Raw genomic sequence first — 124371 nt, 5'->3', positions numbered from 1 at the left:
CACCCCTTTCCCCCCCAAGAATAGTCAGTCCACTCCCTTTCTATGCCCCTGATTTATTATTAATCAACCAGGTTATTCTGTTCATCAGAGTATTTATTCACTTGATTTAGATTTACTTGTTGATAGATGTGTATTTGTTGTTCATAGTTTGTATTTTTACCAATTTCTTCTTCTTCTTCCTCTTCTTAAAGGATCCATTCAGCATTTCACTATAATACTGGTTGGTGGTGATGAACTCCTTTAGCTTTTTTCTTATCTGTGAGCTCTTTATTTAACCTTCAATTCTGAATGAGAGCTTTGCTGGATAAGTAATCTTTCTGGTTGTAGGTTCTTGGCATCATCACTGTGAATATTTCTTGCCACTCCCCTTCTGGCCTGTATAGTTTCTGTTGAGAAATCAGCTGACAGTCGTATGGGTACTCCCGTGTAGGAAAGTGACTTTCTTTCTCTTGCTGCTTTTAAGATTCTCTCTTTGTCTTTGCTCTTTGCATTTTAATTATGATGTGTCTTGTGTGGTCCTCTTTTGGATTCCTTTTGTTTGGGGTTTCTGCGCTTCCTGGGCTTGTAAGTCTATTTCTTTCACCAGGCAGGGGAAGTTTTCTGTCATTATTTCTTCAAATAGGTTTTCAATATCTTGCTTCTCTCTTCTTCTGGCACCCCTATAATTCGGATGTTGGTACACTTGAAGCTGTCCCAGAGGCTCCTTACACTATCTTCGTATTTTGGATTCTCTTTTCATTTTTCTTTTCCGTTTGGTGTTTTTTGCTTCTTCGTATTTCAAATCATTGACTTGATTCTTGCGATCCTCTTGTCTGCTGTTGGGAATCTGTATAATATTCTTTATTTCAGTCAGTGTATGCTTAATTCTAGTTGGTCCTTTATCACAACCTCGAGAGTCTCATTAGATTTCTTCATGGTCTCATTAAGTTTATGGGCGGGGCGGGGTCCCAGGGGATCAACAGGGTGGTGCGAGCAGTTATGGCTGCTCTCAGTCCTGCCCTCAGAGGCCCTGCTTCTCAGTGTCCTGGTAATCGCTGCAAGCACCCTCGAAAGAAAGCTTCCTCGAGTTCCAACCGATGCCACACAGCCCAGTTTCTCCCATAAGAGTCTGGGTCCCCAGAGACTCACCCAGAACTGGAGCTCAGAGCTTGAGACTCCCTCCTGATTGAAAAAGACAACCGTTTCCTCAGCTGCCAACTCTCTCTGCATGCGCCTCTATACCTCTGTATTTTACTTCCGCACCACACCACCTCTGAGTCGCGGAATGCTTCTCTTTCCTTCTAGTTGTAGAATTTCCACTCAGCCAGCCTTCTTGTGGTTCTGGATGATGTCCATTCTGTCTTTTAGTTGCATTTTTGAAGTGGTTGTGCAAGGCAGCAATCTCCGGTGTTTACCTATGCCGCCATCTTGGTTTCTTGAATGACTATCTTTTAAAAACTACTGCCTTTTACCCCAAAACTACTATCGTCATCCTTGCTCTTCCAAAAAATGTAGAAAACAAATTCTAAAACTAAAATTATTGAAGTTCTCAAAGACTTAAATTTCCACATCTCAAGGTATTCCCATTAGCTTTAATGACGTCAGCACTCCCATTATGAGTCAATGTCAGATTACCCTGTGCATTTGGGGATGTCGTCTATAGTCACAGTCTTGCAAACTGCATGTTCATGTGACTAAGTACTACAACTTTCATCATATACAGGTAAGGTACAAGTGTTCTTTCAACTTAACCACATACACAGTCTGAATGACCTGAGGATCTGGAGGTTAGATTCAAAACACAATACAAAAAAATGAACGTTACAAAATTTAAAAATTTATGTTCCATAAAAGACACAATTAAGAGAGTGAAAAAACAAACTACAGACTGGGGGAAAAATTGCAAACCACATATACAGTAAATACCATGTATGAAAAATGTACCAAGAAATCTCCAAACTCAACACTAAGACAAACAAATTAAAAAACTAGGCTAAAGACTAGAAAGGCACTTCACCAAGAAGAAATAAAGTTGTCAAATAAGTACATGAAAAAATGTTCAACATCATTATCCACATGGGAAATGAAAATTAAAATAACCAGGGGATACCATGACAAATCTATTGAAGGACTTGAGTAAAGAAATACAAACAACGGCAAATTGTGTCAAGGATGGAGAACAACTGTAACTCATATGCATTTTTAGTGGGGATGCAAAATGTTACAACCATTGAGAAAAGCAGTTTGGCAGCTTCCTATATAGTCAAACACACCACATGATTCAACCATCTCACTGCTGGAGAAATGAAAACTAATGTTCATACAAACACCTGTGTGCAAATGGTTATAGCAGTTCTATCCACAATCACCAAAAATTGAAAACAAACTAAAGGTCCTTCAAATAGACAAACTGTGTTACAAATATATAATGGAACAAGACGCCCAGTGCACGAAATTTGTGCACTGGTAGGGTCCCTAGTGGCTGTCGGTTGCCGGTCGCATGGCCGGGTACTCGCTCTCCCCAGCCGCCTATAGCTGCTGCCACCGCTGCCAGCCAAAGTCTCCCTCCCTTCCCCAAGTTGCCTGCTGCCACCACCGCTGCGAGCTGGGGCCTGCTTCCCTTCTCCCTGCTGGCACAGCCCCCTGGTCGAACTCCCAGTTGAGGGGACAATTTGCATACTGTGCTTTTATTATATAGGAGACTATGCAACAATAAAAACTAAAGAAGCTATTGATACAAGCCACAACCTGGTTGGATCTCAAACAGATTATGCTGACGGAAAGAAGGCAATTTCAAAAGACTATATATACGGTATGATTCCATTCATATGATATTCTCAAAAGATAAAACAATAGGAATGAACAACAGGGAGTGACTTCTCCAGGAGGTGCAGGTGGTGGAGGGGGTGATTATAAAGAAATAACAAGAAGGCATTCTCTGGGTTATAGAATGTTTCAGTATCATAGATGTGATGGTTGTTATATAAATCTGTACATGTGCTAAAACTCATAGAGCTAGAAAGTCAATAATAAAGAGACATTCTAGCTAACATCTTAGCACACAAAGGTGGCAATGAGTAATGGACTGATATGACAACTGATATTGAGGACCATTACTGTCCACATTCCACACTGCCCCACGCTGGTGGAAATTATTGTGCCCACTGCCTGTGTGTATATTAGCAAGAATGAATTTCCTAGAAAGAGGGCAAGTCAATTTCAGACAAACTTCAGGACACTTCCATCATCATGGACTGTTGCACAGTCCTTTACAGGAAGATTAAAATAAATAACCATTGTTTCCCTAATTACTACTTCTTTCCCTTTCATTAACAACATCCAGAATCTTCCCAGGAGGGATTAACCCAGCGGTTCTCAACCTGTGGATCGTGACCCCTTTGGGGGTTGAAAGACCCTTTAACAGCGGTTAAGACCATCAGAAAATACATATATAATTACATATTGTTTTTGTGATTAATCACTATGCTTTAATTATGTTCAATTTTTTAACAATGACGTAGGGGGTCACCACAACATGAAGAACTGTATTAAAGGGTCGCGGCATTAGGAAAGTTGAGAACCACTGGATTAACCCCAACTCCACATGTAGAAATGGCTTCTACTAGTATTCTCTTAAGGCAATTAAATCAGTCTTTTATTTCCTTTGACCACTCTGATTGATTTAGCAATGGATGGTTCAACCAAAAAAGACTATTGAGGCAACAAAGACTCCATTCCTGGGTTATGCTTGAGCTAAGGAGGAGGTAAGCTCTGTTTTTGTGGACTTGAAGCTGGAGCTGAGTCACTTCAAGGGCTGATTACTGTCTTTCAATGATAAGGGGAGAGTCAGCTGAGAAAGCCAGGAGACAAAGGGTGTGAAATTGTTTCTTGCCTTTTCCTTTGTTCCTCTGGCCCAAAGTTTCCAAAATTACCTCAAGGTGGTAGCAATCCAGACCCCTGCCCAATCCTGCTGCCTCAAAATCTCCAGGGAAGTTCTGGGAAAGGAACTACTCTAGTCTCACCTAAGCTAGTCCTAATGTTGATGTTTTCAGGAATATGAACCAATAAATTTCCTTTATATTCTAAGAGAATTTGAGATAGACCTGTTAGTTGGCAACAAAAACATCCTAACAGAACCCCACTCAATTCCTTTCCTTTTTCGTTGTTGTTGTTGTTCAAACTTTTCTTTGCAGAGGTATAAGCATAAACTCTCAATTGAGTTATTCTTATGTTCAAAGGACAATCTCAGTATTTCCATAACAACCTAGAAGAAAACAGGTTGAGAAATAGATCTGTCAATCTCTCTTCCCTCCCACTGCTCCTCCCTCTTGCCCTCCTTTCTTTCATTAAATAGGACCTAGGAAACCTGTCCAAAGTGTTCTGAATCACTCCTAGAAATCTGAAGTCCTAGGCTGTCCAAGATGGAACTCACTGCAGTAGATCACCGCATACCTCTAAGTGATGGAAACAGCATTCCTATCATTGGGTATGGTACCTGCCCACCCCATACAATGGTAAATTTATCTCTCTTTCTGTATGTTTTTTTTTTTAATAAGAAACGTTTCTAAAGTATAATCTGTAATTCATTTTAAATGGATATCACTGATTCACTTTTTGTAATACTGAAAGCAACTTCCAAGGGCTATTGTTTGGCTGAATGAGTATTGAGCCAATCATTAAACTAAATCAATTTGTGATTTAAAATGATCTTGGATTAGAGAATGGGACCTTTCTGCTTTCTTGACTAAAATTCAGCAGGGTGCTTCTTATATTTTGATATCAAGCATATGAAATCACTGAGTTTATGGCCTGTGATTTTTTTAAGTTCATATTTGAGCACTTTTAGTTCAGTCTAAAATGCATCTCTGTAGCAATATGTTTACAAATACATCTCCTAGAGCAAAGGAAACTACAGAGAAAATAAACAAATTGACTATATCAAAATAAGCTTCTGCACAGCAAAAGTAACCATCGACAAAATGAAAAGGGAGCCCACAGTATAAGAGAACATTCTCACCAACACTTGCTGATTTTTTAAATGTATGCAACTCTGGTTTTCATTTGCACTTCCTTTCAACTTTACATGAGATTAATTTTTCATATTTTTATTAGTCATTTGGAGATCTTTTGCAAAGTGACTGTGTCTTCCACAAATGTTTCTTTATTGGATTTCTCTTCTCTTATTGCTATAGTGGATTTTTAAAATATCTGCATATGAGTTGTTCATCTGTTACATCTATGTGAAAATATCTCTTCCCACTTACCTTTTTATTCTTTTAATGAATGGTGTCTTCTGATGACCATAGATTCCCAATTTTAATGTGCTCACCTTTAGCACTCTTTTAATTTATCTTTAGTACTTTCTGTGGCTTAAGAAATCCTTCTCTACCCAAGTGTTAAATTGGGAAATCTGGGAACAGCCTCTGAGAAGGAGATTTGCACGCAGGAGGCTTATTGGAGAGTACTCTCAAAGACCAGACCTAAGGGTGTGTGCAAAGGGGACAGTTGAACTGCGATGCAGTTGCACATCAATGCCACAGGAGTTCTGGAATGGGAATGGTGCCACAGAGTTGTGCTGACTTCAGGTAAGGGCATCAGGCCTTTATACCCTGGGTCATCCATAGAGGGAACCGGATGTGAGTAATGAGCAGCCAACACTTTTGATGAAGAGGAAATGCAGTTCATTATGACATGTTCTACCCCTGCTGTCAATTGCTTTTATATGCTGAGTTCAGCTCTGGGAACAGCTCTTCCAGAATTCTGTTTGGTCTGTTTCCTGGGAAAAATTTTAAAGAGGTAGGTTAGCAGGATGAATAGGGCCCTTGCCACTAATGCTGTCTTCAATTGTAACTTCTACTTATTCTCTTCCTCCCAGAATACCCATTCTAAGTTCCCTGTATCCTTAGCCAGTATCTCTGCTAGTCTGGGTGACTTACCTAGTATTATGTCCCAAATCCTCATCCCTGAGTTGTCTGAATCCCTAGTCAACTACCCTCTCAAGTCTTGGCTGCTGCCTTGTCCATTAACAATCACAATTGGTAATAAGTATATCATTGCTTCACCTATCCCCTTATGATAAGGTACTGTACCCCTGCCAATATGGCAATTCTTTCCTTGAATGCTGAACTCTTACAATAAGGAGGCTGATTTCCCCTGTGAATTAGGACCTTTAGAGTCACAGAGCCTAAAATTCAGGGATGGGAAGCACAAGTAGGTCAAAGGGAGTGATGCTAAAATGAATCACTCCAACGGGGTTTTCAGACTCATGTATTGTACTTATTACACAATACCATACAAATATGTTGCCCTAGGACATATGTTATATCCTGTAGTTCCAAAGACAGAGAAACATCGATCAGATCGTCAAACCTCAGAGGGAAGGTAGGGGAGGGTGGGTTAAGGGGCAGATATCAACCAAAGGACTTTTATGCATGCATATAAGCCTAACCAATGGACACAGACAACAGGGGGGTGAAGGCATGAGTGGGGCGGGGGGATAATATGGAATTACATATGTAATACCTTAATTAATAAAGAAAAAAAGGAAGTTCATCCTTAAGGACTTGTTCATTTCTCAAGTGGAGGAAGGGTGCTATTGGCCATTTAAGGAAATAGAACTCTTTATTTTACTGAGATTGTCTTTAATTGTGAAAAATAATCTTTGCACTTTAGATTCTCCTATCATATCACTTATTTCAGTCTACATATATGGTATTCTATTTGATCTGATTTTTTTCTCTAAAATTTATTTTCCTAACAAAGCTGTTAGAATTTATATAGAACTAGAGGCCCAGCGCACAAAAATCTGTGCACTGGGGTGGGGGTGGGGGGTGGTGGCCCTCAGCCTGGCCTGTGCCCTCTCGCAGTCTGGGACCCCCTCAGGGGATGACCACCTGCTGGCTTAGGCCCGCTCTCCAGGGTATTGGGCCTAAGATGGCAATCAGACATTCCTCTGGCAGCCAGGTAGCCCTTGGGGGATGTCCACTTGCCAGCAGGGAGCAGGCATAAACTGCAGTCAGACATCCTTAGCACTGCTGAGGAGGCAGGAGAGGCTCACACCACTACTGCTGTACTGGCAGCCATCAGCCTGGCTTGTGGTTGAGCAGAGCTCCCCATGTGAGAGTGTGCTGAGAATCAGAGGGCAGCTCCTGCATTGAGCATCTCCCCCCTGGTGGTCAGTGTGTGTCATAGTGACCAGTCATTCCCAGTCTTTCTGTTGTTAGGGTCAGTTTGCATATTACCCTTTTACTATATAGGACAGAGGCCTGGTGCACGGGTGGGGGCCGGCTGGTTTGCCCTGAAGGGTGATATGGATCAGGGTGGGGGTCCCGCTTGGGTGCCTGGCCATCCTGGATGAGGGGATGATGGCTGTTTGCAGCTGGTCACACCCCCTTCAGGGTGGGGGTCCCCACTGGAGTGCCTGGCTAGTCTGAGTGAGGGGCTGAGGGCCATTTTCAGGCTGGTGGGCGACTGAAGCTCTCAACCTCTTTTTTTTTTTTTTTTTAATTCTGGGATTTATTTACCTTCTATGGCTGTTACTGGAGCTGAGAGCCGGCTTTACCTCTGAGGCCCAGCTCCAGCTCTGAGACCTCTGCTGGCTGAAAGCAGGTATCTGTGGTTTGGTTGGCTTCTATAATTGAAACCCTGTTGCAGCTCCAGTTCTGAGGCCCCAGCTGGCTGAAAGCAGCTATCTGGGGTTTGTTTAGCTTCTATAATTGCAACATTGTTTCTTAGAGTGCAGCTCAGAGCCCGGCAGCGGCAGGCAGGACCCTTGGCTTCCTCCATCACTAGAGCAAGCAAGCCTCCTTTCCGGTTCAGCTGCCTGGCTGCTGGCCACCATCTTGGTTGGCAGTTAATTTGCATATCAACCTGATTAGCCAATGGGAAGCATGTTGGAGGTATGGTTAATTACCCTATTTGTCTTTTATTAGAGTAGATTCTCTAATGCTACATTTAAAAATTATAAAGTTTGTTGTTTGGAGCTCCAGTGGCACAATCGGTTAGCACGCGGTACTAATACAGCATAAAGTTTGTTGTTTAAGTCCACATATCCAACTTGTTTATCCAGATTGGTTAGAATTAATTAATAATTAATTACTAATTTAGTAATTATAGTTCACCCAATTGCTGCTTCTGTCATGTAAGGGTGAATATTTTTGTAAATATGTTTTTATTGATTTTAGAGAGAAAGCAAGAGGGAGGGAGAGAGAGAGAGAGAGAGAGAGAGAGAGAGAGAGGAACATGGATCAGTTGCCTCCAGTATGCACCTGTGTCATGGGTATGTGCCCTAAGTGGGAAATGAACCAGTTACCTTTTGGTGCTAGAGATGATGCTCAAGGAACTGAGCCACTCCAGCCAATGCAGGGAGAATATTTTATTTTATTTTATTTTATTTTTTATTGTCTAAAGTTTTACATGTGTCTCATTTTTCCCCAATTGACCCTGCCACTCCCCCAGCCATTCCCACCCTGGGCAATCCCCCACCGCACCAGTGTCTGTGTCCTTTGGTTATGCTAATATGCATGCATACAAGTCCTTTAGTTGCTCTCTAACCCCCCTCCCCTACCATTTATCTCTAGATCGATCTATTTTTCCTCATCAAATTATGTTGATCATTATATCCCATATATGAGTGAGATCATGTGATATTTATTTTTCTCTGACTGGCGTATTTCACTTAGTATAATGCTCTCCAGTTCCATCCAATATTGTTGCAAATGGTAACAATTCCTTCTTTTTGACAGCAGCATAGAATTCCATTGTGTAGATGGACCACAGTTTTTTAATCCATTCATCTGCTGATGAGCACTTAGGCTGTTTCCAACTCTTAGCTATTGTAAATTATGCTGCTATGAACATAGGGTTGCAGATATCCTTTCTGATTGGTGTTTTTGGTTTCTTGGGATATAGTGCTAGAAGTGGGATTACTGGGTCAAATGGGAGTTTCATTTTTAATTTTTGAGGAAACTCTATAATATCTCCCACAATAGCTGCACCAGTCTGCATGCCCACCAGCAGTGCAAGAGGGTTCCTTTTTCTCCACATCCTCATCAGCACTTGTAGTTTGCTGATTTGTTGATGATAGCCATTCTGACAGGTGTGAGATGGTATCTCATTGTTGTATTGATTTGCATCTCTCAGATGATCACTGACTTTGAGCATGTTTTCATATGTCTCTGGGCCTTCTGTATGTCCTCTTTCGAAAAGTGTCTCTTGAGATCCTTTGACCATTTTTTGATTGGATTGATTATCTTCCTAAGGAGAATATTTTTAACAAAGAAAGAGTGTACCATATATTCAGTTTTTAGAAAAGTATCTTTAATGATGGTTAAATAATTAAAGACTTTCACTACTATAACTTGTTTCTGTGACATAATCTTTACTAAACAAAGCACCATCCAAATATTACTTCAGGCTAATAGTCAATACCACACTTTTACCTTAGCCCTTGTCTTTTTCACTTCCTTCTTTATTGAATTTATTGGGGTAACATTAGTTAACAAAATTATATAGATTTCAGGTGTATAATTGAATAATACAGCATCAGTATTGTATGTTCATCAACCAAAGTCGTCTCTTTTCATCACCATTTATCATCCCTTTACCCCTTTCTACTTCCTTCCACCCCCCTTTCCCTCTAGTAGTCACCATACTTTGTCCATGAGGATGTTTTGGTTTGTTTTGTTTTGTTTAATCCCTTCACCTTTTTCATTCAGCCCCTCAACTCCTGTGCCCTCTGACAGCTGTCAGTCTTGTCTCTGCATCTATAAGTCTGTTTTTATTTATGTTTTGTTAATTTTGTTCATTAGATTCCACATGTAAGTGAGATCATGTGATACTTCTCTTTCTCTGACTGGATTATTTCACATACCATAATACTTTCCAGGTCCATCCAGGTTGTTGCAAAGGGTAAGATTTCCTTCTTTTTAACAACAGAGTAATCGTCCATTGTGTAAATGTATCACAGCTTTTTTATCCACTCCTTTACTGATGGGCACTTGGGCTACTTCCAAATCTTGGATATTATAAATAATGCTGAAATGAACATAGGGGTACATATCTTCTTTCCAATTAATGTTTCAGGTTTCTTTGGCTATATCCCCAGAAATGGAATCACTGACTCATAAGGCAGTTCCATTTTTAATTTTGTTTCCTCACCTAAGGATATATTTACTGATTTTAGAGAGAAAGAGGAAGGAAGAGAGAGAGAGAGAGAGAGAGAGAGAGAGAGAGAGAGAGAAAGAAAGAGTGTGTATATGTGTGTGTGTATGTGTGTGTGTGTGTGTGTGTGTGAGAGAGAGAGAGAGAGTCAGAGAGAGACAGAGAGAGACAGAGAGATACATTGATGTGAGAGAGAAACATTGATTGGTTGCCTCCTGCACGCACCCTGACTGAGGCACAAACCCACAACCTAGGTATGTGCCCTGACTGAGAATCGAACCCGAATCCTTTTGGTGTATGGGACAATGTTCCAACCTACTGAGCAACCTGGTCAGAGTTCCACTTTTCATTTTTTGAGGAAACTCCATACTGCGTTCCACAGCAGCTACACCAATAGGCAATCCCACGAACAGCACCCAAGGGTTTCCTTACTCCACGTCATCACGCACACTTGTTTATTAATTTACTAGAGGCCCGATGCATAAACACAAACTTTGTGCAAGGGGTTTGGCCCTCACAGCCCTGGCTTCATCTGGAAGGTCGTCTGGATGGCTGTTCTGCTGTTCTGCCTAATTAGCACATTAGCTCTTTATTATATAGGATTGATGATAGCCATTCTGACAGGTGTGAGGTGATATCTTATTGTGGTTTTAATTTGCAGTTATCTAATGATTAGTAACACTGAGCATCCTTTCATATATCTACCTATTGGCCAACTGTTTGTAGAGACACATTTTTATATATTTAAAATGTCATCTCAGAGCATCATAGTGGAATACATAGACCTATGTCTATCTGCCCTTAAATCTACAACTAATCAGACATCTTTAATGCAATAAAAGTTACTCTGTTCAACACACTAGCAAGCTTGAGAGAGACACACATTGGTACATCTGAAGGAGGGTGTATTGGAACACTTAGGGGAGGCAAGATGAGGGAGAAAAAAGGGATGGTGTCTGCAGATGTGGTTCCACAGCCACCATGGCTAGCCTGTGGCCCCAGCTAATGGGGTAGTGGTGGAGGAGTCGGGGTGGAGCGCTCACACTATGGCCCAGTGGAGAGTAAGAGGGATAGAAACAGCATTGGCACCTGAGAACCTGCTTCCTCCTCCCTTACTGCAGTGGAGCATGGTAGCAAAAGCAAAGACATGTCTCTGGTCTCCCAACTCTATATAGCGCAGTGGCACCAGTCAGGAAGGGAACCAGGTAACCGAGCACTGGGTTCACAAAGCAAACTCTCCCCTCACCCACTACATCCTCATACCATAGTAGTGAGGCCTCCAGACCCAGAGGAACAAAATACAGCAGAGCACTCACCACCCTATCACCCAGGTGACAACTCCCATGACCACAGTGGTGACCCCTCCACCCCAGAGGCAAGTAGAATTGGTAAGAGAAAACAGAAGCTTGTACTAGAGTACCATCTACTGGTAGACAAAACAAAGACCTCTAATTATCAACTTGATGAATTAAAATTAAGACAGTACCTAAATAAGAAAGATATTTTAAATGTTGTAGCAGAGGAACAACCCATCAAGTACCATGAACAATCAAGGTAACATGGTAACAGAGAAAGGAAATAACAATTCCACAAATAAGTGAGATCATGTGGCCAATGGAACAGAACAGAGAACCCAAGCCATTATGCTCAATTAATATGTGACAAAGGAGACATTTATTTTTCTCTGACTGGCGTATTTCGCTTAGCATAATGCTCTATAGTTCCATCCATAATGTTGTAAATGGTTAACAATTCCTTCTTTTTGACAGCAGCGTAGAATTCCATTGTGTAGATGTACCACAGTTTTTTAATCCATTCATCTGCTGTTGGGCACTTAGGCTGTTTCCAAATCTTAGCTATTGTAAATTGTGCTGCTATAAACACAGGGGTGCATATATCCTTTCTGATTGGTGTTTCTGGTTTCTTGGGATACATTCCTAGAAGTGGGATTACTGGGTCAAATGGAAGTTTCTTTTTTAATTTTTTGAGAAAACGCCATAATGATTTCCACAGTAGCTGCCCAAGTCTGCATTCCCACCAGCAGTGCAAGAGGGCTCCTTTTTCTCTGCATCCTCCCCAGCACTTGTTGTTTGTTGATTTGTTGATGACAGCTATTCTGACAGGTGTAAGATGGTACCTCATTGTTGTTTTGATTTGCATCTCTAGAATGATTAGTGACTTTGAGCATGTTTTCATATGTCCCTTGGCCTTCTGTATGTACTCTATTAAGGTCCTTTGCTGATTTTTTTGACTGGATTGTTTATCTTCCTTTTGTTAAGTTGTATGAGTTCCCTGTAAATTTTAGAGATTAACCCCTTATCAAAGATAACATTGGCAAATACGTTATCCCATGCAGTGAGCTTTCTTTTTCTTTTGTTAATGGTTTCTTTTGCTGTGCAGAAGCTTTTTATTTTGATGTAGTCTCATTATTTTATTTTCTCCTTAGTTTCCATTGCCCTAGGAGCTATATCAGTGAAGATACTGCTATGTATGACATATGTCTGCTATTTTTCTTCCTATGGCTTCTTCTAAACTTTTTATGGTTTCCCGCCTTACATTTAAGTCTTTTATCCATTTTGAGTTTCATTTTGTGTATGGTGTAAGTTGGTGGTCTAGTTTCTTTCTTTTTTTTTTTTTTTCAAATATCCGTCCAATTTTCTCCACACCATTTATTGAAGAGACTGTCTTGACTCCATTATATGGTCTTGTCTCCTTTGTCACATATTAATTGAGCATAATGGCTTGGGTTGACTTCTGGGTTCTCTGTTCTGTTCCCTTGGTCTACATATCTGCTCTTGTGACAGTACCAGGCAGTTTTGAGAACAGTGGCTTTGTAATATAGCTTGCTATCTGGTATTGTGATCCCTCCAACATTGTTTTTCCTTCTCAGGATTGCTGTGGTTATTTGAGGTCCCTTTTTCTTATTCCATATGAATATTTGAAGAGTTTGTTCTAAGTCTATGAAATATGCTGTTGGTATTTTAATGAGGATTGCATTGAACCTATAGATTGCTTTGGGTAGTATGGACATTTTAATTATGTTGATTCTACCAATCTATGAACAGGGTATATTCTTCCATTTGTTTATGTGTTCTTCTATCTCTTTTTTTCAGTGTCCTGTAATTTTCTAAGTACAGTTCCTTTACATCCTTGGTTAAATTTATTCCTAGTATCTTACTTTTTTTGCTGCAATGGTAAATATGATTTTTTTTTTTTTTTAGTTTCTCTTTCTGTGAGTTCATTATTGGTATATAAAAAAGCCATAGATTTCTTGGTGTTAATGGTGCATACTGCTACAGTGCCGCATTCATTTATTAATCTAGTAGTTTTTTGATGGAGTTTTTAGGGTTTTCAATGTACAATATCATGTCATCTGTGATAATGATAGTTTTACTTCTCTTCCAATTTGGATGCCTTTTATTTCTTCTTCTTGTCTGATCGCTATGGCTAGCACTTCAAGTACTATGTTGAACATGGGTGGTGAAAATGGGCATCCCTGTCTTGTTCCTGTTCTTAGGGGAAATGGTTTTAGTTTTTGCTATAAGGCTTATATTATGTTGAGGTATGATCCCTCTATTCCCACTTTACTGAGAGTTTTTATCAGAAAAGTATATAGGATTTTTTGTCAAATGACTTTTCTGCGTCAATTGATATGATTATGTGATTTTAAAAAATATTTTATTGATTTTTTACAGAGAGGAAGGGAGAGAAATAGAGAGTTAGAAACATTGATGAGAGAGAAACATGGATCAGCTGCCTTTCGCACACCCCCTACTGGGGATGTGCCCGCAACCAAGGTACATGCCTTGGATGGGAATCAAACCTGGGACCTTTCAGTCTGCAGGCCGACACTCTATCCACTGAGCCAAACTGGTTAGGGCTGATTATGTGATTTTTGTCTTTTAATTTGTGTATGTGACATATTACGTTTATTGATTTGTGGATATTGTACCAGCTTTGCATCCCTGAAATAAATCCCCCTTGGTCATGATGTCTGATCTTTCTAATGTAATGCTGGATCCAGTTTGTTAAAATTTTGTTGAGGATTTTAGCATCTATGTTCATCAGGGACAGTGACCTGAAATGATCTTTCTTTGTAGTGTCTTTATCTGGTTTGGGGATTAGGGTAATGCTAGCTTTGTAGAAAGAGCTTGGAATTGTGCCTTCCTCTTGAAGTTTTTGGAATAATCTGAGAGGGATAGGTTTTAGTTCTTCTTTGAATATTTGGTAAAACTCCCCTATGAAGCCATGCAGTCCAGAGCTTTTGGTTGCTGGAAGCTTTTTGATTACTGTTTCAATTTCATCAGTCATTATCAGCCTATTAAGGTTTTTTTTATTCTTCCTGATTGAGTTTTAGAAGCTTGTGTTTTTCTAGGAATATGTCCTTTTCATCAAGGTTGTCCAGTTTGTTGGAGTAGAGTTGTTCCTAGTTTTTTACAATCCTTTGTATGTCTGTAGAGTCAGTTGTTACTTCACTTCTTTCATTTCTGATTTTATTTTGGTCCTCTCTGTTTCTTGGTGAGCCTGGCTAGAGGTTCATCAATCTTGTTTATCCTTTCAAAGAACCAGCTCTTGGTTTCATTGATCTTTTGTATTGTTTTTGGTTTCTGTCATTTATTTCTGCTGTGATCTTCATTATTTCCTTCCTTCTGGTTACCCTGAGATTTTCTTGCTGCTCTCTTTAAATTGAAAGGTTAGATAATTTACCTTTTCTTTTCTTTTTTTTTTAGGTAGGCCTGCAGAGCTATGAACTTCCCTCTTAGGACTGCTTTCACTGTGTCCCATAGGTTTTGGATTTTTGTGTTTTCATTGTAATTTGTTTCTAGGATGTTCTTTGGTAACCCAATCATTGTTTAATAGCATGCTATTTAGCCCCCAAGTGTTTGATTTTTTTTTTGGTTTTTATTGTAATTTTATGCCATTGTGACCTGAGAAGATTCTTGGTATGATTTCTATCTTCTTGAATTTGAAGAGACCTTGACTGTGTCCTATTATGTGGTCTATCTTAGATGTCTATTAAGTCCATCTGATCTAGTGAGTCATTTAGGATTGCTGTTTCTTTGCTGATTTATTTGCTTAGAGGATTTATCCAGTGGTGTCAATGGGGTATTAAAGTCCCCTACTATGATTGTATTGCTGTCAATCTTTCCCTTGATATCTTCTAGAAGTTTTTTTATGTATTTGGCTGCTCCTGTATTGGGTGCATATATATTTACCAGAGTTATTTCCTAGTGCTGAATTGCTCCCTTTAGTGTTATGAAGTCGCCCTCCTTATCTCTTGTTGTGGCCTTTACTTTGAGGTCTATTTTGTCAGATATAAGTATTGCTATCCCAGCTTTTTTCTCATTTTCATTGGCATAAAATTTTTTTCCCCATCCCTTCACTATCAGTCTGTATAAATCCTTTATTTTGAGTGGGTCTCTTGTAGACAGCAAATATATGGGTCATGTTTTCTTATCCATTCAGCTACCCTATTTCTTTTGACTGGAGCATTTAATTATTTACATTTAATGTTATTAATGACAAGCACTTTATTGTCACCATTTTTATTCTTCATGCTTATGTTCCTTCTTGCCTTTCTATTACTTCTTTTTATAGCAGTCCCTACAGTGGCTCTCAACCTTCCTAATGCCGCGACCCTTTAATACAGTTCCTCATGTTGTGGTGACCCCCAACCATAAAATTATTTTCATTGCTACTTTATAACTGTAATTTTGCTACTGTTATGAATCGTAATATGCAGTATGTAATCTGATATGCAGTATGTATTTTCATTGTTCGTGACCCACAGGTTGAGAACCGCTGCTGAGCATTTCTGGCTTGGTAATAAACTCTCTTAGCCCTTTGTTGTCTGAGAAGCTCCTGATTCCACCTTCAATTTTGAATGATAGCCTTGCTGGATATAGTATTCTTGGATTCAGTCCCTTGCTTTACATCACTGTATATTTTATTCCATTCCCTTCCCATCTGGCCTGATGTGTTTCTGTTGAGAAATCAGTTTTTATTCTAATGGAAGATCCCTTGAAGGTAATTTTCTGTCTCTCTCTGGCAGCCTTTAAGATTCTTACTTTGTCATTGATTTTTGCCAATTTAATTATGATGTGTCTTGGCGTTGGTCTTTTTTGGGTTCAACTTGTTGGGGACTCTATGTGCTTCTAGGACTTATATGGTTTTTTTTCTTCCCAATATCAGGGAAGTTTTCTGTCATTATTTTTAAACAATATTCCTTGCTTTGCTTCCTCTCCTTCTGGTACCCATATTATGCAGATGTTGTTTCATTTCGTGTTGTCCCAAAGCTCCCTTAGGCTCTCCTCCTGCTTTTTAAGTTTTCTTTCCAGTTGCTGCTGTGTTTGTTTTCCTACCTTGTCCTCTAATTCACTGATACAGTCCTCAGCCTCTTATAGTCTACTGTTGAAGCCTTCCATTGTGTTCTTTATTGCAGCTAGGCCATTCGTTGTTTCCTCTTAATTCCTCTTCATGTTAGTGACATTCTCATTCAGCTCCTTAAAATTCTCATTGAGTTGTGTGTATTTTTCATTTAGACATTTGAGCATCCTTATAACCATTGCTCTGAATTCTTTCTCTGACCTATTACTTGCCTCCATTTCATTTAAGTCTCTTTCTGGTGATCCTCTTTTTCTTTCCTTTACGGATTGTTTTTTTATCTCCTCATTTTTTGCTGTAACGTTTTAATTGTTCTATGTCATATATCCAACTGCTTTTCTACCCAGGTCCTTTTGGAGGTGGTGCTATGTAGTTGGTGGTTTTGGGGTTCCAGTGGTGCGGTCTCTCATGTCTCCTGGGCTTGGTGATCTAGTGGAGCCCCCTACTTGATCTATTTGGGCTCTCTTGATGTAGCTGGGTCTTGAATGTTAGTTTTTTATTTGTGGATGAAGCTCATTCACGGATTGGCAAAGTGACTCACCCCTGGCTTCATTGTGCAAGCTGTTGTAGATATGATCATGGTTCCAGCTCTTGTGGAAAGTGTTGCCTGATGTCTCACTGGTATGTGCTCACTGTGATTTCCCAGTCAATGGCCTGGGAAGAAGGGGTCTCAGGGCCGCAGGCTCAGGTACTCTGACTTTGGCCAGTGTTTTGTGACTTGCTGGGGTAGCAAAACTCTGCAACTTACTATGAGGGTCCCAGAGCCCGTGAAGGTGGGGGGCAGCTATCCCATTGTCTGTGGTTACGAATTTGTGACTCTGGCAAAAGTGATTTCCCTCTCTCAGTTATACGGGAGTTCAGGAGCAAGCAGCTGGGGATATAAGAATCTTGGGAGCTGAAACTGGTTTGGCTCAGTGGATAGAGCGTCGGCCTGCGGACTGAAAGGTCCCAGGTTCGATTCCGGTCAAGGGCATGTACCTGGGTTGCGGGCACATCCCCGGTGGGAGATGTGTAGGAGGCAGCTGATCGATGTTTCTCTCTCATCGATGTTTCTAACTCTCTATCTCTCTCCCTTCCTCTCTGTAAAAAAATCAATAAAATATATTAAAAAAAAAAATCTTGGGAGTCTGTGGCTGAAACAATGTGACCTTGTCTGGGGAGGTGAGTCCTCAGTAACACACCAAGGTGTCCAGAGGTAGGCAGCTGGGAGGGGGGTGTCATGGATCCTGCTGAAGGAGCCGTATGCCCCTTGGTTGGAGATGCACGCGCCCAGTGGCAGCTCACAGAGGGGCTCAGGAACTGTGCCAGGGCTATGTTCTCGCTGGGTCTACACACTGGAGTGGCGTGATCATATGTGATGCCGGTCCTGGGGAGGGAAAAGTCCCAGTTTCTGCTTCAGGAGATGTGCACCTTTGGTTAGCTATGCACGCCCACTGGTGGCTTACAGAGGCACCCAGGTGCTGTCTGCTGGGGCGGTGGGCTCAGGGGGCCCACATGCTGGAGCAGAGCAACCGCAAGGACTGGATACGGCATCTGGGGTCACACTTTGCAGCAGCTCAGAGAGAAACCCAAGAGACACATTACTGGGACAGCGAACTCAGGGGGCCTGTGTGCTGGCTCAGTGCAACTGCGGTGACTGGAGGTCAGCAGCTGACGAGGCGGAAGTTCAAGTTTCTGCTGCCGGGGACTTGTTCCCTTGGTTGGATATGAGCACACACAATGGCAGCTCACAGAGGCACCTGGGAGCCGCTTGCCAGATTGGCAGGCTCAGAGGGACCCATTTGCTGAAGCCACGCGACTGTGGTGTCTCTGGGCAGGCAGGTGGGGAGGGGGAAGTCCCAGTTTCTGTTGTCAGGGCTGTGTTCCCTTGTTTGGATATGAGTGCACTCAGCGGGAGCTCACAGAGGCAACCGGGAGCCAGGCGGCGGGCTCAGGAGGCCTGTGCACTGGCAACGCAACTTTGGTGTCTGGAGGTCAGCAGTCGGGGAGGTAGAATTCACACTTACTGCTGCAGGATCCATGAACCCTTGGACATGGACATGCTAGGGTCTGCAGGTCTGGGAGCGGGAAGCAGGACTTTGGCTGGTGTGGCTGCAGGGTCATTGCCGGAGTCCAACCCCAGCAGGTCCAGGGGTCCCCAAAGGTGTGGATGGAGTCGGCGAAGAAGGAAGGACACGGAGACAGCGTTCAGTTGATCAGCAGCCTAGCCAGGATCTCTAGCCAGGATTTCCAGCCAAGTTCTGGTCTGGATCTCCAGCGAAGTTCTGCTGTTTATTGTCTTGTTACATCCGTATTTATACCAGTTGATTTTAATCCTGTCAATTTCTATTACAAAGGTTAGGGCGTTTCTTATCTCCATTCCAGGGAGTAAAGATTATGTAGCTTAAGCATGATTGTTTGTAGTTAAAGTGATTAACTACCCGCCTGGCACTTAGTTAAGGAGTTTCATCCCCTCCCTGACTTCAGGGAAAAATTCCTACCTGGGGAAACAACCTTTCTAGGAGAGGCATCCCCTCCCTGACTTCAGGGAAAAATTCCTACCTGGGGAAACAACCTTTCTTGGAGAGGTGACCTTGGTTAAAACACACATCACTAAGGGGAGCAAACATATTAAGAACGGTATGCTATATACGCCAGGTCCCTTGAAACATATGCTGTGCAGATGTTTCTTTCCTGCAGCGACTGTGTCAAGCAGCAAGGATGGACCGGCTTCCGGCAAATTCCCCCTTTTTTATTTTTTAAATGATAGCTCATGCAAATCAGTGGCCACCTCTCAGATTGGGCCATTTAAGTCTCGGAAGAAGAGTGGCAAGCAATGATAGTGAGCATAGCTATAAACATAGTGGATGGAGCGCAGAAGGAGCCCCATTCCTGTAGAAGGTTGCCAGCCTCTTCAGTCAAGGGATTTCAGCTGTCCTCAAGTTGTTGGTTTGGTTGTCTTTGTTGGTCTGGCTAGCGGGCGGCATCACTGGCGACAGGCTTCCCGAAGCGTCAGCAAGTTGAAGGGCTACATCAAAGGGTCCATCAGGGCCGTGGTTGATGGTGGTGTCAATGTCCGAGGAGGAGTAAGCTGTGCCCTCTGGATCCAGCTGATATGGAAAATGGAGGGTAGTAGAAAAAGAAGAGAAAGCAAAAGAACTACAAGGCATGGAAGTGTTTAGAAAAAAGAGGGAGAAGAAAGGGAAGAAGGCAGCATCCTGACACAGCCCTTTCCTTCAGCTTCCCCTTTCCCTGTGGTCCCAGGTAGAAATGGGAAACAAGTCCTGTTGCAGTGAGAGGGCAGCTGCTGTCAGCCAGTCTCTGTCTATACCTGGGTCCCGATCTGAGCTGGGCATGGGAAGCAGGAAGCAGCCATGGGGACAGGAGACCTTTCCTCAGAAGGGCCGAGTGTTCAAGCCCCTGCACCATTGGGGTGGGGGGTCTGTGCCCCACCTTTGTTGCACCCCAAGTTTTCTCCTACTGGCCCCCGACTGTGCCTGTCTTAGGTTGCCCCACCCTGTGGAGTCTTACCCGTCGTTGACTACCAGCCATCTCTGGGCCAAGTAGGGTGATGTGAGGTTCAGTTTTGTCTCCTTGATAGCCTATGTCCCTCTGGCCTCCATGCCCAGCAACTGCCTTGGAATCCCCTTGCCTGCTGGCGGGGCTCTGGCATTGATCATAGGGAACTCAGGTTTCTTCTCTAGAGAGGGCCCAGCTTATGCCATTGGGCCAGAGACAGATCCATGGTACCAGCCACCATGTGGCTTCAACCTCAGCATGAACAGAGAGCTCAGGCAACAGCTATGGGCAATTGGATTGTAAGAAGAGGGTCCCTCTTGACACAAGGGTAAGAGGGGCCAATACAGGACAAAGGAGAGTCCTGGAACAGGGCTTTCTCAGCCCAGGATGTCAGGCTCTTGGCCCAAGACAACTCCATGTATGGGGCATATACCAAACACCCCTAGTCACGGCATAAAAGGGAGATGCCCTTCCTGGAACAGTAGGGTAGGGAGATTCTAGAAAAGGCTGTGTTCAGGAAAGAAGGAGAAAGGCCAAAGAACCAGCAAACAAGTAGTTAGATTTTAAAAAAAGGAAAAAGGAAAGGAGATGTGGGGCAAAGCTGGGACATGTGGAAAGACAAAACGGAGGCACATGTGATCCTCCCAATGGACAGATTGTTCCAGCTCAGGTCTGCACATCTGCTGCAGACGGGCACTGGTCAGGTGTGCTATGATGAGGCAGAGATGGCAGGCGGTGAGACATAAGGTCGGACTAGACGGTCTGGAATCCACACAGGTGAGTCTGCGTCCTGTGGAAATATACAAGCATATCCTCTCCCCTGGGTTAAAAGTACATCAGGTCCCTTCCAGGCTCCTGTAAGCAAGTCTCTCCATTTGACGAGGGCTTTAGGTTTAGTTAGATCAGGGTTCCAATGCCTGTACATCGGGGAATTTCCCTCAGAATCTACATTTAGTATATTAATTACAAATTGAGCATGTTGTAGAACATGATGAGGAGAGGAATATTTAAACTCATTTTCTTGTAATTTTTTAATTTGTGTTTTTAAAGTTTGGTGAGCCCTTTCTACTATTGCTTGGCCTTGAGGATTGTAGGGTATTCCTGTAGTATGTGCGATGCCGAATGTAGAGCATAAGTTTTTAAAAGCTCTAGAGGTATAGGCAGGCCCATTGTCAGTTTTAAGTGCCCTTGGTATTCCTAGGTAGGAAAAGCATTGGAATAGATGTTGACTTACATCTTTAAAGGCTTCTCCTGTACGTGCAGAAGCAAGGATAACATGAGAAAAGGTATCAATACAAACATGCACATAGCAAAGTTTGCCAAAAGATGGGACATGAGTAATATCCATCTGCCATAAGTCACAGGGTCTAAGTCCTCTTGGATTAACTCCAGTAGCAGGGCTAGGAAAATGAGTAGGACAATGGCCGCAGTCACGCACAATACTTCGAGCAGCTTCTCTAGATATGCGATAATATAGACGGAGAGCAGAAGCATTTTGATGGTGAATGGCATGAGACCGCCGGGCTTCTTCTAGAGCTGTACAAACTACTGGGCGAGTTAGTAAATCAGCCTGATAATTTCCTTCGCTTAAGGGTCCTGGTAGGCAGGAATGAGCTCTAATATGTCCAATATAGAAAGCCTTTTCTCGTTTGTGAATGCAAGTTTGTAGCTGAGTTAACAAAGAGAAAATGGCTGTTCTTCCTTGTGGGAGAGAGGCGGTCTCAATATGAGGAAATAATTTAACTATATATTGAGAGTCAGTGTACAAGTTAAAGGGAACCTGTTGCAATTGTTCAAAAGCATAAATGACTGCCAAAAGCTCTGTTCTCTGAGCTGACGTCTCTAGAGTTTGTTGAACATGGGTTATTGAGTCAATGATTGTTACTGCCCTACCATTAGAGGAACCATCTGTGAATACTAAGGAGGCAGGAGGTGATAATGGTTCTTTTGAACATTTGATAGGAAATATAAATGGATGTAGGGAGAGAAATTGCAATATAGGTGATCTTGGCAAATGATGTAAAATTTGTCCTGGGAAGTTACCTATAGCTATTTGCCACTCTTCTTCAAATTGTAATAGTGTGTCTAATTGTTCTCTTTTATAAGGTATTATTATCTCAGTAACTTCTCTTCCAAAGAGTTCGATACTGCGTCGTCTACCTTTGATAATGAGAGTGGCCACTAGGGAGGGATAGGGTGGTACAATCTTCCTAGGAGTGACAGGTAAATGTATCCATTCTAATGGTCCTTCCTGCCACAAGCATCCTGTAGGAGTATATTTAGTGGCTAGAATAATTAAGGCCCAAGATTTGGAATAATCTAGATACTGTAGTTGCTGTTTATTGATGGCCTGTTCTATTTTTGCTATAGCCTTTTCTCCTTCTACAGTTAATTTTCGGGGAGACTTAGGGTTAGAATCTCCCTTTAAAATGTCAAATAGAGGTTTTAAGTCAAGAGTGGTTATTTTTAGATATGGCCTGACCCAGTTGATATCACCTAATAGTTTCTGATAATCATTCAATGTGTTTAAATGATCTTTTCTTAATTGTAGAGGCTGATGGGTGATAGTAGAGGTATGTAATATTCTGCCTAAGTATGAAAAAGAAGGTTCAGTCTGAATCTTTTCTGGGGCTATTTTTAGACCATGTTCTTCTAAAGCAAGGATGGTCTGAGTAAGAATTTCCTGTAAAGTAGCCCGATCTTTATGAGCTAGTAAAATATCATCCATATAATGAATAAGATATAGATCTGAAAATTTCTTTCTAATAACTTGCAATGCCTGATCTACAAACTTTTGACATAATGTAGGACTATTTTTCATCCCTTGTGGGAGAACCTTCCATTGGTATCTCTGATAAGGCTGTTTAAAGTTTTCTGATGGTATGCTGAATGCGAATCTTTGACAATCAGCTGGGTGAAGAGGTATAGTGAAAAAACAATCCTGTAAGTCAATAACAACAACACAATACTCCTGTGGAATTGCCACAGGGGAGGGCAATCCAGGTTGTAAGGAGCCCATATCTTCCATGGTGGCATTTATGGCTCTTAGATCTTGCAAAAGTCTCCACTTGCCTGATTTCTTTCTTATTACAAATATGGGTGTGTTCCAGGGACTATTTGATGGCTCTATATGTCCCTCTGCTAATTGCTGATCAATTAATTGTCGGGCTGCTGATATTTTCTCAGATGTTAAGGGCCATTGCTCAACCCATACTGGTTGTGACGATTTCCAGACTATGGGATCAGCAGTCCTAAGGGCAATGGCCCCAATTACAGATCCTGTCGAGGAGTGTGAGGTATTACTTTCCTTTCCTAATCCCTTTCCTGGATTAAATCTCGTGTCTAGCATCTGTGATGTTACTCTATCACTGGGGCTATATAATACAACTCCCATTTGAGACAAGATATCTCTTCCCCATAATGTAAAGGGGATAGTCGTAATTACATAGGGACAGAATGTTCCTGAATGTTGATCTTCATCAGTCCAAGTTAGAATCTGAGAACTCTTTTTTACATTAGATGCCTTGCCTAGTCCTACTAGGGAAGTGGAGGTGGTGTGCGTGGGCCATGAAGAGGGCCAATCCTTCTCTGCTATGCAGGAAACATCTGCTCCTGTATCCAATAGACCTTCAATTGGTTTTCCCTGAATTTGTAAAATTTTTGTAGGTCTAGTAGCATGGATTTCTTGTATCCAAAATGCTGCATCACTAGATCCAAAGCCTCCGGCCCCTCTAGCTTCCTGGGTAACAGCTGTCCCTATTTTATGTATTGGTAACAGGATTAATTGGGCAATTCTCTGGTTGGGCTGAATCTGTATAGTTGTGGTGGGTGGGGAAAGTAAAATCTGTATTTCTCCTGTGTAGTCTGCATCAACAACTCCTGGGATGACTAAGATCCCCTGTAACGAGGTGGAGCTCCGTCCTAATATTAAACCTACGGTTCCCTCAGGCAGTGGCCCAGACACTCCTGTAGGAATGGCTGCTACTGGCGAGTCTGGGGTTAGTACTGCATGGGTGGTTGAGTGGAGGTCCAATCCTGCACTGCCTGGGGTTGCCCTGAAGAGGTCACTGACTGATCGAAATTTGCAAAGGGGTTGAAGGTTGATGCCCCTATTATTGCAGGGGCCTGGGGCTGGCCCCTTCTCAAGTTTCCCGATTGAGGTGATGGGATATAACCTCCTTGGGAGCTATTTGTAGAGTTTAAAGGCCGACCATTTTTATGGTATTTTGATCTACATTCCTTTGCCCAATGGAATCCTTTCTGACATCGGGGACAAACGGTTTTTGGAGGATTAATATTATTCCCTAATGTATTTCCAGGCTGTCAAGGAGCTTGCCATCTGGCCTGAGTATTATTATTTTTATTTGGGCATTCTCTGCTAAAGTGCCCAGATAAGCCACAAGAGTAGCAGTTCATATTTCTTTTATTACCTGTAGTATTGCTGGCTTGTCCTATAGCCTGTACATATTGAGGGTATGTCTCCCCTTTGAGAGCGGCAGCTATAGCTACACCCTGTATAAATGCTGGACTTACATCAGCACACTGTTTTATAAAATCATTTATAGTTCCTGTTCTGCGAATCGGCCTTAATAAAGCCTGACAGGTATTATTAGCATTTTCAAAAGCCAGTTGTTTGATTAGGATATCGGCTGCCTCTTTGTTATTGATTACTCTCTTGACTGCCTGCATGAGGCGAGAAAGGAAATCCTGATATGGTTCCTCGACCTTCTGTTTAACCTCTGTAAGGGTGGTGGTTTTTCCTGCTGTATAAGGTAGGGATTTCCAGGCACTTACTGCACAACTGGTTACTTTGGTAAGTGCCTCTGTGGGCATATTCATTTGCTCCTCAGCCGTGTTAAAATCACCTTCTCCTAATATCATGTCTAGGGTTATTCTTTTTCTGGTTTTTTCGCTAGTGGCTACAGCTTTCTTAGCAAGATCTTCATATTCAGTTTTCCATAATAAGTAATCGCCTCCTGAGAGACAGGATTTACAAACCTGTGACCAATCATAAGGAGTCATCCATTTACTGGCTAGGGTTTCTACCAAGGTTTGTGTGTAAGGAGCTAGAGGTCCATATTCAGAGCAGGCCAATTTTAATTCTTTAAGTACTTTGTAAGGTATAGGCTCCAAGGTGGGGTTTCTATTCCCACCAGACTCATTCTCATATGTAACTGGGAAGCAGAGTGAGAATTCAAGATCTCCATTAGCTTCAGCTTCTCTTATTGCCCTTTGAAATTTAGACATGGAGCTCATAGGAGCCACAGGACCTGGTTTAGGCTTCCTTTCTAATTTGGGGAGCCTGTTTTGAATGGGAGGGCCATTCTCCTCTTTACTGACTGGAAAGGAACAATGGTCATGTTTATGATATTTATTCTCCTCCCGATCAGTAGGCATAGCTAAATTGCTTTTAGATTGAGCTGAAGACAATGATGATGTGTCCTCTCTGGGTGGAGCTGAGGGACTATTTAAATTTTGAGAAAGTTCAACCGTTTTTGCCTCTGGTGCCAAGGTGTCACAGATTGAATCCCAGAGGGAAAAGAAACATGGCAGGACCTTGTCAGATTCATGGTGTTTCTTTAATTGCTTTCCTACTTCAACCCAAGTTTTTAAATTAACAGTTCCATCCTCTGGAAGCCATTGACATACTTCTTCTATAAAACTTTCTGTCTCACTGGGAAAAACCTCAACTCCAATTCTGCTAGTAAGCATATGCGTTAAAAGATTAATACAGAGTCTTTTTTCTTTAGACTCAGTATGACCCATCTTGTCAATCTAAGTTCTGTACTAACTACCTGCTTACCCTACTTATCCTCTATAGGGGGGGTCTGAAGCACCCTACGGTGCAGTCCTATCCGTCCCAAATACGGGGGGACTTACCTAAGGGAACCCTGTTCGGGCGCCAGATGCCAGAGTCCAACCCCAGCAGGTCCAGGGGTCCCCAAAGGTGTGGATGGAGTCGGCGAAGAAGGAAGGACACGGAGACAGCGTTCAGTTGATCAGCAGCCTAGCCAGGATCTCTAGCCAGGATTTCCAGCCAAGTTCTGGTCTGGATCTCCAGCGAAGTTCTGCTGTTTATTGTCTTGTTACATCCGTATTTATACCAGTTGATTTTAATCCTGTCAATTTCTATTACAAAGGTTAGGGCGTTTCTTATCTCCATTCCAGGGAGTAAAGATTATGTAGCTTAAGCATGATTGTTTGTAGTTAAAGTGATTAACTACCCGCCTGGCACTTAGTTAAGGAGTTTCATCCCCTCCCTGACTTCAGGGAAAAATTCCTACCTGGGGAAACAACCTTTCTAGGAGAGGCATCCCCTCCCTGACTTCAGGGAAAAATTCCTACCTGGGGAAACAACCTTTCTTGGAGAGGTGACCTTGGTTAAAACACACAGCGCTAAGGGGAGCAAACATATTAAGAACAGTATGCTATATACGCCAGGTCCCTTGAAACATATGCTGTGCAGATGTTTCTTTCCTGCAGCGACTGTGTCAAGCAGCAAGGATGGACCGGCTTCCGGCAGGTCATGGACAGTGTCCAAAGCCAGTCTAGATGGTTATGCTGATCAGTTCCTAGAGGAGGCTGCTATCCCCTTCAAGATGGTCTGGGCTCCTTGCCTGAGCCCCGCAGGCTGGAGAGTGCCTGCAGCAGTGGTAGGGGCTCCCTGCCCAGGAGAGCCTGGTCTGCTAGCCTCTGGTACTCCTGCTAGATTTTCCTGTCCCTCACTCACTCACACACACTACATACATCCACACACTCTTTCACCGCCTCACTCACTCACACACACTACATACATCCACACACTCTCCTTTCACCCCCTCACTCACTCACACACATCCTGCCAGCCACCATCTTCTGTTCCCATTCTTTTTTGTCTTGCTTCTTTTCTTCAGTATACTTATTTGATATTCATCCATGTTGCCGTGTCTACCAATAGTTCATTCCTTTTTACTACCTGTTAGTTTTCCATTCTGTGGCTATATCTCAGTTTATTCACCCAAACCTTTGATTTATAACTGAACCTACTTCAATGAACTGTGCCTTCCTATAGCATGGAAACCATGAAATATCTTGTCACTCGTCACATTGATCAAGTCACATTTCTGAAACCACAACTCTAAGGGCAGACCTGGGATGGATGGAGTCTCCCACTGAGGATGGAATGCTCCCTAGAAGGTCAGTTTCTCCAGCCTCTAGATACCATCTTCCAATCACAACAGCATGGAATTGGGAATTTGTCATTTGCACTCTACAGCAGTGTCCTGATTAATACCGATTAAACTAAATGAAAGACTCATTTCTTTTCTCCCAAACCTCAACCCCTTTATTTCAGACTCCTAAGGGGAGCTGTAGGGCAGGAGTGAAGTTCGCCATCGATGTTGGGTACCGGCACATTGATGGGGCCTACATCTACCGGAATGAGCACGAAGTGGGGGAGGCCATCAGAGAGAAGATAGCAGAAGGAAGGGTGAAGAGAGAGGATATTTTCTACTGCGGAAAGGTGAGAGCTTCCCTTCCCCTCCATCCCCTCATATTAATGATGGACCTGATGTCACTTTTCTCTGCCCAAGAAAGTTGGACTCACGAAGAAGAGTGAATTTTCAACTGCCAAATTCCTTAATCTTGCCAAGATGTTAGGGACTAATGAGCCCCTTGAAGGGGACTTCGGGCAAAGCTCTTTCTTCATACATGGGCACAGATTTAAAACATGCAAAGAACCAAGTCTATAGAGCAAAAATTAGGGAAGTGGAGGGAAAAGAGGAGTTGGTTCACATTATAGAACAGCGGTTCTCAACCTGTGGGTCGCGACCCCTTTGGGGGTCGAACGACCCTTTCACAGGGGTCGCCTAAGACCATTGGAAAACACATATATAATTAATTATTGTTTTGTGATTAATCACTATGCTTTAGTTATGTTCAATTTGTAACAATGAAATTGGGTGTCACCACAACATGAGAAACTGTAATAAAGGGTCGCGGCATTAGGAAGGTTGAGAACCACGGTTATAGAAGTATTTGCTAAAGGTTTCTTTAAACATTTGTGCCTCCTTTTCTGCCTATTTGTTCATAGATAACTAATTTTTTTTATTATATCTTTATTGTTGAAAGTATTACATATGTCCTCTACTGAGCCCTCTAGCCCACCTCCAACACCCACGCCAGGCCTTCATCCCCCTATTGTCTGTGTCCATGGATTTTATATATACGCACATACATGCATACACGTTCTTTCCTTTTTCTCTTCCCACCCAGCCAACCTCCCTTGCTTTCCCTCTGTTATTCAGAAGTCTGTCCAATGCTTCTATGTCTCTGGATCTATTTTGTTCATCAGTTTATTTTGCTCATTAAATTCCGCTTATGAGTGAGATCATGTGCTACTTGTCTTTCTCTGACTGGCTTATTGTTGCTTATCGCAGCGGTTCTCAACCTGTGGGTCGTGACCCCTTTGGGGGTTGAACGACCCATTCACAGGAGTTGCCTAAGACTATCGGAAAACACATATATAATTACATATTGTTTTTGTGATTAATCACTATGCTTTAATAAGTTCAATTTGTAACAATGAAATTGGGGGTCACAACAACATGAGGAACTGTATTAAAGGGTTCTGGCAGTAGGAAGGTTGAGAACCACTGGCTTAGCATAATACGCTAAAGGTCCCTCCAAGCTTTCTCAAAGAGTAAGAGATCCTTTTTCTGGCGCATAGTATCTACCTATATATATAAAAGCCTTAGCAACCAACCAATAAACCAGTAACTATGATGCGCACTGACCACCAGGAGGCAGACACTCAACGTGGGAGCTGCCCCCTCGTGATCAGTGCACTCCAGCAGTGGAAGTCCTGCTCAGCTGACCACCAGGTGCCAGACGCTGAGCTTATGGCTGGCGAGAGCTGCTGTGGTGGCACAAGCCTTTCCTACTCGGGAGTGGCTGGGAGTGAGCCCATGGCAGGCACAGCGGGGCCAGGAGGCAGGAGGAGCAGGTGGCGTTGGACTGCCAGTTTCGGCTGAATCCCCGCAGGCCATGCCGAGGGACCCCATCAGTGCACCAGGCCTCTAGTTCCATGATATAAATGTACCACAGCTTTTTTATCCATTCATCTAATAATGGACACTTGGGTTTTCCTGGCTTTAGCTTTTATAAATTGTGCTATGAACAAGGGGGTGCATATATCCTTTCTGATTAGTGTTTCAGGTTTCTTAGGATATATTCCTAGAAGTGGGATCACTGGGTCAAGAGGCAGTTCCATATTTAATTTTTTGAGGAAACTCCATAATGTTTTCCATAATGGCTGCACCAGTCTGCATTCCCACTAGCAGTGTACTAGGGTTTCCTTTTCTCTACATCCTCGCCATCACTTGTTATTTGTTGATTTACTGATGGTAGCCATTCTAACAAGTGTGAGGTGATACCACATTGTTGTTTTAATTTGGATCTCTCTGATGATGAGTGACTTTGAGGATTTTCCATCTGTCTCTTGGCCATGTGTGTATCCACTTTTGAAAGTGTCCATTTAGGTCCTTTGCCCATTTTAAAAAATATATATTTTATTAATTTTTTACAGAGAGGAAGGGAGAGGGATAGAGAGTTAGAAACATCGATGAGAGAGAAACATCAATCAGTTGCCTCCTGCACACCCCCTACTGGGAATGTGCTTGCAACCAAGGTACATGCCCTTGACCGGAATCGAACCTGGGACCCTTCAGTCTGCAGGCTGAACGCTCTATCCACTGAGCCAAGCCGGTTAGGGCCTTTGCCCATTTTTAATTGGATTGTTTGTCTTCCTTTTGTTAAGTTGTATGACATTCGGGTTTTTTAAATTGTTTTTTAATATATTTTTATTGATTTTCTGAAAAAAAGGGAGAGGGGGAGAGAGATAGAAACATCAATGATGAGAGAGAATCATTGATTGGCTGCCTCCTGCATGTCCCTTCCTGGGGATCAAGCATGCAACCTTGGCATGTGCCCTTAGCCGGAATTGAACCTGGGACCCTTCAGTCTGCAGGCCGACAATTTATACAGTGAGCCAAACCAGCTAGGGCTCCGTATATATTTTGGATATTAACCCTTTGTAAGGTGTATCGTTGCCAAATATTGTGGGCTCCCTTTTCATTTTATTCATGGTTTCTCATGCTGTGCAGAAGCTTTTTATTTTGATGTAGTCCCATTTGTTTATTTTCTCCTTAGTTTCCTTTGCCCTAGGACCATGATCAGCAAACTGTGGCTCGCAGGCCACATGCGGCTCTTTGGCCCTTTGAGTGTGGCTCTTCCACAAAATACCACGTGTGGGCGCACATGTACAGTGGATTGAAACTTCGTGGCCCATGCACAGAAGTCGGTATTTTGTGGAAGAGCCACACTCAAGGGGCCAAAGAGCTGCATGTGGCTAGCAAACCTCAGTTTGCCGAGCCGCAGTTTGCCAACCACTGCCCAAGGAGATGTATCAGTAAACATATTACTATGAGAGATGTCTGAGATTTTGTTGCCTGTAATTTCTTCTAGGATTTTTAAGGTTTTACTAGAGGCCCGTTGAATGGATTCATGCAAATTGAAAGGAAAGTAACTAGAAGATGGCCGGTGGGGTGGGACTGGGCGAGACAGGCCAGACATGCCCTGGAGCCAACCTCCTATGGTCCCTCCCCCGCCAGCCGCACCTGGGGCAGCACTGAGGCCCAGAGGCCATCTGCTGGGTGAGCGGGGTTCCTCCAGTAGATGCAGTCCCTCAGCCTGGCCTGCAGGAATCGGGCCGAATCTGACAGTCCGACATCCCCTGAGGAGTCCCGGAGTATGGAAGGGCACTCTACAAAGTTGCTGTTGCTTGGCAGCTCCTGTGTTGAGCATCTGCCTCCTGGTGATCAGTGCGCATCATAGCTACCAGTTGGAGCGTCTTCCCCTGGTGGTCATTGCGTGTCATAGCTACTGGTCAAACAGTAGAACAGTTGGACAGTCACTTAGGCTTTTATATATATACGGCTTTTATATATATACTAGAGGCCCTGTGCATGAATTTCGAGTACCTGGTGGGGGGGGGGGGATCCATCAGCCCAGAGTGCACCCTCTCATGGTCCAGGAGCCCTTGGGGGATGTCCAACTGACAGCCAAGGGGAGTGGGCCTAAGCCGTCAGTAAGACATCCTTAGCACTGCCAGGGTGGTGGGAGAGGCTCCCACCACCACCACTGCATTCGCCAGCAGTGAGCCCAGCTTCTGGCTGAGAGGCCCTCCCCCTGTGGGAGCGCACTGACCACCAGGGGGGCAGCTCCTGAATTGAGTGTCTTCCCCTTGGTGGTCAATGTGCATCATAGTGACCCATCGCTCCCTTATTCAGTTGATTTGCATATAAGCCTTTTAGTATATAGGATAGATGACTTATATTTATGTATTTTACCATAGAGCACTAACTCTTTATTGAGCTATAATTCACGTACCAAAAGTTCACCATTTTAAATAAGTAATTATTTGTATATTCACAGAAGTTGCATAACCATAACAACTACCTAATTTCAGAATATTTTCATCAGGGGGTTGTGGTGCCACCCCTGTCACATACAGAGCCAGCCGATAAGGGGGTTGGGTAGCTCCCCCCTGTCACACACAGAGCAGGGCCGATCAGGGGGTTGAGGAGCCCCCCCCTGTCACTCACAGAGTAGGGCCAATAGGGGAGTTGGGGCACTGCTCCTTGTCACACACAGAGCAGGGATCAGGGGGATGGGGCGCCGCACCCTGTCACATCAGGGCAGGGCCAATGGGGAGGTTATGGCTCTATCCTGTAACACACAGAGCAGGGCCCGTGGGGGGTGGGGGGGGGGGCTTGGGGCGCTGCCCTCTAACACCCACAGAGCAGGGCTGATCTGGGGGTTGGGGCGCCGCCACTCTCACACTCAGGGCAGGGCCGATGGGGAGGTTATGGCTCTACCCCATCACACACAGAGCAGGGCCCATGGGGGGGGGGCGGTTGGGGCGCCGCACCCTGTCGCACACAGAGCAGGGCCGATCAGGGGTTGGGGAGCTCCCCCCTATCAGGCACAGAGCAGGGCTGATCAGGGGGTTGGGGTTCCTTCCCTTGTCACGAACAGAACAGGGCCGATAGGGAAGTTGTGGCCCCGCCCCCGTCACACACAGAGTAGCAGGGCGATCATGGGGTTTGGGCCCCTGTCACGCTGATCCCGGTGCCGGGAGCCTCGCGGCTCCACTGATCTGGTGATGAGAGGCATATTACGCTTTTACTATATAGGATAGAGGCCTGGTGCATGGGTGGGGGCCAGCTGGTTTGCCCTGAAGGGTGTCCTAGATCAGGGTGGGGGTCCCCACTGGGGTGTCTGGCCAGCCTGGATGAGGGGATGATGGCCGTTTGCAGCTGGTTACACACCCTTCAGGGTGGGGGTCCCCACTGGGGTGCCTGGGCAGTCTGGGTGAGGGGCTGAGGGCTGTTTTCAGGCTGGCAGGTGACTGAAGCTCCCAACCGCTCCTTTTTTTCTTTCTTTTTTTTTAATTTTTATTCTGGGCCAGCTTTAGCTCTGAGGCTTGGCTCCAGCTCTTAGGCCTCCGCTGCTGAAAGCAGGTATCTGGTTTGTTTGGGTTCTATAATCGAAACACTGTTTCAACTCCAGCTCTGAGATCCTGACTGGCTGAAAGCAGGTTTCTGGAGTTTTTTTAGATTCTATATTTGTAACAATGTTTCAAACTGCAAGCTCAGAGGCCAGCAGCGGCAGGCGCGGAATGTTGGCTTCCTCCATCACTGAAGCAAGCAAGCCTCCTGTTCGCTTCAAGCTGCCTGCCTGCCGGCTGCCATCTTGGCTGGCAGTTAATTTGCATATCGCCCTGATTAGCCAAGGGTAGCGGAGGTACGGCTAATTACCATGTTTCTCTTTTATTAGATCAGACTTGAGGCCCTGTGCATGAAATTTGAGTAACTTGAGAGGTCCCTCAGCCCAGCCTGCACCCTCTCATGGTCCAGGAGTCCTTGGGTGATGTCCAACTGACAGCCAAGGGGAGTGGGCCTAAGCCATAAGTCAGACATCCTTAGCGCTGCTGCAGAGGTGGGAGAGGCTCCCACCACCACTGCTGCATTTGCCAGCCATGAGCCCAGCTTCTGGCTGAGAGGCCCTTCCCCTGTGGGAGCGCACTGACCATCAGGGGGCAGCTCCTGAATTGAGTGTCAGCCCTTTGGTGGTCAATGTGTGCCACAGTGACCCATCGTTCCCCTGTTCAGCTGATTTGCATATAAGCCTTTTATTATATAGGATAGATGATTTATATTTACGTATTTTATCATAGAGCACTAATTCTTTATTGAGCTATAATTCACATACCCAAAGTTCACCATTTTGAATAATTAATTATTTGTATATTCACAAAAGTTGCATGACCATAACCATTACCTAATTTCAGAATATTTCCATCACTCTAAAAAGAAAAAAATCCCATGCCCAATAGCAATCACTTCTATTTATCCCTTTTCCCAATTCAATTGTGATCATTATCTACTTTCTATCTCTATCATTGTCCTATTTTGGACATTTCATACAAATGGAATCATACACTATGGTCTTTTGTGTCTAGCTTCTTTCATTTAGTATAATGTTTCTAGGTCCATCCAAGTCATAACATGTATCAGAATATAATTTCTTTTCATGGCCAAATAGTATCCCATAGTATGGATAGACCCCCTTTTGTTTAGATCACTATCTTTGAGCAATTTAAACCTCCAGTGTTATATATCACTATCCACTGAAGAGCAATCAGAAAAATAAAGCATCACGATTAAAATGAAAGCCAATGGGAATAAAGAATGTATATTTATGGGCAGCTTTGCAGGAATAAAGCTGTAGAACTTTAAATAACTCATAATACAATTCTCCTGAGGAACCTAAAGAAAAGAAAATACTGTTTCTGATTTCACCCTCTTTCCAGACCTCCCCTCCTTCCAGCTCCCTACTCAGTCTCTTTCCAATTTCTCCAGGGATTTTCAGTTCCCCAAATCACCAGCCACTTATGTGTCATGATTCCGAGGGGCTGCATGGAGCCACTGTCCCAAAATATCAACCTGAAACTTTCACTTTATTATAGCTTTACAATTCTGATACCTAAAGATTTTATTATGACAGTCTCACATCAGAGTAAAACCTTAATCCTTAAACAGGTGCTCTCCAAATGTTTCCACAGAGGAGTAAACTTGAATTCATATTGTGAGGACCTACGCCAAAGCAACCTGCCCAAAGCCAGAAAGACTCTTGAAAACTTTGACTTATCTTAAAATTTTTTAAACTTTTACATTATCTGCATAATTTATCCTTGTTTGTTTCATACAAAAATGAGGTTTGTAATAACCACCAAGAAAAATGAACCCCAAAATTTCCTTCTGGTAAACATTTAAACCTGTTGCAATATCTATCATGTTGGAAAAATCACACTGAATTAAATCAACTATTTCATAAAGTTAGCATGAATTAACATTTACAAAATACTTAAACAGTACCTATTATAAAACTAGTACTATATGGTTTTCTTAAATCCTATCTAATAATAGACAAACAGGATAATTAACTGTACCTTCGCCATGCTTCCCACTGGCTAATCAGCATGATATGCAAATTAATCGCCAACAAAGATGGCGGTTAATTGGCATACGTAGGCTCCAAGCGGCGGAGTGAAGACTGAAAGCGAGCCGGGGCCATGAAGACGGAGAACGGAAGGCGGCTCTGGCCAGAGCGAAGGCCTGGGTCCCGGGTGCCGGAGGAAAACTGGTGCCCGCAGCAAGGAGAAGGGAAGGCCTATTGCACGATTCTCTTCATGCAACAGGCCTCTAGTTAAAATATAAAAAAACAGAATTTCCACTGACATGGGGTGGCAGCAATAACACCAAAGGGGCCCACAGTAACAACAAAAAACATTTTCCCACTATGCTCTCCACCTGAAGTTTTTTCTTGTCTGTGCTTTCAAGGATAAAAAATTAAAATGATTGCCAGACATAATAAATAAAAGATCAAGAGCACATTTTACTAATTTTACTAGCACTTACTTGTGACAAAAAGGATAGAACTTTTTTTCCCACAGAAATCTCTCAGCAAATTTGATGCTTCAAGAAGATGTACTAATTTATCCTGAGATGCTTACTATCCCTCAGAAACTTATGTTGTACAGACCTTAAAGGTACACATGCTCCTACTTGACAATCCAAGCCTTATTCTTTCATCACCTAACTCTTTCGAAAATGAGTAATTTATTTTTCTTTTTTTTGTTAAGCTATCTAAGTTTATCTTATTAACTTTTTTTCCAGCCATATATATATACATATATATATTAGAAGCCCAGTGCACAAAAACTTGTGCACTCGGAGGGGTCCTTCAGCCTGGCCTATGCCCTCTAGCAGTCTGGGACCCCTCAGGGGATGACCACCTGCTGGCTTAGGCCTGCTCCCCGGGGAATTGGCTCTAAGCTGGCAGTCAGACATTCCTCTGGCAGCCCGGGAACCCTCAGGCGATGTTCACTTGCCAGAGGAGAGCAGGCCTAAGCTGCAGTTGGACATCCTTAGTGCTGCTGAGGAGGCAGGAGAGGCTCCCACCACCACCGTTGTACTAGCAGCCATCAGCCTCGCTTGTGGCTGAGCAGAGCTCCCCCTGTGGGAATGCACTGACCACCAGTGGGCAGCTCCTGCATTGAGGGTCTGCCCCCTGGTGGTCAGTGTGTGTCATAGTGACCAGTCATTTCCAGTATTCTGCTGTTAGGGTCAATTTGCATATTACCCATTTACTATATAGGATAGAGGCCTAGTGCACGGGTTGGGGTCAGCTGGTTTGCCCTGAAGGGTATCCGGAACAGGGTGTCCCGGATCAAGGTGCGCGCGTCCCACTGGGGTGCCTGGCCAGCCTCAGTGAGTGGCTGATGGCTCTTCACAGGTTGGCCACAGTCCCTTCAGGGTGGGGTTCCCTCCTGGGGTGCCTGGCCAGCCTGAGTGAGGGGTTGAGGGCCGTTTTCAGGCTGGCCACACCCCCTTTAGGGTGGGGGTCCTGCTGGGGTGCCTGGCCAGCCTGGGTGAGTGGCTGATGGCTGTTTGCAGGCTGGCTATGGCCCCCAGCCACCCAAGCTCCCAGTGGAGGCTGGCTGGAAGCAGGTATCTGTGATTTATAGATCTTCTATAATTGAAACTTTGTTGCCATGAGCAGAGGCCACAGCCAGCCAGGGCAGGTGGGAAGCTTGGCATCCTCCATTGCCGGGGCAACCAAGACTCCTGCTTGCTCCAGCTCAGTGATTGCCGGCCGCCATCTTTGTTGGGTTAATTTGCATATATTCACTATGATTGGCTGGTGGACGTGGCTTGGGGTGTAGCAGAGGTGCGGCCAATTTGCATGTTTTTCTTTTATTAGATTAGATATCTACATAATAAAAGCCCAGTGACCATTATGGCAGACTGACCAAAATGACCAGTCACTATGATGCACACTGACCACCAGGTGGCAGACACTCAATGCAGGAGCTGCCCCTTGGTGGTCAGTGCGCTCCCACAGTAGGAGGGTTGCTCAACCAGAAGCCGGGCTCACGGCTGGTGAGCACAGTGGTGGTGGCGAGACCCTCTCCTGCCTCCACAGCTGCGCTAAGACCAAGCAGTAAAAAGTGACCAGGCAGGAGGTAAGGAGCGAGCAGGCAGGCAGTTAGAAGCAAGGGGTCCCAGGTTGCAAGAGGGTGCAGGCCAAGCTGAGGGCCACCCACCTGCATGAATTTTGTCTTTGAGGCCTCTTGTCTATCCTAATAATAGAGAAACATGGTAATTAAACGTAACTTCGCTACCCTTCCCATTGGCTAATCAGCGAGATATGCAAATTAACTGCCAACCAAGATGGCGGCCGGCAGCTGGCAGCTGAAGCGAATAGGAGGCTTCCTTGCTCCAGTAAAGGAGGAAGCCAAGGTTCACCGCCTGCCGCTGCTGGGCTCTGAGCTTGCACTCTAAGAAACAATTTTTCAAATATAGAAGCTAAACAAACCCCAGAAACCTGCTTTCAGCCGTCAGAGCTGGAGTTGCAACAGTGTTTCAATTATAGAAGCCAAAAAAAAGCAGATACCTGCTTTCAGCAGCCAAGGTCTCAGAGCTGGAGCCAAGCCTCAGAGCAAAAGCCAGCTCTCAGCTCCAGTGACAGCCATGGAAGGTAAATAAATCCCAGAATAAAAAGAAAAGAAAAAAAGGAGAGGTTGGGAGCTTCAGTCACCCACCAGTCTGAAAACAGCCCTCAGCCCCTCACCCAGACTGGCCAGGCACCCCAGTGGGGACCCCCACACTGAAGGGGTGCAACCAGCTGTAAACAGCCATCATCCCCTCATCCAGGCTGGCCAGGCACCCAAGTGGGACCCACACCATGATCTGGGACACCCTTCAGGGCAAACCAGGCGGCCCCGTGCATCAGGCCTCTATCCTATATAGGAACAGGGTAATATGCAAACTGACCCTTACAGCAGAAGGACTCAGAATGACTGGTCACTATGACATACACTGACCACCAGGGGACAGACGCTCAATGCAGGAGCTGCCCTCTGGTGGACAGGGCGCTCTCACATGGGAGGAGCTCTGCTCAGCCACAAGCGAGGCTGATGGCTGCCAGTACAGCGGTGGTGGTGGAAGCCTCTCCTGCCTCCTCAGCAGCGCTAAGGATGTCTGACTGCAGTTTAGGCCTGCTCCCCACTAGCAAATGGACATCCCCCAAGGGCTGCCGGGCTGCCAGAGGGATGTCTGATTGCCATCTTAGGCCCAATCCCCCAGGGAGCGGGCCTAAGCCAGCAGGCGGTCATCCCCTGAGGGGTCCCAGACTGCGAGAGGGCACAGGCCGGGCTGAGGGACCTCCTCTCCCCCACAAGTGCACAAATTTTTGTGCACCGGGCCTCTAGTATATATATAAAAACCTAATGTGGAAATTGTCTCCTCCGGAGTTCAACCAGGAGACTGGGAGTTCAATCGCTCACTATGACATGCACTGACCACCAGGGGGTGGTGCAGAATGAAGGAAGGACCTGGCCAGCAGCTGGCAGCCAGGGGAAGGAAAGCCCTGGCTGGCAGCCGGGAGGCCCTGATCGGCCCTGATCATTGGCCTGGCCTAAGGATCCTACTCGTGCATGAATTTTGTGCACTGGGCCTCTAGTTGAGATATAATTGACATATAACATTATGTGAATTTGTGTACAACATGTTCATTTGAAACACTTATAGATTACAAAATGATTACCACCATAGTGTTAGCTAACACCTCCATCTCTTCACATCATTACTATTCCTTTTTTTATGGTGAGAAAACATTTAAGACCTACTCTCTTAGCAACTTTAAAGTATGCAAAAAAAGTATCATTAACCTCAAATACCATGCTGTACATTAGCTCCCCAGAACTTACTCATCTCATAACTAGAAGTTTACACCCTTTGACCAACATCTCCTCATTTTCACTCATGGTTAGCTGTCTAATTGTTGGCCTTGTTGTGGGATAAGTCTGGGGCTCATACCCTGCCGTGTTGGTGACATTATCATTTCAAATAGACATCCAGTAACTTCTTAGTAGGAACTGACAAAATTTCCCTGGAGTCTGAGTACAACCAAATGAGAGCAAAAGACCAGTAAGAGGAAATACAAATCTTTGCAATAATTTAAAACTTCAAAAACTTCTGCATTGCCTATGACAATGTGAAAGATCCAGTGAAGATGTCCACACAATCATATTTCTTGCTCAAATGAAGCACATCCTTTATCAGAGTGACATGAAAATAAAGGGGCCAGGTCAGCACAACTATTCAGGTACATGCTCCCTAGTTACACAGTGTGGAAAAGTTTAAGTACTGAGAGTCAATTAGGAAATTAGCACTGCACAGAGGAAGGCTTGTCTCCAAATTAGATCCTCTGTGGTTCAGGTGAACCTTTAAGTCTCTGGTCCATTATTCTTACTTTAAAAATAATTTTTTATCTTTCAATTACAGCTAATGTACAATATTATATTAGCTTCTGGTATACAACCCAGTGATTAGACATTTACATAACTTATGAAGTGCTCACCCTGAACAATCTAGTACCCATCTGAGACTATACATAGTTATTACAATATTATTGACTTTAGTAGAGGCCCGGTGCATGAAATTTGTGCACTCGGGAGGGGTGGTCCCCAACCTGACCTGTGCCCGCACACAGTGTGGTAGCCCCACGATTGATCTCCCCAAAGAGGTAGGCTCCGCCCACGCATCCAGAGCTCCTCAATGGATTGTCCCAAAGAGGTAGGCCACAGCCAGGGGTCCTGCCCTTGGCATCGCCACGTGGAGCCACGAGACCTGCCTCAGTGCCACGCACACAGCGTCAAGTCCCCACCCACCCACACGCATCTGCTGCACACGCAGTCTCCTGGTGATGGATTGTTACAGCGTGACAACGTGAGGGTGTGATAACCACATAGGCTTTTATTCAATAGATTCCCTATGCTATGCTTTACATCCCCATGACTATCCTGTTACTACAAATCCAATTTGTACTACTTAATCCCATCATGTTTTTCACACATCCCCCCAACTCTCCTCCCATCTGGCAACCATCCAAATGGTCTCTGCATCTGTGAGTCTTTATCTGTTGCTGCCTGTTGATTTATTTTGTGTTCTAGATTACAGGTATAAGTGAAATCATATGACATTTGCCTTTCTCTCTTTGTCTTATGTCACTCAGCACAGTATCCTGTAGGTCCACCCATGCTGTTGCAGACGGCAATATTTCATTCTTTTTAATGGCTCAGTCATATTCCATTGCATAGATGCACTGCTTCCTTATCCACTCACCTACTGATGGGCACTTGGGTTACTCCCATATTTTGGCTATTGTAAATAATGCTGCAATGAACATATGGATACATATTCTGGTATTATATTCATTTTTAAAATATATTTTTTTATTAATTTCAGAGATGATGGAAGAGGGAGAGATAAAACATCAATGATGAGAGAGAATCATTCATCACCTCCCTCCTGCACGCACCCCACTGGAGATTGAGCCTGCAGTCCGGGCATGTGCCCTGGACTGGAATCAAACCCGGGACCATTCAGTCCTCAGGCTGGCACTCTATCCACTGAGCCAAACCAGCTAAGGCAGTTCTGATATTATAGTCTGATAAAGTTATACTACGGGTGTCAAGAGTTATATCAGTTTATCCTATACTCAGATGAAACTTCAGCATAAACATTTTTATGCAGTAAAATGAATGAATGCATTGTAAAGAATAAAGAGCTGCACCCTTTACTTTTAAAGAGAGTGGATGTCACTAATTATCCCCTTTTTATTCTTTCAGCTGTGGGGTACACATTTTGACCCAAAGAGAGTCCTCCCAAGCCTGCAGAAGACACTCCAGGACCTCCAGCTAGATTATGTTGATCTTTACATAATGGAAACGCCCATGGCTTTTAAGGTGAGTTCAGACACCTAAAGGTTTGGCCTCTGCTCTTTGGCAGCCATGAGCCAGCAGCCATGTGCACAAAGCTAGTTCATTACTTAGCATCACAGAATGTTATCGTTTTGTTACTGTAGGTCAGACAGCACTGACCTAGCCTAACAAATGCCCAGAAAGATTATGTGTAACAGACTCAGGCTTGGATCCCATGGTTCTTGATTCCAACTCCAATGCACTTTTTATTACAACATGTCTTTACAATTGTAGTTTAAATTCTCTCCATCAATCCATCACATAGTCACCAAAGGGTACTCCATATTTTAATTGTCCAGCATCCAGACACACCCTTCTTACCACTCATATAGTCATGAAAATATCTGCACGACAAAACACAAAATTATATATACAACTGAAAACTTACTCACCTTCCACCCCAAAAAGGGAAATAACCCAAAGAATGGTCAGGTTTTTTGGGGGTCAGCAACAAGATCATGGTGATAGCTATTCCTCTGGTTCAAATGCACTTCTTCCTTAAACTTTCTCAATCTATGGACTCTGTGTTAATTTAATCACCACCAACACACCCCTACTGCTTTCCAATGTCTCTGAGAAAGGAGAGACTGAAAATGAAACTGGTCATTGAGGTGCCCAGATTTCCTTCACACAAGCAACCTGGCTGCCCCTGTTCTGTTCTCTGGAAGCTCTTTCCTTGATGACTCCTCTCTATGGTAACATCCAAAAGGGACTTTGGGAAAGACTCCCCTTTTGCATCCTTGATACGAATTTGAAAGCTTCACAATGGCCTTGGTTAAGCAAAGGCTTTCAATGGCCCCTATGGGATTTCTTGGACAGTCAATATCCCTTAAAAATTTGCTTGGCTTTCAGTAAATTCACATTCAGTCAGCTCCATTAAAGAGTAATTAAAACTAGAAATCTTCTTGTATCTAATCTTTAGCCAGTGGTTTCTGCATCTTAGTAAAGAAATATCCTACCCCCCCTCATCTAATCAGTCCTTAGCTTAATGCCCCTTCTGACTTGAAATAATACAAAACAGGGAGGCATAGGTCATGCATTCTTTGCACCCAGTCTCCATCTCATTCGATGGTGCTCCTTTGTTGGGTGTGGCATCATTGGCCTGAGATCTTGTCTTCAGAGAAAAATGGACAAGGATTCTCCCAAAGTCCATTTTTATTTTCCTCTAGGATTCTTACCTTCCTGTCCTGGCTAACACAGACTTTTCTAACTCTAGAAGGCCCAGAGCTTAACTTCTGCCATTTGGGGAGGAATCTAGAAGCAGAAAGTACCTGTTTTAGCAAAATATAACAAGGTCACCTTGTTTGAATCCCAGCTCTGTCACATGTGAGCCAGATGACTTGGTCAAGTTATGACCTGATCCTTTTACATATCACCTAAACATGTTCCAGTGGAAAGAGTATGAACTTTGGAGTCACACAGAAGAGGGACTGACTTTCAGTTTTATTGTGTATTAGCATGTTGTCTTTGATATTCCTGAACTTTCCTTCAATTTCATGATTGGTAAATTGGAGACGATACCAATTCATTTGCCAAGTGTTGTGAGGAGTCACTAGTATTATATATGTGAAATTACAGACACAGTGCCTGACATTTCATAGCTAATAAAATGTTATAAAATCTTCAGGTGGAAATATATATTTCAATATACAGAATATCTTCAGTTCACAAAAGAAAAGGTTGAGGCCCGAGGCAATGAAATAGCTAACTCAGGTTTAAAATCCATCAGCCTGAGACTTGATCCTGGATTCCCTGATGCCAATCCCATACTTGTTCTTCTACACTGTACAGCCCCTTCTCCCTTATGCTTTTTAAATGAGGGAAGACATTTTTTTAAAAATATATTTTATTGATTTTTTACAGAAAGGAAGGGAGAGGGATAGAGAGTTAGAAATATCGATGAGAGAGAAACATAGATCAGCTGCCTCCTGCACACTCCCCTTTGGGGATGTGCCCACAACCAAGGTACATGCCCTTGACCGGAATAGAACCTGGGACCCTTCAGTCCACAGGCCGACGCTCTATCCACTGAGCCAAACCAGTGAGTGCAGGATGACATTTTTTAAAGATAAATAAAGTTACTGATGAAAAAGAATGAGAATCAATAGCATGGATTTTTAGAGGGTTGAATTATTCTTCTAATACTATCTTACAGTAGGAGCAGGAGTAGAGGGAGAAAGACCATGGAATGATTCAGATGAGGGATGAGTAAGGTAGGCACAATGGAAGCTTAAGAGGAACATCATGGAAATAGCTAACATGGGTTCAGAAATGATAAGGACTTAATAAAAATCAGGGTAAGTAAAAAATATTTAACACAGTGTATGATAGAGGCATAAAACCATTCTGAGCAGAAGTAAAATTGGGAAATGCATAAGGCAAGAAACAAGGAGAGAGACTGGGGTGGAAACGTGGGCCATAGTGTTGAGAAGTACAAAGAGCTTGGGAAGCAGAGACAGAAAGGGTAATTAACATGAATGGTTATGCGGCATGGAGGAATAAGTGAGACAGGAGGAACCAGAGTCAAAATTGTGTTTGCTAAGTTATCACGAGGGGAAAGTTTTGTCAGGTGAGATGCAGAAGAAAAAATAGTAATATAATGAATTTTGTCCAATTGCTTGATTTTCAATAAAATTTCCTATTATCCTAAAAAGACCTCAATGCTGCCAACCATACCAAATAGACACTATATCCTCAAATTATTTGACTAGTGGCCCAGTGCACCAAATCCATGCACTTGGGGGGGGGGGGGTCCTTCAGCCCGGGCTGTGCTGTCTCGCAGTTCAGGACCCCTGGGGGATGTCCGCCTGCCATGAAGGCAGGAGAAGCTCCCGCCACCACCACTACACTTGCCAGCCAGGAGCCCGTCTTCTGGGTGAGTGGCGCTCCCCCTGTGGGAGCGCACTGACTGTAGGGGGCAGCTCCTGCATTGAGCACATGCCCCCTGCTGGTCAGTGCACATCATAACAACCAGTCCTTCAGCTGTTCCATTGATTTGCATATTAGGATTTTATTGTATAGGATATCTTTCAACACAGTTGACCATTATCTCCTGTACACTTTTTCTTCTTGTGACTTCTATAATACCACCCTCTCTTGATTCTTTGGCAGCTTCTCTGCCAACCTCCAAATGTTGTTAAGCCCAGAATAGTAGCTCTAGTCTCAATATTCTCATCTTACTGAACCACACTGTGTCTATAAATGACTTCATATAGTTGCAAGGATTATTATTTTATATGCAAGGGCTACCAAATTTTGTCTACAGCCACGGCCACTTTCTAAGCATTTTTCTGAGATTTCTCTGTTCAACTGCCTTCTCAAATAGCCACTTGAACGTTTGGTCATTTCAAACTCAAAATATTCATAAAAAACTCTTGATTGCTAACCCAAACTCAAGAAATGATTACCACTATCCACCCCAGGAGCCTAGGAATCATCTTTCATTTCTCTCTATTCCATTTTCAAGCCCATAAGAAATGAGTCCCATGTTTAGCCAAAAAAGAGAAATCTGAAAGATAACATTCTGCACCAGTTAGCCTTAGTTTGGAAAGGATCACCCAAAAGCCAGAAAAGGGGAGTTTACACGAGCTATGGTGTGAAGTAGGAAAAAGAAATGCTGAACTCCAGGAAGGCCCCAAATTGAAAGGAAAAAACCAGTGAGCAAGTCTGCCAGAACTGAGAAGTAACATGCCGTGCTCTCCTCAACTCTGGTAAGGCTAGACTGTCAAAACACTGAATCTCAACCTCTACAATTTTTTAAAAATATATTTTATTGATTTTTTACAGAGAGGAAGGGAGAGGGATAGAGAGTTAAAAACATTGATGAGAAAGAAACAATGATCAGCTGCCTCCTGTACACTCCCCACTGGGTATGTGCCCACAACCAAAGTACATTCCCTCGACTGGAAGCGAACCTGGGACCCTTGAGTCCGTAGGCTGACGCTCTATCCACTGAGCAAAACTGGTTAGGGCTCTACTGTTTCTGATGAGTAATTCTGTAATTAGGAGAAAATTCATGGCTTAAGAACAATAATCTGTTGATAAATAAAGAGAAAATGGATGCCAGTATAGGATAATGAGATTAATGTGTCACATATTTTGGCAAAATGAAAGAATTTTTGGACAGTCCCATAAAAGTAATAAATGTATATAAATATAGTCCTATCTAATAAAACAGATACATGGTAATTGGTGTACGACCACTACCCTTCCCATTGGCTAATCAGGGCAATATGCAAATTAACTGCCAGCCAAGATGGCGGCCGGAAGCCAGGAAGCTTGAAACTAACATGAGGCTTGCTTGCTTCAGTGACGGAGGACTCCAACGTTCCCCGCCTGCCGTTGCAGTCCTCTGAGCTGCAACTCTAAGCAACTATGTAACAAATATAGAAGCTAAACAAAACCCCAGAAACCTGTTTTAGTCCACCCGGCTTCAGCCAGCAGGATTGCAACATTGTAAGCAAAGGCCAGAAACCTACTTTCAGCAGCGGAGGCCTAAGAGCTGGAGCCAAGCCTCAAAGCTAAAGCTGGCCCAGAATAAAAAAAGAAAAAAAAAAAAAAAAGGAGCAGTTGGGAGCTTCAGTCACCCCCAGCCTGAAAACAGCCCTCAGCCCCTCACCCAGACTAGCCAGGCACCCCGGTGGGGACCCCCACCTTGAAGGGTGTGTGACCAGCTGCAAACAGCCATCATCCCCTCACCCAGGCTGGCCAGGCACCCTAGTGGGGACCCCTACCCTGATCCAGGACACCCTTCAGGGCAAACCAGCTGGCACCCACCCGTGCACCAGGCCTCTACCCTATATAGTAAAAGGGTAATATGCCTCCCAGCACCAGGATCAGCAGAGCCACGAGGCCTCCTGGCACCGGGATCAGCGTGACAGGGGGCAGCGCCCAAACCCCCTGATGGCCCTGCGGCTCTGTGTGTGACAGGGGGCGGGGCCACAACCTCCCTATCGACCCTGCTCAGTTCGTGACAGGGGGAGGCGCCCCAACCCCCTGATGGGACCTGCTCTATGCGTGACAGGGTACAGAGCCCCAACCCCCCTATGGGCCCTGCTCTGTGAGTGACAGGGGGCAGTGCCCCAACCCCCTGATTGGCCCTGCTCTGTGCGTGACAGGGGGTGGTGCCACAACCTCCCCATCGACCCTGCCTTGAGTGTGACAGGGGACGGTGCCCCAACCCCCCAATCGGCCCTACCCTGAGCGTGACTGAGGGTGGCATCACAATCTCCCGATCACCCTGCTCTGTGCATGACAGGGGGCGGCGCCCCAACTCCCCAATCGGCCCTGCTCTGAGCCCGACCAGTGACTGCACCTAGGGATTGGGCCTGCCCTCCGCCACCAGGGAGCAGGCCTAAGCCAGGAGGTCGTTATCTCCCGAGGGGTCCCAGAATGCGAGAGGGCACAGGCGGGGCTGAGAGACCCCCTTCCCCCCGAGTGCACAAATTTTTGTGCACCGGACCTCTAGTTTATTATATAATTATATAAACACTATAGGCCCAGTGCCCAAATTCGTGCATGGGTAGGGTCCCTCGGTGTGGCCTGTGGGGATTGGGCCCCAGCTCGTGCCCCTAACCACACAGCCCCAGCTCTCACCCCCATCCTTGCAGTTCCCACAGCCCCATCTGGCACCCCGCCTTGTCCTGGTGCTGCCCCATCACCTGCTCAACCATCCCGCCTGCAGGGCAATTGATTGGAGCCAGGCCCCCTGCCCTGCTCCCTCAGTGCCTGGGAGCCGGGCAGTGGCCCCACCCTCTGCCACCACTACTGGTCACTGTCTGAGGAGCGATCAGTCATAGCCGGCACTCCCCCAAACCCAGCTCCTCAGTGTCTGGGAGTCAGGCAGAAGCCCCGCCCCCTACCGCTGCTGCTGGCACCACCCCCTCACCTGTTCCACCATCCCACCGAGGTCCCACTCTCATCGGGTCCCATCATGGCTGGTAGCATCTCCACTGGGCCAGCTGCTACCACTGTGTCACCGACACCCACCATTTCTATGCCACCCCCTGATTGTCAGCGCACGTCATAAGGAGTGGTCAAACTACCAGTCAAGGGGACAATTTGCATATTAGGCTTTTATTATATAGGATATAAAAAATTAAACTTGAATTGCTTTCCCAGAGCTAGGGTATATTGGCCTAAAGACAATTGAAATTCCATCATTTCAATTCCCAGATATAAATAAAAAGAATTACATTTGTTTTTGTTTTACTTTCTCAGCCTGGAGATGAAATTTTTCCTAGAGATGAGAATAACAATTGGTTATTTCACAAGACAAATCTGTGTGCTACTTGGGAGGTAAGTTCAAGTGGGCCTTGTATTCTTTTATTTTAGAAGACTACATTTTTGAATTGTGATCTGATTATTCCTATTTGATTTAGGAAGAGATGCAGCCTTGACCCTCCCATTCCAAATTCTGGAGTCATGGAATATACTCTAATGAGTACAGCATTGCTTTCTAGTGGGTGTCCCCCTCTAGGTAACAGTTGAAGACCTGAAGGGTGGAGTTGTTTTGAGGGGTGAAGAGGCAGCTACTAGTTTTCTGGTGCTTGGGGCTCTTTACCCAAGAGACAATATACTGACTCCTGATGTCATCTGAGCTGAGTAATTTGGAGTCTGGTGTTTCCCCCTAAGGGTCTGCCTGACAGATTAGCCAGGATCCCCAGGAGAAAATACGCTCATTGCTCAAAATAACAAGGTATTTATTTCACAAAGAAACAACATATCTCAATTACAGATCCCAACATAAACAGAACAGAGAACCAAGGACTTTTAAATTAGCCAATTAATATATTAAAGGAGATAAGAAAAGATATTAGCAATGAGAAATAAGAAAACATTTTTTAAAAACAAGCATTAAGTAATAATTAAGAAAAATAAAACACAATGCAATAGATGGGATAAATATGAAATGGATATAAAGAAAAAGGGATCAAACTGAAAGATCAGAATGGGGAAATCTCCCAATATGAAGTAGGAAAAGACAGAAAAAAATTAAATATGAAAGAAAAGCTAAGATATATACAGTACTTAGAATTTTCAGTACTCACATAATAGAAAAACAAGAAAGAAAGAAAAAGGTAAAGAGGTCATAGTTAAAGGAAAAAAAAAGAGAGATATTGAATGAGCATAGATTACCAAAGAGGGAAGAGAAGGAAACCCACACCTAGACACAATATAGAGAAATTTAAGAATATCAAATATAAAGACAATGTTAATGCTTCCAGAGTATAGCAAACAAGTCAGTGAAGGGGACAAAATGGAATAATAAAAGATAATCCAAGACAAGGCAGGAAAAGAAAAAAGGAAGGTATATGAATAGATGAGGAAATAAAAAAACAAATACCAAGATGAAAGATTTAAACTCAGTGATATCAATAATCAAAGTACACATACATATTTAAAACAATGCAGTTAAAAGGCAGAGGTCAGAATGGACAAAACCCAAAACCCCACTATATGTTATATACAAAAAACTCATTTTAAATAAAAACATTTATACAAACATGTTTAAAGTCAAAGGTTTAAAAAATTATAGGACAGGAGAATATATCCTATGCTAACAGTAATAAAAAGAAAGCTGGAGTAGCTATTTTTAATATCAACAAAGATTCCAGAGCCTCTTTATTCCCAGGGATAAAGAACTTTGTTTTATAATAAAAAGGTAATAAATCCTAAACATCTATGCACCTAATAACAAAACTCCAAAAATACATGAAGCATAAACTAACAAAACTGAAAAGGGAAAGGAAATAAAAGAGTCATTCATACTAGTATATAATGAGACTAGAGGCCCGGTGCACAAAATTCCTGCATGGGGGGAGTCCCTCAGCCCAGACTGCACCCTCACCAATCTGGGTCCCTCAGGGAAAGTCCAACTGCAGGTTTAGGGGATCGGGCTTAAACGGCAGGTAGACATCCCTCTCACAATCCTGAACCGTTGGCTCCTAATCACTCACCTGCCTGCCTGCCTGCCTGGTCATCCCTAACTGCCCACCCACCTTGCTGGCCTGATCACCCTCACTGCCTCTGCATGCCAGACTGATCGCCTGTAACTGCTGCCCACCTACCAGCTTGGTTGCCCCCAGCTCCCCCCCACTGCTGGCCTGGTCGCCCCACACAGCCTGCTGTTAAGTCATTTGGTCATCCCACACTAATCGCCCTGCTGGCCTGGTCGCCCCCAATTGCCCCCCCCCCCCCCCGCCAGCCTGGTCACCCCATGCAGCCTGCTTGTTCAGTCGTTTGGTCATCCCTCACTAACCCCCCTGCCAGCCTGGTCGTAGGCAGCCATCTTGTAATGGCATGAGGGTTAATTTGTATATTACCTCTTTTTAAAAAATATATATTGTATTGATTTTTTACAGAGAGGAAGGGAGAGGGATAGAGAGTTAGTAACATCGATGAGATAGAAACACCAATCAGCTGCCTCCTGCACACCCCCTACTGGGGTACATGCCCCTGACTGGAATCGAACATGGGACCCTTCAGTCCGCAGGCCGACGCTCTATCCACTCAGCCAAACCGGTTAGGGCAACATATTACCTCTTTTTTATATAGGATTGGTATCAGTTTTGTTTTGATCAGTTCTGTTATATTATCAGAAGCAAAAGAGATAATAGAATGGTATTTTCAAAGTATTAAAGAATAAAGAACATTGAACTTGAACTTCATATCCAAACTGTAAGACAAAAATGATGCATGATGCAACTATTTTCTGATCCATACATTGCTCAGAGGTTTTGCCACATAAAGACCAACACTGAAAACTATTACTAAATAAGAGGAGCGAAACTCTAAAAGATGCTTCAAGAAGTGTATAAACTGACAGTAATCAAATCAAATATGATATAGTTTTTATTATCCATAAAACTATATAATATTAAATAAAAAGAGAAAAATATACCTATAATAATAGGAAATGAAATTCTGCATAGACTATTAATATCATAGATGTTGGGGGTGAGGGAAAATCAAGGAATGTGTGAGCATATAAGGTCTTATCTTTATTAAAGAAAAGATGTAGGTATAAACTTTTTAAAAGGAAGTATTAATAAGAAACATAAAAGGGGGAAAAACTGAAGTAAGAAATTAACATGGTAGAAACAATCCAAATATATTTATAGTACAATAAATATAAACTAAATTCACCTACTAAAAGGCAAAGATTGACAGATTAGAATTAGGCACATCTAAACATAAAGACATGTTTAATATAAAAGACTAATTTTATATTAAAATGTAAAGGACAGGGGAGGGGGAATCCTATCAGTCTAATACTTAGAAAAAGTTGTATAGTTATATTAATACTAGAGGCCCAGTGAATGAAATTCATGCACAGGTAGGGTCCCTATGCCTGGCCAGCGATCAAAGCCAATCAGAGCCTCTGGCTCCTGGCTGGGGCCTTCCTTCATTCCATGCCGCCCTCTGGTGGTCAGCACACATATCAAGTGGTCCAACTCCTGGTCGGTCAAACTCCTGATGGGACAATTTGCATATTAGCCTTTTATTATATAGGATCAGACAACATAGTTTTTTATTTTATTGTTTAATACTCACCTGAGGACATGTTTATTTTCATTTATTTTTTTATTGATTTCAGAGAGAGGAAAGGAGAGGAAGAGATAGAAACATCAATGATGAGACAGAATCATCCATCAGCTCACTCCTGCATGCCCCCAAAGGGGACCAGGCCACAATCTGGGAATGTGCACTGACTAGGAATCAAACTGTCATCTCCTGGTTCATAGATCAATGCTCAACTACTGAGCCATACCAGCTCAAATATGTACCCAATAAAATATCTGCAAATATATGAAACAAAAATTATATGAAAACATTTTAAAGTAGAGCCCAACAGGCGAAGCTCAGTGGTTGTGCATGAACCAAGAGGTCAAGGTTTTATTCCACTCAGGGCCCATGCCCAGATTGCCTGTTAGAACTCCAGTGGGGGGAATGGGGGATTCAGGAGGCAGATGATCAATGATTCTCTCTCATCTTTGGTGTTTCTTTTTCCCTCTCCCTCCCTCTGAAATCAGTAAAAATAAAAAAAATATATATATATATATACATATACACATATATGTATATATAGTAATTTTTAAATGGAATACATGAAAACATTGATAAATTCACTATTATAGTGGGAGAATACTGTCAAATTCCTATAAAATATTGAGAAGCCTTAAAAACCTCATATATGTATGAAAGAGAGTGACAGACAGAGATAGAGAAGAGATTTTCCTCAAAAAACAGCAGAATATACATTTTTTACACATCTAACATACTTATTAAAATTGATTACGTACCATAGCATAAAGAAAGCCTCAACAAATTTAAAGAAATAGGATCATTATAAACTAACAAACAAAAAGAAATAAGATTATTATATATATTACAGGGGAAAGATATGCTGTACAATATACCACAATCAAACAATTCCTACTTGTGTCCACCCAACATTTTTTTCTTCACAGAATGACTATTAACATACCCAGAGACTTTCCCTTTTAAAGAATTTATACTAACCTTCTAAACATCCATTCTTGCTTGTTTTGAGGCTTCTTTATAAATTCAATGGCATTTACTCTACACAGGCTTTGGAAGCTTGCAAAGATGCTGGCTTGGTGAAATCTCTTGGTGTATCTGATTTTAACCGCAGACAGCTGGAGCTAATACTGAACAAACCAGGACTCAAATATAAGCCCGTCTGCAACCAGGTACAGTCTGACAAGAGGGTGGGATGTGACAAGGAATTTTAAGAGTTACTTAACATAAAGGACCATGGGTTAGGTGTCAGAAAGTTATGTGCTCACTCTACAAAAAGACCCTGGACAAGTTTTTAACTTCTCTCAACTTATGTCTCTTAAAAAATGACAAATAAATGATTTGAAAGTTTAAATCCATACCAAAGTAACCGCCAAAAGTTTTTGAAGAAAAATAATGATGGAAACAAGACCTTCCTGATATTAAGACAGTTGGAATAGAAGAGATTAATAATTGTAGCAGAATATGTGGATGCTACACAGACCCATTCCCAGGAACAACCTGGAATTGCAACTAAAATACAAAAAAAAAAACCCATCCTGAGTAATCAACTGAACACTATTTGGAGAGAACCCTGATAACCAAGCATGGAAAATGGAGACATCAGAGAGACTGTTAGGAAGGATGGAGATGTGAAAGGACTGGACGGGCTCTAAGAGACAGCAGATGAAGTTCTGGAGATATATCTCAGCTGTGGGGGGTTCCTACTAAGAACCCTGGGGTCTAATCTCCAGGCTGGTCCCCGAGCAGAGAGCACCAGAACTAAAAAAGGTGCCCACATAACATCTGGCTGTGAAAAGCAGCAGGGTTGCTGTCTGTCAGCCAGAAATGGCTGGAAATGAAGGCACCCTCTTAAAGGGCCAATGCACAAAATTTAATGTGCAGCCACTCATGTTGGGCTCTCGTAGAGGGAAAGCAGAGTGGACTGGAGCTCTGTGAGCAGAAGCTAGATTTGGGGGCTTTGGATTAGCTCAGAAGGCAGACACCCCAGTTGCCTGTGCTGAGTCATTCCCGCACCCTGTGGAGGTCATCTTTCTCAGGCAGACCTTTACTATCCAGGCCATTTATGACTAGGGGGAAGACAGTTGACCCACCCTATTGAAAAATCTTTTGCCCCAACCTGTGGAGTTTTGAGGCCCATTAAGAGACTGAGAATAGCCTCAGCCAGTTTTGCTCAGTGGATAGAGAGCATTGGTTTGTGGATTGAAGGGTCCCGGGTTCAATTCTGGTCAAGGGCACATGCCTGGGTTTTGGACTCAATCCCCAGTAGGGGGCATGCAGGAGGCAGCTGATCAATGATTCTCTCTCATCACTGATGTTTCTCTCTCTCTCTCTAATTCTAACTCTTCCTGCCTGAAATCAACAAAAATACATTTTTTAAAAAGAGACAGAGAATAATAATCTATAGGAAGAAGCAATTGCTCCAATTGCCCAGTTGGTAAACCTCTCACCACACCTGTGTATGATTGCCTAAGGACTACTCAAGACTGAATCCAGTCATTCTCAGATAGAGATGGGTCTTTGGAGGCTTTGAGTCTTTGCCTGATCTAATTAGTCAGAAACAGCATTTGACACTGTCCTTCACTAGAGATTTGGAATCATATCAAATCTACCTAACACATAGTCATAAACCCAAACAGGTAGAAATAATGACAGGACAAAAAACAAAAACCACATAAAAGTACAAGAGAATTTTCCAGAAGAAGGGATAAATGAAATGGAGACAAGAAATTTATCTGATATAGAATTCAGAATAATGATGGTAAAGATGCTCAACAGCATGAGAAAAGATATAGTAACTATGGAAAAAGAACAGTTGTAAATAAAGAATGACCTAGTACTAATAAAGAACGCATTGGAAGGAATACACAGCAGATTAGGGGAAGCTGAGGATTAGATTAGTGAATTAGAAGACAGGACAGAAAAAAATCACACAGAGAACAAAAAGAAAAAAACAATTAAAAAACAAGGAGACAGCTGAGCTGTGGGACAACATGAAATGAAAATATATTCACATAATAAGTGTACCAGAAGGGAAAGAAAGTGAGCAAGAGACAGAGAACATGTTTGAAAAAATAATAGCAGGATATTTCCCTCACCTGGTGAAGGAAAAATTCACACAATTAGGAGGCAGAGAAAGTACAAAGAAGAAGAACTTATAGAGCCCAACACCCAGACACATCATAATTAAAATGTCAAAAATTAAACAAAAAAAAAAGAGAGAATCTTAAAGGCAGCAAGAGAAAAGCAATTTGTTAACTACAAACGAGCCCCCATAGGCTGTCAGCTGATTTCTCATCAGAAATTCTACCAATAAGAAGGAACTGGAATGAAGTACTCAAGGTAATGAAAAGCAAAGATCTGAAACCAAGATGACAATATCCAGCAAGGCTATCATTCAAAATAGATGGTGAAATAAAGAACTTCCCAGATGTGAAAAAAAAAAAAAAAAAGCCAAAGGAGTTTATCACCATGAAACAGTATTGCAAGAAATGCTAAAGGGACTGCTGAAATGAGAAGAAGAAATAGAGAGAGAAAGCTAGGCAAACAGAATACAAATGGCAATAAAAATGTATCTATCAATAATAACCTTAAATAAAAATGAACTAAATGCTCCAATCAAAAGACAAAGTGTAGCTAAATAGATGCAAAAATATGACCCAACTATATGCTGTCTACAATGAGACCCACCTCAGAGCAAAAGACACAAATAGGATGAGAGTGAAAGGATGGAAATAAATTTTCCATGCAAATGGAAAAGAAAAAAAAAAAGCTGAGGTAGCAATACTCATATCTGCCAAAATGGGCTTTGAAATGAAGTCCATAACAAGTGTCAACAAAGGTCTGTTCATAGTAATAAAGGAATAGATCCAACAAGAAGACATAATTCTGCTAAACATATATGCACTCAATAAAGGAGCACCTAAATATATAAGAAAACTTCTTGAGGACTTTAAGGGAGAGATAGACAATAATACAGCTATTGTGGGGACTTTAACACCCCCACTTACTTCACTGGACAGATCTTCCAAACAAAAATTAATAAGGAAACCGTGACTCTAAATGACACACTAGATCACATGGATTTAGTTAACATTTCACCCCATATCTTCAGAATATATATTCTTTGCAAGTGCAGATGGGTCATTCACAAAGACAGACCATATATTAGGACACAAAACAAGTCTCTACAAGTTCAAGAAGATGGAAATCATATCCAGCATCTTCTCAGATCACAGTGAAATGAAATTAGAAATCAATTACAGTAAAAACACCCCAAAACATTCAAACACATGGAGGTTAAATAGCATGTTATTAAACAATGAATGGGTTACCAACGAGATCAAGAGAGAAATAAAAAACGTCCTTGAAATAAATGAAAACACAATAAACCCAAATCTCTGGGACACAGCAAAAGGAGTCCTGAGAGAGAAGTACATAGCACCACTAGGCCTACCTCAAAAAACAAGAAAAATTAATAATAAACTATTTAACCCTACAACTTAAAGAATTAGAAAGAGAACAAGAAAAGCCCAGAGTAAGTAAAAGGAATGAAATAACAAAGATTAGAGCAGAAATAAATAACATAGAAACTTAAAAAAAAGTCAATAAAACCAAGAGCTGGTTCTTTGAAAATATAATCAAGATTGATGAACTGTTAGCCAGACTCACCAAGAAAAAGAGAGGACTCAAATAAATAAAATTAGAAATAGAAGCAGTGAAGTAACAATTGACACCATAGATATACAAAGAATTGTAAGAAAATACTATGAACAACTATATGACAACATGCTGGACTATGTGGATAAAAAGATATATAGCCCTAACCCATTTGGCTCAGTGGATAGAGCGTCGGCCTATGAACTGAAGGGTCCCGGGTTCGGTTCTGGTCAGGGGCATGTACCTTGGTTGTGGGCACATCCCCAGTAGGGGGTGTGCAGGAGGCAGCTGATTGGTGTTTCTCTCTCATCGATGTTTCTAACTCTCTATCCCTCTCCCTTCCTCTGTAAAATATAAATAAAATATATTTAAAAAAAGATATGTAGACTTTTACAATAATGTAAGATTAGTGCAAGAACCAATAGTACAGATAAGTAGAAAATAACAAGGCCCAAGTATAATAAAAATGTCATGCAAAATATAATAGGAAAAACTAGTGTCAAATGGATGGGTTTTTTAATAAACTATTTAACCCTATAACTAATGGTGTGGGGGAAATGCCTAGTTATGTGGAAACAATATAGATCTTTGCCTCATACCATACTCCAAAATTAATGACCCTACAATTTAGAGTTAAAGAGAAAGACAAAGTCATTGTAAATGCTACACAAGAATTTCAGTTTTCTGAAGCTATGGACAGAAAAGTAAGCCATGGAAAAATTATAAAGAAGATGTTAAATTTAATAGTATAAAAATGTTAAATGTAAAAATATCAGAAGCAAGTAAATATAGATAATTGTATTTTTAAATATAATAGAAAAGAGGTTTATATCCTTGTGAATTAAAAGTCTAATAAAAGTCAATGAAAAAATAGAATACGAAGAATCAACAGGAAAATGGGCAAAAGTAATGAATAGAAATTTGCAAAAGACAATTTGCAAGATTGGTAAACATATGAAAATGTGTAATTGTGCTAGTAATTACAGAAATGGAAATTTAAGTGTGATGACATGCTCCCCCTCCTGAGAACATGCCAGCACCTTTCCCTTCCCCTTCTTCTTCCCTCTCAGGCATGCATCTCCTAAACCAGTGATGGCGAACTTATGACACGTGTGTCAGAGGTAACACGCGAACTCATTTTTTTGGTTGATTTTTCTTTGTTAAATGGCATTTAAATATATAAAACACATATCAAAAATATGTTTGTTTTACTATGGTTGCAATTATCTAAAAATTTCTATATGTGACATGGCACCAGAGTTAAGTTAGGGTTTTTCAAAATGCTGACACGTCGAGCTCAAAAGGTTCACCATCACTGTCCTAAACTCTAGGGGACACCAGGAGACCTGCAATCAGGGGAGCGATGGCCAGAGGCAGCTCAACCTGGGCTAACCTCCTGACACTGTCTCCAAAGCCCCCTTTTCTCTGATTTGGCTCACTGAGCAATTAGTGTTTTTAGTAACTTAAAAAGTCTGGCATGAGTCCATGACAGAAAGAATGAATTATTACCTACATCATCACTAGAGCCCACAGATAAAATAGAAGAGTGGCTATTTTACAAGTACCACTTCCAAACTGACACCGAAGCTAACACTATACAATATGCTCTTAGGTATACAGAGTAGCAACCTTTAACTTCCTAGCTGACCTCCATCCATCCCTATATTCCTCCTTTTTCCCTCACCAGCACATCTCCTTCGTACACCCCCAAGAACAATAATCTGTCATTTAAATGTTGAAATGACAATAGGTTTCTTATTAATATACAGAGAAAGAAGGTAACTTTTTATCTCAAAATGAAAAAGAGAGCAAAAATTTGACAGTGTGTCTCCTCATGATAATGAGTCAATACCCTAACCTGTTGGCACAAGAATGCTGATCAGCTTCACAAACATATCCGACGAGGGAGGCAAGACCTGTTGGAAGATCACAGCCTGAGCCTATTCATGTGTTGCGTGGTGTCTGAAAGCGGAGCACAGCAATACTGTAGAGATGGCTTACCAATACTGCAGCCCTTCTGAAGCCCCATCTTCAGCAGTTTGCAGCATCCACAGTGATACTCCCAAAGATTTTGCCTCTGTCCTCTCTGTATCATACTTACTGTTTTCAATGTTGAATGTAAAAAAATAAATAGAACTCTCATCCAAGAAAATAAAATTTATCTTTAAATTTAGTTTCATACATGTTCTTCATCTTGTGAAAATAATCTTAGATGTTTGATAGCTAGAGCAGAGGGCTTCTGTAACATGTCGCTTCTACTTACTAAGACTAATCTGAACATTGAGACTGTTCGTTATGGAAATTGTATTTTCTAGGATGTTTATTATAAATAACTGATTCTGTTCATTTCAAGTTTGAAACTATGATAGGGACACAAAATTGAATCCCCCCCCAATTAGTTTATAATTAATTCACAGATGGTGCCCTTACTAACCTTGTAATGAACTTCACCAGTATATAAACAATGTAAGTTTCCTTGTTAGAAAAAATATTTATAATTTGTCTCACTATCCATAATACTTTAAAATGAAGTTTATTTAAAGTTTTTTTAAACTACGTAAAATTGCATTCATCTACAAGGCCTTAATTTTGTGCTCTGCTCTTCAATGCAACCACATAGGTAGAATGCCATCCATATTTCACCCAGAGAAAACTCCTGGAATTTTGCCAACAACATGACATTCTCATTGTTACATATACCCCTTTTGGTGTCGCTAGGGGTCCAGGCTGGTAAGTAATGCTATATGGCTCTTCAGAAAGTGTTTCTTTTGATGTTCAGTATGAGGCTAATGTGAATTATTTTATTGAAATGATTCTATTGGGCTGTGTAATCTTAAGAAACTTACTTAAACTCTTCAGGTCATTCTCCATGTAGCCAAATTGAGCTAATGAAACCTTCCTCACTTAGATGTTATAGGAATTGATTATACTACATGAATAAAATTACCTAACAGTGCCTAAAATACAGAGGTGATCCATAAATGCTAGTTTAGTTATTATTTGATAGAGTCTCTATGGCCTAAATTCTGAAATTTTAGAATTTTTTATCTCTGTATTCAATGGCAACACTTCTACTATGATGTGTTCCACAGACCAAAGTAGAAATTATTCTACTCTAACATGATTCCAAGAGCTGTATTTCTACTTATTCCACTTCAGGCTACCTGCCTTCTCACATATGCCTTCTTTCAGCCCAGCCCTCTCTGTAAGACACATCAAAACATATGTACTTTCTCAAAAAGGCAGCAATATAAATTTGCCTCTCTTGATCTTCCCACACTAAGAACAACTCTTCATTGAGGGCTCAGCAACCACAGAAATTGCTTACAGGTGACCTGAAATGTCCTGGAAGGTTACCAGGTGAATGGGAAGACAGAGGAGGAGGATTGATTAACCACTGCTTCCCATTGATTCTAGCTAAATATCATGCATGTTTTTATTTTTTTTAGGGTGAGTACAGATTTCCAACCTTTGTTAAAGGATGAACTTCTAAACTCATTGGGGAAAAAGTACAAAAAGACTGCAGCTCAGGTTGCTTTGCGTTTCAACATCCAGCGAGGGATAGCTGTCATTCCTAAAAGCTTTGACCCTAAAATGATCAAAGAAAACTTTCAGGTAAGAGAACTGCTGCTGAAAATGTAAAAAGTAGGATATTTTTTATTCAAATTATTTTGTTTAGACTAAGAAGAAACTTGTAATGCCTTCATATTTTATTTTGTAACAGCTCCCTGAACCACTCTGCCGATATCTGCATTTAATTTTAGCTGAATTTGAAACTATTGCTAGCACTTTGGGGATTGCTTTGCTGATTGTACATTGCAGGCATACTTCAGAAATATTACAGGTTCCATTCTTCACCACCAGAATAAAGCGTGAATTGCAATAAACTAACACGAATGTTTTTGCTTTCCGAGTACATATAAAAGTTATGTTTCACTATACTGTCTATTAAGTAGTATTATGTCTAAAAAGGGTACATACTTTAATTTAAAAATACTTTATTGCTAAAAAATGTTAACCAGCATTCAAGACTTCAGTGAATCGCAATTTTTTTGCTGGTGAAGGGTCTTGCTTCAATGTTGATGGGCTGCTGGTGGTTGCTGAAGGGTGGGGTGGGGGTGGTTGTGGCAATTTCTTAAAATAAAAAAGCAATATTTCCCATTTTGATTAACTCTTCCTTTCATAAACAATTTCTCTGTCATATGTGATGCTGTTTGATAGCATTTTTACCCACAGACCTTCTATCAAAACTGGAGTTAATCCTCTCAGGCCCTGCTTTATGAACTAACTTTATGTAATAATCTTTTGTTGTCATTTCAACAATATCGACAGCATATTCACCAGGAGTAAGTTTCATCTCAAGAAACCACTTTCTTTGCTTACCCATAAAAAGCAACTCCTCGTTCTTTCAAGTTTTATCATAAGATTGCAGCAATTCAGTCACATCTCCAGGCTCCACTTTTGATTCTAGTTCTCTTGCTATTTCCACCACATTTGTAATTTCTTTGTCCAGTGAAGTCTTGAACCCCTCTAAGTTATCAGTGAGGGTTGGAATCAGCTTCTCCAAACTCCTGTAATGTTGATACTTCTACCTCTTCTCATGAATCAGGAATGTTCTTAATGGCATCTAGAATGTGAATCCCTTCCAGGTTTTCAATTTATTTTGTCCAGATCCATCAGAAGAATCCCTACCTATGGCAGCAATAGCCTTATGAAACATATTTCTTAAATAAGACTTGAAAGTCAAAATTACTCCTGGACCCAAAAGCTGCAGAATGGATGTTGTGTTAGCAGGCTTGAAAACATTAATCTCACTGTACATCTCCAGCAGAGTTCTTGAGTGACTCGGTACATTGTCATATTTTGAAATGAATTTATTGTTTTTCTGAACAGTAGATGTCAACAGTGGGCTCAAAACATTCAGCAAATCATGTTGTCATCCCAGCTTTGTTTTTTCTACAGTAGATTTAGCATAATACTTAAAATTCTAGTTTTTTAAAATGGTAAATGACCATTTGATTCAACTTAAGGACACCAGCTGCATTAATCCTTAAGTAGACAGTCATCCCTATTCCAATGCTGGAGTTGAGGTCATGTGACAAACAGCCCTACTAGATGGTGGAAAGGAAGTTTATAAAATGAAAAAGTGGGATTCTATTATTAGCCAAGAGAAGAAAGAATACTAGACAGTAATATCAACTACCGACAGTATTTTAACACTTTCCCAAATACCTCACAGTAAAAAATCATTGACACTGTTTTTAGCCATCTTAAAAGAGAGAGCGACTGCATGACTAATGTGTAGGCTCATCAAAATTTTTTTAAAAAAACACTACAAGCCTTAACTGGTTTGGCTCAGTGGATAGAGCGTTGGCCTGCGGACTGAAGGGTCCTAGGTTCGATTCCGGTCAAGGGCAGGTACCTTGGGTGTGGGCACATCCCCAGTAGGGGGTGTGCAGGAGGCACCTGATCGATGTTTCTCTCTCATCGATGTTTCTACCTCTCTATCCCTCTCCCTTCCTCTCTGTAAAAAATCAATAAAATATATTTTTTTAAAAATAAGAAAAACACTACAAATTATGCCCTGGCTGGTTTGGCTCAATGGATTGAGCATCAGTCTGGGGACGGAAGGGTCCCAGAGTTGATTCAGGTCAAGGGCTTGATTACTGGCTCTGGTCTGGGGTGCATGTGAAGGCAACCACTTGATGTGTCTCTCTCACATCGATGTTTCTCTCTTTCTCTCCCCTTCCTTTCCACTCGCTCTAAAAATCAATGGAAAAATATCCTCAGATGAGGATTAACAAAAAACAACAACAAAAACTACAAATTTGGAGGTATCTGAAACAAAAGTGTTCATGGTTTCAAAACTTTACTGTTCAGCCCCGCCAGTGTGGCTCAGTGATTAAGCACCAACCTATGAACCAGAAGGCCACAATTGGATTCCAGTCAGGGCACATGCCTGGGTTGCGGGCTCAATCACCACTGCCGAGCATGCAGGAGGCAGCCAATCAACGAGTCTCTTTCATCATTGATATTTCTCTACCTCCCTCGCCCTTCCTCTTTGAAATCAATAGAAATATTTTTTTAAAAATGAGAGAAGTGATTAAAAGGACAAAACAAACATTTTTTGAAAGTACAAAAACAAATTTAGAGATAAGGGAATATTTTTTAAGTGTACACAGGCTCTAGTCCAGAATCAAAAGTTCAGCATCTTATCCAGAAATAATAAGAATTCTTCAGATGTCGTGAACATACATTGTTTCACAGCACTTAAAATTTCTTGTAAGATGTCCCTAGCAGAATTATCTTAAGAAAAAGTGCAGAAGAAAATTCCTGCTCCACTTCCATTAGGTGGACCCCCAACACTAGACCAACTCCTCTTAGACATTTTCAGAGATGTTCATAAATCTTAGAAGGTTTCCAATTGCTGGTCCGACTCCATAATCCCAACCTTGACCCATTTTCTATCTTTTAAAATGTCTGTCTTTCATTTCTGTTATTTCAGATCTTTGACTTTTCTCTCACTACAGAAGAAATGAAGACCATCGAAACCTTGAATACAGATGTCCGCTTAGTGGATCAGCTCATGTGAGTTCTGGGGGATCCTTAATCAGGTACCACCCGGTGGTGTTAGATTGAAAAGCATCACCAAGTGGGCTCTTATGAACCCGGACCTATGTCCACAGAAATCACAAGGCTAAAGGCCACTGGGCAGCATATTCTGAATATTAAATTGGTCTGGGTAAATTACATTCATTCTAGGAACTCCCTGTAAATCTACATTTTTATTTAAAAGAAGATTTCTAGCATTTATATCACATCCTATGACAGGTTAAGGCATGGCAGGCTAAAGACCTTAAGAAGAATTTAGTCATAGTGTATAAATAATATGATTCAAATTAATACAATCACACCACAATTATTCAAACACCATATGTATTTCTTCCTAAAAATCAAAGTGATGCACGAATCAATAAAAAATACTTCCTGAGACAGATATGGGAGTGTAGTAGAAAGAGCATCAAGTTGAGAGCCAAGAAACTAATTTTATTTTATTTATTGTTGACACTATTACAGATGTACTCATTCCCCCCTTTACCCACCCCAACCCAGCTCAGACTGCCACCCCCTCCTCCCTCTGGCCATCAGCATATTGTTGTCTGTATCCATGGGCTATGTATATATGTTCTTTGACTAATCAAGAAATTAGTTTTAGCCCTAGCCGGTTTGGCTCAGTGGATGGAGCGTCGGCCTACAGACTGAAGGGTCCCAGGTTCGATTTATGCCCAGGTCAAGGGCATGTACCTTGGTTGCGGGCACATCACCAGTGGGAGGTGTGCATGAGGCAGCTGATCGATGTTTCTCTCCCATCGATGTTTCTAACTTTCTATCCCTCTCCCTTCCTCTCTGTAAAAAATCAATAAAATATATTTTTTTAAAAAAGAAATTAGTTTTAGATGAATGCTAGCCTATAAGATTTGAAACTTCTAGTTCCACCATTCTAGCTCCAACCATCTAAAAGTAAAATTCCTAACACTTCTTCAAATGTTGCCAGATTTTGTTATTTAATGAGGTAGCCCTTTATTCTCTAAATATTAACAGTCCTTGAAAATAAAAAGTGAATACACACACATGGTATGTATATTCATACACACAATTTTTTCTTCTTAATCATTCTTTATTTATATTTCCAGTTCTTCAGATCACCTGTCATCTTCTCTTTACAACCTTTTCTTTAAGTGAGCAATATAAATGCTCATAAAAATAATTCATATACTTTGGATACTTTGGACACCAAGTATTTCAAGAGTCAAAAACTACGGTGACTGAATTAAAATCAAATTTCTGAGTTAATAAAATAGCTTCCTAATATGAATTTTCCAGGGAAAAAAATTTTGACATCTAACTACAAGAATGAAAGAATAAACAAATTCAGAAATAAAACATATGTAGGTTAATTAATAGCTTTTGAAAATAAATGGTTTCTATTGAATAAATATTAAATTAGGAAGCGATAGTAGGATGTAGTCAGTCAACCAATGTACTGATTATTTTTATAGACAATTCGTTAATATTATTTATTTTGACATTTGAAATGTTTAATACCTAATTTCTAGAAACACTGAAAAAATAACTCATCATGCCAGGAATAGAAAAATCATCAAGTAGAAACCAATATTAGGCCCCGTGGGTCAAAAAAATGTATTATTTAGGCACGTTGGGCCATGAGTCTTTTTTGTTTTTCATCCAGTTTATTCTTGACTGGATTTCACAGCATTTTTCTGTTTTAATTTTTCTGTTCTGTATTTCCTTTTAATTTATATTTTGATTTTTTAAATTAAATCTTTATTGTTGAAAGTATTACATATACCCCCTTTCTCCCCCATTAATCCTTTCTAGCCTGCCCAGGCCCCTGCCCCAGGCCTTCACCACCTTATTGCCTATGTCCACATGTATATTTTAATTGAAAGCTCCTAGTACTTGTAGAGAACTGAGTCTTAGATGTGCTCTTTGACAGGCGCCACACACACACACACACACACACACACACACACACACACACACTCCAATCCTTTTAAAGACTGTTTCACCATTGCTATTTAAGAGATAGGTTCATTATCATCACTGTCATCATTATAGCTGAAACTTCCTTTGCTGGTCATCACCTTCTAGATCTCAAACTATCAACTCTCAGGAGGCCTAGTGAGAAGGGCGAGGAAGCACTGTGCAGAGAAGAGGGTGACCTTGACTGGTGACAGAGCTGTGAAGGGAAGTGCCTATGTGGTTCCTCTATCAGGACAGCAGAAGGGAGGGAGGAGTTGGTAAGAGGCAGGCTTCACTCACCTCCTGTGTTTTTGCTCTGAGCAAAATGTTGGTGTAGAGGCAACCAGCCCTCTCTATGCCCAAACACACACACTGAAACCTCCAGGATTTAGTAAAAGTGCTGGCTTGATGAAAACTGGGAGGAGGTGGGTAAGAAACCTAAGGAATGATTAACAGAGAGAGGGAGTGGTCGCTGAAATTGTCAGAAGATGCTAGTAACACATACAGCTGTGCGACTTTGGAATGAAAGTTTTTCCCTTGTTTTGGCAGGTTGTCTGATCATCCTGAATATCCGTTCCATGATGAATACTGACTTCAGAGAGCTCCTGCACTTATTTTTCCCTGCGTGTGTACCATGACCTTTGGCTGGGTGCTTCCCCCACACGTGGAAGTGAAAAGGGTTTTACTATCCTCAGATGAAGTGGCGATGGCTTAACTTCTGTATAAGAGAAGTGACTTTGACTTAGCTATGTTGAAGAAAAAAATGTTTAAATCTGTTGAAATAATAGTTTGGAATTAAATAATTAAATTGTCAGCAAAGCCAGAATGATGTGGTGGGTGTGGGTTTCCATCACTTTTTATTCGTTTTACCCAGCTTTAGGGATGGATAACTGCTAGTTTTCTCTTGCACGCTGTAAAGGGAACGAGCTTCAACGTAACTGGTGATCACACTTACTGCCTATCACTCCTGCTCCCATGTATCATACAACCAGCATTATGCAAAATGGCTTGAGACTATCAACATACACAAATAAAACCGTGTATCGTAAGATGGTCCGAAGATAACTATTTTAAAAGAAGGCTTTTAATAACATACTGAAAAAAGCTTTATAAAATGTTTAAAGTATTACTGGGATAATTGTGTCAATTTCAATGTAGCAAGTTCCAAAGATCACTGGTAATTTTACTCAAAGGTTTTCAAAGTGAATAAGAAGATTATTAGAATTCTGCAAGAGAAATATATCTATTTTCAATTCACTAAAGCAATATATTTTGTTCATTTATATTGGGTCATTTTCACAGAGCAAGAGAGGTCTTTAAAAAGTATTTGTTCACAAAATACTTTTTAAAAAATAAAAAATATTTGTCCAAACCAATTGCTTATAATCTTCAATGATCTGAAAATATACACTTCTGAGAAATTACCTCTTTAAAAACATTTGATCTGTACTCATTATTTGCACTGATTCTAATATTAATATTTATAATGCTGTCCTCTGGAAAATGTATTGTTCACAAATATTAATAAACTATGGTAACTTACTCCACCACATGGATCTCCATTTTGTTGTGGGGGCAGTGGGCTGGTCATCTGAATTCAATTCAACTAAAAAAACCTTGATCAAGTTCATATTGCACATGTAGCACTGGGAAGAGAGGGGAGAAAAAGGAGAACAGAAACGAAAATGAAAGAACAGAATCCTGAGTCCTGATCTCAGTTGTCAAATCACTTCAAAGTATTTTGAGAGGGCTGGGGTGGAGGAGGGACCATACCTATCAAACCACTTTTTTAAATTGATTTTTACAGTAAGAGTAAGAAAGAGGGGGAGACAGAAAAGGAGAGAGAGAAACATCAATGTAGAGTCAAACACTGATCCACTGCCTCCTGCATGCCCCCTAATGGGATCAAACCCACAACCTGGACTTTCACCTGACAGAGAATCAAACTGGTGACCTCTCAGTGCTTGGGACAAAGCTCAACCAACTGAGCCACACGATCCAGGACTCAAACCATTTTTAAAAAACAGGCAATAGAAAGATCCCCACCAGTTCTCAGGGAAAAAATATAAATTTCTAAAAATTGGAAGAGGGGAATCCTCACTTAGTCATAACAGAGATGCTGGGGATAGAAAACAGAAAGGTCAAGAAAGAGTGACAGTCTGATATGAGCTTCTGCATGTCACTTCTTCCTCCACTCTCACTCCTCTCAAGCTTTCTATTTATTTTGGGGTGAATTGTATCCCCAAAATTTATATGTTGAAGTCCTAGCTCCCAATACCTCAGAATGTGACCTTATTTGGAAACAAGGCCATTGCAAATGTACATAGTTATGATAAGGTCACTGGGGTGGACCTTAATCCAATATGAAGGTATCCTTATAAAAAGGGGAAATTTGGACACAGATACTCAAACAGAAAAAAATGCCAAGTGCAGAAAGAGGCAGAGATCCGATTAATGCTTTTGCAATAAAGGAACCTCAGAAGTTTACAGCAACCTACTAGAAGCTCAGGAAGAGGCATGGACCAGATTCCCCCTCAGAGACCTCAGAAGGGACAAACTCTGCTGACACCTTCATCTTGGACTTTTGGCTTCCAGAACTGTGAGATAATAAATTTTTGTTGTGTGGCTCAGTTAAGCATTATCCTGTGCAACAAACGGTTGCCGGTTTGAATCCTGGTCAGGGTACATGCCCAGGTTGCGGGCTCAATCCCCGGTCAGGGTGCGTGTGGGAGGCAGCCTGTCAATGTTCTCTCTCACATTGATGTTTTTCTCTCTCTCCCCCTCTCCCTTTCTCTCTCTCTTAAAAAACAACAACCCCAAAACAATAAAAATATATTTTAAAATAAAGAAATTTTTGTTGTGTATGTCCCCCAGTTTGTGGCACTTTATTATAGCAGCCCTAGCAAACTAATATACCATCCCTCTGTCATGATTTCCAGCCTATCCAACTGAACTCAACGGTAAAAATCACCTGACTTAGTCAAAGCTTTGCTGAGCTCAGGCATACCTGACCAATACTTTTGACCCTCCTGGGGACTTTTGTAATCCCAGAGATGTTTATTAACCCAAATCAAACTCCAGTCTAATAAGGGGCCTCTGATGTGCTGTGGAGTAAGGTATGTCAACAGTGACATTAGCTGCCTGAAAAAGGAGAAGAGGCCAAAAGCATATGGTGCTCATTGATCCACAAAAACACAGGGACATGAGCAGCAAAGGATTTCTGCTCAAGCCCACAGAATGTTTCTTGACTGACCTAATCCTGACTGTTCTCCAAAGGGACTGCCCTTGGGCACTATCTTCCATAGGCAATGACACTGAGGGCAGTGGAAGAGGCCATGAGAGGGACATGGACAATGATCCCATGCCTGCAGCCTTCAACACTTTGAGATGTGCACACTTTATGACCACACTTCTGGGAATGAAAGAAGGATGAGCAAAATCATATTTCTCAGGGTTGGTATTTCTCTGGAAGTCCCTAGCAATTTCAGGCTTCTGCTGGGGCTTCATTTTCTGATAGTTGTAGACTAGTAACTATGTTATGGCAGAATTACCAGGCAGCGGGAGGACAGACAACCAGGCACTTGGAAGATTAAGAAAAGGCACTTTATTTCTACCCCCAGCACTCTGGTTCAGGCGAATCAGTTCCCAAAGCTGAGCCCCAGCTTAGGTTCTTACTTTCCTTTTATACATTTTCAGGGCTTCTGGGTTTTGCTGGGGAATTACCACTAAGCTGCCATTGCCAGGTGTAGCAAGAAAGATTACACAAGTGGATCTGCGGCTATGGGGTTAAGCAAGAGAGAGAGAACAGAAGGGGACTGTTTTTTTCCTCCACAACTCAATCTGGATGTCTTGAGGAAGGGAGAGGGAGACAGAGAGAGAAATATCAACGTGAGAAAGTGAGAAGGCTAAAAAGGGCTAATTCCAATGTAACCCTGATACTTTGGGGGCTAGCAATTGGAATCCATGCCAGCAAGCTCAGTGTACATTCTTGATAACCTATAATTAAGTCATTACCTCCTTCCCAGAAACTGGTCTTGCAGAACCTGTTACAGAGGCCATAAAACTATGAACAGTGCACTACCCCAGAGTGAGGGTTATTAACGCTGGCGCCAGGCCAAACCATGAGATATGGCCTGGAGACCCCCAACACCTGGGGGCCTTCTTGCAAGGCCCACGAAAAGGACCAGAAGCATAATCCATATTTGGGGGACAAAGACCACAGGGAGATATAAAAAGAAGCCCCCTGCATGTTTCGGTACTCAGATTTGGAAAGTTATTTCCTGAGTCCCCTGGCGTATTAAACAGTGTCCATCCTTTTCTTTAAAGTGTTGCTTGGTTTCTCTTTGGTCTTCTGCAACAAAAGAAACATCTATCAGTTGCCTCATACATGCACCCTGACCGGGGATGGAATCTGCATCTGGATATGTGCCCTGGCTGTGAGTAGAACCAAGACCCTTCAGTGCATGGAATGATGCTCCAATAAAGCCACACTTACCAGGGCAAGAGTTTTTCTTTTTTCTTTTCTTTTTTTTAGAATTAAATCTTTATTGTTCAGATTATTACATTAGTTACTCTTTTTTCCCACCCTAACTCCCTCCACCCAGTTCCCACCCCACCCTCCACCCTCACTCCCCACCCACTGTCCTCATCCATAGGTGCACCATTATTGTCCAATCTCTTCCCTCACCCCGCACCCCTTTCCTCCCCCCAAGAATAGTCAGTCCATTCCCTTTCTATGTCCCTGATTCTATTACAATCACCAGTTCATACTGTTCATCAGATTATTTATTCACTTGATTTTTAGATTCACTTGTTGATAGATGTGTATTTGTTGTTCATAATTTGTATCTTTACCTTTTTCTTCTTCTTCCTCTTCTTAAAGGATACCTTTCAGCATTTCATATAATACTGGTTTGGTGGTGATGAACTCCTTTAGCATTTTCTTATCTGTGAAGCTCTTTATCTGACCTTCAATTCTGAATGATAGCTTTGCTAGATAAAGTAGTCTTGGTTGTAGGTTCTTGGTATTCATCACTTTGAATATTTCTTGCCACTCCCTTCTGGCCTGCAAAGTTTCTGTTGAGAAATCAGCTGACAGTCATATGGGGACTCCCTGGTAGGTAAATGATTTTCTTTCTCTTGCTGCTTTTAGGATTCTCTTTTTGTCTTTTGCTCTTGGCATTTTAATTATGATGTGTCTTGATGTGGTCCTCTTTGGATTCCTTTTGTTTGGGGTTCTCTGCGCTTCCTGGACTTGTAAGTCTATTTCTTTCACCAGGTAGGGGAAGTTTTCTGTCATTATTTCTTCAAATAAGTTTTCAATATCTTGCTCTCTCTCTTCTTCTGGCACCCCTATAATTCGGATGTTGGTACACTTGAAGCTGTCCCAGAGGCTCCTTACACTATCTTCGTATTTTTGGATTCTTTTTTCATTTTGCTTTTCCGGTTGGGTGTTTTTTGCTTCTTCGTATTTCAAATCTTTGACTTGATTCTTGCGATCCTCTGGTCTGCTGTTGGGAGTCTGTATAATATTCTTTATTTCAGTCAGTGTGTGCTTAATTTCTAGTTGGTTCTTTATCACAACATCGAGGGTTTCACCAGTCTTCTTGAAGATCTCACTACATTTATCGGCGGTCTCACCAGTCTTCTTGAAGATCTCACTACATTTATCAGCGGTCTCACCAGTCTTTTTGAGGGCCTTATTAAATTTATCGGCGGCTTCTAGACAGTTCTTTAAAGACCTTAAAAGTGTGGTTTCGAACTCTATATCCAGCAGTTTGCTTTCCTCCAATTCTGTCGTTTGTGTCCTGTTTCTTTGTCTCAGCATTTTTTATGCTTCGCTGTGTCGACAGAGTGCCTTTCTGTGCTAACTGTCCCAATTACCCGAGGTAGACACTCTTGGTGCACCCCCTTATGGGCTTTCTGCACAGTCTTGTTGTAATTAAGCCTTGATTGTTGTAGTTATCACTGTGAGGAATTGACCTCCAGGCCAATTGGCTGTGAGAATCAGCTGTGTCTGCAGTGGGAGAATTTCTGTGCTGGAGACACCCCTCTGGGGCTAGACTTGCTTCGATGGGGCTTTGGTGCTCACTGAGTCTGCCCCGAGTGTGTCTTTTATGGTTCCACGGAGCTGCAAACTGGATGGTCCCACTCTGACCTCTGGGTTTCCTGGCTCCTGGATCTCTAGGGAGGTGCTAATCTAGACTTTGCCTGAGGCTATCCAGCAAAAGTCTCCCTGCAGGGCTTGGGCGGGGCGGGTCCCACGGGATCAACAGGGCGGGGTTAGCAATTATGGCTGCTCTCAGTCTTGCCCTCAGAGGCTCTGCTTCTCAGTGTCCCAGTAATCTCTGCAAGCCCCACGGAGAGAAAGCTGCCCTAGGGTTCTGAGCGATGCCAGACAGTCCCGCTTCTCCTGTATGAGTCTGGGTCCCTAGAGACTCGCCCAGAACTGGAGCTCAGAGCCTGAGACTCCCTCCCGATTGAAAACAACAACCATGCCCTCAGCCGCCAGCCCGCTCCGCATGCACTCCGCACCTTAGTATTTTACTTCAGCACTGCGCCTCCTCTGAGTCCCGGTATGCTTTTCTCTTTCCTCCTAGTTGTAGAACTTCCACTCAGCCAGCCTTCCTGTGGTTCTGGATGATGTCCATTCCATCTTTTACTTGTATTTTTGAAGTGGTTGTTCAAGGCAGCAAACTCCCATGTTTACCTATGCCGCCATCTTGATTTTCCCAAGATTTTTTCTTGAAACAGTTAAAATGTGCTTATTCCTAATGCCATAATCTTAGCTAAAACTAACCCATTTAAATTGTCTAGCTGGTGTGGCTCAGTGGTTGAGTGTCAACCTATGAACCAGGATGTTATGGCTCCATTCCTGGTAGACATAGGGTTGCAGGCTCGACCCCCAGTGTGGAGGTGCAGCAGGCAGCAGATCAATGACTTCCTCATCATTGATGTTTCTATCTCGCTCTCTCTCTTCATTCCTCTTTGAGATCAATATATATAGTAAGCCACCCATTTTTTTACAACTTACCTATGTTTTTTCTGATGCAGTTTGTATTTTCTCAGATCATTAAACTAATACCAGGTTTCATGCTGTCAGTATTTCAGTTTAAAGCATATGCGCAAATGCGCCCCTATGAAAATGAGTTAATGCAGGCAACAGAAATGATAAATTATTTCTTCAGTATGACTGAGAAAATTGCTCTGATAATAACTGACTGCTATTGAAAGATAGAAATAATCTGAGAAGTTAGATTAAGGTGTAATCTACTTTTCTTCCCATCCTAAATTTCTTGAAATAACTAAGCAGAGAGCCATTTAATTAGATCAAAACACATAGCAGCTCTAGAATAAAAAAAAAAAAGGTACATCAGTGAACCAAAAATCCCTAAGGATAGAAAGCAGAAGTAACTGGATTGACAAAGAAATAAGAATAGAAAACTGTAGCCCATAGTACTGATACTGGATTTTTGTACTGGAACATGTGGTGTTCCCCTGGGCAGGATGGCTTCACCAGGCTTTTTGTTAGTCGGAGTTGAAGAATGAAACCATGTATGGAAGGTGGTATAGCAAAAGTGGAAATGTATTGAAGAACAAGCACACACTCCCACATGGGGAGAGGGAAAGAGTCCCACAGCACAGACTCCCACGTGGGGAGGGGAAAAGAGTCCCACCGAGTTCCTTTTTCCATGGTTTATAAAGGCTGCAGGTTTTTGTGCCTCAATATCCCCTCTGATTGACCCCTATTTCCCTTTGATTTGGCCACCATAGTAACTCCTAAGCTCAAAGGTCAAACCTCACATAAGACATGTGAGGCCCTCTTCCCTCATTGTTCTCCTATTCCCTCTGGGCATTCTTCCTCCTTCTTTATTTTGTAAATATAGACCTTTTGCTACTCCCAGTTCCCTTATCTTATGGGAATGTATCCACTGCCTCTCCCAACTTCCCTGTCTTATGGAAATGTAACTGCTGCCTCTCCCATTTTCCTTGTCTTATGGAAATGTACCCTTTTGCAACTCTGTAGTCCTGTGCTTTTTCCATGACCCCTTAATTTCAAAAATTCCCTAAACTTGCCTATTTCACCCCTAACTGCTGCAAACACAATCGCAATGTTACACATGCTTCAAACCTTAGTTCAAAAAATTGAAGAAAAGCAAGCAGACATTTTAATGACCTCACATTCCACCAGGACTATTCCCTCCTACACATATACAGTCCTAAGAGGCTGCCAAGAACCATGTTTGTTCTTTCGGCTGAAACCACTTCTTTCGGTTTTTTTAATTTCTTTTTGAAATTTTTCAATTATAGTTGACATTCAGTATTATTTTGTATTGGTTTCATATAGACATAGTGGTTAGACCAGGGATGGGCAAACTTTTTGACTCGAGGGCCACAATGGGTTCTTAAACTGGACCGGAGGGCCGGAACAAAAGCATGGATGGAGTGTTTGTGTGAACTAATATAAATTCAAAGTAAACATCATTACATAAAAGGGTACGGCCTTTTTTTTTTTTAGTTTTATTCATTTCAAACAGGCCGGATCCGGCCCGCAGGCCGCAGTTTGCCCACGGCTGGGTTAGACACATATAATTTACAAAGTAATTTCTCCAGTAAGTCTAGTACCCACCTGGCACCATATATAGTTATTGCAATACTGTGGTCTATAGTCCCTGTGCTATATTTTACATCCCTGTGACTATTTTGTACTACCAATTCAAGAAACCACTTCTTTCTAATCAAAGTGAATATTATTCTAGTAGAGGGCAGGTAACACAATACTGAAACTGTATTGAGAAACCGATCACAGCTTCGAGTAATTTCAAAGAACCACACAAAAAATAAGGTTAAAAAAAGAAAATCACAAAGCAATTCTGGCCCTCACTTCTGGGATAAACCTATGGAATGGGAGAAGGTAGAAGAAGTGACAACTGAAGGAGCAAACAGGAGGACATAGTATTAAAGGAGACCCTTGGCTACATAAGGACTAGTGCATTATGACTGAAGGAGACAGAATTTGCCACCTCAAAATATGCCACTTTGGCATAAGCTTATTTTGAGCTGAAGGCAATTGAGAAGAAACAATTACAAGAAAAGCTCTATTTGCCTAAAGGGAGGACATAAATTTGAAGTGGTCATCATCCACTCTCTAGTAGGAAAGGCAAAAGTTAATGACTGGGATAACTTTAGATGCTTATCAGGTGGGAGGTGCAAAAGGGGAATTTACATAACAAACTATCTAATAATAGACAAACATGGTAATTGACTGTATCTTCACTATGCCTCCCATTGGCTAATCAGCATGATATGCAAAGTAACTGCCAACAAAGATGGCAGTTAATTTACATACGTAGGATCCAAGTGCCGGAGGGAAGACTGAAAGCAAGCCGGAGCAGCAAAGATGGAAGACTGAAGGCGGCTCTGGCACGGAAGACTGAAGGCGGCTCCAGCCGGAGCAAAGGCCTGGGTCCCGGGTGCCAGAGGAAAACCTGTGCCGGCAGCCAGGAGAAGGGAAAGCCTATTGCACGAATCTCTTTGTACAACAGGCCTCTAGTAATTACATAACTATCAATTGGGAAATCAAAGTACATTGTGATAATGTTTTTTATAGTGCATATGAAGTTACTTGACAATAGCCTATTTTAAGTTAAACATGCATCAGGGAAACTCTAGCTAGAGAAACCATTTTTTTAAATTGAGTTAGTAAGACAATAGTGGAGATAAATAAAATCTTAACTATATATGACCATACCTTCGATACGCCTCCCATTGGCTAATCAGCACGATATGCAAATTAACCCAACAAAGATGGTAGTGAAATTGCTACATAGGCTCCAAGCGGTGGAGGGAAGACTAAAGGCAAGCTGGAGCAGTGAAGACGGAAGACTGAAGGCGGCTCCAGCCCGAGCCAAAGTCTGGGTCCCGGGTGCCAGAGGAAAACCTGTGCCGGCAGCCAGGAGAAGGGAAGGCCTATTGCATGGATCTCTTCGTGCAAAGGGCCTCTAATACATATATATATGTATTACATATATACATATATATATACATACTAGAGGCCTGGTGCACAAAAATTTGTGCACTCGGGGGGTAAGGGGGTCCCTCAGCCCGGCCTGTGCCCTCTCGCAGTCTGGGAACCCTCGGGAGATAACGACCTGCTGGTTTAGGCCTGCTCCCGGGTGGCAGAGGGCAGGCCCAATCCCTAAGTGCAGCCCCTGGTCGGGCTCAGAGCAGGGCCGATTGCGGAGTTGGGGCGCCACCCCCTGTCATGCACAGAGCAGGGCGATCGGGAGGTTGTGATGCCACCCTCAGTCACACTCAGGGTAGGGCCGATTGGGGGGTTGGGGCACCATCCCGTCACACTCAAGGCAGGGTCAATGGGGAGGTTGCGGTGCCACCTCCTATCACACACACACCAGGGCCAATCAGGGGGTTGGGGCACTGCCCCCTGTCACTCACAGAGCAGGGCCCATAGGGGGGTTGGGGCTCTGTACTCTGTCACGCACAGAGCAGGTCCCATCAGGGGGTTGGGGCGCAGCCCCCTGTCACACACAGAGCAGGGCCCATCAGGGGGTTGGGGCGCCGCCCTCTATCACCCACAGAGCAGGGCCGATCTTGGGGTTGGGGCGCCGCCACTCTCACACTCAGGGCAGGGCCGATGGGGAGGTCATGGCTCTACCCCGTCACACACAGAGCAGGGCCCGTGGGGGGGGGGGGGGGAGGGGGGTTGGGGCGCTGCACCCTGTCACACACAGAGCAGGGCCGATCAGGGGGTTGGTGCGCCGCACTCTGTCACACACATTGCCGCAGGGCGATCAGGGGGTTGGGGAGCTCCCCCCTATCAGGCACAGAGCAGGGCTGATCAGGGGGTTGGGGCGCCTTCCCCTGTCATGAACAGAGCAGGGCCGATAGGGAGGTTGTGGCCCCGCCCCCTGTCACACACAGAGCCACAGGGCGATCAGGGGGTTTGGGCACTGCCCCCTGTCACGCTGATCCCGGTGCCAGGAGGCCTCGCGGCTCCGCTGATCCCGGTGCTGGGAGGCATATTACATTTTACTATATAGGGTAGAGGCCTGGTGCACAGGTGGGGGCCGGCTGGTTTGCCTTGAAGCATGTCCTGGATCAGGGTGGGGGTCCCCACTGGGGTGCCAGGCCAGCCTGGGTGAGGGGATGATGGCTGTTTGCAGCTGGTCACACACCCTTCAGGGTGGGGGTCCCCACTGGGGTGCCTGGCCAGTTTAGGTGAGGGGCTGAGGGCTGTTTTCAGGCTGGGGGTGACTGAAGCTCCCGACCGCTCCTTTTTTTCTTTTTTCTTTTTTTATTCTGGGCCAGCTTCAGCTTTGAGGCTTGGCTCCAGCTCTTAGGCCTCCGCTGCTGAAAGTAGGTTTCTGGCCTTTGCTTACAATGTTGCGATCCTGCTGGCTGAAGCCCGGCGGACTAAAGCAGGTTTCTGGGGTTTTGTTTAGCTTCTATATTTGTTACATAGTTGCTTAGAGTTGCACCTGAGAGGCCTGCAGCAGCAGGCGGGGAACATTGGAGTCCTCCATCACTGAAGCAAGCAAGCCTCATGTTAGTTTCAAGCTGCCTGGCTGCCGGCCGCCATCTTGGCTGACAGTTAATTTGCATATCGCCCTGATTAGGCAATGGGAAGGGTAGCGGTTGTACGCCAATTACCATGTTTCTCCTTTATTAGATAGGATTACATATATTATATATTACATATATACATATGTATACATATATATACATATATATATATATATACACACATATATATATATGTATGTATGTATTAGAGGCCTGATGCATGAAAATTTGTGCAAGGGTAGGCCTTCTTTCCCCCGCTACCAGCACTGGCTTCCCTCTGGCAACTGGGACCCGGGCTGCTTTGCTCCGGCCCCTACTTTGTCAGGATGTCCGGAAGACATCCAGTCTAATAAACATATTACCCTTTTATTATTATGGAGATATATATTTAATTATCACCCAAGGATATGTTTATTGATTGGAGAGAGAGAAAACATTGATCAGTTGCTTCTTATATACTCCCTGACTAGGGACTGAGCCTTCAATCTAGATATGTGCTCTTACCGGGAATCAAACCCACAACTTTTTCATGTATGGGACAACACTCCAACCAACTGTCCAACCAGCCCGGGAGAAATCTTAACCATATTTTTTTCCCGCCCTTGACAATCCCCTGGCCTCCCCTACCCCCCAGTGTCTTATGTCCATTGGATATGCTTATATGCATGCATACAAGTCCTTTGGTTGGTCTCTTACCCCACCGCTTCATGCCCCCCAACCCTCCCCGGCCTTCCCGCTGCAGTTTGACAGTCTGTTCAAGGCTGCTCTGCCTCTGTATCTATTTTTGTTCATAAAGTTATAATGGTCTTTATTATCCATAAATGAGTGACATCATATGGTATTTTTCCTTCATTGACTGGCTTATTTCACTTAGCATAATGCTCTCCAGTTCCATCCATAACGTTGCAAATGGTAAGAGTTCCTTCCTTTTTAGAGCAGCATAGTATTCCATCATGTAGATGTACCACAGTTTTCTAATCCATTCATCTACTGATGGGCACTTAGGCTGTTTCCAGATCTTAGCTATGGTGAATTGCGTTGCTATGAACATAGGGGTGCATATATCCTTTCTGATTGGTGTTTCTGGTTTCTTGGGATATATTCCTAGAAGTGGGATCACTGGATCAAATAGGAGTTCCATTTTTAACTTTTTGAGGAAACTCCATACTGTCTTCCATAGTGGCTGCACCAGTCTGCATTCCCACCAGCAGTGCACGAGTGTTCCCTTTTCTCCACATCCTCTCCAGCACTTGTCGTTTGTTGATTTGTTGATGATAGCCATTCTGACAGGTGTGAGATGGTACCTCATTGTTGTTTTGATTTGCATTTCTCGGATGATTAGTGACTTTGAGCATTTTTTCATATGTCTCTTGGCTTTCTGAATGTCCTCTTTTGAAAGGTGTCTATTTAGGGCTTTTGCCCATTTTTTGATTGGATTGTTTATCTTCCTTTTGTTAAGTTGTATGAGTTCCCTATAAATGTTGGAGATTAAGCCCTTATCGGAGATAACATTAGCAAATATGTTCTCCTGTGCGGTGGGCTTTCTTGTTGTTTTGTTGATGGTTTCTTTTGCTGTGCAGAAGCTTTTCATTTTGATGTAGTCCCATTTGTTCATTTTCTCTTTAGTTTCCAATGCCCTAGGAGCTGTATCGGTAAAGAAATTGCTTCGGCATATGTCTGAGATTTTGTTGCCTTTGGCTTCTTCTAGTATTTTTATGGTAACCCGTCCTACATTTAAGTCTTTTATCCATTTTGAGTTTATTTTTGTGTATGGCGTAAGTTGGTGGTCTAGTTTCATTTTTTTGCATGTATCTGTCCAATTGTGCCAACACCATTTATTAAAGAGACTATCTTCACTGTATCTTCTTTGTATGTTCAGACTATCTTCATTGTATGTTCTTGCCTGCTTTGTCAAATATTAATTGAGCATATTGGTTCGGGCCAATTTCTGGGCTCTCTATTCTATTCCATTGATCTATATGTCTGTTCTTGTGCCAGTACCAGGCAGTTTTGAGAACAGTGGCTTTGTAATACAGCTTAATATCTGGTATTGAGATCCCACCTACTTTGTTCTTTCTCAGGATCGCTGCAGCTATTTGGGGTCTTTTTTTATTCCAGATGAATTTTTGGAGAGTTCATTCTAAGTCTGTGAAATATGCTGTTGGTATTTTAATGGGAAGTGCGTTGAATTTATAGATTGCTTTGGGTAGTATGGACATTTTAATGGTGTTGATTCTACCAATCCAAGAACATGGTATGTTCTTCCATCTGGTTATGCCTTCCTCTATCTCTTTTTTCAACGTCCTGTAGTTTTCTGAGTAGAGGTCTTTTACCTCTTTAGTTAAGTTTATTCCTAGGTATTTTAATTTTTTTGGTGTGATGGTAAATGGGATTGTTTAATCGCTCTTTCTGTAAGTTCACTATTGGTGTATAGAAATGCCATAGATTTCTTGGCGTTAATTTTGTATCCTGCTACATTGCCAAATTCATTTATTAAGTCTAATAGTTTATTGATGGAGTCTTTAGGGTTTTTTATGTATAATATCATGTCATCTGCAAATAAGGACAGTTTAACTTCTTCTTTTCCAATTTGGATGCCTTTTATTTCTTCTTCTTGTCTAATTGCAATGGCTAATACTTCCAGTACTATGTTGAACAGGCGTGGTGAGAGTAGACATCCCTGTCTTGTTCCTGTTCTTAGGGGAAATGGTGTTAGTTTTTGTCCATTGAGTATGATGTTGGCTGTGGGTTTGTCATATATGGCTTTTATTATGTTGAGTTATGATCCTTCTATTCCCACCTTGGTGAGAGTTTTTATCAAAAATGGGTGTTGGATTTTGTCAAATGCTTTTTCTGCATCAATTGATACGACTATGTGGTTTTTTCCTTTCAATTTGTTTATGTGATGTATCATGTTTATTGATTTGCGGATATTGTACCACCCTTGCATCCCTAGGATAAATCCTACTTGGTCATGGTGTATGATCTTTCTGATGTACTGCTGGATCCGATTTGCTAAGATTTTGTTGAGGATTTTGGCATCTATGTTCATGAGGGATATTGGCTTCTAATTCTCTTTCGAAGCCAAATTCTTAAATTCAGGGTACAGGCTTCTCACCACCACTCTGTTGATTATGAAGAGAGATGGCCATGTCTCCTCACCTGCCTTTCTGATTCTCCATGAAGAACCCATTCTTTCACTGGATCTGAGGAGTCAGAAGATCCTACCAAAAGCTGGTACCACAATGTCTGAAATGCTTCCATTAGAGAGTCACTTTCAATGTTCCTCTCCCTAGGATAAGCTCATGAAATGCACAAACTTATAGGAGGGAAATAAAATCTATAAAAGAAAAAAAAAAGAATCAAACAAAGGGTAGGGTGAGGGCAGCTGCTGCCCACTTCTGAGAAGTCCACCTGGGAAGACAGTGAGCTAGAGGTGTTGGAAGGCACAAGCGCCTTCACTTCAGATACACTGCTTGTTCATGGAGACTGGCCCTGAGATAGGTCCTGGGTGGTTCCACTCTGCAGTCAAGGGAGTGTGTCTCTGTGTCTCCAGATTTATAAGAGAGGGGATTATGAAAGCCTAGGCCAGTGGTTCTCAACTTTCCTAATGCTGCGACCCTTTAATACAGTTCCTCATGTTGTGGTGACCCCCAACCATAAAATATTTTCATTGCTACTTCATAACTGTAATTTTGCTACTGTTATGAATTGTAATGTAAATATCTGATATGCAGAATGTATTTTCATTGTTACAAATTGACCATAATTAAAGCATAGTGATTAATCACAAAAACAATATGTAATTATATATGTGTTTTAAGATGGTCTTAGGCGACCCCGGTGTAAGGGTCGTTCGACCCCCAAAGAAGTTGCAACCCACGGGTTGAACACCGCTGGCCCAGGGAGAGGGCTATTCTTTGAAAATCTAATAAAAATCTATAAACTTCTTCCCATTTGGCAAATTCAGAGATTGCAGAGCCACTGTGAACAGCAGGAATTGCCACGGTTTGGAGCAGCTGCAGGCACAGACAGGCCACTGGCCCTGTTCTACCATTGCTGCCTGCAGAAGAGCTTGAACTACCCGCTTTGGGTGCCACAGTCACATTCTAAGTCCATGCTCGCACTAATGTGCCACTAACCAAGCCTGCTAACACACTACTGTTTCTTTTAAAACATTAGAGGACATTTTATTTTCACAGTCTACTGGCTGGCTAGTTGTTCAAAAATAATATTTTACTACCCCCCGCCCCCCACACACACACCTTACAACTTATATGGGAATAAACTCCAGGTGGACTAAAAATATAAGTGTAAAATGAAATAACCTCCCCGCCGCCCGCGAAAATAAGGATAAAATAATATTATCATTTTAGTGTGAGTGAGGTCTAACCATAATATAAAAGGCAGAAAACATATGGGAAAACCTAGATTTATATATACACAGATATACTAGTATGTGTACATATGTGTTGATGTAAGAAACGTCCAAACCTGGAGAGCATATATATGAGTTTATTTGAGCCAAACTGACAATTGCCAGGAAGCAAAATCTCAACAGATTAAGAAAATTTTCTGGAGAATGGCAGTTTTACAGGTTATTTTCTACATTAGAATCAAAGGAGGAGATGTAAAGAGGGTTTCATGAAATCCATTAGTGGTAGATTAAGGGGGCGGGAGAAAGCAAAGCTGGGAAGTCTGCAGGATTGAATAAGGAGTGAAATGGGGAGATACAACTTCTTTTACATTGGTGGATACTGGATAGCTGCCAGGAGCCGGTCCATGCTTGCTGTTTCAAGGGACCTGGCATATATGGCATACTGTTCTTAATATGTTTGCTCACCTTCTTGGCACTATGTGTTTTAACCAAGGTCTCTGAGAAAGGTTGTTTTCCCAGGTAGGGATTTTCCCCTGAAGTTAGGGAGGGAATAAAACCTCTTAACTAAGTGCCAGGCAGGTAATTAATCACTTTAACTATGAACAATCATGCTTAAGCTACATAATCTTTACTCCCTGGAATGGAGATAAGAAACGCCCTAACCTTTGGAATAGAGATTGACAGGATTGGAATCAACTGGTATAAATACAGATGTAACAAGAGAGAACTTAGAAGACAGAACCAAGAGAGACAGAACCTACAAAGAACGTTCTCTAGAGACAGAAGAACTTTGCTGGAGAGAACATGGCAAAAGATCCTGGACAGAAACTGGCCTCAGAACCTAGCGAGAGAACATGGCAAAAGATATTGATTTCAAGCTGCTTATTAAGAAAGAAAAGACTCAGAAGAACCTTTAGCCCTCCCTGCTCGTCCTGCCCAAGAGATTTAGACAGAAAACCCGCTTCAGGAAAGGAGCCTTGGCTTAATCACCTTAAGAATCTTCACCCCAGATATAGGTTAACGCCGGAGTTTGCTGCCTTGAACAACTACTTCAAAAGTGAAACTAAAAAACGGAATGGACATCACCCAGAACCACAGGAACGCTGGCTGAGTGGAAGTCCTACAACTAGGAGGAAAGAGAAACGCATACGGACACTCAGAGGAGGCGCAGTGCTAAGTCAAATTCTGAGGTGCAGAGTGTGTGGAGCGGGCTGGCGGCCGAGGGCGTGGTTGGCGTTTTCAATCGGGAGGGAGTTGCAGACTCTGAGCTCCAGATACGGGCGAGTCTTTAGGGACCCAGACTCAAACGGGAGAAGCGGGACTGTCTGGCTACGGTCAGAGCAGGTGCAGCTTTCTCTCCGAGGTTTGCAGCGGGTGCTGGGACCCAGAGAGGCAGAGCCCCTGGGGACAGGACTGAGAGCCACCATAACTGCTCTCTCCGGCCCACCCTGTTGATCTTGTGCGACCCGCCCCGCCCAAGCCCTGCACAGAGGCATTTGCCAGATAGCCTCAGGCAAAGGCTGGATTAGCACCTCCCTAGAGGACAGAAGTTCTCTCACTGCAGACACAGCTGATTCTCATAGCCACTTGGCCTGGAGGTCAAACCCTCCCTGGTATTAGCTACAACAATCAAGGTTTAACTATAAGACTGCGCACAAAGACCACTAGGGGGTGCACCAAGGAAGCATAACAAAATGCGGAGACAAAGAAACAGGACAAAATTGTCAATGGAGGATATAGAGTTCAGAACCACACTTTTAAGATCTCTCAAGAACTGTTTAGAAGCCGCCGATAAACTTAATGAGATCTACAAGAAAACTAATGAGACCCTCGATGTTATATTGGGGAACCAACTAGAAATTAAGGTATATATTGGAAACGGACTGAAATAACGAATATTATACAGACTCCCGACAGCAGACCAGAGGAGCGCAAGGATCAAGTCAATGATTTGAAATGCGAGGAAGCAAAAAACACCCAACCGGAAAAGCAAAATGAAAAAAGAATCCAAAAATGCGAGGATAGTGTAAGGAGCCTCTGGGACAGCTTCAAGCGTACCAACATCAGAATTATAGGGGTGCCAGAAGATGATAGAGAGCAAGATATTGAAAACCTATTTGAAGAAATAATGACAGAAAAACTTCCCCCACCTGGTGAAAGAAATGGACTTACAGGTCCAAGAAGCGCGGAGAACCCCAAACAAAAGGAATCCAGAGAGGACCACACCAAGACTCATCATAATTAAAATGCCAAGAGCAAAAGATAAAGAGAGAATCTTAAAAACAGCAAGAGAAAGAAACTCAGTTACCTACAAGGGAATACCCATACGACTGTCAGCTGATTTCTCAACAGAAACTTTGCAGGCCAGAAGGGAGTGGCAAGAAATATTCAAAGTGATGAATACCAAGAACCTACAACCAAGGTTACTTTATCCAGCAAAGCTATCATTCAGAATTGAAGGTCAGATAAAGAGCTTCACAGATAAGGAAAAGCTAAAGGAGTTCATCACCACCAAACCAGGATTATATGAAATGCTGAAAGGTATCCTTTAAGAAGAGGAAGAGGAAGAAAAAGGTAAAGATACAAATTATGAACAACAAATATGCATCTATCAACAAGTGAATCTAAGAATCAAGTGAATAAATAATCTGATGAACAGAATGAACTGGTGATTATAATAGAATCAGGGACATAGAAAGGGAATGGACTGACTATTCTTGGGGGGGAAAGGGGTGTGGGAGATGCGGGAAGAGACTGGACAAAAATCGTGCACCTATGGATGAGGACAGTGGGTGGGTAGTGAGGGCGGAGGGTGGGGCGGGAACTGGGAGGAGGGGAGTTATGGGGGGGAAAAAAGAGGAACAAATGTAATAATCTGAACAATAAATATTTAATTAAAAAAAAAAAAAAGAATCTTCACCCCAGCAGTACACAGGCCCCTTAGATAACCCTGTGTCCCTTGTTTCTCAGTTGCCTAGAAAGAACTTTCCTGCTAAATTTATTCTGCTCTTCCTCAACTTCTGTAAATTGCCCATTCTCACTTACAGTCTCCCCACACTCTCCCCTTCGTCCCCCGCTTTTTCTCCCTGGACCATAATGTCTTATATACCCAATGTTGCTTCTCTGTCTTTGGGATATTCATGTCAATGTGAATTCCCTATGCACATGTATTACAATTTTTATTTTCTCCTGTCAATCTGTCTCTGAAATTTGATTATTAGCCCAGCTAAAAGAACTGAGAACGTCTGAGGAAAACTATTAGTTTTTCTTAGCCCCCTCAGAGAATTAAAATATTACACATGCTATGGCTAACCTGAGTCATTTTTTTTGCGAAGTTTTTTTTCATTGCTTTTCTCTCATGCTCTCATTTCATACAAAGTACAGTAGGCAGTTAGACAAACATGAGCAGAGCAAGGACAGCAGGCCAGGTATAGAAGGTCACCAGGGTGGAATAGCCTTGAGCCCCAGGGTGAACTCTCCTCCCCTAGCATATCACTGGTCATGTAGTTTGGAACCTTGACCTTTCATATCTCTGGTTATGTGGTTCAGACCTTTCCTGGGCCTTTTTCTCCTTTGGCATTTTGCTAATTATGTAAGTTAGACCCTCCGCCCTCTTAGAGGGGGACCAAAACAAGGAAGTCAGAGATCAGCCCTTAAGCGTTAAACCCTCATCACAATGACGTTCATCAAGTACATCTAGACCTCAGTTGTGTTTCAAAGCTGCAGGCTCCAAAAAGCAATAAAACCGGACAAGAGTTGTCATGACTGACATCAGGACAGCTGCATTGACCAATGACCCCCTGACCTGGCACTGACCAGTCAGTGGAGACCACAAGGACACACCCAAAAGCTGATGAATATTCTATTAAGATCCTTCCCAGAGACCTCCAGATAAAACCCCTCCGACCAAGCACCTAGTGTGTTCTCCCTCTCTAGAACACTCTTGCTCAAATCTTAAAGTGTACTTCGCTTTCTTTTCTCCTAAGCTTCAAGGACCCATCTTTTGCCTCTGTAACTTGTTTCCTGAGCTCACTCCTAGCTGTCTCATTTTTCCTACCTCTGTGATTTTCTAAATAAACTTTCTCTATAATTTGAGTCTTGGCTCTGAATCCTTCTCTTAGCCAGAATTCAAGATCTGAACCGAGGTCCAATCACAGGTAACAACTGGTGCCGCTTTTGCCACCAACAAAAGTTAACTGTATTAATTAATAGCTTGGAATGTATCTTCCCACACTTTTCTTTATGCTCATTTAACTTTATACAGATACGCATGCATCTAGGGAAAATTGGTCACCGTCTGTGTGTGTGTGTGTGTGTGTGTGTGTGTGTGTGTGCGCGCGCGCGCGCGCGGGCGCGCGCACTTTCCTAAATTTAGTTTTTCTCGCTTAATAATAGATCTTGAAAATTCCTCAAGACTTCCAATTGTGCAGCGTAAAAAATATTAATAGTTTTCTCCCACCTTCTAAGTTCTTCTAGCTGGGCTAATAACCAAATTAACAGAAATAAATTAGCAGGAGAAAATCAAAGTTTAATACATGTGCATGGGGAAATCACATAGACATGATAAATCTGTAATTTCCCCAAGACAGTGAGGCACCATTAGCTATGACATTTTGGACAAAGGAGGAAAAAAGGGGAAATGAAGTATTGGATTTCACAAGTGAGAAGAGCGGGACAATCCTTGCTGAGTGACTCAGAAACAGTGGGTACTTAGCCAACAGGCACCTCCTTGAAGCCTCTAGTTTACCATAATTAAAGCTATGAGGTCGGTTTCTCTGAATCTCTTCAACAGAAAAGAAGGAAGGGTCCAAGGTTCTTTCTGAGTCTAATAAACAGCCCAAAATCAATATCCCAAAACAGCAGTTTCAGGGTGGTAGAATTTTGGGCCCTTTAGTACCTTGTAATTAGTTAGTTATTAATAATAGGAAAGGGGCAAAAGAGAGATGAGACATTATAGGCATGTCATTTGGGCAGTTTCAGGAAGCTGCAACTTTACACTCCCCAGGGAACCACTGGCCCATTTCCCACTCATCACTGGGAGCAGGGGTCCAACAAAGGGAAGATGGGTGCATGTACAATAAAGTTGAGGTGCATGTGCAATAAAGGGAGGGTGTCTGTCAGTCACATCTGGGAGCAGAGATAGTTGGCTGGAGGGGGCAGGGCCATTGCAAACCCGTGAAAATCTGGGGATACGTAATCTCCCAAACAAAGGGGTTCTCTCTCTTGGCTCTATGCTCTTGGCTCACTCTTGGCTCTCTGGTTCCTTTGGCGTTGCTCCTGCCCATGTTCCCTCCATTGCTGCATGGCCCATGGCCATGAGGATCCCACATGGACTATGGACTGCAGCGGGGAACACAAGCTAAGCTAGCCTGATGCTGTAATAGAGGGTGCAGACATGGAAAGGGAACTCTGGACACTGGCTCTGATTCTAGCCCTGCTTGAAGCTGAAGGCTACGCTTCTTCCTTTGTGGGACAAGGGGGGTTTGGGACCTTGGAAACTCAGGGGTGAAATTCCACAGAAATATCGCTTCCTACAATATCTCATCCTCCCATGGGGACCTCCAGAAATTCTTATTCCAGCCATACCCCAAGCATCCCACTTCCACTGATAACACCTTCACAATATAAAGCTAGTTCATTCTTGTTAATGACGGACTGAAAAAGGATTGTTAAAAACATAAACTGAGGCATATAAAAATGTTCACAGTTTATCTGAGCAAAAATCGATTCACGTCTGGCAGCATCCAATCTGGCAGATAACAAAGAGGAGCTGTAGAAAATGAAAGATTTTCTAAGGCAGAAGGGAGCGGGAACATGGAAGCTTTGTTACACACAAAAAGGGGACTGGATATGCAAGATTACTTTCTTTGGGGGGCTGGCAGGTGTCTAATAGCCAGGTTACCTAAGTAGTGCTGATTCGAGATTCCTGGTTGACTGTTTGAAGATTCTGTTTCTGGGAGTGCAGAAACTGTAATTATGTCTCAGCTTGGTGATGTGGGGCTGAGTATAGTACCAAACAATTAATGGGTCCAGGCTGCTTGTCACTAGTTGAGCCAATTTAGCAGACACAGGGTTGAATCATATATGAGCGTTTATTCCAATATTGCCGGCAATAAGGGAGAGCAGCAGGTCATCCACGAAAATTGCTCTGCCCCCCATCGTAAGTCAACTGCTTATATTCAGTGGAAGAACAAAGATTACAAGGGGAAGTAGGCAAAAAGGGATAAGAATGGGATGCAAAATGGACAGTTTATAGGTAATGCAGGCTAGGGGTTTACAAAGGCCTGCAGGTATACAAAGGGCCTGTGGTTTCTGCACCAAGGTTGTTAATCTTTCCATGATAATAGGCAGATCCTGGATGGAGAGCATGGGCTGCATTTCCAGGTGAGCTCCCAGGTCCCTTGTGCAACTTTCACCCAGGCTAGAATGTGCTCTCTTTAATTAGAACAAAACAATCACAGTTAACATAGCATGGTTAATATTTCTTATGATAGCTCGTCCCCAGTAGTCTCTTTCTGCCCCTAACAGTATCATTGGCTCCACTTAGGATCTGTTGTCTCGCATTTAACAGGATGAAGCACTTTTTATTAACGAAGTGATAAACATTTACTCTATTTCCAGAATTTATTTCTAGAAATATCAATTACATATCATGGGAAAATGTGCTTTTCTTTTTGAAACTTTCCTGCAGGTGACCTTCTCCCAATAATGCAGCGGTTCTCAACCTGTGGGTCGCAACCCCTTTGGGGGTCGAACGACCCTTTCACAGGGGTCGCCTAAGACCATCAGAAAACACACATATAATTACATATTGTTTTTGTGATTACTCACTATGCCTTAATTATGTTCAATTTGTAACAATGAAAATACATCCTGCATATCAGATATTTACATCACGATTCATAACAGTAGCAAAATTACAGTTATGAAGTAGCAACGAAAATAATTTTATGATTGGGGGTCACCACAACATGAGGAACTGTATTAAAGGTTTGCAGCATTAGGAAGGTTGAGAACCACTGCAATAATGGAAGACTAGGCTCAGGTAGTTGAATCTGACAGCCTAATAGCACCAGGTGCCAAAGAAGTGGGGCAGGGGTGGAGCAGGAGTAGAACACAGAAAGGAGTAAGGAATGGAGAAGGACTAGAAGCCTTAAGGACATATGAGCCAAGCCACCATTTGCCTCAGACCAGTGTAAGGCCCGCCTCTTAGGATGCAGTCAGCACTGCATCACAGAGAGGGTGGTGGAGGCCAGAGATTACTTAAAGGAGGATGGAAGGTACAATTTGAAACTAATACTGAACCCAGGTTCGCTGCCTGCCTCTTAAAAGAAATAGGATCTGATGGAAGGAAACCAGCTTACTTCAGGAGCTGGAAGCTTGAGAAGATGGGGGACTCTCACCACAAAGACCATCTTAACATCTGAGTATACGCAGGGCTTTTAGGACCAGGGGAGGGGAACGCAGAAGGAAGGAAACCTGAAGGGCTTGTGGGCTCTCATTAAAGGTGCTACCTTGGAGTCGGCACAGTCTGCTCTGATAACCATCTCAAAGCTGGTCACGTGATGGTCTGTTTTTCCTCATAATCTGTTTTTTCCTGGAAGGTTTAGCAAATCTCCTAGAGCCAAAATGCCTGCAGGCTGGAGCCCACATCCTTTGAGGTTAGCTCCTAGAATCCTTTCAGCATATGGGCTATTTATCAGTAACTACATGAGAATTTACAAGTCATCATTTACAGAAACAATATTAAAAGAATGATGGCGTGGGTTACAAAACAAAATATCTGAACTACAAAGAACAGGAACTTAAGTAGGCACAAAATTTTGTTCATCTCTACAACACTGCCACCATGTGGCTGTAGAAGAACATTGTAGCTTGGACACCCAAAATGATAGGTTGATTTCAGAAAGGAGAGGGAGAGATAGAAACATCAATGATGAGAGAGAATCATTGACTGGCTGCCTCCTGCATGGCCCCCACTGGGGATCGAGCCCAACTTTGGTATGTGCACTGATCTGGAACAAACTCTGATCGCCTGGTTCATAGATCGAAGCTCATCCACTAAGCCACACCGGCCAGACAATAGAGACTTTATTTAACTTCCTTCCTGAACCAATCTGACAAACCAGACAAAATACATAAAAACAGTTCTTAAATCAACAAACGACAAGTGCTGGAGAGGATGTGGAGTAAAAGGAACACTTGTGCACTGCTGGTGGGAATGCAGACTGGTGCAGCCACTATGGAAGACAGTATGGAGTTTCCTCAAAAAACTAAAAATGGAACTCCCATTTGACCCTGTGATCCCACTTCTAGGAATATATCCCAGGAAACCAGAAACACCATATGCACCCCTATGTTCATAGCAGCACAATTCACCATAGCTAAGATCTGGAAACAGCCTAAGTGCCCATCTGTAGATGAATGGATTAGAAAACTGTGGTACATCCACACGATGGAATACTATGCTGCTGTAAAAAAGAAGGAACTCTTACCATTTGCAACAGCTTGGATGGAACTGGAGAGCATTATGCTAAGTGAAATAAGCCAGTCAATGAAGGAAAAATACCACATGATGTCACTCATTTCTGGATAATAAAGACCATTATAAACTTATGAACAAAAATAGATACAGAGGCAGAGTTGCCTCGAACAGACTGTCAAACTACATCAGGAAGGCTGGGGAGGGTGGGAGGGCTGGAGGTGGGTGGGTAAGAGATCAACCAAAGGACTTGTATGCATGCATATAAGCATAACCAATGGACATAAGACACTGGGGGCTAGGGGAGGCTAGGGGATTGTCAAGGGCGGGGGGAAAAAAAGGAGACACATGTAATACTCTTTGAAATACTTTAAGCAATAAAAAAAAAACAGTTCTTAAGGCACTAGATGTTAGATAAGGGAAGACAAAGCTGCTTTAAAAAATAGTATGAAATGTTAACCCTCAGCCAGGTAGCTCAGTTCCTTAGAGCAATGTCCCAATACATTAAGACTGTGGGTTCAACCCCTGGTCAGGGCACATACAAGAAGCAACTAATGAATGCATAAGTAAATGGAACAAAAAATCCATGTTTCTTTCTCTCTTTCTCTTTCCCACTTCCTCTCTCTTTCTAAAAAAAACCCACAAATAAATAAATAATAGTATCAATCCCTAACTTGTTTGTCTCAGTGGATAGAGTGTCAGCCTGTGGACTGAGGGGTCCCGGGTTCGGTTCCAGTCAAGGGCATGTACCTTGGTTGAGGGCACATTCCCAGTGGGTGGTGTGCAGGAGGCAGCTGATGTTTTTATCTCTCTATCCCTCTCCCTTCCTCTCTGTAAAAAATCAATAAAATATATATATATATTTTAAAATATATTTTATTGATTTTTTACAGAGAGGAAGGGAGAGAGGTAGAGAGTTAGAAACATCGATCAGTTGCCTCCTCCACATTCCCCACTGGGGAAGTGCCTGCAACCCAGGTACATGCCCTTGATCGGAATCGAACCTGGAACCTTTCAGTCCGCAGGCTGACACTCTATCCACTGAGACAAACCGGCTTCGGCAATAAAATATATTTTAAAAAATAAATAAAATAAAATAATACTATGAAATTCTGTATTTCTCTTTTGAATATAAAATAATTTCTTTATACATTAGAATTATATAAATTTTGTTACTTGCTAACCTGAATTTAAAAGTTATTTTTTATACAGAGGTTTCTTTTTTCACTGCCACAAACCAGTGGAACTACAATGCCATTTAAAAATTATCAATAATTTCCAAATATCTAATTAATATTCAAATGTTTGCAGTTTTCCAAACTATCTTTCATAGTTTCTTTTTTAAGTTGGGATGAAATCAATATTCACATATTGTATTTATTAGTCATGCGTTTTTAGTATCATTTCTCCTATCTTTTTTTTTTTTTTTTCATAGCATTCACTTTATGGAGAGACAAGGCCAGCCTATAGAATTGTTATTGGATGAAGTGGAGGGTCTTTTTCCCAATGGGTGCTGGGGGTACAGTCCTTACAATATCTTAAGAAAAAGAATTTTCTGAGACTCACATGAGAGAATGAGTGATTTTTATTTGCGTAGAACTAGGTTTCCAAAATCCCATTTCTTAGTCCAGTCATAAAAGGAGCGTAGCTGGGGTTTCAGTAGAGCTAGAAACAAATCCAGTGTTCAGGGTTTCTTTTCCATGTTGGAGCCTGGTCCAGTTCAGTATCAGGCTAGTTGCAGTCCATTAGTCCATTGTGTGTGGGGTCCACATGGCCATGTGCCATGCGGGCAAACACGAGGGGAGTCCCACAAACCCAGAGTCACACACTTCCCAAGAGCAGTAAAAGCACAAGAGAATGAACTCCTTTGTTTAGGGGATTAAATATCCCAAATTTCACACCCTTGTAGTGGCCAAGCCTATTCTGGACAATGACCTTTGGTTCTCAAGTGTGTCTGACAGTAAGCACCTTCCCCATGTCACCCCCAGCTTGACTGGGCATGTATCTATCTCCCTTTGGTTGGACCCCTAGGGAGTGTAAAGTTGTAGCTTCCTGGCAAAGCTGCCCAAATGACATGCCTATAATATCTGACCTTTCCTTAGTTCTTTTCCTGTTATTTTGTTGTTATTGTTAATCCTCATTGGAGGATATTTTTTCCATTGACTTTAGAGAGAGAGGAAGGGAAGGGGAAGGGGGAGAGAGGAGAGAGAGAAACACTGATGTGAAAGAGCCACATCAATTGGTTGCCTTCTGCATGCGCCCCAACCAGGGCAGAGAACCTGCAACCCAAGTATGTGCCCTTGACCAGAATTGAAACACAACCCTTTAGGTTCACTCTAACCTTTAGTGACACTCTAACCACTGAGAAACACTGACCAGGGCCCTTTTCTGTTAGTAGTAACTAGTTCATTACAACAGTATCAGAATCACCCATAATATATAGTCATGGTAATTTAACAACCTGTAAACTGGAAGGTTGGTCAAAAGATTTGGTTAGATTCAAGTTAAACGTACTGGGCAAGAGTGCCCAAAAAAGTGAGGACTGCCCGACCGTATGGCTCAGTGGTTGAGCCTTGTCCATGAAGTACGAGGTCATGGTTCTATTCCTGGTCAGTGTACATGCCGGGGTTGCAGGCTCGGTCCCCAGTAAAGGGCGTGCAAGAGGCAGCCAAACAATGATTCTCATTATTGATGTTTCTATCCCTCTCTCCCTTTCCCTTCCTCTCTCTGAAATCAATAAGAACATATTTTTTAATGAGGGATGACTTATGTCGTCTTATCAGTAGGCAAAAAATGGCAGGTGGTGGTGTTATTAGGACATACTAAGATCCATTGCTCCACTAAGGTGGTAATTGCCTGATAACACTGATGTAAGGGTATGCTTCTCTTGTTGATGGATAGTTTGACATGGTGCAAATTACCTTGTTGCCTACTGTACTTGGATGTAGAGGCTTTCCCAACCACTGTGATGTTTACCTAAATTGATTATTTAATGGGAGTTGTAAGGTGGTGATATTGAAATTCTTACATTAATTACCTGCATTCTCCAGGAAAGAAGAGTTATCTCTCACCAAGTAAAGATAAACTGTGTCCCTTGCGAAACACATGATGCTAACATTTGTTTGTGTCCTTGATTGTGCTTCACCTGTTGTCTTTTGGGTTCCCTAAATATTTCTTTTTAAGTAAAGTCTGAGACTTCCAGTTCTTTCTGCTGGAATCCTGTTATCACACAGGAGCCCCATTGATGGGGGGGAAGGGAAACTAGCTATCTATAGTCCTATAATTTGGTCTCAGACTTTTAGTGAGGTTGTGTCCTGAGCTATGACATTCACAAATGCTCTCCATCTATTCTCCCCCTTAGGTGGGATATGAAGGCTAGAGGGGACTGGACTTGGGTACTTTCCTTCCCCCAGGTCTGTTAACCCTGGTGAAGTGTTAGGCTCCAATAAAGAAAGTTTCTTTTGAGATGATGCCTTATTAAGAACAGGGTACTCCTCCCTTCTCCCAGCCGGAAGCATGAGAGGAATTGCCTTTGACCTTTACTGTGAGAATTTGGTTGGGTTTCTAGAGGTGAGACTCACAGAAGTGTGGGAACTTGCCTGGGACTGCTATCCCATCTGGAGTTTTTAATTCTCAAACTTATCCACATTGAGCTGCAATAATTCATTAGCTACAATTTAGGATTTCCTACCCAGTACTTGTTCCTGCAGAAGTTTTGACTGCAATAATCTGTCTGTACCTGCCTGTCTCCCCAATAACAGAGATTTGCCCTGTTACCTCAATTCTCGGATAGATCTAAGAAAACTTGTTGATTTTCAGCTTGTTCAGCTTTTGCTCATGTGAATGAGAATGAAGACTTCTTCTAATACTCATCATGCTGGACTGGAAACCAGAACTCTTTCTAAAATTTTTACTATATTAGAACACTACATACTCTTCTCTTTAGCAACTCCTTGTTGTTTAAGTAGCAAAAGTCTTGCACATGTACTATGAAACATGAATAAGTATTCATAAGAGTATATAAATCAGTGATGGTGAACCTATGACATGCATTTAAAAGGTGACACACAAATTCATTTTTTTGGTTGATTTTTCTTTGTTAAATGGTATTTAAATATATAAAATAAATATCAAAAATATAAATCTTTGTTTTACTATGGTTGCAAATACCAAAAAATTTCTATATGTGACACGGCACCAGAGTTAAGTTAGGGTTTTTCAAAATGCTGACACGCCGAGCTCAAAAGGTTCACCATCACTGATATAAATAATAGGGGAAAAACTATAAACAACTAAATGCCATTGACAAAAGGATAAATGACTTGTGCTATATTCACACAATGGAAGGGTACCCTTCAAGGACTGAATGACAGCTAGTTGGTTGGAGCCTCATCCCAATACACCAAGGTTGTAGATTTAATCCCCTATCAGGACACATGTAAGAATCAACCAATTAGTGCATGGATAAGTAGAACAACAAATTGATGTTTCTCTCTTTCCCTCTCTCTCTTCCTCTCTCTCTCTAAAATCAATAAATAAAAGTTGCCGAAACCGGTTTGGCTCAGTGGATAGAGCGTCGGCCTGCGGACTGAAAGGTCCCAGGTTCGATTCCGGTCAAGGGCATGTACCTGGGTTGCGGGCACATCCCCGGTGGGGGATGTGCAGGAGGCGGCTGATCGATGTTTCTCTCTCATCGATGTTTCTGACTCTCTATCTCTCTCTCTTCCTCTCTGTAAAAAATCAATAAAATATATAAAAAAATAAAAATAAATAAAAAATAAATAAATAAATAAATAATAAATAAATAAATAAAAGTTTTTCTAAGTATAACAGGCATATGATTACAATACCAGAAGGAGAAAAGGAAACAGGATAGATCCCAAGAAACTTAGTGGAGCTACAACAGCAATGAAAAATGGTATAGAGACAGAACTTAGAAGACAGAACCAAGAGAGACAGAACCTACACACAGAACCTAGAGACAGAAGAACTTCGCTGGAGAGAACATGGCAAAAGATCCTGGATAGAACCTAGAGACAGAACCTAGTGAGAGAACATGGCAAAAGATCCTGGACTGAACCTGACTACAGAAATTGGCAAGAGAACCTGACTAGAACCTGGTGACTGAACCTGGCTGGAGAACCTGGACAGAACCTGGCTGGGGAACCTAGCAAGAGAACATGGACACAGAACCTGGCTGGAGATCCTAACCAGAACTTCACTGGAGATCCTGACCAGAACTTGGCTAGAGAACCTCGCTATGATGATCATCTGAACGCCCTCTCCGTGTCATTCCTTCTTCGCTGACTCCGTCCACACCTTTGGGGACCCCTGGACCTGCTGGGGTTGGACCCCGGCATCAAAACATCCAGCAACTCCACTGGTTCTGGCCGCTCTGTCTCACCATCCACACTTAAGGTCATCTTTGTGTCAGCCCCATTGACTCTCCAAACTTATGAAAATTCTTCATTAACCCAGTCCTGCAAACTAAATTAAACAGTTCAAGAGGCAGGAATTGTACATATTTCCCAAAAAGAAAATAATCAGCCATACAGCAGCACACAGAGCAAGGCTGAACATACCATTTCAATCTTGGGTTTACTCTCTTGGAAGTTATCAGACTCTGTATCTATGAGTCTGTTTCTATTTTGTTTGTTTATTTTATTCATTAGATTCCACATATGAGTGAGATCATGTGATACTTGTCTTTCTCTGACAGCCTTATTTCGCTTAGCATAATATTCTCCAGGTCCCTCCATGCTGTCTCAAAGGGTAAGAGATCCTTCTTTTTTACTTCTGCATAGAATTCCATTGTGTAAATGTACCACAGCTTTTTTATCCCCTCATCTACTGATGGGCACTTTGGCTGTTTCCAGGTCTTGGCTATTGTGAATAACGCTGCAATGAACATAGGGGTGCATATATTATTTTGCATTAGCGTTTTGGGATTTATAGGGTATATTACCAGAAGTGGAATCGCTGGTTCCTAAGGCAGTTCCATTTTTTTTTCAAGGAAACATCATACTGTTTTCCACAGTGGTCGCTCCAATCTTCATTCCCACCAACAGTGCATGGGAGTTCCCTTTACTCCACATCCTTGTCAACACTCATTGTTTGTTGGTTTATTGATGAAAGCCATTCTGACAGGTGTGAGGTGACATTTCACTGTGGTTTTAATTTGCATTTCTCTGATGATTAGTGATACTGAGCATCTTTTCATATGTCTAGTGAAGTGTCTATTCAGATCCTTTGTCCATTTTTTAATTGAGCTTTTTGTTTTTGTGTTGAGTTGTGTAAGTTCTTTATAAATTTTAGATATTAATGCCTTCTCAGATGTATCATTGGCAAATACGTTCTCCCATCCAGTGGATTCTTTCTATTTTGTTGATTGTTTCATTGTTGTACAAAAAATTTAGTTTGATGTAGTCCCATTTGTTTGTTTTTTCTTTTGTTTCCTTTGCCCAAGGAGATATATCAGAAAAAATATTGCTACAAGAACTGTTCGAGATTTTACTGCTTATGTTTTCTTCTAGAATTTTTATGGTTTTGAGTCTGACTGACAGCTGTCAGAAAGAAGGGGTTTGGGGGACTGACTGAACAAAGGAAGGGATTCAGAGAAGAAACTCACAGACATAGACAACAGTATGGTGATTACAAGAGGGAAAGAGCAGTGTGGGGGGGTAGAAAAGGGTGAAGAGTAAAGAGGAATAAAAGGTGACAGAAAGAGACTTGACTTTGGATGGTGAACACACAATACAATATACTAGTACAGATGATGTGTTATAGAATTAACACGTAATTTTATTATCCAATGTCACTCCAACAAATTAAATAACATTTTTAAGAGGCTACAACTCTCATAAGTTGCCTGAATCCCCATTACTACCTTAGAATCACAGCTTAGGTGGTACTTCATTCCTTAGAAACTGCAATGATGACTTGGCCTCTTATGCCACTTATCAAATAACTGCAAAACCTAAAAGGAGAACTCAGAGGACCTCCAGGCTTTGGAATTTCAAACTTCACTTCCATCATCATTCTGTTTGCAGAAAATGAACAAAACTCATGAGCAAACAAAGGTTCCGGGCTCCTTATTTTCATACTTCCCAGGATGGTAACAGTTTCATGTTTGTGCATGGGTACCTTAGTATGTTTGTATGAATGTATGTTTATTCTTTATGACATATCCTTCTCCAAAGAGCTCAGAAATGAGCCAAATCTATTCATCTTATATGCATGTCATCGGGATGCATGTCATTTTGTCTGCCATGTTTTACATAAAGTACAGAAAGTAGCTAATATAGAGTGATGACTTATTTTCCCAGTATAATGAGGTAATTATCTAGTTCATATATATAATTTTTCCATATAATTTAAGTGAAATTCAATTTGTTCTCTCTCACGGCACCAGGCCACGTGATGTAAAGGATCTACACTACAGCAACCCTATGAAGCATCCCCATGTCACATACAAGTAAACTGAGACCATGAAGGTGAAACAAATTTGGACTTTGAAGTGCTACACTGATGCATTGTAGAACTGTATGGTTATACTGCATTGTCTATGTGCTAAGACATTCCCTGCTCCCCTATTTCTAATGTTAGTTCCTAAGAAGCATAATTTTGCTACCCATGCTAGAGCTAGGTCTCCTCTGTTCTGAAGGTAGTGTCATCTCACCAAAAAGGAGAAAGGGCACAGGATTTAGGGGAGCTCTTTTGCTTCTCAGAAATCTGAATAACTAATTTCCACTGGTTTGTGTGGATGGGGTGGCTGGGAATGTGACTGGTGCACAGTGGGGCATTTCTTCATGACGTACAGTGAGAAACGGGACTAAACCTTAGTGGGCCAATTCCTGAATCAAAGGTCAATCACCTTTCCTGGAACATGAGTTCACTGAAGGCAAATATGTGGCTGGGTTCAAATAATTTAACAAATATTTTCTGGGTTATCATTATCCTCAAAACATTCTGTAAATATCTATCACTGTATGCATATATGTCTGTGCATTCCTTTGAATATGTATATATTCCTTAGAATACAAAGAGGACCCAAGCATTCTATGGTGTCACTGAGTCCTGCCAGAAAATACCAGGAGCTTTGCTTAGCTGGTCATTCATATTCTTACCACATTCCCCTTTTAACCAATAGTACAGCCTGGGGCTAGTGTGTGCTGTCCTTACAACTCACAACAGCTATGGAAAATTAGATGTTGTATCCAAGGAAAACAAAATGAGCTTGTACATAAACAAGTTGTAATCTTGACTGTATCCTATCATGGAGTCTATATATACTTTGCCATAATCAGAGACATCACAAAAATGAAAGAAGAAAACTGTTCCTTAGATTTAAAGGGATGCATATATTTAATCAATCAAAAAGTACCAATTAACCTCTCTATAGTACACAAGGTGTACTATAATATAAGGACTAGTATCAGTAGGAATTGGAAATGTGTGCAATAAGGAGTTAAATATAGAAATAACTGAAATTAGGAAAAAAATGATATAGAAACCATCAATAAGAACCAATCAGAAATAAAGAATATGATATCAGATATCAAGAATACACTAGAAGTCCCAGCAAGTGTGGCTCAGTGGTTGAGCATCGACCCATGAACCAGGAGGTCACGGTTCGATTCCTGGTCAGGGCACATACCCAGTTTGTGGGCTCAATACCCAGTAGGGAACGTGCAGGAGGCAGCCGGTCAATGATGATCTCTCATCATTGATGTTTCTATCCCTCCCTCTCCCTTCCTCTCTATGAAATAAATAAAAACATGTTTTTTAAAAAAGAAAGGATACACTGGACAGAATTAAAAGTAGATTGGATGAAGCCATGATCAAATCAGTGATTTGGAAGACAAGGTAGAAATAAATGCCCAATTAGAGCAACAAATAGAAAAAAAGAATGAAAAAACAGGACAGTTTATGGGAACTTTGGAACAACAGAAAATGTAATAAGTCCCATTTTATAGGGATACCAGAAGGAGAATAATGTGAAAATGTAACAGAGAACCTGTTTGAGGAAATAATGACAGAAAACTTCCCCAACCTGGTGAAGGAAAAAGTCACACAAGTTCAGGAGGTACAGATAGTCACAGTCAAGATGAACCCAAAGAAACTCACACCTAGACACATCATAATTAAAATGACAAATGTTAAAGACAAAGAAAGCATCTTAAAGACTGCAAGAGAGAGACAGAAAGTTACCTACAAGGGCATTCCCATCAGACTGTCGGGTGATTTCTCAATAGAAATAATTCAGGCCAGAAGGAAGTGGTATGAAGTATTCAAAGTAATGAAAAGCAAGGGCCTAAATCCAAGATTACTCTACCCAGCAAGGCTATCATTTAAAATTGAAGGTGAAATAAAGAGCTTCCCAGACACCCCCTTCCCCCAAAAAAGGCTAAAGGAGTACATTATCAACACCAACAACATTGCAAGCAATGTTAAAGGGACTACTTTAAAAAGAAGAAAACAAGAGAGAGAGGAACATAGGCAAAAGGAAAATTAAAATGGCAATAAATATCTATCAATAACAACCTTAAATGTAAATGGACTAAATGCTCCAATCAGATGACAGAGGATAGCGGAATGGATAAAAACACATGACCCGTATATATGCTATCTACAAGAGACCCACCTCAAAACAAAAAATTCATAAGATTAAAAGTGAAGGATAGAAAAAATATTCCATGCAAATGGAAGTGAAGAAAAAAAGCGAGGGTAGCAAGTCATATCTGACAAAACAGATTTCAAAACAAAGGCCATAAAAGAGACAAAGAAGGTCACTACATAACACTAAAGGGATAAATCAAACAAGAAAATATAACCCTTGTAAACATGTACATACCCAATACAGGAGCACCCAGATACAAGGCGCCCCCCCCCCAAATGTATACACATTTTAACAGCTGATAGCTCAATTTGAAAATGAAATGTATTTTGATAAATACTGCCTTTATAATTATTCAATGTGTGTGTATACATTTTTGGGGGGACACCCTATATATAAAAAGAACTATTGATGGATTTTAAGGGAAAGATTAACAGCAATGTAGTCACAATAGGGGACTTTAACACACCACTGAAATCACTGGATAGATCGTCCAGACAAAGAAATCAACAATTAAATAGAAGCCTTAAATGACACACTAGATAGGATGATATTTATAGAACATTTCATCCCAAAGCAGCAGAATATACATTCTTCTCAAGTGCACATGGAACATTCTCAAAGACAGAACACATGTTAGTACACAAAACAAGTCTATACCAGGTTCAAGAAGACTGATATCATACCAAGCATCTTCTCGGATCACAATGACATGAAACTAGAAATCAACTACAATTTAAAAATTACTCAAATGCATGGAGGCTAAATAGCATGTTATTAAACAATGAATGTGTTACCAATGAGATCAAGAAAGAAATAAAAACTTCCTGGGAACAAACAAAAATGAACACATAACAACCCAATATCTGTGGGACACAGTGAAGGCAGTCAGTCTTGAGAGGGAAGTTCATGGCATTACAAGCCTACTTCAAGAAACAAGAAAAAGCTCCAATACATAATCTAACACTACAACTAAAAGATTTAGAAAGAGCCCAGCCAGTGCAGCTCAGTGATTGAGTGTCGACCCATGAACCAAGAGGTCACCAGTTTGATGCCTAGTCAGGGCACATGGCCCAGTTGTGGGGTCAAACTCCAGTAGGGGGTGTGCAGGAGACAGTAGATCAATGATGTTTCTTTCTCATCAATGTTTTTATCTCTCTATCCTTCTCCTTCCTATCTCTTTACAAATAAAAAAAATAAAACATACTGGCCTGGTACGTTGTGCCTTGTTGTGTTGTATTATGTGCCCTTAAATCAATGCAGCAGATCTAAGCAACAGCAGCCTCCTGATCACCACACTCTCTGAGGAACAGCAGCTGTACGTGAAGCCTCCCCCCACCAGCCAGAAGAGCCACCAAAGCTGTGAAAAGCACTCACCAGAGGAGCTGCTGCCAAATGAGGAGCAGCTGCTACTGCAACCGCCCGAGGAGAAACCACAGCCCCAGGAGCCACTGCCACCTAGGGATTAGCCACTGAACGACTCAACGTCTAGATATGTCAGTGAGATCAAACATGGGTAGACAAAGAAACCCCCAAAGGAAAGAAAAGGAGGACTCAACAGAAAAGGAGCTAAGTGATACAGAAGCATGCCATTTTATTATTCATATGTTTTTTTCCTCTTTTTTCTTCTTCTTCCTCCTTCTGCTCCTCCTTTTCTTAAAGAATACCCTTCAGAGAAACCAAGATGGCAGCATAGATAAACAATGGAAATTGCTGCCTCACACAACCACTTCAAAAATACAACTAAAAGACAAAACGGACCCCATCCAGAACCACAGGGAGGCTGGCTGAGTGGAAATTCTACAACTAGAAGAAAAGAGAAAAGCACACTGAGACTCAGAGGAGGTATGGAAGTAAAGTGCAGAGGTACAGAGGCGCACATAGAAAAGGCTGGCAACTGAGGAGGCTGTTGTCTTTTTCAATCGGGAGGGAGACAATAGATCCCAACGGCCCTGACTCCAGATCTGGGCAAGTCTCTGGGATCCCAGACTCATACGGGGAGAAACTGGACTGTCTGGCAATGGGCAGAACTCAAGGGTGGCTTTCTCTCAGAGGGGTTTGCAATGATTACCACGGGACACTGACTCCCAGGACCTCTTAGGGCAGGGCTGAAGATCAGCCATAGCTGTTTGCTCCACCCTGTTGATTCCCTGAGACCCTGCCTCACCCAAGCTGTGCGCAGAGGCTTTTGCATATGAATGACCTGGCCCTTTGCTATCTAAAATTACCTAACAAACTGCAGCTGGGTCAGGGAGACCCAGATCATCGAAAAGAAGGCCCAAGGCCCCACAGCAGCTTGCATTGCTTCACAGCTGGGCCTCATATGGGCACCTACAAATCTCAAACAAAGAAGAGGAATCTGCAGATTTCTCCGTACCTCCTGCTAGGTAGCCTCAGGCAGAGGCTAAATTAGCACCTCCTTAGAGATCCAAGTGCCAGTGTACCCAGTGATCAGAGTGGGACCATCCAGATTACAACTCCTCAGATCCATAAGGGACACACTCAGGGGGCAGACTCAGTGAGCACCAAAGCACCACAGAAACAAGTCTTGCCCCATAAGGGTGTCTCCAGCATATAAGTTCTCCCACCGTAGACACAGCTGAATCTCACAGCCAAATGGCCTGAAGGTCAATTCCTCCCAGTGATACCAACAACAATCAAGGCTTAGATACAACAAGACTGTGCACACAGCCCACAAAGGGGTGCACCAAGAGTGTCCACCTCAGGTAATTGGGGAGGCTGAGGCACTGGGCCCTATAGGACACCTAGCACACAAAGCCATGCTATCAACACAGGGAAGCAGCCAAAATGTGGAGACAAAGAAACAGATCACAAATGACATAAATGGAGGAAAGCAAACTACTGGATATAGAGTTCAAAACCACGGTTTTAAGGTTTTTCAAGAATTTTCTAGAAACCATCGATAAATTTAGTGAGACCCTCAATAAGTCTAGTGAGACCGCTGATAAATTTAGTAAGACACTCAATAAGTCAGGTGAGACCCTCGAGGATATGAAAAAGGACCAACTATAAATTAAGCATACACTGACTAAAATAAAGAATATTATACAGAGATCCAACAGCAGACTAGAGGATCGCAAGAATCAAGTCAAAGATTTGATGTATGAAGAAGTAAAAAACACCCAACTGGAAAAGCAAAAAGAAAAAAGAATCCAAAAATATGAAGATAGTGTAAGGAGCCTCTGGGACAACTTCAAGCATACCAACATCCGAATTATGGGGGTGCCAGAAGAAGAGAGAGAGCAAGGTATTGAAAACCTATTTGGGGAAATAATGACAGAAAACTTCCGCTATCTGGTGAAAGAAATAGTCTTACAAGTCCAGGAAGCACATAGAACCCCAAACAAAAGGAATCCAAAGAGGACCACACCAAGACACATCATAATTAAAATGCCAAGGGCAAAAGACAAAGAGAGAATCTTAAAAGCAGCAAGAGAAAAACAGCTACTTACAAGGGAATACGCCTATGATTGTCAGCTGATTTCTCAACAGAGACTATGCTGACCAGAAGGGAGTGGCAAGAAATATTCAAAGTGATGAATACCAAGAACCTACAAACAAGACTACTTTATCCAGTAAAGCTATCATTCAGAATTGAAGGTCAGATAAAGAGCTTCACAGATAAGGAAAAGCTAAAGGAGTTCATCACCACCAAACCAGGATTATATGAAATGCTGAAAGGTATTCTTTAAGAAGAGGAAGAAGAAGAAGGTAAAGATACAAATTATGAACAACAAATACATATCTATCAACAAGTGAATCTAAAAATCAAGTGAATCAAAACTCTGATGAACAGAATAAACTGGTGAATATAACAGAATCAGGGACATAGAAAGGGAGTGGGCTGACAATTCTTGGGGGGAAAGGGTTGTGGGGGTGCAGGAAGAGACTGGACAAAAATCATACATCTATGGTTGAGGAGTGTGGGGTAGTAAGGGAAGAGAGTGGGGTGGCAACCAGGTGGAGGGGAGCTATGGGGGGAAAAAAGAGGAACAACTGTAATAATCTGAACAATAAAGATTTTTTAAAAATAAAATAAAATAAAATTGATATAAATATATATTTAAAATTTTAAAAAAGAATACCCATCAACATTTCATATAAGACTTGTTTGGTGGTGATGAACTCCTTTAGCTTTTTCTTGTCTGTGAAGCTCTTTATCTGACTTCAATTCCAAAAGATAGCTTTGCTGGATAGAGAAAGCTTGGTTGTAGGTCCTTGCTATTCATCACTTTGAATATTTCTTGCTATGCCCTTCTGGACTGCAAAGTTGCTGTTGAGAAATCAGCTGGGTGCTCCCTTGTAGATAACTAACAGCTTTTCTCTTGCTGATTTTAAGAATCTTTCTTTGTCTTTAACCCTTGGCATTCTAATTATCATGTGTCTTGGTGTAGGCCTCTTTGGGTTCCTCTTGCTTGGGACTCTCTGCGCTTCCTGGGCTTCTAAGTTGATTTCTTTCACCAGGTAGGGGAAGTTTTCTGTCATTAGTTCTTCAAATAGGTTCTCAATAGCTTGCTCTCTTCTCCTTCTGGCATCCCCATAATGTGAATGTTGTTATGCTTGAAGTTGTCCCAGAGGCTCTTTACACTCTCCTCATATTTTTTAATTCTTTTTTCTTTTTGCTCTTCTGATTGGGTGTTTTTTGCTTTCTCATATTCCAAATTTTTTACTTGATTCTCGGAATCCTCTCTCTACTGGTGAATCCCTGTAAGTTATTCTTGATTTCAGTTAGTATATGCTTAATTTCTGACTGCTCTTTTTTTATGTCTTTGACATTTTCACTAAAATCCTTGAAAGTCTAACTAAGTCCCTTGAAGCTCTTTTTTGAGTACCTTGAAGCTTTCCTTCAGATCCTTGAGTAACCTTATAACCATTGTTTTGAGCTCTGTATCTAGTAGTTTGCTTGCTTCCATTTCTTTCATTTGTAACATTTTTCTTTGTCTCCGCATTTTGGCTGCTTACTTGTGTTTGTTTCTATGTATTAGGTCTCCTGGAATTCTTAGAGTGGCCTTGTGCAAGAGGTGTCCTGTAGGGCCTAGTGGTTCAGCCTCCCTAGTCACCTGAGCAGGGCACTCTAAGTACATCCCTATGTGGACTGTGTGCACCGTCTTGTTGTAGTTGAGCCTTGATTGCTGTTGGTGATACTGGAAGGAGTTGACCTCCAGGCTAACTGGCTGTAAGGACCAGCTGCAACTACAATGGAAGAGCCGTTGTGCAGCAGACACTCCTATGGAGCAGGACTTGTTTCAGTGGGGCTCTGAGGCTCACTGAGTCTATGCCTTGAGTGTGTCACTTGTGGATGTGTACAGCTGTAATCTGCTATGTTCTGAAGCTCTCCACCAGGTGCCCTGGTTCTGGGGCTTCCAGAGAGGTGCAAAGTCAGACACTGCCTGGGGCCACCCAGCAGAAGCTACAGAGAGGTCTGAAAATGGCTGCTATTTGTATGGGGCTAGGAAGTGCCCAGGCAAGGTCCAGCTCTGAAGCAAGGCAGGCTGGTGCTAATGCCAGGTCTTGGGCCTTTTATTTATAGGTTTTGGGAAAGCTGATGCAAGGGGCAGCTTGTATGAGATTTTAGGGAAGTTTGAAGCCTGAGCCAGGACAGGCCATTCATATGGACAAGCTGCTGCAAACAGCTTAGGTAGGGCTGCAAATTGGATGAGGCAGGGTCTCAGGGAATCACCAGGACTGAGCTAACAATGTGAGTCATGCTGATGGAAACTACTAGTAATATATGGCTGCCAGCCAGCTCTGCAACAAGGAACAATGACCCCTGCCTGCAAACACTGCCGTCTGGGAGAAATCCACCCCTGATTTCCTGCACTGATGCCACACAATCCAGTTCATCCCCCTATGTGTCTGGGTTCCCCAAAGCTCCCCAATGATGGGGCTCAGAGGGATGGAGCCTGAGTGAGTTAGTATACCGGCCCTTTAAAAAGAACACCTGGGTCTCCAGCAGCCTCCCTGTCACTCAGCCACAATCCCTACTGGTATTTAAGCTCAAAGTTACAGAGACTTCTCTTCCCAGCTTTGGAACCCTGGGCTCGGGTCTGGTGTGGGGCTGGGACCCCTTGCTCCTCACAGGGGGCCTGCACAGAGACAATCTCCCTCCCGATTAAGAAAAGAGCACACATAGGTGCCATACCAGCCTGTTCAGCACCTCTGGCCCTCCTACTAGTCTCAATGTACTTTCTTCTTTACTTCTCCAGTTGTAGGACTTCCATTCAGCCAGCTTTCAGGTAGTTCTGAATGATGACCGTTCTGAATTTTAGTTGTACTTTTGATGTGGTTGAGGGAGGCTGCATATACTGGCATTTACCTATGCCACCATCTTGGTTCTCCTCTATTTACTTAATTTTAAAACAAACATCTTCTCTCTCTTATTTCCTCCTCCCCAACTAGTCAATTTATAACTTCTTGAGAAATAATAGTAAAGTCCATTCTTACAAATGAGGCCACACGAATAAAAATCCTTTGGTTTTACCACCACATCAGCCACCAATGAAGAGATTGTTGCACGTCAAAAATATGTGAATATCAAGAGAGTGTGGTAGTGATGAAAGAACTGAGAAATAGATCAAAAGAACAATATAGAGAGCCCAGAAATACACTTGCACAGACATATTCAACTGATCTGTGACTAAGGAGCAATGGTAATTCAATGGCAAAATGATCGTTTTTTCAGCAAATGATATTGAAACAACTGAACGCCACATGCATATGGAATTACAAGAGCCAATGAGTACCCAAAACAATTACAATCTCAAAAATGAACAAATGAGGCAGACTCACATTTACAGATATCAAAACTTACTATGAAGCAAAGCAGTCAAGACAGTTTGCTATTAGTGTAACAAAAGACATGAAGATCAATGGAATGTTATGGAGTGCCTCAAAATAGTAATAAATTAATGTGTCTATGCTCAACTGATTTGTAATAAGGGTGCCAAACCATTAAACAAATGGTGCAATTAGGACATTAATACTGTGCTACTCTGTTAATACTGAAGTATCTTTATAAAGTTTATTCCAACTCTGAAGTTCTTGACTTCATTATCTACAGGCTACACCATCCATATAAACTGAATTTCAACAACAGTTTTTCAGCCTCTATTACATTATGCTGTGCTAGTACCTCACCTCCAAGAGCTCACTGTCTAGGAGAGACAGATACATCAATAATAATCACATTATAATGTGTCTTATGCAATAATGCATTTTCTTCTTCAACAGTACTACAATAATCAGCAGGTGTTATGGAAAGAGCCTTCAAAAGTATATTGATTCACCTTGGCTCCAGAGTTCCAGATTTGGTTCAGATTCACCCCAGACCAATGTCATGTTTACTGACTAATCGTAATATGAAGACAAGACAAGGATAAACACCCAACCTTTAATAAGGCGTGACATAGAAGACAGCAACCACTGCAAGGAAAAAGAAATAAACTGAAATAACTCAATCAATGCTAGTAAATCCAGGAAAAGGAAAGAAGGGAGGAAGGGAGGAAGGGAGGAAGGAAGGAAGGAAAGAAGGAAGGAAGGAAGGAAGAAGGAAGGAAGGAAGGAAGGAAGGAAGGAAGGAAGGAAGGAAGGAAGAAGGAAGGAAAGAAGGAAGGAAAGAAGGAAGGAAGGAAGGAAGAAGGAAGGAAGGAAGGAAGAAGAAGGAAGAAGGAAGGAAGGAAACAAACTTCACAAAATCAGCTATTTGGGTAAATCTAAATAACCATTGACTGAAAGCAAAACAACTATATAATGTGGGAGCTATTAAAATATGTATAAAATACATGATAACAATGATATAAAAATCAGAAAAGTGGTAAATGGAGTTAAAGATAAACCTCTGAGCAGTGATTAAAAGTGTAATTAATACATTATAAATCAATGCTATAGGGGTATAATTTACAACAATAAAATGCATACCATTTAAGAGTATAGTTAGGTAATAGTTCACAAAATATATCACAGCACCACAATTAGATACCGGAAACAATTTCCATCATCTTAAAAGATTTCTTGTGTCATTTCCCAGGGAATTCCACCCTTTCATCCCAGACTTCAGGCAATCACTGAGCAGCGTATCACGGTAGATGAGCTTTGTCTTTTCTAGAGTTTCATGTAAATAGAATTATGAAATATGTGCGCGTTTGTGTCTGTTCCTTGAGCATGATGACTTTGAGATTCAATGATTTTGTTGCGTAAGGAATTGTTTCCCTGTTGTTACTGAGTAGCAACAAAACACATTCCTTTGCATGAATATGTCACAATTTGTTTATCAATCCACCCATGAATGTACTTTTCTGTTGTTTCTGCTTTGTATACCTTTTTCTTTTCTATCGCATTTATCCCCTCTATACACTCTTCCACTTCCACCAACCTCTTCCCCCTGCAATCACTATACTGTTGTCCATGTCCCTGTGTTCTTTCTGGGTTTTTTTCTCAATTGCTCCATGTGCCATGCCCCCCTTCCAGACCTGTCTGCCTGCTATCTATGGGTGAGTCTCTGTTTTGCTTGTTGGTTCAGTTTGTTCAGTAAATTCCACGTATGAGTGAAATCATATAGTACTTGTCTTTCTCTGACTGGCTTATTTCACTGAGCATAATGTTCTCCAGATCCATCCATGCTACTACAAACAGTAAAGTTTTCTTCCTTTTAATGCCGAGTAATATTCCATTGTGTGTGTGCCATAGCTGTTGTATCCACTCATCTACTGATGGACATTTGGACTGCTTCCAAATCTTGGCTATTGTAAATAACACTGCAATGAACTTAGGGGTGCATATATCCTGAAACATATAGTGTTTCAGGTTTCTTTGGATATATTCCCAGAAGTGGAATTGCTGAGTCATCCAGTTTGTATTCTTATGGATAAATCTGTGATGAACACTAGTGTGCAAGGCTTTGCATGGACATTTGTTTTCATCAGTAGATGGTTCATAGGAAAAACTACAAATAATAAAACACAATTTTAGCCCAGCTGGTGTTGCTCAGTGGTTGAGCATCAACCCACGAACCAAGAGGTCACTGGTTTGATTCCTGGTCAGGGCACATGCCCGGGTTGCAGGCTTGATCCCTACTAGGAGATGATGCAGGAGGCAGCAGATCAATGATGTTTCTCTCTCATTGATGTTTCTATCTATCAATGCCTCTCCCTTCCTCTCCTTCAAAAACAATCAATAAAAAAATATTTAAAAATTTTTAAATAATAAAGTAAAACACAGTTTTAAAAAGAAACAAAATCTGAAACACAATCGCTCTGTTGGTTTCAGGAACCACTCCTTCTCTTTGTCTTTTCAAGCCAAGGGAGGGTACTGGTCGCCATTGTTAACAATCCTTGCATTCTGTGGTTTCACTACACCTACATCTTATGGGAAGTTCCATAGGACTACTTAATAAAGGAAGGAAGTCAAAGGCCTGGTTTGCAGTTATTTGGCATGAATATCGGCCAACACCAGACAGAAGCAGACGACTGCTGCACTGTGGCCTTGCGCCAGAGTAGCCCTGAAGATATAGGTGAAAGAAAATCCTCCCAGAGTGCAGAACACTGGCTAGTATATAGAGTTGTCCACCTTGTGTGATCAGAGTACTAGTGTAAAGGTCAACACTAATTCATGAGCAGTGACTAGCTAGTTTTACAGATGGTTAGAGAATGAACCTGTTACTTCGTAGTACCCCAAAAGACAACAGGAGATATTGCTTTATTCTCTGAAGAACGGTTTTGATTTTATTGGTGATAGACTGATTACACTGGACCCCTTCTATCAAAGAAAGGACAGTATTTGTCCTCACTGAAATGGACACTTTGGCACTTCTTCCAGAAAATGCAGATTTACATAATGCCACATAACCATGCTTCTGACTGCAGGTCACATTTATTGGGGAAAAAACTGATACTAATAGGCTCAGGTCCACACAGATCATGGTCTAAACACCAACCAGAAGCCTCTGGCTTAATACAACTGTGGAATGGTCTACGGAAGGCTCAGGAAGCGGCCTCGGAAAAATAGTGGGGATTTTTGAGATTCTTTTTAGTGTTTTGCAAATGTGAATAATTTAGAAAGTAAATACTTAGTGCACATATAATTTTATGCTTTTGCTTATATATATACGGACAGCTTCCTGCTGTATCAATGAGTAAATTCATATGTGATTTTACTAGATATTACCCAATTTCCCTGCATAGGGGTGTACCATATGCATTTCATCGTCAAAAGCATGAGAATGCCTGCTCACCTACAGGCTCTCCAACTGGGCAAAATTTTTCCAGTCTGATATGAAAAAGAAATAATGTCTTAGTTTCTGAATATGGGTGACACCATACATAATGGGTTATATCATATATAATACAAAATATATTGTAGATCTTCAAATCCTTGTCCACTTTTATGTTGTCTACTAAAAATGTCTCTGGTTTGTTTTTGACCAAATAGATGTCCTCTATTTTACATTTCACATCTTTCTCCTTAGAAGATCTCTTCCACACAGTCTTCTGATTCATGTAACAGTGAGAAGGGCTGGAACTTGGGGAATGTCTGACTCATGGAGCACAAGCATTGTCAGGACATTCTCCATCACGTGTCTGTGCTTTTCTTTGCTTGTCAGTGACATTCTCTCAGATCATCTTCTTCCTCGTGGCAGGAACTGCACTGCTTGATTCATCATGTACAAATCAACTTGAGCTTTTTACATTTTTTAAAATATGTTTTTATTTTCCTCAGAGAGGAAGGGAGTCGGAGAGAGCGATAGAAACATCAATAATAAGAGACAATCATTGATCGGCTGTCTCCTGCACACCCCACACTGAGGATCGAGTCCACAACCAGGGCATGTGACCTGACTGGGAATCAAACCCTGGTATCCTGGTTCATAAGTCGACCCTCAACCACTGAGCCATGCCAACCAGGCTCAACTTGAAATACTCTGATTGACCCAACCTACTTTACATGCCTACTTTCTGGACCAATTGACACTGGTCAGGAAATGGAGAAGATACTGTGATTGAGCAGCCTCTAAAATAAGCACATGACTAAACTAAGTCAAGGAGCAATTTTCAAAAAGATGGAGGGAGGATTGCTTTAAGAAGATGGCAGGAGTGCTAGGTGTACAAAACAATATATGACCACCAAAATGGAACTGTCACTGTAACATTGATGAGTGTCTCTTTATTTTTGCTTCTTAATTAGGCTTTGATGTAGAGGCCATCTTTACAGGGTTTGCAACAAAATGACTAGCAGACAAAATAAACAGAATAGTCTTGGGCAGTCTTGGGATTGAATCAGTTTTTCTTTTTGGTGATCAAAATGTACCACATCTTCCCCTGGGACTCCTCAGCCCCTGAGGTAAAATTCTTTTCACTAAATCATGATAAACCCATGGGCCTGACATAACCATTAAGCACACCAAATGCTGCAGAACTATGGGGACTCATATTTTGTTCTTTCATCTTAGGTTTATAACTTTTTTCCCTAAAAGACTTGATTTTGCCTTTCCCAAATTTAGGCCCCAAATTCAGAAAAAATAAAACAATATGGACAATACAGTTGATTAATAGATGGGCTAGAATAACTCTGTCTTTATCTCTGGGCCTCCAGGATGACATTATTGACTCTTGGGCAAGAAGAGAACAGTTTTATGATCAATTGTGTAAAAGGTAAAACTCCCCTGGCAATCCCTTCCATCCCAGATCAGGGTTTTTTTGTTTTTGTTTTTTTGTGGTTCATACTTATTTTCTCTTCCTTGCTTCCTTCTTTTTTTCCTTCCTTCTTTCCTTCCTTCCTACCTTCCTTCCTTTCTTTTTTATTTAATTAAATTTGTTATTGTTTGAAGTATTACATAGGCCTCCTTTTTCCCCCATTCACCTCTCCCTGGCTGCTCCCACCCCCCAGCACATGCCCTCACGCTCCTACTATCTGTGTCCATTGGTTATGCTTATATGTATGCATACAAGTCCTTTGGTTGATCTCTCCCCCCAACCCTCCCTTGCCTTCCCTCTGAGGTTTGATGGTCTGTTTGATGCTTCTATGTCTCTGGATTGATTTTTGATCATCAGTTTATGTTGTTCGGCTCAGTTTTTTAACTGACGGCTAAAGCAGTTAAACAATTGGCTAAAGCAGTTAAGTTAGGTGGACTTGACTATGTGGCCAGAGTCATCAAAGTCTATGCTGGGAACTTCAGGTTTGTGTTCTAGCCCGAGCTAAGATACCGCACACCAATCTTGGTGGTTCAATCAGGAGACATGGCATGTGGTGTGCGTGAATATGGGTCCTGAGTTCCCTGAGCCTGGGAGGTCATCCCTCCAACCTGTCATGTTTGCCTGCATGCCTTGATGCACTCTACCCTTTACCTCTAAATCAAAGCATTACCTAATATAGAGTCTCATGAGGCTTTCAAATGCCCCAACTTGGGAAATCTTTTTACTTAAGATGTCTTTTAATGACTGAACTATCATTGAATTACTGGAAAGACCACTAGGTACCACTAAGATTTATTTTTAAAGTAAATAAAAATAATCAGGTTTGCTTGGATTCTCCAGATTTGTATTAATTTGGAATGATTATACAAACTCTTTTTGTTCACCAAGCTTAGGAGGAAAGGGGTGGGAGGAGAAGCCTGATAAATGAAAATTAAAGTGTATCTTCCTGGGTAAAATATCTACTTATATAAAAACCACTGGTGGTGTTCATCACGACCGGGGTCTGGCTGGCGACCAACCAAAGGAAGTCAGTCCTGCAGGGGTTGTCTTGGCAACAGCTATGCCCTCCCCCGAGCTGTTTCCTGGAGCTGTTCTGTAAGGGCAGGGTTTGAGGCAGGAACCCGCACTCAGAGTGTGGACCCACTGAATCCAGGGTCCTTTGCCAGGACTGCGCCCTCCCTGAGCTGTGGTTCCCTGGGAGTGTGCTGCGCCAGCACGGACAGGGTGAACCTGAGTGGGGGCGGCTGAAAGGCTTAGAAAAGACAGATAAGAGAATGAAAGCCAGGTCTCGGTGGGACACTGCTTCTCTAAGAGACAGCGCCCATGCCCACAGCCATGCCTTTATTTTATAGCAGATGCTAGGAGGCAAAGTAAGGGCATGACCAAGTGTTTACAAAATTCTCCTGGGTTGCAATCCTACTCAACTACATGCACCTGAACTCTATCAAGCCTACATTACTCAGGCACATGGGGCCACGTGTTCGCACCATAGGTTCAAGCTTACAACTACAGCTGTTGGCTATAATTGTCCTGGGAGGGCCCTGCCCTCCAAGCTGGGACTTGCACGTGGAAATGAGAGGACTGTGCGCTCTCCTCAGTCCAAGACTTTAACCTGTCCAAAACACTGTAGTGGCTCCCCACAATAAAGTTTTAATTCTGTTTCTTTGTTACTAATGTTGTGGCCCCAACCCATAACAAAGAAACAATTTCCAGAGGATGAGGCCCAGGAATCAGGGTTTTAAAAAGATTCCCAGGTGATTGTAATGTGAAGCCAAGAATTGAAAGTGGTTGCAATCATCATGTTATTGAGAAATCTCAATAGTAAAAGGGATCTTTGTAATGGTTCCAGATTTATTATCAAAAGATTACAACCTAACGTTATCGAAATTGAAGTATTAACAGGATCTGCAGAGGGAGAGGCTGTTCTGATTCCAAGAATTAATTTGTCCCCATCTGACACTGGCCTCCCATTTAAATTGATTCGATGACGGTTTCCCGTGATGCCAGCATTTGTGATGACTATTAATAAATTACAAGGACAAACTCTAGACAAAGTAGGTATATTCCTACCTGAACCCGTTTTTGCACATGGTCAATTATATGTTGCTTTCTCTCGAGTTTGAGGAGCATGTGATGTTACAGTTAACGTTCTAAGTACTTCATCACAAGGGAAATTAGTCAAGCACTCTGAAAGTGTTTTCACTCTTAATGTGGTGTACAGGGAGATATTAGAATAAGTTTAATCACTTTATCAGTGATTGTTTGCATCACTATTATTTTTTATTTTTTTTAAATTAAATCTTTATTGTTCAGATTATTACATTTGTTCTTCTTTTTTCCCCCCCATAACTCCCCTCCTCCCAGTTCCCGCCCCACCCTCCGCCCTCACTACCCACCCACTGTCCTCATCCATAGGTGCACGATTTTTGTCCAGTCTCTTCCCGCATCTCCCACACCCCTCTCCCCCCCAAGAATAGTCAGTCCATTCCCTTTCTATGTCCCTGATTCTATTATAATCACCAGTTCATTCTGTTCATCAGATTATTTATTCACTTGATTCTTAGATTCACTTGTTGATAGATGCATATTTGTTGTTCATAATTTGTATCTTTACCTTTTTCTTCCTCTTCCTCTTCTTAAAGGATACCTTTCAGCATTTCATATAATCCTGGTTTGGTGGTGATGAACTCCTTTAGCTTTTCCTTATCTGTGAAGCTCTTTATCTGACCTTCAATTCTGAATGATAGCTTTGCTGGATAAAGTAATCTTGGTTGTAGGTTCTTGGTATTCATCACTTTGAATATTTCTTGCCACTCCCTTCTGGCCTGCAAAGTTTCTGTTGAGAAATCAGCTGACAGTCGTATGGGTATTCCCTTGTAGGTAACTGAGTTTCTTTCTCTTGCTGTTTTTAAGATTCTCTCTTTATCTTTTGCTCTTGGCATTTTAATTATGATGAGTCTTGGTGTGGTCCTCTCTGGATTCCTTTTGTTTGGGGTTCTCCGCGCTTCTTGGACCTGTAAGTCCATTTCTTTCACCAGGTGGGGGAAGTTTTCTGTCATTATTTCTTCAAATAGGTTTTCAATATCTTGCTCTCTATCATCTTCTGGCACCCCTATAATTCTGATGTTGGTACGCTTGAAGCTGTCCCAGAGGCTCCTTACACTATCCTCGCATTTTTGGATTCTTTTTTCATTTTGCTTTTCCGGTTGGGTGTCTTTTGCTTCCTCGCATTTCAAATCATTGACTTGATCCTTGCGCTCCTCTGGTCTGCTGTCGGGAGTCTGTATAATATTCGTTATTTCAATCAGTGTATGCTTAATTTCTAGTTGGTTCCCCAATATAACATCGAGGGTCTCATTAGTTTTCTTGTAGATCTCATTAAGTTTATTGGCGGCTTCTAAACAGTTCTTGAGAGATCTTAAAAGTGTGGTTCTGAACTCTATATCTTCCATTGACAATTTTGTCCTGTTTCTTTGTCTCCGCATTTTGTTATGCTTCCTTGGTGCACCCCCTAGTGGTCTTTGTGCGCAGTCTTATAGTTAAACCTTGATTGTTGTAGCTAATACCAGGGAGGGTTTGACCTCCAGGCCAAGTGGCTATGAGAATCAGCTGTGTCTGCAGTGAGAGAACTTCTATCCTCTAGGGAGGTGCTAATCTAGCCTTTGCCTGAGGCTATCTGGCAAATGCCTCTGTGCAGGGCTTGGGCAGGGCGGGTGGGTCACACGGGATCAACAGGGTGGGCTGGAGAGAGCAGTTATGGCGGCTCTCAGTCCTGTCCCCAGGGGCTCTGCCTCTCTGGGTCCCAGCACCCGCTGCAAACCTCGGAGAGAAAGCTGCACCTGCTCTGACCGTAGCCAGACAGTCCCGCTTCTCCCGTTTGAGTCTGGGTCCCTAAAGACTCGCCCGTATCTGGAGCTCAGAGTCTGCGACTCCCTCCCGATTGAAAACGCCAACCGCGCCCTCCACCGCCAGCCCGCTCCACGCACTCCGCACCTCAGAATTTGACTTCAGCACTGCGCCTCCTCTGAGTGTCCGTATGTGTTTCTCTTTCCTCCTAGTTGTAGGACTTCCACTCAGCCAGCGTTCCTGTGGTTCTGGGTGATGTCCGTTCCGTTTTTTAGTTTCACTTTTGAAGTAGTTGTTCAAGGCAGCAAACTCCGGCGTTAACCTATGCCGCCATCTTGGTTCTATCTGCATCACTATTTTTGTATATCATGTTTTTGTTGTTTTCATATCATGTTTTTGTCATTTTTATATCATGCCTTTGTTGTTGTTATATCCTTTTGTTACTATTTATCCTATCTAATAATAGACAAACATGATAATTGCCCATACCTCTGCTATGCTTCCCATTGGCTAATCGGCAGGATATGCAAATTAACTGTCAACAAAGATGGCGGCCAGCAGCCACGCAGCTGAAGCGATCATGAGGCTTGCTTGCTCCAGTGATGAAGGAAGCCAAGGTTCACCGCTTGCCGCGGCCCGGCTCTGAGCTCCTGAAGCAACAATGTTTCAATTAGAGAAGATAAACAAACCCCAGACACGTGCTTTCAGCCGGCCATGGCCTCGGAGATTAGAGCGCCAGTGATGGCAACAGAGTTTCAATGATAGAAGCTAAACAAACCCAGATACCTGCTTTCAGCCAGCCGCAGCCTCAGAGCTGGAGCGAGCAGGACAGCAACAATGTTTCAATTATAGAAGCCAAACAAACTCCAGATACCTGCTTTAAGCCAGCTTCAGCCTCAGAGCTGGAGCCGGGCCTCAGAGCTGGAGCCCGGCCTCAGAGCTGGAGCCGGCTCTCAGCTCCAGTGACAGCTATAGAAGGTAAATAAATCCAAGAATAAAAAAAAAGAAAAAAAAGAGGCTGGGAGCTTCAGTCGCCCACCAGCCTGAAAATGGCCCTCAGCCCCTTACCCAGACTGGCCAGGCACCCCAGGAGGGACCCACACCCTGAAGGGGGTGTGACCAGCTGCAAACAGCCATCAGCCCGTCATCCAGGCTGGCCAGGCACCCAAGCGGGACCCCCACCCTGATCCGAATCACCCTTCAGGGCAAACCAGCCGGCCATCATACATGCACCAGGCCACTATCCTATATAGTAAAAGGGTAATATGCAAACTGACCCTAACAGCAGAAAGACTGGGAATGACTGGTCACTATGACACACACTGACCACCAGGGGGCAAATGCTAAATGCAGGAGCTGTCCTCTGGTGGTCAGTGTGCTCTCACAGGGAGGAGCTCTGCTCAGCCACAAGCCACGCTGATGGCTGACAGTACAGCAGTGGTGGTGGTAGCATCTCCGGCTTCCTCAGCACCGCTAAGGATGTCTGACTGCAGCTTAGGTTTGCTCCCTGCTGGCAAATGGACATCCTCCGAGGGCTGCCGGACTGCCAGAGGGATGTCTGATTGCCATCTTAGGCCCAATCCCTTGAGGAGCAGGCCTAAGCCAGCAAGTGGTCACATCCGAGGGGTCCCAGACTGTGAGAGGGCACAGGGTGGGCTGAAGGACCCCCTTCCCCCAAGTGCACAAATTTTTGTGCACCGGGCCTCTAGTTTATTAATAAATTCATATATTATTTTCATATACATTTTACTAATTTCCTTTCATCTCTCACACTTCTATTATAGAGAAAGGGCAAATAGCAATATTAAAATATCTCTGCTAATTAATTCCTTTTTAAAATATCTATATATTTTATTGATTTTTTACAGAGGGGAAGGGATAGAGAGTTAGAAACAACGATGAGAGAGAAACATCGATCAGCTGCCTCCTGCACAGGCCCCACTGGGGATGTGCCCACAACCAAGGTACATGCCCTTGACCAGAATCGAATCTGAGACCCTTGAGTCCGCATGCTGATGCTCTATCCACTGAGCCAAACCAGTTAGGGCAATTAATTCCCTTTTAATGTGCACAAATTTCATGCACTGGGCTACTAGTATTAATATAAATACATATAAACAAACAATGATGTACTTTTCAGGTTAAAAGAAACATACCCATGTTTAACAGACAACTCTCAGAGCGAAGGCTGGGGTGGAAGGGTGGTTGGGGAGAGATTAACCAAAGAACTTATATGCATATATGCATAACCCAAGGACACAGACAATAGTGTTGTGAAGGCCTGGGGAAGGGCCGGTGAAAGATGAAGGGGTTAATGGAGGGAAAAACAGGGACACCGGTAATACTTTGAACAATAAAGATAAATTAAAAAGGAAAAGAAAGCATACCCATGTTTAAATAAAGGACTGGTGAAATAATTGTGTATTAAAAGAATTTTTTTCTCCCAGGATTGGAAACAATTATAATACATTTTATGAAATAAATTAAAGGCCATAAGACAGGTTATTGCCATCATTGCTTCTCCTTCACATATCACTATCCATAATTGTGACATTTTGAACCCATCAACTCTCCTTCCCTACCTTGATTATTTAACCTGTGTGAGAAAATTGTCTATGTCTGTCCACATCTTTGAATATTCCCTTTGTAGAGCATGGGTTAATTTCAGCAGGTTTGAAATGACAAAATGCTTATTTCCAGAACTGCACACAGCATAACTGAACTTTGACATTACTACAGAACCTATTAAGTTCCTTAACCATAGGGCAGTGAGTTGTTTGGGGGCAGATGTACCAGCAATGTTTAGTATTAGTCATTGGATTTTTAACTTGCACCTGGTTTGAGGAGGGTTGAGAGTTTAGCCTGGTCATATATAGCTGGAAGACACTTGGGCAACGAGCACACCTTGAACAGGTTTGGGCTGTCTGGTACCAAGGTGCTTCATACACGTGGCAGTGGTGGTTCAAACCTGAAGACAGCCTGGCCGGTTGGCTCAGGGGTTGAATGTCGACCCATGAACCAAGAGGTTCTCTGTTCAACTAACAGGGCACATGCCCATGTTGTACAAGAGGCAGTCAATCAATGATGTTTCTATCTCTATCCTTCTCCCTTCCTCTCTCTCTAAAAATCAATAAACACGTATTTAAAAAAAAAACTAAGACAAAGTATATCCTAAGCAACCCAGTGATAGGAGGGTAAGAAACGTCTATATTAGAGGTCTCCAGACTTCTCCCAATACATTTCCTTCTCCTGCCATTGCTATATTATGCTTGTTGCCTGTAACTTGTAAATTGAGTTCTGTGGATACTTTCAATAATCAAACACTGTCTCAAAAATCGTAACGCACCTTTTGATAAGCTTAATTCAATTTTCTTCATTAACAGTTCACACTTAAACACAAAAAATAAAGCATGTCAAGCAAGTTATGCTACCACAGATTCAAATTCACTCTTGGCATATGAGTCTTTTCCAAAAGTAAATTCACTTTAAATGGGCTAGCCTACAAGTAGCATGAAATAAAAGAGCAAATGTTGGTTCAATCAGTATTTTCTGGTAAACTTTGATCATTCTTTGCCTATTTGTAGGGTAAATAATACTTTTTCTTGCCAGACTAGCTTTTAAAAACTTTGAAAACTATTGCCTTTTACCCCAAAACTACTATCCTTATCCTTGAACTTCGGAAAAATGTAGAAAACAAATTCTAAAACTAAAAATTATTGACGTTCTCAAAGACTTAAATTTCCACATCTCAAGGTATTCCCATTAACTTTAATGACGTCAGCACTCCCATTATGAGTCAATGTCAGACTACTCTGTGCATTTAGGAATGTCCTCTCTAGTCCTAGTCTTTGCAAAACTACATGTTGATGTGACTAAATACTACTAATCTCATCATTGTACAGGAAAGGTACAAGTGTGCTTTCCAACTTAAACACATACACAGTCTGAATGACCTGAGAATCTGGAAGTCAGATTCAAAACACAATATAAAAAAATGAACGTTACAAAATTTAAAAATTTCTGCTCCATAAAAGACACAATTAAGAGAGTGAAAAAGCAAGCTACAGACTGAGGGGGAGGGGGGGATTGCAAATGACATATCCAGTAAATACCATGTATCAAAAATGTACCAAGAAATCTCCAAACTCAACACTAAGACAAACAAACGAATTAAAAAATAGGCAAAAGACTAGAATATGCACTTCACCAAGAAGAAATAAAGATGTCAAATAAGTACATGAAAAAATGTTCAACATCATCATCCACATGGCAAATGAAAATTAAAATAACGAGGGGATATCATGACAAATCTATCAAATGACTAGAGTAAAAACATACAAACAATGGCAAATTGTGTCAAGGATGGAGAACAACTGTAACTCATATGCATTGTTGGTGGGGATGCAAAATGTTACAACCATTGAGAAAAACAGTTTGGCAGCTTCCTACATAGTCAAACACACCACATGATTCAACCATCTCACTGCTGGAGAAAAAAAACTAATGTTGATACAGACACCTGTATGCAAATGTTTACAGCAGTTCTATTCACAATCACCAAAAATTGAAAACAAACTAAATGTCCTTCAAATAGACAAACTGTGGTACAAATATATAATGTAACTAGAGGCCCAGTGCACGAAATTCATGCACTGGTAGGGTCCCTAGTGGCTGCTGGCCGGGTACTCCCTCTCTTTCCCTGGCCGGCTAAAGCTGCTGCCACCGCTGCCAGCCAGAGTCTCCCTCCCTTCCCCAAGTTGCCTGCTGCCACCACCGCTGCCAGCTGGGGCCTCCCTCCCTTCCCCCGGCTGGCCCAACCCCCTGGTCAAACTCCCAGACGAACTCCCAGGTGAGAGGACAATTTGCATACTGTGCTTTTATTATATAGGAGACTATGCAACAATAAAAACTAAAGAAGCTATTGATACAAGCCACAGCCTGGTTGGATCTCAAACAGATTATGCTAACGGAAAGAAGGCAATTTGAAAAGACTATATATACTGTATGATTCCAGTCATGTGTATTCTCAAAAGATAAAACAATAGGAATGAACAACAGGAAGTGACTTCTCCAAGGCATGCACATGGTAGAGGGGGTAATTATAAAGAAATAACATGAAGGCATTCTCTGGGTTATAGAATGTTTCAGTATCATACATGTGATGGTAGTTATATAAATCTATACATGTGCTAAAATTCATAGAGCTAGAAAGTCAATAATAAAGAGACATTCTAGCTAACATCTTAGCACACAAAGGTGGCAATGAGTGATGGACTGATTTGACAACTGATATTGAGGACCATTACTGTCCACATTCCACACTGCCCCACGCTGGTGGAAATTATTGTGCCCACTTCCTGTGTGTATATTAGCAAGAATGAATTTCCTAGAGAGAGGGCAACTCAATTTCAGGCAAACTTCAGGACACTTCCATCATCATGGACTGTTGCACAGTCCTTTAGAGGAAGATTAAAATAAATAACCATTGTTTCCCTAATTACTACTTCTTTCCCCTTCATTAACAACATCCAGAATCTCCCCAGGAGGGATTAACCCAGCGGTTCTCAACCTGTGGCTCGTGACCCCATTGGGGGTCGAAAGACCCTTTCACAGGGGTTGCCTAAGACCATCAGAAAACACATATATAATTACATATTGTTTTTGTGATTAATCACTATTGTTTAATTATGTTCAATTTGTAACAATGACATCGGGGGTCACCACAACATGAGGAACGGTATTAAAGGGTCTCGGCATTAGGGTAGTTGAGAACCACTGGATTAACCCCAACTCCACATGTAGAAATAGCTTCTACTAGTATTCTCTTAAGGCAATCAAATCAGTCTTTTATTTCCTTTGACCACTCTGATTGATTTAGCGAGGGATGGTTCAACCAAAAAAGACTATTGAGGCAACAAAGACTCCATTCCTGGGTTATGGTTGAGCTATGGAGGAGGTAAGCTCTGTGTTAGTGGACCTGAAGCTGGAGCTGAGTCACTTCAAGGGCTGATTACTGTCTTTCAATGATAAGGGGAGAGTCAGCTGAGAAAGCCAGGAGACAGAGGGTGTGAAATTGTATCCTGCCTTTTCCTTTGTTCTTCTGGCCCAATGGTTCCAAGTTTACTTCTAGGTGGTAGCAATCCAGACCCCTGCCCAATCCTGCTGCCTCAGAATCTCCAGGGAAGTTCTGGGACAGGAACTACTCTAGACTCACCTTAAGCTAGTCCTAATGTTGACGTTTTCAGGAATACAAACCAATAAATTTCCTTTATATTCTAAGAGAATTTGAGATAGACCTGTTAGTTGGCAACAAAAGCATCCTAACAGAACCCCACTCGATTCCTTTCCTTGGTTGTTGTTGTTGTTCAATGTTTTCTTTGCAGAGGTATAAGCATAAACTCTCAATTGAGTTATTCTTATGTCTCAAATAAAGTTCAAAGGACAACCTCAGTATTTCCATAACAACCTAGAAGAAAACAGGTTGAGAAATAGATCTGTCAATCTCTCTTCCCTCCCACTGCTCCTCCCTCTGGCCCTCCTTTCTTTGATTAAATAGGCCCAAGGACACCTGTCCAAAGTGTTCCGAATCACTCCCAGAAATCTGAAGTCCTAGACTCTCCAAGATGGAACTCACTGCAGCAGATCACCGCATACCTCTAAGTGATGGAAACAGCATTCCTATCATTGGGTTTGCTACCTACTCACACCCTAATTTGGTAACTTTATGTCTCTTTCTGTATTGTTTTTTTAAAATAAGAAACTTTTCTGAAGTATAATCTGTAATTCATTTTAAATGGATCTAATTGATTCACTTTTTGTAATAATGAAAGCAACTTCCAAGGGCTATTGTTTGGCTGAATGAGTATTGAGCCAAACATTAAACTAAATCAATTTGTGATTTAAAATGATCTTGGATTAGAGAATGGGACCTTTCTACTTTCTTACTAAAATTCAGCAGGGTGCTTCTTATTTTATTGATCTCAAGCACATGAAACTACTGAGTTTATGGCCTGTGATTTTTTTTTTCAGTTCATATTTGATCACTTTTAGTTCAGTCTAAAATGCATCTCTGTAGCAATATGTTTACAAATACATCTCTTAGGGCAAAGGAAACTATGGAGAAAATAAACAAATAGGACTATATCAAAATAAGCTTCTGCACAGCAAAAGTAACTATCAACAAAATGAAAAAGGAGCCCACAGTATGAGGGAACATTCTCACCAACACTTGATTTTTTAAATGTTTGCAACTCTGGTTTTAATTGTGGTTTTAACTTGCACTTCCTTTTAAATCTACATGAGATTAATTTTTCATATTTTTATTAGACATTTGGAGATCTTTTGCAAAGTGGCTGTGTCTTCCACGAATGTTTTTTTTTTTTTTTATTGAATTTCTCTTCTCTTATTGCTATAGTGGATTTTTAAAATATTTGCATATGTGTTCTTCATCAGTTATATTTACGTGGAAATATCTCTTCCCACTTACCTTTTTACTCTTTTAATGAATGGTGTTTTCTGATGAACAGAGATTCCCAATTTTAATGTGCTCACATGTAGCACTCTTTTAATTTACCATTAGTACTTTCTGTGGCTTAAAAAATCCTTCTCTACCCAAGTGTTAAATTGGGAAATCTAGGAACAGCCTCTGAGGAGATTTGCACGCTGGAGACTTGTTGGAGAGTACTCTCAGAGACCAGACCTGTAAGGGTGGGTGCAGTGGGGACAGCTGAACTGCAATGCAGTTGCTCATCAATGCCACAGGGAGTTCTGGAATGGGAATGGTGCCACAGAGTTGTGCTGAGTTTAGGTAAGGGCATCAGGCCTTTATACCCTGGGTCATCCATAGAGGGAACCAGATGTGAGTAATGAGCAGCCAACACTTCTGAGGACTGAGAAAATGGGGTTCATTATGACATGTTCTACCCCTGCTGTCAATTGCTTTTATATGCTAAGTTCACCCCTGGGAACAACTCTTCCAGAATTCTGTTTGGTCTGTTTCCTGGGAAAATTTTTAAAGAGGTAGGTTAGCAGGATGAATAAGGCCCTTTCCACTAAAGCTGTAGTCAATTGTAACTTCTACTTATTCTCTTCCTCCCAGAATCCCCATTCTAAGTTCCCTGTATCCTTAGCCAATATCTCTGCTAGTCTGGGTGACTTACCTAGTATTATGTCCCAAATGCTCATCCCTGAGTTGTCTGAATCCCTAGTCAGCTACCCTCTCAAGTCATGGCTGCTGCCTTGTCCATTAACAATCACAATTGGTAATAAGTATATCATTGCTTCACCTATCCCCTTGTGATAAGGTATCTTACCCCTGCCAATATGGAAATTCTTTCCTTGAATGCTGAACTCTTACAATAAGGAGGCTGATTTCCCCTGTGAATTAGGACCTTTAGAGTCACAGAGCCTAAAATTCAGGGATGGGAAGCACACATTTTCCAAGTAGGTCAAAGGGAGTGATGCTAAAATGAATCACTCCAACTGGGTTTTCAGACTCATGTATTGTACTTATTGCACAATACCATACAAATATGTTGCCCTAGGACATATGTTATATCCTGTAGTTCCAAAGACAGAGAAGCATTGATCAGACCCTCAAACCTCAGAGGGAAGGTAGGGGAGGGTGGGGGTAAGGGGGAGATATCAACCAAAGGACTTATATGCATTCATATAAGCCTAACCAATGGACACAGACAACAGGGGGGTGAGGGCATGAGTGGGGTGGGGGGATAATAGGGGGATAAGGACACATAGGTAATTCCTTAATCAATAAAGAAAAAAAAAGTTCATCCTTAAGGACTTGCTCATTTCTCAACTGGAGGAAGGGTGCTATTGGCCATTTTAGGAAACAGAACTCTTTATTGAGAGTTCTTTTATTTTATTGAGATTGTCCTTAATTGTGAAAAAAAATCTTTGCACTTCAGATTCTCCTATCATATCACTTATTTCAGTCTCCATATATGGTATTCTATTTGATCTTTCTGATTTTTTTCTCTAAAATTTATTTTCCTAACAAAGCTGTTAGAATTTATATAGAATTCTCTAATGCTACATTTAAAAATTATAAAGTTTGTTGTTTATGTCCACATATCCAACTGGTTTATCCAGATAGGTTAAAATTAATTGGTAATTAATTACTAACTTAGTAATTATAGTTCACCCCATTGCTGCTTCTGCCATGTAAGGGTGACTATTTTTTTAAATATGTTTTTATTGATTTTAGAGAGAAAGAGAGAGAGGAACATGGATCAGTTGCCTAAAGTATGCACCCACGTCCTGGGTATGTGCCATAAGTGGGAATTGAACCAGTTACCTTTTGGTGCATGAGATGATGCTTAAGCAACTGAGCCACTCCAGCCAATGCAGGGAGAATACTTTATTTTATTTTATTTTATCTTATTTTATTTTTTTTTATTGTCTAAAGTTTTACATGTGTGTCCTTTTTCCCCAATTGACCCTCCCATTTCAACAGCCATTCCCACCCCGGGCAAGCCCCCAGCACCCCAATGTCTGTGTCCATTGGTTATGCTAATATGCATGCATACAAGTCCATTAGTTGCTCTCTAACCTCCCCTCTCCTACCATTTGTCTCTAGATCGATCTATTTTTCTTCATCAAATTATGTTGATCATTTTATGCCATATATGAGGGAGATCATGCGATATTTATCTTTCTCTGACTGGCATATTTCGCTTAGAATAATGCTCTCCAGTTCCATCCATGATGTTCCAAATGGTAACAATTCCTTCCTTTTGACAGCAGCATAGAATTCCATTGTGTAGATGTACCACCATTTTTTAATCCACTCATCTGCTGATGGGCACTTAGGCTGTTTCCAAATCTTAGCTATGGTGAATTGTGCTGCTATGAACATAGGGATGCATATATCCTTTCCGACTGGTGTTTCTGGTTTCTTGGGATATAGTCCTAGAAGTGGGATTACTGCATCAAAAGGGAATTCCATTTTTTAATTTTTTGAGGAAACTCCATACTGTCTCCCACAGTGGCTGCACAAGTCTGCATGCCCACCAGTAGTGCAAGAGGGTTCCTTTTTCTCCACATCCTTGCCAGCACTTGTCGTTTGTTGATAGCCATTCTGACAGGTGTGAGATGGTACCTCATTGTTGTTTTGATTTCCATCTCTCAGGTGATTAGTGAATTTGAGCATGTTTTCATCTGTCTCTGGTCCTTCCGTATGTCCTATTTCGAAAAGTGTCTATTTAGAGCCTTTGCCCATTTTTTTATTGGATCGTTTATCTTCCTAAGGAGAATATTTTTAACAAAGAAAGAGTATACCATATATTCAGTTTTTAGAAAAGTCTCTTTAGTGATGGTTGAATAATTAAAGACTTTCACTACTATAGCTTGTTTCTGTGACATAATCTTTACTAAACAAAGCACCATCCAAATATTACTTCAGGCTACTAGTCAATAACACACTTCTACCTTAGCTCTTGTCTTTTTCACTTCCTTTTATTTAATTTATTGGGGTAACATTAGTTAACAAAATTATATAGATTTCAGGTATATAATTCCATAATACAGCATGAGTATTGTAATTTCATCAACCAAAGTCATCTCTTTTTATCACCATTTATCATCCCTTTACACTTTTCTAATTCCCTCCTCCCCCCTTTCCCTCTAGTAATCACCATCCTTTGTCCATGAGGAAGTTTGTTTTGCTTTATTTAATCCCTTCATCTTTTTTATTCAGCCCCTCAACCCCTGTGCCCTCTGACAGTTGTCAATCTAGTCTCTGTATCTATAAGACTGTTTTTATTTTATTTTTTTGTTAATTTTGTTCATTAGATTCCACATATAAGTGAGATCATGTGATACTTCTCTTTCTCTGACTGGATTATTTCACATAGCATAATACTTTCCAGGTCCATCCAGGTTGTTGCGAAGGGTAAGATTTCCTTCTTTTCAACAGCAGAGTAATAGTTCATTGTGTAAATGTATCACAGCTTTTTTATCCACTCGTTTGCTGATAGGCACTTGGCCTGCTTCCAAATCTTGGATATTATAAATGATGCTGAAATGAACATACGGGTACATATCTTCTTTCCAATTAATGTTTCAGATTTCTTTGGCTATATCCCCAGAAATGGAATCACTGGTTCATAAGGCAGTTCCATTTTTAATTTTGTTTCCTCACCTAAGGATATATTTATTGATTTTAGAGAGAAATAGAGGAAGGAACAGAGAGGGAGGGAGAGAGAAAGAGAGAGAGGAGAGAGGGGTGGGGGAGGGAGAGAGGGAGGGAGAGAGAGAGAGAGAGACAGAGAGAGAGAGATGTGAGAGAGAAATATTGATTGGTTGCCTCCTGCATGCACCCTGACCGAGGCACAAACCCACAACCTAGGTATGTGCTCTGACTGGGAATCGAACCTGAAACCTTTTGGTGTACGGGACAATGGTCCAACCTACTGAGCAACCTGGCCAGAGTTCCACTTTTCATTTTTTGAGGAAACTCCATACTGCATTCCACAGCAGCTGCACCAATAGGCATTCCCACCAACAGCACCCAAGGATTTGCTTTACTCCACATCATCACGCACA

General features: G+C 42.0%; 2 protein-coding genes across 3 annotated transcripts in view; both read left to right on the top strand.

The window, feature by feature from the left end:
* The first annotated feature begins 4400 nt into the window (after positions 1-4400).
* Positions 4401-64026, top strand: LOC118665735 (aldo-keto reductase family 1 member D1-like). Of its 2 annotated transcripts, XM_036327029.1 has the most exons (9): positions 4401-4493; positions 27356-27523; positions 40319-40435; positions 46670-46747; positions 51043-51165; positions 57273-57382; positions 58102-58267; positions 61158-61240; positions 63746-64026. In XM_036327029.1, the coding sequence occupies exons 1-9, from the start codon at positions 4401-4403 to the stop codon at positions 63786-63788; spliced, it is 981 nt and encodes a 326-aa protein (XP_036182922.1). In that variant the 3' UTR covers positions 63789-64026. The 2 variants fall into 2 exon arrangements, with proteins under 2 accessions (XP_036182922.1, XP_036182923.1); XM_036327030.1 differs by lacking the exon at positions 51043-51165.
* A 42679-nt stretch (positions 64027-106705) lies between these two features.
* The window catches only part of LOC118665774 (aldo-keto reductase family 1 member D1-like), a 146982-nt gene continuing 129316 nt past the window's right edge, over positions 106706-124371 (top strand). Inside the window, exon 1 of the mRNA XM_036327059.1 lies at positions 106706-106784. Coding sequence (XP_036182952.1) covers positions 106706-106784 — 79 coding nt within the window. The remainder of the gene's footprint in view (positions 106785-124371) is intronic.

The sequence above is a fragment of the Myotis myotis genome, unplaced genomic scaffold (genome assembly GCF_014108235.1).
Source record: "Myotis myotis isolate mMyoMyo1 unplaced genomic scaffold, mMyoMyo1.p scaffold_m19_p_11, whole genome shotgun sequence".
Classification (NCBI taxonomy): Eukaryota; Metazoa; Chordata; class Mammalia; order Chiroptera; family Vespertilionidae; genus Myotis; species Myotis myotis.
Note: the sequence above shows the minus strand (reverse complement) of the source record. Positions and strands in the feature narration are given on the sequence as shown.

Excerpts from the sequence above, each read along its gene's own strand:
- LOC118665735 (XM_036327029.1), top strand. The coding sequence starts at position 4,401 with ATGGAACTCACTGCAGTAGATCACCGCATACCTCTAAGTGATGGAAAC. Across the intron at positions 27,524-40,318 it reads ATATTTTCTACTGCGGAAAG|CTGTGGGGTACACATTTTGA; the intron begins GTGAGAGCTTCC and ends TTATTCTTTCAG. Across the intron at positions 51,166-57,272 it reads ATAAGCCCGTCTGCAACCAG|GTAGAATGCCATCCATATTT; the intron begins GTACAGTCTGAC and ends GCAACCACATAG.